This window comes from Ixodes scapularis, unplaced genomic scaffold (genome assembly GCF_016920785.2).
Source record: "Ixodes scapularis isolate PalLabHiFi unplaced genomic scaffold, ASM1692078v2 PGA_scaffold8__174_contigs__length_109621045, whole genome shotgun sequence".
Taxonomy (NCBI): Eukaryota; Metazoa; Arthropoda; class Arachnida; order Ixodida; family Ixodidae; genus Ixodes; species Ixodes scapularis.
This window is the reverse complement of record NW_024609883.1, coordinates 8863793-9004820: the sequence shown is the minus strand read 5'-3', so window position 1 is coordinate 9004820 and position 141028 is coordinate 8863793. Positions and strand designations below refer to the sequence as shown.

At 46.3% G+C, this 141028-nt stretch overlaps 1 protein-coding gene and 1 pseudogene across 1 annotated transcript; one reads left to right on the top strand and one right to left on the bottom strand.

The window, feature by feature from the left end:
* Positions 1-23332: 23332 nt before the first annotated feature.
* Positions 23333-24095, bottom strand: LOC115329207 (annotated as a pseudogene).
* A 61595-nt stretch (positions 24096-85690) lies between these two features.
* LOC115329210 (transforming growth factor-beta-induced protein ig-h3) lies at positions 85691-138749 on the top strand. Its single transcript, XM_029990751.4, has 14 exons — positions 85691-86288; positions 98229-98465; positions 107021-107149; positions 123291-123388; positions 126994-127148; positions 127865-128026; positions 128287-128437; positions 128751-128891; positions 130701-130910; positions 132110-132246; positions 133555-133722; positions 135077-135175; positions 136026-136260; positions 137714-138749. The coding sequence occupies exons 1-14, from the start codon at positions 86074-86076 to the stop codon at positions 137977-137979; spliced, it is 2403 nt and encodes an 800-aa protein (XP_029846611.3). The 5' UTR covers positions 85691-86073; the 3' UTR covers positions 137980-138749.
* Positions 138750-141028: the final 2279 nt, after the last annotated feature.

The following is a 141028-nucleotide window of genomic DNA, read 5'->3' as shown; positions in this document are numbered from 1 at the left end:
GTTCCGCGTTTTCGGTTTCTATTTTTTTAAAATTCGGCGTACATTTTTCGGTGTTTATTTTAAAATTCAATTTCGGTTTTTTTCGGCGTATATTTATGCCCACCAAAATTTATAGGCTTTTTTCGGTGTATATAAAATAAACACCAATGGACACCTGGTCAGATGATCCTTGTAGCTCTGATATATTTGATCACTCAAATAATAACGGCACAGATATATTGAAAAAGAAATGGACACTTTATTGGAAAATGTGTGCAACTGTAATGAACCAATAAAAAAAAGACGGAAGTACAAACAAGTCAGATATGAAGCCTATGCCCAAAAACATGGAACTTCACCTTCTGTATATTAGGATTACGTGATCTTATTGCAGTACACACGCATGTACTTTCCCAAGTTCTCTTCGTTGATCCGCACTCCGTCTTTCCTCTTAATATGACACTGAGCTTTGAGAATGCCATCGCAAACGCTAAAACTGGACACTGGCAGGCTGAGGAGATGAAGCGCTGCCTGAGTCAAAATCGGCCAATCAACCACTTGTGAGCACCAAAAGAGACACGGTGCGGCGTTTTGAAGCACAACATAACATGCAGAGCTTGCATCAAGTCAGTCTTCCTTACAACGAGTTTGAAAACACGCCCGTACATGGCGAAGTCATGGGGCATTTCGGACTTCACGTTCCGATCGATGATGCGCACAATAAACCAAAACGTCGTGAGGCCATCCGTGTATCCCATACATTCGGACACATTTCGATAGACACTGTCGTTCCACTTTTTCGCCACGGCTCTGCGGTACGACTGGAAGGTTAAACTGACCGCTTCCGGTTAAAACTGATTCTCAGAAAATGGATTCGACGTACTTTTATCGGTTTTTATCGATTTAAATCGAAAATTCCGAACCTAAAAACTGACCTTTTTCGGTTTAAACCGAAATTCCGAAATTGAATTCGGCGTACTTTTATCGGTTTTTATCGGTTTAAACCGAAAACTCTGAACCCTACATATAATGGAGAGTTACAGCAAACCGGAGAACCGGTTCCGGTTTGGTACCCGGTAGCCGACCGGCGCCACTGCGCGTGCGCAGAGGTGGAGATTAAAATCGGCTGGCTGCCAGTGCACCGACCAGGGCCGTACCCAGAAAAAAATTTCGGGGGGGGAGGGGTCAGAACCCCCTAACCCCCCCCCCCCCCCCCCCCCCCCCCCCCCCCCTGGTGGAAAGCGTCTTCGGATTTCAGCGTGGTGTTTGACGTAGGTATAACGTGAAAATACGGAGGAACGGTGTGCATTTCGCTGGTGACCGACGGGGATGTTGCCACTGAAGAGACAATCTGCACTACGTTGTTCGGACCTCGGGTTGATTCGGATACCGCTAGGATAAAATTTAAGGCGACGTTTCTGTGCTCTCGTTGACCATCGGAATCTTCGAGGTTTGCAGTGAAGCGTGTGCAATATATTTGGATACAGCTTAGCGACGGAAATTGCGTGAGTCGTGCTTGACAGTGTGCAATTGTGGTGCAGCTTCGGTCAAATGACGAAGGGCTCTCTTTGGTTGTGCGGCTCACCGGAAAGCTGCCTTGAAGCTGGTAGTTCCCGGGCCGTGTTAAGGGATGCTGTGCTGCTTCCCAAACTGTTCCGGCATAGACGTGCACTTTCACGGAGCACAGGTGTGCAGCGCACCGAAGAGCTGCCTTCAAGCTGGTAGTTCCTGTGCCATGCTTTAGGTGATGCTGTGCTGCTCCCGAAATTGTTCCGGCGTGGACGTGCACTTTTACGGAGCACAGGTGTTGCAGTTGGTATTGATTCGCTCGTCTGTCGCACGTTTCGTAAACACAAACGTTTCATCTACGCTCGTTACGCGAATTGCAAGCTGTACGGACATTTCATCGAGCGTGTTACCTACCCAGCTCACGCCGCTTTGCGGCAACAGTCCGTAGTGGCTCATTACAAGAAAAGTGGTCCCTTATCCATTTCAGTTCAGTTCGTCCAGGGCAGTCGCCAAACCCCGAAGGAGAGGATTTATTCGGACAGAATGCCACTAAAGCAATGCACAGCTTCTTCAGTGGTCAGGATAGACTCTTCTGCGAGTTTTGTTATAATGTCACGGATCCTTGTTCCAGTCCTATCTTCTATCAATATTCACTATTCTGGAACACTGCAGGTCATGCTCGGCTGTCATCGTATGTTCTGGTGGAAGTGCTGGGTACTTTACCCATAGCCCTTCACTCTGTGTGAACCCGGCGGCTCCTCAGCCGAGTTGCCCGATAATGGGACACGGGTAACGGACTATCCTGCGTCTTATACCTCCGGCGAGCCATAAGCAAAGTCCTAACCCGAGTCTGGCAGAAAAACCGCAAGACGAGCAAGTACCACAAGGAGGAACCTCGGAAATACACCACGAAGCACCTGAAATCCGAGCCAGTTGCTGCTACCAGGAAAAACCGCCCGAATTCGGTCTCCTTCCAGAAAAACCGAAGCTGACTAAGCCAACAATAACAAACCTGTAGCAGCAAACCGCGTCCCCTCCCACCATTGTTTGCATGCCGTCGCACATCACACTCCGATGCTTTTTCACGCAAGGTGTATGAAGACGTCAAGGACTGGATTGAACAATATGACAGTGTCGCCTGCCACATTGGGTGGACAGACAACTAGCTCCTGCAGAACCTATACTTATCGTGGAAGAAACTGCCAGGCGCTGGTCTGAGAACCATGGATCCTCCTTAACGTCATGGGAAGTTTGCAAGATCGAGCTGAAGCGCGCATTCGTCAGCCAACATCAACGAGAGAGAGCCACATTCTTGATTCTGTCCAGGACAGTGCCCCAACGAGACCGTCACCGCACTCGTGGAGGATGTTTTGCGCTTGATCGAGCGCCCACGCCCACGCCGACCTTGATGCTACAAAAGACAAGAACCTAAGAATCCCATGTCCCTCATGTGAGGGACAACACCTTCGGCAGCCTTGTCCGCAACCCCCCACCAACAGTCGAAATGTTCATATCACCGAGGCTTCCAACATTGAATGTGCACTGCATGCCCGAGCCTGTCACTATAAACAACTTCCCGGCGTCTCGACACTCGAGTTGTCCAGCTGCTACTTCGATGCCAGCCTCTCAGGCATCCGCAACGTCATCCACGACGTTGTCTGGGAGGAGATCAGGAAGCTACTTCCTGCCATCAGTTGTCCGGCTTTTATTTTGATTGCCGAGATTGTTTCGGAACAAGTTTTACAGGTATTTCAACCGAGACTTCTGCGAGCGAAGCGGCATCTGACAAACCGAGGGCAACTTACGCCACAATGGCACGATGAAAGCACCGGCTGCCCCGTAGTATTCAATGCAAATTCAATGAGACACCCCAACGCCGAAGCATTCCCGACATCGTGTGAGGTCTGTGCTCAACAAAGTACACCGAGGAAAACGTAGGTGATGCGAATGGCCGATCGAAAATCACTTTGCTACCACTGCATGAAGCCGATCATGTCTACCAGAGCTGCCCGTACCAATGAATTGGCCTGCGAGAGTTTGTGCCGAACGATTCTCGATCACGTCTCGAGGAGCGACCACGGGAGATTAAGGATTACCTTCGGCGACCTTTGTCCCTGATGCCGACATTACCCCGAAGCTCCTGATGTCCATCACCTCAACGAGAGGTAAGCACGGCAAAACAGGTGAGCGGCAATGCAGTGACAGTGGATTTGGTGTCGGTTCTCGTCCGAGGGCAATACCTAAAAATTTGCTGACACCAATTATCTGTGTCCACCCCACAAAACACACAATTTCCAACTTTGAGGGAGAATGCCGCTGAGTGACTTGAAAGAATAGAATGGTTGGTTGCTCTCAGAAGTGGACTGCAAGCATCACCAGACTGGGATAGGAAATAAACATTGTTGCCAGCTATCAAGTCAACGGTACAGCAAAAGGCACAGCCACGTAAGCAATACATGCCCGAGCTTGCTTTATTGATGCAGAAAACTACCAGGAAACTTGGCAAATTAGAAGCCAGCCCTGCAGCTTCAGTGCATCAGATGTCAGTGGCCGCACATGATGTATGATTACAAGACAGCATCAGTCGGTCAAAGTTGCCACTCGACCAAACTGAACACCGACGTGCCAGGAGCGTCATCCGACAACAAGGACCACAGGTACTACGACCGAACGCCTGACACGAGATTGTTGCAGAAAGAACTCGTTATGGAACCATTTACGAAAAATCAATAATTATGTAATCAAGTGGAAATAAACATATTTGATACACTAACGAGATAAACATATTTCCGCTTGCCTTCGCGCCTTGAGAGTCTATACACCGAGAATTGTGTTCACTGCACGCTCTGGACCTTACGAGGACACTCGCATCTCTGACCCTTCAATATTAATTAATGGAACATACCAGAGTGGCAGACTCGTTGCATGGGGCTGCACTCGTTCACCCTTTCCTGAACATGTGGTGCATCCGAAAACCAACTCCAGTGATGTGAAAATGTTATTTATTAATTTATTCCCTCCAGGGGCCTTCGTAGGCATTGCAGAGAAGATACTTAAAACTACACACTGCTGTAACTTGTTAATTGCAAAAACAAACACACCTCTGAGCATATAGTTTAATAGCATGTGTTGATGCATAGTTATATAGCAGTACACTTCCTATACGTATGACACAATAGACCCTTTGCAGAACCTTATCAAGCAACACAACTGTCACCATTTTTTTCGGCGCAAAGCACACGAATGGGTCCCAGTTCACGCTGAACGCTAATGCAGCATTCAAGTCCAGTAGGCGCTGAGCCGAATTCACAGGGATTGCGGACATAACATTCTTGTCGAACAAATGCCCAAAGTATGAAAGCCTGGGGTAATTAAAGTAGTAGCTACTGTAATTTGTTTCATCAGAATTTGGCAGACGGCAAAGGCTACAGTCTCGGTGAGTCAATACGCACATTGGAAAGACGCATATGACAACATATCATCAGAGTGCTCGTCTGCACAGATTTGTCACACACCTTCACTCCGTCTCTCTGATTGGCTCGAGGGGGTTGTGGCGGTTGGCCTTTTCCAAGTTACGGTGATGCGAAGTATAGGCAGCCCACACTTTTGAAAAGAGTCTATTGAAGAGACCGAAAGGAATAATAGTCAACATTTTTCAACAAGCTCTCCAGGCAAGGGATGAACACAAATATAAATCATCTTATCCAGGTAATTAGAACAATTAAATAAATGACCGACTAATACAATGCACTCTTGATGAAAAAGAGTATTGCTGCAATAATTCCTATGAAAGAGAAAAAATGTGCAGTTAATCTATGCATGCACCAAAACAGTTGTTTTTAGAGGAAATCGAATAGCTTCGAACCAGGTGCCTGCAACGATTTATTCTTCCCCACACTCAATAAAACGTCATCCTCGTAGCTGAAAATAAGTGTGCACTTCGCACTCAAAAAAAAAAAAAAAAAAAGGAAGAAAAGCGATTTAATGTAGAATCGTCGATTAGCACAAAAGGTTAAAATCGCAGGAGCTTCATCGCTAAAAGTATCTGTGATTATGCAGTTACCTAGGGCTGAAACGAATTCCCCTAGGCCCTACATCCGACGCATACATTTTGCGTCGATTCTCCGACATTTCAACGTTCAAACAAAGCTAAGAGAATGCGAAAATTTCATGTTAAAAGCACTCAAAGTTCTATCGATCCTCGAACACATCCCGGAATCCGAGCACCGGTACGGCGATGCAGAGCTGATGTTGTCTCACAGGCGTTAATATCCAGATGGTCCAGAGCGATTTTGCGCAAAAACGGTATAAAGTTTCATTCTCTCATTTTTTCACATTATACCTGCGTCAGCGAGCACGAACAAGCCCGAAGTCGTCAGAAAGCAGCTGCACATCACGGCTACCGCGCACCGAACAAACTAGCATTCGCCAGCTCTGGGCGCTGCCATTTTACCTGTGACGTCACGACTCTTGGGATGTCACGTGACGAGTGGTCACATTTGCGTACAACATGGCGGCAACCGGGGGGGTGCCACTTCCGAACTTCCGGTTTATCACTCCAGAGCGGTATATGTAGAGAGTTTGGTCAATGGGAGGCGCGGGCAGAGTCAGGGCGTGTGGCAGACTCAGAAAGAGGGCTTGGCATGCTCTCTTGACCAACCAGAAGCCGAAAAGAATCCCCTAGCGGTGGTAGAGGCAAACAGTTCTGATCAAAAGTTTATATTCGTATATGGTTTTAATAAGCGCGTAAGAGTGAAGTGTAGTAACTCTTCGTGGTTGAAAATAGGGTGCACGTGTTAATTTGATCAAGATCGTGCAGAAAGATGTAAGAAACGAATGCGCCGCGCAACTTTGTTTTGCGCGGACAGAGTGTGACCGTTCGCACGGCAGATTCCCGGCCCTGGGCCCTTGGCGTACGGATCATATCGATCGTTCCGCTAGTCGCACTCTTCCACCATCATTTTGGATTAACGTTATTGAAACATGACGTGTACCATATTTTCAGCCATTGAGAGTTACTCCAATGCAGTTATCAGGTTTGTTTGTCGCGACCACCGCCAGGGTATTATATCCAGCTTCTGGTTGGTCACATTCAAATTTATGAAGACGCCCTGGAACACGCCCAGCCCGCTTTCAGCCAATGGCGCCTCCTCATTTGTCTCCTATACTTCCCAACGAATGGCCAAACTCTACATTTACGGCTCTGTATCACTCTAAGCCCCTCTACCTCGTTGTGAAGGACGAACACAGACGACTGTGTGCGTCTGTGTTCGTCCTTCATGTGTTTTATTCTTTCTGTGTATTCTGTAGTTTACAACGCGTTCTGCTACGTGTACTGTAAGTTATAGTACACATGAACAGATACGGTAACAGAGGAGCTAACTTAAATTAGATGCGAATAATGACAATGATGGCTGCATAACAATGCTCTCAGCGAGGTCATTCCACTCAGTTAATGTTCGTGGAAAAAAGGAATACTTGAAGCAATTATCACACGATTGAAAAGGAGTTTTTGTTAGATCATGCCTTTGTTGAGTAGCATATCCTGATGAGAAAGTGATTAATTCGTAAAGGTCTACCTTATAACGGCCATTAATTAACTGGTACAAAAATTTTAGTCGAGAATGTCGATTTATTTTAGATAAGGGCAGTAAATTAGCCCTGGTTAAAAGTTCGGTCATGGAAGTACGCCCAAAGTTGTTATAAATAAAGCGAGTGGTCTTTTTTGTACTCAATCAAGTTTGCTAATGTTAATCTTAGTGAAAGCATCCCAAATAATTACAGCACAGTTTAATGTTGGGAGGACAATACTAGTTTTATAGACGAGAAGACGTAATATTAACGTTGTAAACAAACTTTAAAGAGTGTTTTTTGTTAGTAATTATTATAAAAACCGTTTCATCAAAGTAAATGGTCATTTGCCAATTCGTGCACAATGTCTCGATATTTTGAAATGATTTGTTCAATAAAAGGTGATCCAAAGCACTATCTACTGCTGAGTGTATTATGCAGTCATCAGCGTACAACTTGATTTTCACAGGAGCATCTCGTAGTATGCCATTAATAAACAGCAAAAAAGGAGAGGGCTCAGCACAGACCCCTGGGCAAGGCCAGACTCCACAGAGAGTCGGTCAGAACACTGTTCTCCAAAAACTACGTAGTGTCGACAGTTTCAGAGATATGCTAAGGCCTAGTCAACTTTACTGACTTGTGTTCTTATATATTTTGTCTAATTTGTTTCAAATTCAAATTTCAAATTTGAGTGTTTTACTTGCCAAACCAACGACGGGCACCTGGCACGCCTCAGCGGAGGACTGAGGATTAATTTGAACCACCTGGGGATCTTTTGACGTGCAACCGAAAGCTCGGTTACACGGCGCCTCCTCCGCAATAGGCCTCCGTCAGATCGCGGGCACCTCGGCCGGGATTCGAACCCGCCACATGGGAATCCGTAGGCCAGCGCTTTCGCCTCGGAGCCACCGAGGCGGCTTTTGTCTAATTTGTATATTAATTTCTTACCGGAAACATCGAATGCCTTCGAGACATTGATAAAAATAGCATAAATTTGTTTTCTGTTCGTGAATAGTTTCAATTAATTGAGTACCTGTCGATAAACTTTCTCTGAAGCCATGCTGATGTTTAAACAAAATGTTATGCTTATTGCTGATAAATGATTATATATTTTATGTTCAAGAAGTTTACATGCAGTTGAAGTAAAAGAAATTGGACGGTAGTTCCCTATGCAATGTTTGTTCCCGTTCTTATTAATTGGTTTGACTCTGGCTGTTCTCCAGTCGTCTGGAACCTGACCCACGTACAGTGATTTTGAAAACAAAACAAACAGATATTTCGAAACCCATTCAGCGTACCTTGATAAAAATGCATTGGGAATAATGCCGGGCAAGTTTCAATAGCCTATTCCAGTGGTTCTCAGCCACTGATGTTTCCTGGACCCCTTGTGGATCGGCGGAGGCGATGGAGGACCCCAATCGTGGTGAGGGCAAGGCGAATGCATTGGTCAATTATGAAAATGATTTAATAAATGGATATAACTGAGGGCTAGTGTGAAGTAGACTTCTCTCTCGTTGACATGCACACGAGAAAACTCACCCGAAAATTGAAAGTTTCTTCTGAATTTAAAAAAAGACAACTTTTATTGCCGGGCTTGACTGATGAGGCAGGGATTCGCGGACCCCGATTGCCTTCGCGGAGGGTCCGCGGACCGCCATTTGAGAACCGCTGGCTTATTCAATATACCGTGTTCAGTAATTACAATATCAGGCATTCTATCAAGAACACACATGATGAGTTTCTTGCACACCAATCACAAACGGAGTTCGGGAACTACAACCACAACACTTGCTGATGCAGCAAAAGCTTGAGCAAGTGCTGTGAGCAGATTTGTTTGGCGTGGTTGTGATAGCACATAGTCAGTTCACTGAATGTGTAAACTCACCATTGTACGTGATGTGAGTAGTGACTTTTATATAGTGACGTTAATGACCATATTAAATAGTCAAGTAGTAAATAAAAGCAAAAAAAAAAAAACCATTTCAAAGTGAAGAAACTGCCTTGACTCGCTTCGTCCTGAGTGGTGCTATGCAGAGAAGCAATAACATTTATTCTAGGAGCCGTTTTGTGGATATTGTTTTAGCGACTGCGCCGAATTATTAGTTGTACCAATGCTTTTTAGTAAGAGATATTGTCCACGAACTTCAAAACATTGCTTTCCCTCTGACAGAATTCCGAGGAGACGATTGAATACTTGGAACCTTAATAAGTGCAGTGGTGGTCACCGGCCAAATGATTACCTTTAATATGTAGGCAATATAAGGCTCTGGAGTAGTCAACGGAACCGTGATTCAGGTGTTCAGTGCGTCATGGTGTTTGTGTTCTCTCCTAATGCGTAGTTGTGGGATGCATGTAGTAGTACCTTGAAATACCACAGGGACACCATTTACTAGCAACATCCAAAATAAAAATAAAAAAAAATGTGTAGCCGGTTTTTATTACACAAATGGCATCTTGAGGGGGAAGGAATTCTATTTTTGGTATATCTAAAATCTTTCCTGATTAATATTTATGGTATATTTTGAATACCTTGCGCGTATTTTGGATGGGGACAAAAATACAGAATGAATGCAAACATAATATTAATATTCAATTTATTTTAACTATGTTTGAAGTACAGCCTCTTTTTGCTTAGGGATAGGAGGGTAGTGGGCATCAAAACATGGTAAAACATCATTGTCTTGCGTATAAAAACGATTTAAAGTGTTTATTAAATGCGTCTGAGATGATACTTTCTACAGTCAACCTCAAAAACATCACACGCCATAGAATGCGGAGATATTGTACGCCATAACTTTTCTGGTGAAGTAGATATGAAGTTTGGCAAAGACTCATTGAAATAACTGCTTTTATCAATGTTAACCTGGGTTTTAACATTAATTTTTCATTTAGATCGAAGGACTCGTCGCTTCTTTGCATTTTCTTTTGTTAATCGCTTCAGTTGTCTTTTTAGCTGCAGTGACTTCCTAGAAATCCAAAGGCTCTTGTAAATTTTTTAACAATTGGTGGCACAAAACGTTAGATGCATTCATTTATAATACTTTAAGCAAGTTCCAAAGGTCGTTCGCATCGGCCAAGATTCGGCGAAAATTCGGCAAACGTCTGCGCACGCGCGAGAACGCGACGGGGCCGACGAGGCCAGGAAATGCCTTAAGAAATTGGGAACAGCGTGCAAAAAAGACGAGGACAACGAGAGTATAGAGGACATGACAAGCGCTGTGCTAGGCGGTGCTCTACTCTCGCGCATTGGAATGCAATTGGACGCCGTGCGGTCGTGCGGTTACCATCGTACAGTGTGGTACTACCAGCGGTTACGATGATGTGCAGAATAGCGACATGGTAACTGTGTGTTTGTCAGCCTTTGTGAGTGTAATTCTGCTCAATATTTTCTGCCTCAACAGAAGATCGACCAGGAATTGACGCAGCCCACTGCGCAAGTGACAAATGATGCTGGGAATTTTGAATAACGCGATTTTAATTTGATATTTCCAGTGAGGAAAGATCAAAATACTTCTCTCCTGCTCCCCTCCCATTTAGCGGGAAATTTTCGCTACATTTCCCGCTAAATCCAGCGGAAAATTCCCCCGCTAAATTTAGCGGAGAACTTTGCTAAATTTGGAAATTGTTCGGCTAAATTTAGCAGAAAAATTTTTCCACTAAGCGGAGAAATATTTCCGTTGAATTTAGCGGAAAACTTTTTCCACTAAATTTAGCAGAAAAAATTCTATTCTCCTCCTGCTCCTCCTCCTCTTCCTCCTCCCTCGTGACGTCGCGTGTGACATAATTATGGGAAACCTCCCATAATGCAACGCGCGGTTACGCCGATGGCGACGCTGCTCAAGCCAGAAACGGGCGCCTAAGAGCTGCGCTCTAAAATAGCATTGTTTTAGAGCGCAGCTCTTAGGCGCCCGTTTCCGGCTTGAGCGGCGTCGGCGCAACCAAGGTCACCCCAAGGTCACGTGACCCCTCCCAAGGTCACGTGACCCCTCCCAAGGTCATCCCAAGGTCACCTTAAGGTCACGTGACCCCCCAAGGTGGCCCCCGCGTGACCCCCAAGGTCACCCCAAGGTCACGTGACCCCCTCCCCCAAAGGTCACGTGGCCCCCTCCCCGAGGTCACGTGACTCCCCTCCCGCCCCCCCCCGAAGTCACGTGACACCCCCCCCGCCGAGGTCACGTGACCCCCTCCCCTAAGGTCAGGTGACCCCCCGGAGCATATTAAAGAATGAGGGGAGGAGGAGAAGGAGGAGGAGGAGGAGGGGTCTACCCTTCCCTCCTCCTCCTCAAGAACTGCGCTCCAATTCGGCGTTACAGGGAGTTGTAAACGACTTTCACTTTTTTTTTTATACAGCAGTCATAAACTTTATGGTTTCGAGTCGGTGATGTACTTATCATAAAAACGTGATTTGAGAATCCTGTTTTCTTTTTAAACGAGTAAGGGTTTGAAAAAAAAGATGGGAATACCGGTTTGTCAGATATATCCTATTTAAAAATACACGTTGATGGTAAGTTACCTGTAGACTAAATACAAAGCGCGCATGCGAACGCAGTGTAGTGTTTGAAGAGCGGGGTGTCTGATGTGTCTGCGGTAGATGAGTAAATCAGCCAGCGGAGTACTGCCGTACAAACATTGAGGCCGCCGGGCTTTGACTCCGCGTGCGCCGAAGTGTTACCAAAGGCAGAAAGCTGGCGCTCGAGGCGGAACGCGTCTCCGACTATAGACCTTTCCAAAAAGAGCGCTCTGGCCGCCGCCATTTTGCAAATCGAGCGCCCCCTATCAGCCAGAAATTTCTGGCACCCGCCTGAGCTGTGGAAAGCCGGTCAGCGTGACTCCCCATCTGCATTGTGCATTCGGAGTTCGCCGGCTTTTCTTTGAAGTTTTTACTTTATTTGTCTGTTTAGAATGCTTAACCTTTGTGTGTTATCTTCCACTGTGAGAACCAGGGAATACCAGTGCCCCTAGCCTGCTCGGCCTTCGCAGGAAACGAACGAAGAGAGCGAACGTCAAGCAGCCCGCGACGCAGGCAGTTCGACGTTCTTGGAGGATTTTTTATGTTGAGATGGTTTTCGCCGTCCCGCAACACACTCCGCAACCCGCTACGAGATCCGGGTTTCTTCAGTCAAGGCTAGCGGTGCGCAGGCGCAGTAGCGGCTTCTTCGTTGCGGAGGCCTAGCCCACATGGCGCGTTTTTCAGTGCGTCTAGACGCGCGTCTCGGCTTGGCGCGCGCGCTAAGCCAGACGCGTACGCCCAGTCAAACCACACGCAGCTCTACCGGGCAGCGCTTCGCGTCTGCGTTTCCGAAGCGTCTGTCCAACGTAGCCAGACGCGCTTAAGAAACATAAGCAAATTTTAAATAGAAATCGCGCGTTAAATGGTGGCTACATGCCGTAATATTTAATTTTAGTAATAGTAAGCACGCATTTTTGTTACAGCAATTGCAATGAAGCTCAATTTCACTAATTTTCATCCTTTTTAGTGCGGACGCCTCGTCCACGTTTCGATACGCCTTTGGCATCACCATCGCCCGCGCCAAAACATTCACAGCTGGCCGCGCTGGCCGCTGGCCGGTGCAGAGGTTGCGTTGTTGCCGGTGTTGCCGGTAGTATTAATGTTGTACCTTTGTTTCTTGGTGTCTTTCTAATCTTTACATTTCGCCTGCCAGAGTGCAGGACGCTTTTGTACTTTGCTAGGTCCTCTCTGTTCCGCTGAAGGAGCGTAGCCTCTCCCGCGGAGCAGAGAGGATTCCCTGGACTTGTGTAAAAGCTATGATAAACTGATATCCGCGGGGGGAAGGACGTAACTACCCACCCATGTTCGCCCTGCTGCTAGCGTTGGCGGGGCCTAAAAGCCGTTTTTAAGGCCACGAGCGTGCAAATTTTGTAAACTCCGCGCGCGCGGGTGTGTGTGTGCGCGTGCGCGCGTGCGCTCTGCCTTGGAATGGCACAGGGCTGCTACCCGTTTTTGTGTGTGTATCTTTCTGTTTCGAGTGTTTTTATTTATTTTCCTTTCCGTATCCCCTTCCCTACTTGGCGGCGGGCTAGCAGGCCCACCTGCGTAAGGGTCTCAACCTTTTTGCCTAGCCTCGCACGCTGCCGAGTCGGTATCGCAATATGTGCAAATAAAAAGTATTATTATTATTATTATTATTATTATCGCCTTTGTCGCGAGGTCCGTGGCGAAAACCGTGGAGAAAATTCAAACGCTCCTTGCAACTAGTGAACACGGCGGTTCATTGGTTGTTGCCTTCTGGACGCAGCGCGAGACGCGACGCGTGGACGCAAGATATCTGGCTCCTCCAGATGCGCCGGAATGCGCCAAAAAACGCTGCGTTTCGTCCCGGCGCCGGAAGTGACGTCAAAGCGCAGGCGCAGACGCGACGCAGACGCGGAGAAAAGCGCACCATGTGGGCTAGCCTTTAGCGGATGGGGAGACGCGGTCTACGGAAACTCCCTAATCTCCAAAAAGCCTTCCCGGCTATGTTCTGGGTCTTCGCGAAAAATAACTGATAGGGTCGGGTCCGGGTTGTGGCGACGGAGTAGACACGTTCGTTCATTTGCTTTGAGGCTGTGCGAAAAAGCAGCTCTCTTCTAGATGTTCCCCAAAACACACCGGATTCCGTCCGAATGTCGTGAAGTGACTATCGGCGATCGTCGGCACTGTATATTGGACATGCCGTGTTATTTGAGACCTTTCTCAAGTCCTGTTCGGATAACGCGGCACCGTGGGGTACTTACAATATATCTATATGTTGTTCGATTGATGATACTCGTTGAATTTCATGTTGTGGGCGGGGAATATCCATGCAGTTCGGATATCCTGTGTGGTCAAATATTTTCGACTGCTGAGACCTTTGTAAATTGACACAGCTGAGTGTACGGCAGACTTGTACACGTTACTGAAAAATAGTAAGGAATTACATTTACAATTACTCAAGGCTAAATTGTAATTTATTACAATTACAATTACCCTCCCATAAAAGTAACTGACCGTTACCCCAAAAAGTAATCCGTTACTTTCGTGGCGTTACTTTTAACATTATTTTCCTCAAGTAGGAAATAATGGGAAGAGGGTCATTCAAGCTCTTATCGTTGCAACCTGTTCCATTTAATGACCTTGAGTAGTTTGAGCAACACTGGCTCTTGAAAGTCTCGTCGGAAATTTTGCGTTATTTTTTACTTAAAGGGGCGGTGCAACGATTTTCGGACTTCGGTCAAAGATTTCTGGAAGTTGCCCCCTGACACTTCTGAAGTAAAGAACAGAAAACCGATTTCGCCTGCGTGTCCTAGTTTTTGCGTAAAAAAAAGATAAAGATTGGTATTTCGGGCACCCCTCAACTCACTCCCAGTCTTCAGGGTCACACCTGGTCGCACTCCCAGTGACGTCATTCGGAGTGCCGTGTAGCTTCCCGTGTGCTATCTCGGAGGACGCTTCCCCTCCCTCTCTCTGCGTACATTAGCGGGCGCTATGCTGCAGCTTAGAGCCGAGCGAGGTCACGTAATCTTTCCGCCGTAGTTCCTTCGGCTGCCACTTGGGGTTACAGGTGGGGGAAAAAGCTAGACTTTTGCTTTGCGATTATGCAGCGGAATCGCGACAATTTTAATGAAGGAAGTGTTTATCGTGTCCTCTGGGACACGATAAACAACGTAAATATGACGAGATGCAAATTCTTTTAATCATAAAATCGTTGCACCGCCCCTTTAATATGTCGACTGCTACGCTGAACACCATTTGAACTGAGGCGCTGGATGGGAGTGCCATGTTGTTCCTCACGAATACTTCATGCTCTGCATTGAGCTTTTTCAGCGAAGCCATCGAAGTGCTATTTACCTCGAATGTAAAGCAAAGCTTCGTCGTTGCAGCCGTTGCCTGCTATTCGAGAGACTTAGTAGATCGTTCCGATACCTCCGTTACTCGCGATAACGATAAACGATAACGATATGATGCATGCGCAAAGACGGCGGCGATTCAGGCAGCAGTGTGAGTCAGCTCTTTGCGGTGCTCACAAAGAGCTGACTCACAAAAAGGGTGACTGAGATGCAGACAACCTGGCTGGAATTCACAAATAAAGTGGTCCAACCATAGAAGTTGGACTACAAAAAAGTAAGTAGCTTTTAAAACTGGGTCAAATGATGTGAAAGATACGGAAAAAAACATCCTGTTTTCTAAGAAAAGATGATAAGTGTGCAGCAACGAATAAATATGCTTGAGGCAATAACACCATCACATATTATCATATCTTTCTTAGTGGATTTTAGGGTAAACGAAACGTTGACTCGTGTTGTGACATTATGAAAATGGTCGTAGTCACTATAACTGAGAAGGACATTGTTAATTCTTTTCAGTGCACTTACCGCCTCGAGCCTCTCGAAGAGGCGCACAATCACTTGGTGTCCTCCTCTCCCCGTCTTCAATCGCAAAGAAAAAACAAAGGGACTAAAAAAAAAAAAATCAGAGGCTTGGTGTTGCAAAAAAAAAAAAAAAAAAAAAATAAATAAATAAGGCTTTGCGGAACTGAAGAGAGCCAAACCTCCCTTTGTGCTGGTCAATTCGCGTAACAGTGTCACAGCGCTTCACTTTACCTAAATAAAAAAAAAAAAACTTTATTTAGAAAAGGGGGAGGGGTTGGTTCCGGAAAAAAAATGTAAGGGAATTACTTTAAAATTACTCTAGAAAATATGTAATTATTCCGTTACTAAATTACTGATAAATGTAAGGGATTACAAGTAATCTCGTTACTTGTAACGGATTACGTACAAGTCTGGTTTACGGTGCCAGAAAAAAATCAACATAAAATGAAACAAATTTTCCAGTTGCATTTGTTCTGTCGCGCACGGACTCACCGAAACAGCTCTCATTTCTTCGTTTTTGTTCCCCCAAAAAATAGTACAATGCATTCTTAAAATCCCCAAGAAATTCTATTCGCCATAGAACACGAAATAAAAAATAGAACGCGACAATTTAGCCTCCACCAGCTCCCGGAAGTGCGCCTACGCAGACTGCCACAGCCCACTGACTAGAAAACCCACAGCTCAGCGCAGTCGGGCAACACTGACGTACCCTCTCAAAACCAGGGACGCCCGCTGTAAATCGCTTCGTTCGAGACTGCCGCTGCGTTCCATTAGGGTCATAGCAGAGAGGGTAAAAGAGAAAAAAAAAAGCACTCCCCCTCTCATCCCGGACGTCGTCTGCTCCGCCGAGTGAGCTGTAGCTAGCGTCCGGCTGGCGTGCATGCTCTGTTTAAAATCGCGTCATTTTGGAAGTTTTAAGCGCAGATGCGCAGAGTTTGGTATGCCAGTTGTCGTGTGATACTATGCTAGATAAAACGACTCACAGGGTTCAATAACGCTGTTACCTGCGTGCAAATAAAAAAAAATATAGGCGAAACTGTGTCAGATTGGCCGGTCTTTTTGGCGAAAAGTAAATCCGGTTGCTGTACCTTTTTTACTATACAAAGTTCGTACTGGTGTAGGCCTTTAGCGACCATGAGTGGAAGTCTGAAATAATAAATAAAACGTGCTCTCCTGCCGCAATACACGCAGTAGTGGAGGGTAGTACTGCCGGCTGACTCAACTGATATTTAAGTAACGGAAAAAGGATATGCTAGTTGATCATTAAGCGAAATAGAACAACAGAGAGCTATAGGCTGATTTTGGATTAGCCACAACTATTCTAAGAACGTGAACCACTTCACAACGGCAGCCACGAGCGAGAGTTCGATGTTCCGTACTGCCCGCCGATACAGCCCAAAGATGGAGAACGGCAACCTCCCGGTTTGTCGTCTGCTAGCGTAGTCGGGCGCGTGCCCTCTCTCTCGTTTTACCCCGCCGAACCCGCTGAACTTCCCGGATGTGTGGAGAGGGCGCTGCGGTCGAACAAAATGGTGCCTTCCAGAGAGCGCTAAATGGAATGGTCTATACTCCGTTCACCGTTCCGCCTTCAGCGCGAGTTCGCTGGCTTCCGCAGTGCTTTGGTTGGGCGTGCCTGCGCGTTCACACTTGTGGTAGCAAGGCTAGAAAGCTCGTGTTGAAGGCGGAGCTTCTAGTCCCTACTTAAAAAAACCCTGAAAAAAAAACTGTTTTTTAAACAGTCTGAGTGGGACACGCGCGCCAAGAAATAATTTTTACGCGAAAAATTGCAACAGCAACAGTACTAAGGGTAAACTTCGTTCAGCACAAAAGTAGCAAAAATACGGACAATGGAAACAAGATATAATGAACACACACTTACACACACAATAGATGATGAATACACACAGATTATAAAATTGTAAAGAAGGAACAGTAGCACATATTGATGTTGTTTATGTAAACAGTGTTGTAAACACAAGCGTGGGTCGCTGGACTGCCCATGCATAAAAGTAATAATATAAAACATCAAGCAGTAATAAAAAAAGCAATAGCACTCTCAGTAAAAATTACAAAAGTGAAAAAGCTAGATCACACATTCATCAATTCCAGGCACATATCAAATTAAAAAATTGACATTGTCCACACAAAATCTACAAATAAACGTTATCACAAGGTATACAAGATTTGTAATAAAAACGGATGCACAAAAAATGCTGGTTAAAATATTTAAAAATGTATTGGAATATATCTATGGAATCATTAACTCATTGGCAAATTACAAGGAGCGTAGATCTTTTTTTTCTTAAATTTAGTTTGGTTTCCAGTAATTATGAAGGTATTGCCGACTGCATTTAGGAGCTGAGGAACCTGAAAATTGACCATTTGTTTGCCGTAGTTAGTCCTAATATATGGTAGTATGTATGTCCTCATTGCCCTTAAATTATATTCAGACAGATTTGCACGAATGAGGTCAAAGCCGCTTACTCCGTTCCTATGAGTGAGCTGCCTAAGCTTATAATGATAAAGCTTAGAAAGTGGAAGGATATTTAATGTTTCACAAGCTTAGGCAGCTAATTCAGCTGCTCTCTAACGGGCGGCAAGCGGGTAAGCTTTTAATCAAGGAACACTGGCGGAGCACCCTTGTCACGTCCATGGAAGAACAAACGAAAGGTACAGTGGGTCACGAAATATTTGAAGTAGGCAGAAAAGAATGCGAAAAGAAGACACCTAAGAACTTCTAGTGAGTAGTCAATGCGAAAGGATAGCGTCTATAGGGTCGACTGGATTCCGCGGGGGGGGGGGGGGGGGGGAGCTAAAAGCCTTACAGCCCCCCCCCCCCCCCCCCCCCCCCCCCCGCACACCAGGACTGGGCAGATATACTCCAAAAAGTATTCGGGAAAACAAATACTGAGATACATGTCTTTTAAGTCCAAAATAGAGATACTGAGATACATTTGTCTTTTATGCAACGGGATATCCCTGGGATACTTCCGCAATAACGGCGAAAAAGTATTCCAGAATACAGATTCAGATACTCATAGAAATACATTTGTTCCCGAACGGTGCTACGCGTTGAGGGTGCAGTTCGTGGTGAATGCGAGAGGTAATTTATGATTATGCTCCTCTTTTTGTGCCATTTTATGCACTGCCCACTACCTCGAACTCTTTATCTATCATTAAGTCCGCTAACAAAAAAGAAAAAAAAAAAAAAAGAAAAAAAAAAAGTCACCTTTGTTTAACCACATAGTTACAGAACGGTAAAGACTGCGTACTACGCTTGACAAAAGGCGTCCGTCCACCCGAAATCAGCCCAGTCTTGCCGTGAGGGCGCATCTCAAACTGTCACATTATAAGCTTCTGAGCAGACTTGTACACGTTACTGAAAAATAGTAAGGAATTACATTTACAATTACTCAAGGCTCAATTGTAATTTATTACAATTACAATTACCCTCCGGTAAAAGTAACTGACCGTTACCCCTAAAAGTAATCCGTTACTTTTGTGGCGTTACTTTCAACAGTATTTTCCTGAATTAAGAAACAAAGGGAAGAAGGTTATTGAAGTTCTCATTGTTGCCACCTGTTCCATTTATTAACCTTGAGTATTTTGAGCAACAGCTGACTCTCGAAAGTCTGGTCAGACGTTTTGCGTTATTTTCTTACTCAATATGTCGACTGCTACGCTGAACACCATTTGAACTGAGGCACTAGATGGGAGTGTCATATTAAATAATAAATAAGGTTTGGCTCGATATTCTTCTTCCTTTGGTTCTGAACAGGTTGAGCCCGGGTTGAGACGTTGGTGAACATGAAAAAGTTTCCAATGTTTAAATATAAGTAATCGAGAATAAAACGAACAAAAACAGGACACTCATAACAACAATTAATGAGAAAGTTGGTTAAAACAAGAAAATGTAAACGCACGTTTGCCATGTGTAGCTTTCTTGGTGCCGTTCAAAAACGCACGGAGCACGGACCGACTGCAGTTTACTCCGGTGTTCTTCAGATAGACGTCCGCTGATGCCACGGCAGCGAAGGGCAGAGAACTAAGTAAAAGCCGCGCTCCACTCACGAGTTTCACTCTATCCTCAAGCCCAGAATATCAAGTCTACGTCAGCCACCATTATGTTTTATTTGTAAAGATATCTGCTTGAGATAAGATGCGTCCTGCTGGGGTAAAAACAGGAAGAAGAAGAAAGGAAGACTATTACCATTTTCGAAGTGCTCGCAAAAAGCTGACTCACAAAAAGGGTGACTGAGAGGCAGATAACCTGGCTGGAATTCACAACTAAAGTGGGCCAACCCTAGAAGTTGGACTACAAAAAAAGTAAGCAGCTTTTAAAAGAGGGTTAAATAAGGTGAAAGAAGCAGAAAAAAATGCATCTTATTTTCTAAGAGATGATAGGTGTGCATCGACAAACGAGGATGCTTGTGGCAATAACACCTTCACGTATTGTCACATCTGTTTTAGTGGATTTTAGGATAGACGGAGCGTTGTCTCGTGTTGTGACATTATGAAAATGGTCCTAGTCACCATAACCGAGAAGGACATTGTTCATTCGTGTCTGTGCACTTACCGCCTCGAGCTTCTCGAAAAGGCATGCAATCATTTGGTGTCTTCCTCTCCCCGCCTTCCATCGAAAGAAAAAACAAAGACACCAAAAAAAACGGATATAACTTGCCCCCCCCCCCACCCTTTTCTTTATTTATATTTTTTTTGTAGAAATGTTTATTTGCCTTTTTTGACATTGTTGTTAGGGTAAAAAAAAAAAAAAAAAAGAGATTCAGGGGCTTGGTGTTGCAAAAAAAAGGCTTTGCGGAAGTGAAGAGTGCCAAGCCTCCCTTGAGCTCAACTTTACCAAAATGAAAACGACCTTTACTTTAGAAGAAAAAAGGGGGGGGGGGGGGGGCTGTCCTGAAAAAAAATGTAACGGATTACAAGGAATCCGTTACGTAAAAAATGTAAGGGAATTACTTTAAAATTACTCTAGAAAATATGTAATTATTCCCTTACTAAATTACCGATAAATGTAAGGGATTACAAGTAATTTCGTTACTTGTAACGGATTACGTACAAGTCTGCTTCTGAGTGACCCACAGTGTAGGGAGACTGGACAACAGGGCCGCACTTTTTCTCTACTCAACTCCTTTACAGCGATCGCTCCGCTAAACTGGAAAGAGTGGAGGGCTTTGTGAGACGAGCTCATTCTGTTATTCCCGTGCAGGTAACCTTCTTTAAACCACAATTTTTTTTATGGTTGGTGACTGAGATGAATTATGTTATAGGGCAGATTCATATTATAAATTCCGAAGAAAGTTGCACCAAACAGATGTTTTTATCCTGTAAACTTGTCCGGGCAACAAATGTAACGAGATACCTAAATCTGGCAAAATATCGCGATACAAGCGGTACATCGTAAATATATTTCACAACTGAGATACAAATACACTTTACAAATGTATCTCAATACAGAGATATAGATATTCAAAAGTATCTCTGAGATACTATCGCGATACATTTGTATCGCGATACTGCCCAGCACTGCCGCACACACACACCACTCACAGACACACACATAACTCTGGCTACGCCACTACCAGTGCGTGATGCTCATTACAAACCCCAGGCTGACTATCGGACTGCACTGGCCGAATTTCTCGTAGCGGAGGCAGGCATGCGCGATTGGCCCTCGAGGCAGACTAACACACATGCAGCCCAATTATTCTTATTACTCCCCCGGCCGACCGGGGAATGCTTTGATGGGTGTCGACCCGTGCGGTCCCGCGTCAACACGAGCGTCGCCGCGACTCGCCGGGGTCGCCGATCTCATCTCGCGGCATCCTGGTGACTCAGCCGAGCGCATTGGCCCGACCGACGACCCGGCAGTTATTACAGCAGGAGTCTTGAGACTCGTACGGATGGGCAACGCGAGCGCGTTGATCCCGACTTCGCGCATGTGACGTCTTTACGAGTTGCATTTCATTAGAGCTGGAGACAGTCCACATATTTCAGAAATGGCTTGGGGGGTCTTCGTACCTGTTGCGCGCGTGTGTATAGCATGACTGACCGGGAGCACTTTGCTCGGAAGAATGCCCACATTGAACGAGCACTCTCGCAACGGATCAGATGCTATATTTTGATAACGAACCGTTATGTTATGCGAAAACTATAAGCGATTCTCTGAAATTTTTAATGGTAAAATGGCGGCGGACCAAGCCCACGAATACGTAGGATGAATGGCGCAAACTACCCAGAACGACTTTTATCTTCCCATTGAAAGATGCAGAAAATAATTGATGACTTACGAATATAGACAACCTTTCGTTTTGGAACGTTTGGTTCTGCTCCGGACCCCTAGCGGTACATAGCGGAGAACGAGAGTTCGGCGGTGCGTAGTTTGTTCTTGTAGATAAAAAAAAAAAAAAAAAAAAAAAAAAAAACTTAAAAATATTTTTTTTCGAGGTCGTTTCGGGATGGTGATATTAAGGGTAGGCTTTTTTTTTAGCGCCATTCGGGAAATAAGTTCAAATAAAAAATAAACAATAAACAGAGTACATTTAACCGTTTCAAAAAGGCCTACTTCGGTAGTGGGGTTATCATACTAGAATTTCATGAGTATTCGAGAAAACATCGTAAGCCTAAAAATGCTTGCAAGTTGGTGATACAGCGCGCAGTAAGCACGGCTGTGATTTTCGCAATTACACATTTGTTGAAACTAAAGTCACTGGATCTGGGAAAGTAGCACCATTGCCTTCCCACCTGCTAGCCGGACACAAACAAATACCAAAATACACACAACAATACCTCTCAAAGTGATTAATTGGCTTATCGCTGTCGGTTACCATGGCGATGGCCATTTCGGACCCTTTCAAAGCTTCGAAGCTTTGAAAGGGTCGTTCTAAACCAGTCGCACCAAGATCGCTATGAAGCATCATCGTACTGAAAGCGTTCCTCGGCCAATATGAGCGTCTTTGGCACTGTGCATGCAATAAACTTATCACTCGTGCTTATTTCCCCAGATCTCTTACAATTATGTTGCTCCTCTTGCGTGTTTCGAGACAGTAAATTTATTTTTCAATGCCCCCAAGCACCGACGCCGCGTGTGATGTCGTACATGTTCGTACTGCCATGACACGCAACATCAGTGCTTGGAGGCAGTGCAAAATAATTTTACTGTCTCGAAACACGCAAGAAGAGCAACATAATTGTAAGAGATCTGGGGAAATAAGCATGAGTGATGAGTGTATTGCATGCACAGTGCCAAAGACGCTCATATTGGCCGAGGAACGCTTTCAGTACGATGATGCTCCATAGCGATCTTGGTGCGACTGGTTTAGAACGACCCTCTCGAAGCTCCGAAGCTCTGAAAGGGTCCGAAATGGCGATCAACATGCAACCGCCAGCGCTGAGCCAATCACCTTGTGAGGTTTTGTCGTCTGTAGGTTGGTATTTGTTTGTGTCCGGCTAGCAGGTGGGAAGGCAATGGCGCTACTTTCCCAGATACAGTGAATCACGCCATAACCGCGTGAACACGTGCTAAAAAAAGCGTTCTTGAAAAATTAGTTTGAAGATTGGTTTACGCATTTATTCTTTCCCACCTTTATCTCGCACGCTTCCAAAAGTTATCTGACAGTCTTATCAGCCCCCCCCCCCCCCCCCCCCACACACACACACACACACACACCTCCCAAAAGGGATCCGGACATTTCGGTGCAGGACGTTTCGGTGTAGGACTTTTCGGTACACGGACTTTTCGGTGCACGGACTTTTCGGTGCACGGACTTTTCGGTACACGGACTTTTCTGTGCACGGACTTTTCGGTGCACTGGCCTTTCGGTGTAGGAAGCAAGCATAACATCTGAGGCCAGACCCAAGATTTATACTTGAAACATCGTTTATTCACAAAACACGTGCAATAAAAAATTTAGAAGGATACGTTACGAGCAACGCCTCTGAGAAATCGAAGAGCATGGTTGCGCTCATACTCTTTAGCGAGTGTCTGCAGGCGCTCGGAAACCTTCACATACTTTGTTGCCGGCTTGAATCACTGCCCCATCTCAAGTTGTGTGAGCCGGTGAAGCTGCATGCAGTCCTCTCTTTGTAGAACCTCCAGGAACCTCCAAAGAGACGGGTGAGAGCACTGCACATGAGCGTGGAAGCCCCTGTGCCATGCTTCCACCGAGTTGGTGGTCTTGGAGTCGCACTGGAGCACGGTGTCATGGTGATTCCAGAGTTCCACTGGAAACTGTGCGTCTCGCGTTCCCCCAGCCGTTGGCCGTCCTATGAAGGTATCTTCAAAGTAATCCATCACTGCTTGCAGAGCTGAGTGTACGCTGGACGCCACTTCGGTGAAGATATCCTCCACATCACTCCGGGGTACCATGGAAAGAGCAGGTATCATGCGGGTCTCCAAGTTGATTTGAGGATCACCGGCGTATAGTTCTTGCAGTCCTTCAGATTGAACCTTGCGATAAACGCACTGCGATAGATGAAAGAAGCACCCACGCACGTCGGATGTTGGCAAGACTGTTTTGAAAGCGTTAATGGCTGCAAGTTCGTAGTCCACTATTATGGTACTTGGCTCGCAGACCCCTCCACACTCGCTAATAAGGGCGCTCAGAGCTCGCGTGTACGCACGACAGTTTTTACGGGTCAGCAGCATATAAGCCGCGGGCAGAACAGATCCGCCAAGTTCACAATGTAGGCTGTAGACTTGAAAGAACAGTTCTGGTGCAACCTTGAATGTACCGTCGGCAAACCATTTCTTGGATGTTTGAAGAACCGCAATCATCTGCGGACTGCAGAAAATAAGGAAGCGGTCCTGATCTTGCACACCGGAGTCGAATACAAGAAACCTCGAGCCGTCTTTCTTCGACGCGTAGTTAGCTGGAATGGCAACGTCTTCTAACCTCAAGGGTAGGGGTACGGCAGTATGGGCCTTTGCTCCTTTGCACGAACTCTCCTGCACGTAAAAAAGTTGAGATATCGTTAGCATTACGATTCAAAACAGTGACACATGTGAATAAGAAATGCGTGCAATGTACGATTTTAAACACTACGAGGGGCTACGCCCTAAACACCTCTAGACTGTGAAATAGCAGACGACTAAAGAAGTAAGAGGGGGACAAGACTGCTCAAAGTCGTGAACTGTAGCGCGCGCCTTGTTATTTATTTTGTTTTTATGCGGAGCGCCGTCCTGTTCCCTTCTTTTTTTCCTAGTCGTTTGCACTTTTTTTTATTTGACAGTCTAGATGTTTAACCGACTAGCTCATCAGAGGTACGCGTTTAAACACTTTTTTTAACTGTAAAAATAACGAAAGTATAGTAAGTATTTTCCCACTGCCATTTTCCATACCTCTTCTAAACTTTCTCCTCCCAAAATATATAATTAAGGTCTATATTTGCAAACTGGGCAGCAATTGTAGTAGCCTATAAATGCTTAAATCAATGTTCTCTCGATGGTATCTTGAGGTGGCAGGTAGCTACACGCTTCCGGCGTCATCTCGGTGATGAGGTGTCCGACAACGGCTTGGTTGCATTCTTTCGTTGTTTTGGCTCTCTCCTTCATCGAGGAGTAAGCCAACTTGGCTTCTTGATCCATTTGGCAGGTGGCATGAGTATGTTCGTTGATGAGTTGCACGACTTCCCCATCAATGGTATGTGCTCTTGCCTTGCATTCGAGCTTCCTGCTGCATGTCAAATATGTCTGCGAGGAATGAAAGGTTAATTAAATCGAAGTCATTTAGAGCTTGACCATTAAGGACGGTCCACACTGCCCCATTTTCTTACGTTAAGTTACGTTACGAAATATTACGTTAAAGTCACCGGGATGTCTGTGCTTCATATTAAGTGAGGCTACCAGTTCAAGGAAAAAGCATGACACGCGACAATCGAGGCAGGAATGTTTCGGTTGTAACGTAACTCAACGTAAAAAAATGGGGCAGTGTGAATCAGCCTTTTGTCTGGTATTAAAAGGAAGCTGAAACACTTCCTAAGAAAAAAAAAAGGAGTGAGAGGTGAAGTTTGGCGTATTTTTATCCCTTGAATCTGAATATCAGGTTCGTTTGTTTCCGAAGATGCAACTGAACACGAGAAAACACGAAAAACCTCCGACCAGTCGTGACGTCATACTAGGATCTTTTGGCAGCCAAACGCGTGTCGCGCGTGTGGGCAGCGCGTGCAATTGCAAGCTTGCCAGGTTCATTCCCCCGTACTGACACCAGTCGCAACGTCTCTTTCTGACTTAAAAAAAACAAAAAAAACAAGAGTGCGCGTACATAGCTTTGACAGGCGCTGTAGATACGTGAGAGCGGAGGTTCCGAAAACTCCTAATATGACGCCCCGCCCCGGGAAGGGGGGCTTCAGTAGTACTTTAAAAATTAATTTCTGCAGGCTCCATGAACCATATTGAAAAATAATCTCGATATTTGTGATCCTGGAGGACAAATTAAGATGATCTAGGAGTTTTCCATCAAATACAAAACCGCTCCAGTTTTCTTCAATAATAGAGAGTTTTAGTAGACCGTTTTCATCTTGCACTCCGCTCTGAGGGTGCCAAACTGCGCATGCGCGGCCCGCCTCGCAGGAATAGAAAGCGGAGGTCCAAAAACGCGTTTTAGTAGAGCGTTTTTCTTCAGCGTAAGAGCGTTTTGAGCGGGTTCGAAAAATTTGCTTGCGTAGCCTCACAAGTGGACGTTTATAGTACTAGCAAGACAAAAAAAACCTAAGCGTTAACACCAAGAGAGTAAAAGGGAGCGTGATTATAGAGGTAGTAAAAACGAAGGCGACAATAATGGACACAAAAGAGTAGGCACACACATGAAGAAATATTAAGCTATAAAATATAAATATAATCGTTCCACCTTGTGTGCGAGTGAAGCCGAAGGTATAAGCATGAGCATGTTGCTCTAAACGGTACTTGCACTGCACGAGCGCGCGTGCTTATCAAGGACGCTGAAAGGCCGGCACTGGCTCTTGTAGCTTCTGCTCCACTCGAATTAAAACTGAAACAGATTTGAAGGTAAACATGTTCGGCAGATATCTGCCTGGTTGGGTGAATTTAAATGTAAAGAATAAAGAAATACGCCAACCAAAAAGTCGAAAAATTGTCCCAACGTTTCGAAACAGTTCGTTTCTTCCTCAGGGGCGACTAAACGGACTAAACGAAGACAACCAGCAATCGACAATGAAGAAGAAGAGATAGCCAGTTCAAAGAAAGACAAAGAAGCTATTATCCCGTTTAGTCGCCCCTGAGGAAGAAACGAACTGTTTCGAAACGTTGGGACAATTTTTCGACTTTTTGGTTGGCGTATTTCTTTATTCTTTACATGAAACAGATTTACTTATTCGAAGTAGAAAAATAAGAGAAAAGGACGAAGTTTGCGCATTGCGAGTACATCCTTTTGCGTAGTACGAGTACAGTGTTGCTCAAGGCTAGCAAGGCATCTGCACGATGAATCCCCGCTGTTCTCAAGGAAGGAGACTTCTACTAACGAGATTAAGCTGGCGAGACATCGAATCTATGATTCGTATCCCTCGTGCCATCAAGCGCCGAAGCTTCCTTTCCGAACGCGGTTTGCTGGATATTTCCAACGTAGAAAAGAAACCCTTTAGGAAGCTATCCTGCTTAAAGAAGGATCTGGCTGTTCTGCATGCGGGCCTCCAAATACCAGCACCTGACAGATCGGCGCAGGGTGTTGCCAATCTGGCGAGACGCTTTGCATGGTTGTTCCTCGACTGGCCTATCCCAACCGTCTGTTCGTACTTGGATGAGCGTTTGGACGGCACTTGTCGATGTTCTTCAGTTCTGTGAACCTCACCGTGGGTCACATCAACGAGAGGTTCGGCCACCTGCTCGCTGACATGAACAAACATATGTGGTTGACCCTGGCGAAACTAGAGCTGTGCTCACAGGTGAGACCCTGCATGGTTTGTGTAAATTTCGCGTTTCCATTGTTTCTAGCACAGCTGCTCTGTCTGGTGAAAAGTTACCTTTTCTATACGCCAAAGGTGTACATGGGCAGTGTCAGGATAAGTCACGACGAGCGCGTTCGTAATCTATGGGTATTAGTAGGCCACTTTTATTAGCCCTCTTTGCTCTACTTTACGCTCTGCGAGAAGCATCGTCCCCACCGCGCATGCGTGGCCGCTCCGAGTGAGCGTGCGCTCCGCTTCACACGTTGTAGAGCGGACTGCCCTCAGCGTCCTTAGCGTGATCGCTTAGATCTCAAGATGGCTGCACTTACTCAATACGCGTCGATGTTTTTGACCGTGACTTCAGCTTGAAAGAGGTCGAATCAAGAAGAAAAGCGTACGCCCCGCGCGTAAAAAGTAAACCATTCGATTTGAGTTCTATGTAACACAAAACAGCATAATCAAACGAAGTGAACGAGTATCACTTTGCAACCAGCACGGCGTCGGTAAAGTCGTCGCGTTTTGTGGACTTCCTATGGCTATGCAGTCAGATTTACGGGTGCGCGTGCTTGAACGCCGATTATATCTGTGCATGCGCCCTCCTGTCGAAAATGTCACTAAAAGCTGACCACGAGCATAGCGCTCGCAATCTGCACCAAAGAAACCATTCCCTCTCAGCTTTATTTATTCACACTCGCTCGCAACTTTTGAATTGTTTAACTTTCCTCAAGAAATGTTTGCATTGGATTTCCTTGGTAGATTTAGAAAATAATAGAAACTTAAATGCAGCCTTTTTAAAAGTGCAACCCATGGTGCCGCTAGTCTTCGAGGCCGCCTTATTTTGGCCACGTGTCTAGGGAGCAAGAGAGCTACGTCATTGTTTGTCGCGGATGCGAGTCTAAATGTATTAGACACGAATGCTGCGTCAATACTGAAAATGAAATGGGTTCTAGTCACAAGTCTCGCACTAAAAACGATGCCCAAAATATGGCGGCTGAATATGTTACCCGGTGGTGTTTTGAAAAGAGTTACCAATAACGGTCGAAAGATTATTCCACGTCAATTTTTTGTCTGGTGAAAACCAGACAGGCATAAACAATGCAAAATTTAGCAAATACAACCCTGGACTTCTAAGCAATAGTGGTAGATTAGAAGTTTTCAGAAGTTTCGTATTGAATTCCGGCGTAACGGGCCTCGCATGCACAGTTTGACGGCCTCAAACCTTAGCAGAATTAAGGAACAACTATATATATGTATATATTAATTTACGACACCCAGTTTTTTACAACCCTACAATGGAAATACGCTTTATCTTAGAGAAGTAACAAGTCCCATATCACATGTTTTGGTAGTGTTTAAATACTGCCGTGTTGTAAGGGCGTTTTTCTTTGTCTTTTTTATTAGGCCGTCAAGGACAAGGGAACACCCCTGAACAACTGTTGGGGTTTTGTTGACCGCACAGCATGCCCATATGCCGTCCATCAAAAAAATTAGAAGAAGACCACAAGAGGGTGCTCGTCATGAAGCACCAGGCAGTGATGTGCGCAGACGGCATAATTTGACGGCTGGACGAAACCTACAAAATCCATGGGCATTTTTTTTTGTTTGTTTAATATTAGAATGCATAAAATGATCACAGTAAATCATGTTGAAGCTTTTGTACTGAGCGAAATACCTGTCCAACTGGGCTGAAAGGCATCTAGAAATATTTTAATAAAAAACGTTTACTAATGACTCCCATTTTACTTCTCAGATGTGCGTGTGAATATTGCATCTAACCAAATTACAGTGTTACTGTTGAATTCAGCATTGTAAGAGTAGGCTATGTTGCGTGGCCTTCTATTGCAAGAAAAGAACGTAGCACATGTGAGGCAGAAACTGGGCAAGAGCTTAAGCTGAAAAACGCCCTTTCATAAACACACAAAAGAAATAAAAAGAAGTGTATAGTCAAGCAAAACGGTTTCATGTCACCCCCAAGGCAGATACATACACTGCGCTCCACTGTAAATAGGAACACGAAAAAAAATCGCTTTTATTTGCAGTTTATTTCTTTGACAGCTATTGAAAAACCTGAAAATGTGTCGCTCACATTAGTGCCCCAAACGAGCGCTTTATTCCACACCAATAGGCAAATGTCAGCCCCTCGAATTTAAGGTGAAAAATGAAAACAGGATATTGAATGCTCCCGCTAACAGTGTCGCGCAGTGTATATAAACACCAAGGCACCATATCACAAACCGAAGCATACGAAGAAGAAAAGACTCATTTCACTGGGAAAAAAAAGTAGAGATATAAATGGAGCACTCGCTTTCGCTAATGTTCACTGTCTTGCTGCCTGAAGTAACCAAACAATATATCTCTCCGTTTGCCGACTGCTTTAGTCTTTGGTCTTTAACCTTTAATTTTTGGCTCTGGAGAGCCGCGGCACCGCGGAAAGCAGCAGCCCGTACCACCGAGGCCCGCGGTGCCGCGTCTAGGGAACATGGTAATGTGATGAGTATATACGTGCAAGATGACGACGACATGGGTTGTTGGTATTGGGGAGGGTGGCAGTCCGATTCGCAGAAGTCCAGACTTCGTGGAGGCGGGTTGGGCGGGTGAGCAGCGAGCTATGAGGATCTTGCACGCCGTTCGATCAGTGCATGAAGGAGCACCAGGAACATAATGGCGCTATTGCTCACTGGGGTCCACTGGGGTCAAAGAATCATGCTCCGAGGAGGTAGTCCAGCCGAAGTAGAAGCTGCCGCCTCCAAGGAACCGAGGCCCAGGGCTCAGATTAAGACACCGCCGTCGCCCGGTGTGTCATCCTCTCAACGTAGTCGTCGTCATCTCGCATAGAAAAATCGAGCCCGCTGGCTTAGAAAAGGCAGCACCTGTTCCCACCGTTCAGGGGCCGTGAAGGGATTTCGGCCAGCGATTTCTCGAAGCAGCCAGAGGTTCTTGACCACCGTGAAACGTTTTCTGGGGGACGCCTTTTCAAACAAAGTCTGCGCAGCTTAGTGCAGCGAGGTTCATAACGGTCAAGCGCGCTCCCAAGCATGATTTCAAATAGCGAGCACCCACCTTTCCAGAAAAGCACCATCTAGTGAACCTTTACTGAGAGTGGAACGTACTTCTCAAAATGGCGACGATAGCGGAGCTGACGCTCCACGCTCAAATCCCAGAGCGAATCGCGCATGCGCGACGGCGACTCCGCTTTCCATAGGGCGGAGCGGGAAACCGAAAACGGTCTACTAAAACTCTCTAATAATTAACTAAGAGTCATATCCCATCATAGTGATATTATTCTATTCCATATACGATTAGGCCACAAAATACGCTAAAAATAAGCTAAACAAATTGATTGACTTCGCAGTCTTTTTTTTTACAACTTTGAAAACATATCGCTATTTAATGCTTTAGGCAAACAGCACTCACCTTCTCTTTGAAGCAGCGCTCCTTGTCGTATTCGAACCCTTCGTGCAGAAGTTTGAACCCTCCACGTTTACTTCGCAAGTAGACCGTCATCCTAAAGCTGTTTAGAAAAAGTTTATTGACGTCGATTCAATGGAACTGGGCACATACATAAGACACACACTGGTCTTCAAGCTTATAGTTATTGGACCCTTCGATACATTGGGTACACTTTACACGAGAACTGAACACACTATATTATCCCTCACGCAAAAATAGCGTACCAAAGGCTTTGATTCTGGAAAAAAAAAAAAAGATACGCGAGGAGAGATAAAAACGGCAAACTCGGATTTAATTATAATGCAATTAAATGCAAAGGTGCAAGCGAGCTGGACAAGAATGACGAAAGTAATCCCTGGAGAAGGGGAACAAGAGGGACAAAGGACAAACATAAATCTCCAAACACAGCTTTTTCGGTCGCTCACCAGTCACCTAGCTGTGTTTGGAGATTTATGTTTGTCCTTTGTCCCTCTTGTTCCCCTTCTCCAGGGATTACTTTCGTCATTATTGTCCAGCTCGCTTGCACCTTTGCATTTAATTGCATTATAATTATAACCTTAAATTGCAAGCTTCACCCTTGTTGGTGTTTGACTGGTGGCAGCTGATAAAACCCGTTTGCTCTACTGACGTCTAACCCCTGGTTAGCTCAGTTGGTAGAGCGCTCCACTTGTAATGGAGAGGTCCCGGGTTCGATACCCGGACCAGGCGGATTTTTTCGGTCGCTCACCAGTCACCTAGCTGTATTTGGAGATTTATGTTTGTCCTTTGTCCCTCTTGTTCCCCTTCTCCAGGGATTACTTTCGTCAAACTCGGATGCCATTTCAGTAAAGGCCCTATCACACCAAGGGAAGTGGCGTGAAAGAAAGAAGGATTCGGCCGTTGGCCAAACGGACGTAGAGGCAAGACCATCGTCTCAGGAACTCCTGCTCTCCCAGCCAAAAGAGTTCGCGGTCTAGATAACGGTACAAGGAACCACGAAGACGGGACAGCAGAGGCCACATGGCTCGCGTACGACGCTGCTGGCCCACTGCAGCACAACGATTTTGCCAGAGCACATGCTGGCCGACTGCTAATAGGAGGAGGGCGAAGCCTCCTCGAGGATAGCGGCGGCCCGAGACGTAGTGCACAATGCCCAGAGTGCGAAAACCATGGTGCACGAGACGCCAAAATGATCGCGCAACGCTGCAAGTCGCAAAAACGTGGGGGTTCGTCTCCACTTCTCCACAGTTCGGGCACCGGGAATCGGGCACCATGCCCCAACGTTGCAGACGATCCCTTGTCGGAAGGACCCCCCATCCTCGACGCCACTCGAGGTCCTCTACGGGCCCAGGAAGACGGCGGGAAACTAAGGAGTCCCACGGAAAAGCGTTTGCCCGTACTCGCTCATCAGCTGTGATCCGCGTCAAGCAGACCTCCTCAACTATACGAGCCGGTGGCTCGTCTCGCACCATTAGGTCTGGCACCATTTTGCCTAAATCCTCTTGAAAAGTCACCACCGTTTGGTAGAAAGGGGGTGTAATCTCAGCGCTCGGGTAGAGGTTCCGTAGGGCCCGAGGTACGAGCCTTCGACGCGAGGGACCCAAGAAATACAATGCCAAACAGCGCGCCGGGTGTTCTGTGTCGTCAAGCACCCCCAAGATGGTGCGAAGCGCGAGTACTCGCAACATGGTATCAATACACGGCATTCCCCTTCCTCCGAGTGACGTCGAGAGGCGGAGGACAGCTCTGGTCACGAGCTCCGTGCCCTGGCTCCCGTAGAACCTAAAAAGGCAAGTCGTTACACGCCGGCAAAACCGAGGTGGAGGGAGGCCGACATGGGCCGCATAGAAAAGTTGACCGCAAAAAACTGCTTTCACAAGATACGCTCTGTCACGAAGCGACAACGCAAATGTTTCCGCCACGGCAACTTGGCGCTCGAGCGCGGTGGTTATAGTCTCCCACGCGCGTGGCGACACTCCACAACAGTCAAAAAAAAACACTCCTAGGACACGAACCACGGCTACAATTTGGATGTCTGCATGTAAGGAAGGAGGCGAGCTTCCGAAACGAAGAGCTTGGCTTTTGGAAGTGTTTAAACACGCTCCCGAAAGGAAACCGTACTCTCAAAAAAGCTGCGCAGCGGACTCAAAGCTCTGCGAGTCACGCAAAAACAAACTGACATCGTCGGCGTACGCGCTAACTGCGGCATCACCGCGGCCGGGTAACGGAAAGCCGCGTATACGGGAGCAAGACGCAAGGCGTCGGAGGAGAGGGTCCAGACTTAGGACATGAAGCAGAGGAGACAGGGGGCAACCCTGCCGTACTCCGCTTGTCACGGAAATGGGAGCAAGAATCCGCCCATTTACTTGGAGATGGCTTGTCAACCCACTGTACAGAGATCGCAGCAAGGCTATAAAAGTGTCAGGAAATTCGAAAACTTTCAAAACTTCAAACAAAAAACAGTGCTCGAGTGGATCGAAGGCCTTGGCCTGATCGAGAGAGACGAACACCCTGACAGGTGCGTAAAATTGGCGTACAAAAAAAGATCCCGCGTGAGGGACAGGGACGAAAAGATGTTCCTGCCGGGTACGGAACACGTCTGTGTTGGGCTTACAACATGGGCAAAACATCAAATGAAATAGGACGATGACATGCAGATGCTACGCTTTTATCCTCGTTTTTGGACAGTAGTTAGCGCTGTACCAACGTTCCTGGGGCAACAGTAGGTTTTGTTTCTAAGCGGACGTTGTAGATAACGAAGTCTGTGGTTTGGGGTTGGTTTGAGGTTCTTGGAAGGGAACAAAAGATTGTGTTCCGGGTGTACCTTTCGTATATGACTTTAGTACTATTTCTAGAGGTTTTTGTGAAGGCTACTTTTTCTAAGCGGACCTTGTAGATAACAAAGTGTGTAGTTTGGGGTTGGTATGAGGTACTTAGAAGTGAACAAAAGATTCGTGCTTATCACACTGTTTCTGTAAATGCATAATGTTCAGAGAAAACAAACGAGGTAGCTGGGTTCGACACGTCACTGTTTTCGTACCTTATCTTCTCGGCTTTAATTTCAATTCACTCTATTTTACACTAGTCTCGGGTAGTTTAGAAATACGATCCTCATTGTCCTTTGTGTGTCACCGTTGCCCTTCTTTTTTGTTTCCTAGTTTAATTTTTGGAAGGGTTTTGACCTTTTGTGTCCCCTAGTGTAAGAGTTCAAAGTTGCTAATGGCTTGAAAGGATTTTGACCAATTCACTGTTGGCGCCTTCGAAAAGGTGTGCACGCTTCGTTTAGGTGTTATAAAAAATATCTTTCAGAAAAGACCGTGCACCGAAAAGTCCGTGCACCGAAAAGTCAGTGCACCGAAAAGTCCGCACCGAAAAGTCCTACACCGAAACGTCCTGCACCGAAATGTCCTAGACCCCTCCCAAAATGGTGATGTCAAATTTTGGCTGACACCGCCGCAGTCACGGTGGCCGCAGTGCAAAGGAAGATGGCCCCGCGAGGTTGACTGCAGCTACAAAGCATGCTCACACGCTCGGACACGCTGTCCGGTGAGTAAAGCGCCTGAGCACGCTTTACACTGGCGGCCATAGCAGTGTGCGGGACTGCTGAGCGCGTGCTGATAACGAGTTTCCACAGTTCTTTTGCAACGTGCATTCCGCACCCTCAAGAGTGCCGGTCTTAGCAGCGTATTAATGTGGGCTCGTTCTGAGCATGCGCTCTAGACAGCATCCACAAATATGGCGCCCAGTGAATACTCCTCATATATGCGCTCGTTTATTGCGCGCTGTATTACCAACTTGTAAGAATGACTCGCACTCAACACCATTGCAAATATTTACGAGTCCTCAACCCGGCTTGCGATCTCCTCAGCTCAGCATCCGCTTGTTCGTCGCTTCGAAAAGCGAGCAAATCATCGCGTCATTCGCACAAACACTGAAAATACAACCGGCCAGGAGTCGCTTTTTGGAAAGGTCTATAGGGAGTATTCACTGGCGGCCATAGCTGTGTGCGCGAATGCTGAGCGCGTACCGATGGCGAGCTTCCACAGTTTTTGCAACGTGCATTCCGCATCATCAAAAGTGCCGGTCTTAGCAGCCTATTGATGTGAGCACCCACAAATATGGCGTCCAGTGAATGGACCATTGCAAGCATGGCGCCTCACTGGTGCCCTATGCGCGCAAGCATGTGCAGCGTGCGCGTGAACGTAGCTTTGGCAAGCTTGTAAATGCACTCACTTGCCCGCACGAGCAGAGGCGTGGGGGAGGTGTCAGAATCGCGCAGCATGCTCCATGAGCAGCATAGTGGCCTCCGAGATTTCTTTGCGCTCTCTGCTCCGGCCTGTCGAAACGCTTGGCTGCTCAGCAGAAAGAAACAACAACAAGCCGATCCGGTTCTTGAGATCTCCGCGTGCGGCGCTCAGAACCAAACCAGAAACGGAAACAGAATCGCATCAAAGCTGGCTGTCAAAGGTGAACAGGTGGTAAGCTGGGCGAGTTGGTACTGGTTGAACAAAAAAAGAAACACGCTCCTGCTTTCTTTTTTTTTTTCAACGTACAATACATTCGAGTTGTGAATTAGCGTTTGTCTGTCTCCTGCGTTTTGTTCCAGTCCTTGTCCTAGTCTTTTTGTACGTTTTTTTTTATCCTGTCAGATGTGAGCCCGGGGCATGAAGCTTGCATTTTTATCGACTCATAATCAGAATAGCTAGAGAAAGGTAAGCCGACCTTTGATGATTCGTAATTTTTATTCGCCGCTTCGGTCTTTGGGCTTTTTCGCTGAGGGATACGTTGGACTGCAAGATTTAGTGAGAATCTATATTTTGACTCGCCTTCTAGTTTTTGATTGACTCGCCTTCCTGTTTCACAGCGGAGCTGTTAAGGGCTAGTTTCCCCAGGATCGTGTCGCCCGCAAAGAAGCGAAGACCCCGAACTCTGGACACCTGCCGCCATCTATGAGCAACGGCGGCAAGCCACGTGTCTGGTTGCCTCCGTCGCTCATAGATGGCGGCAGCCTTTCCACTCTGGCTAGCCGACTTGCGAACGGCCATTACTTTCCATTGCACCAGCTCCGCTTGTCTTCCTTCTTCACCGGAGTGGAGAGGCTGAAAGTTTTTTACTGAAAGGATTAGACGCGCAGTTTGAAAACAACATCGTGGGCATGTGTTTACACCCTTCGCGCTTCGAGAGGATCAACCTTTAAATTGCTCTCAACTTCTTGCCAAAGGTCTGTGTATTGCGGCGAGAGGCGGGAAACACATTTCGCGCTGCTCCTAAGTTCCGTAGACACGATAATGGTGATAATGATAATTCGCGGCTCTCTTTGTATTGCTTGGTTTGGTTGCGAGCACACCGAGGCCCCACAGTAAAGCCTGGTTCAGACAGTTGCGTTTGACTGCTTTTGACTGCGTTGCGGCAGCGAGAAACCAGGACATCCCTGCTGCTTATATCGCGTGCCAAGATGATTCCTTGGATTGGATTCCACGCTTCATACGAAGCACAGATGTGCCGGTGACTAACTTTCCGCACTCGACGCAACGCAGTCAAACGCACTCAAACGCAAGTGTCTGAACCGGCCTTAACAGTCTCTCCAGGCGAATGCAATGGCCTGAGGAGCGCAGCGAGCGCGCGAAATAATCTCGGTGGCCATGGCGGCGGCGCACTAGTGTATCATGACGACGATAGGTGGCGCCCTTATCGACTCTGAGATGGCGACGAAGATGAAGGTTGTGGATCTCAAGCGGGAGCTGAAATCAAGGAATCTATCTACTGTCGGCACGAAGATTGAATTGCTTGAGCGGTTGAAAGCCGCCACTGAATGCCCCGAGGATGTGCTCGCTGGTGTAGAGTGGGAACCGACATCCCTGGAGAGCCATGATGACACAAGCGCAGATGCACCGCTACCAGACATATCACTCACACTGACAGAAGGCATGGCTCACACCGCGTTGCTCGACGCCAGTGAAACGGAGTGTCCTAGGACTCCAGACCGACCATACCCAGGGATCGAGGTGAGCCAAGACATGCCTTTTATCACCGCTCCGGAGTCTACGACCGCAACGGTTCCCCTCGTTCGGTCAGCAGAAGTGGACATCGACTAGAATCTGACAAGCTTTATCGAGACGATCACTGGTTTGAAGGCCAAGGCGAACGGAGGTGATACAATGAATAACGCAGTCAACAGGACATATGCGCAAAGATTAGGGGAACTAGAGAAAAGCATGAACGAAAGGATACAGCGGCTTGAAGACGGTGCAAGAAGGGATGACCCGAATCTGTTGGAGGAAGTATGTCATCTTCGAAACAAGGTAGCTGAACTAGAACTACGGGTAGAAAAATTGGAGAAAAAGCCGAGAAGCCCTAGCACTGAAATGGAGCTTAACCCGGCTGCGGTTGAAGCAATATATGAGATCAGAAATTCTACAGATGTGGGGAAAGAAACAGAAGATGAAGTTTCTGAGGGAAGTCACACCGACTTAACTCGATGTCAGCAGACTGACATCCTCTCCGCACTGAGGAACACCGGGACACAGTGCGACACTGACGACTTCCAAGGAAGCCCTCACAATTCCGAAGCTATCAGAGACTGCACGGTCAAGTTCGCCCCGGAGAAACATGTCCGCGATATCGCTGAGAAGAGAATGGACAGCATACAGCCGACAGTTAAAGAAGAGCAGATCAGACCTCCGCCGGGAATACAACGAGAAATAATTATCGCCGGAGATGGAAATGTCGCACAGATTGCTAGGGCGCTCATTGAAGAGGTCAGAGCTCCCCAAAGCTTGGAGTTTGTAATGAACAGAACTGCCACGACGCAGGTAGTGCATGAACTGCTCGAGACGTATGAAGAACAAGCTAGAAACGTGCCACGTCTGTATATACTACAAGTGGGCGTAAACGACATACTCAGGGGTGAACAACCGGAAGCAATAGTGGAGCGACTGAGGATGAAATGGACCAACCGGAAGGCATCTTTGGCGATCTGTTCAGTGCCGGAGAGCGACAGGAGAGGCAAACGAATACATGCGGCGACCATGCTACTGAACGCCAGGCTCAAGCAACTATGCAAGAGCATCAAAGCAAGGTTCATCGACCTGAGCCGTGAGCTGACAAGCAAGAGAGCAATGCAAAAGGACGGACTCCAATATGGCGAAGAAGGTATCCGAGTGGTGACAGAACGACTAGGTGCAGTGGCAAGCCGTTTTTTAGGTCTCAGAAGAAGGGACAAGGTCGGAAGCCAGTATCAGAGCGATCCGTGGCGATATGGGAGCTACCCACAAATGGGACGCACAGAAATGTCGCAAAAAAAGTGCGTTACTTACGACATCCCAGGGATGACTGTTGGACCCCCCCATATCGGAGTGCCTCACGTCAAGGATCTACGACTGAAGACTCAGGTGAAAGGACACCAACCTCCGCTGAGCAACCAGCCGGAGTATATGCTGCAACCCCAAAGCGAACAACTGTCCCAGGTCCCTACTTTTCCCGAGATAGGGGTACCCCTTATTCCTGTACACCAGAGCGGCGGGATGACAGGGCCGAGGGTGACCATGCAAGACAGAGAGATTTATCCAATGTCAACACTGAGAATGGGTCTACCTACATATCAGGAGTCACCCCTATTCCCTGGCTACGTCCAGCACCAGGCAGGCATGACGCCGCTGGAGGTTGCGCAAATGGTGAATCGCATAGTCCGCCAACAATTGGCGGGAATGCAGTGTTAGGGGGTATGGACAAGAAGCAAATCACGACTTCCGAACTACCGCTGCCTCCTGGTCGAACGAGACAAAAAGGAAGTGTTATCGTTGGTTTTTTAAATTTGAATGGTGCAAGACGTCAACGGAAGTGGAATGAGTTATATATAATGCTCAGTGAACAACAATTCTCTTTATTTGGGGTTGCTGAGACTCACTTGCGTGACGCTGAAGAGCCCCCAGTGGACCCTTCATGGTGCTGGGCTGGGTGTAACAGGGTGGAAGGCAACCGACGGGGAGGGGGTGTGGGCTTACTATGGCCTCAGAAAGGGCAAGCATGGGTCAGGAAATTTGAAAGGTGCCGAGAACACATATGGGTGGAAGGACAAGTCGGGAACGCACCGACAGCTGTATGTGCCATTTATCTTTCGGTGGGAAATAACAGGCAAGATGAAAACAAGGCCATTCTAGACTGCGTTCGACACGACGTCCAAAGTTTGGAACGAAGCCATTCCGTGCTACTGATGGGGGACTTTAATGGTCACCTGGTTGAGCTGGACAGCCGCGAAGACAAGAATGGACACATGTTGAGACAACTGGCGGAAGATTTGGACTTGGAGATATTAAACCTGAGAGAAGAGTGTGAAGGAAAGTATACATGGATGGTGCGGGACAAAAAAACCTGCATTGATTACGCCCTCGCCTCCAAGAGGCTGTCAAACCGCCTTCAAAAAATAGTTGTGGACGACAATGGTGAACGGAGCGTTGGCAGCGATCATAGTACCATAATACTACATTTCGGAGCAATCCAACGGCATCGCAGTCGCCCAAAGCGCGCATTGACGTTTCGGCTGCGCGAGGGGGATATCGAGGCTGTATGTCAAGACTTCGAAGAAAGTGAGCAACGCATGAAGGCCGCAACGTATGAAGAATACGCCACGGAACTTAGGCAGGCAGTTGCCAAGCGTTCGGTGGCAAGGAGCACCCAAGGAAAAAGACGGCTTGTCCCATGGTGGGACGCTGAAATCGGGAGAGCGATTCAGTACCGACAAGACGCGAACCGAGAACATCGCCAAGCACTAAAGTCGTTTGGAAAAGGTCCAGAGACGTTGCAACTCTGGGAGGAGTACCAAAGACGCAAGGCACTAACACAAGCTATTGTTGAAAAGAAAAAACAAGCACATGACTGCAAGGAGATGGCAGACATACGAAAGGGCGGAAAAAAAGCCGGAGAGAAGTTCTGGCGCTACATTAGTAGTCTAGATGGGAAAGACAGCTCTCCCCAACTGGTGGATCCGGACAATGGAAGTGAGGTAAAGAACATAAAAGAACTTCTGGGTGAATATCTCTACACTCTCTTTGGGACGGAACAAATGAACTGCGATCATGAAGGCATGAGGGATGAAATCCCGCATTTAGAAGATGCCCCGCAGAGTACCACAGTCGACCAAAATGCAACAGTCGTGGGGTGTGTTCAGGTAGAACGTGCACTGGCGCGGCTAAACGGCAGCACAGCACAGGGGCTGGATGGAATCTCCGCCAAGGTGCTCAAAGGTTTAGGACCCGACGCACGAGAGCACCTGGCACACCTGTTTAGTCAAATCTGCTGCGGCGATGACCCGATTCCCAGCGACTGGAGACGTGGTCGAGTTTCCTTCATTCCAAAGACAGGCGGCAACAAGCAGTTGTTACACGACTACCGACCACTCACGGTCACGCCGGTTGCCTACAGGGTGTTCGCGACCATAATTAATGGGCGTATAACACAGTGGGCCGAGGAGAGCGGCATACTGACTGAGTTGCAGAACGGTTTTAGACGTGGGCGACGCTTGGAAGATAATCTTTTTACGTTGACGCAATGCATCGAGATTGCACGGAGGGAGAAGCGACCACTGATTACTTGCTTCCTTGATATAGCGAAAGCATATGATTGCATTCCTCATACCATGCTTCTAAAAAGATTAAAACAGCTTAATATGCCTGAAACCTGGGTGACGTTAATCCAGCGGCTCTACGATAAAAATGTTGTGACGGCATCTTTCAACGGTGTGAAATCTGACGAGGTTATAGTTGAAAAAGGACTACGACAGGGTTGTCCATTGTCGCCGACACTGTACATGTTGTATGCATCTAGCATGGAAAGGGCGCTGGAGAAAACGGCCATCGGTTTTTCTTTGACGCATCTCCAACACGGGGAGGTGATTACATGGCGGCTACCTGGACTTGCATACGCTGATGACCTTGTCTTGATGGCCGACAGTTTGGGTGACATGAGGAAACTGCTGGCCACATGTGAGACCGAGGCGGATCAACTCCAATTACGCTTCAATGCTGACAAGTCAGCGACAGTTATTTTTTCCCGCGAGGAGGAGAACATTGTACCATTCATCCTACAGGGTGCGGCGATCCCTGTTTGCACCAAGTACAGGTACCTTGGCGTGACACTATCAGCTACAGAAAACTACCTCGCTGAGCATCACCAAAACCTCAGGACGTCCTCAGTGCGTAAGCGAAACATACTGCGAAGACGGTGCCTCTGGAGCTGCGACCAATACGTCGTTACCAGGGAACTTTGGAAGGCCGTCGCGGTACCCGGGCTGACTTTTGGAAACTCTGTCATTGGCATACCCAGCGAGCTTCGTGAATATCTTGAACGACGCCAAAGAGATGTCGGACGTCAAGCGCTGGGATGCCATGGACAAGTGGCCAACGAGCTAGTTGAAGGAGACGTCGGATGGTCATCTTTCGAGGCACGAGAAGCCAGCAGCAAGCTAGAGTACTACGCGCGACTCCGGCATATGGACGAAGACCGCTGGGCACGGCGACTTTTCATCTACATTCACCTCAAGAACATTCATTCGACGTGGAGGAATCGTGTCACCCGCCTCGGCACAAAGTTTGGAGCCTTTTGCATGAGTGATGAGCCTCAAGCTGAAAAAGATTGGGTGCGTAAAGTGCGAACGCAGATAAAGGCTGTCGAAAGGGAGCGCTGGATATTGGGAATGCAACAGCATACTAGCATGCATTTGTATGCATCTTTCAAGACCGAGATCGCTCCAATAACGTTCTGCAAAAACACGCTGGGAAGTCGCCTACTCATCGAGGCCCGCGGTGGTGCCCTGCGCACAAGACAGTACCGTCGAAAGTTTGACAGCAACGTGACGGACATGACATGCAGCGCCTGTGGAGAAGACGAAGAGACCACCGAGCATTTGCTGCTCACGTGCCAGAAGCTCCTGCCAGCGCCCATTGGGGATTCCCGCATCGAGCAGGCACTCGGCTTCACGAACGAACATGACCACGTGGCCTGTTCTAGGCAAAGACTGGAGGCGTGGTGGAAAGTGCGACGGTGATTTGCGCACCGAGAAGTCAGCGCGTACCGATCGGACCACCGTGATCGTGTAGCTGTTACCCTCCGCCCACCAGGGGTCATCGACGACAGATGGTGGGCCCTGACGACCCCCCCCCCCTTCTCTCCCCCTTTTTTTCTTTCTTTTCTTTCCTTTTCTTCTTTTTTAACTTTTTTGGCGTGTCGAACTTCGACTCTCGTTTCAAAGAGATTGCGCCGCAGAATACAATACAATACAATACAATACAGATGCGAATTGCAGGCGCCGCTCAAGGAAAGGCTCGTTCGCGTCGCTAGAAGTGCTCGTTTGTGGTGCTCTTCCTAGAGATATTGTCTCATGCGTCCAGACCACGGTGGAAGGAACACATTTGGGTGATGACGCCGCGACGGGGGTTCGCCCAGGGCGCTTATGGTGTAGGGCCGGCCCTGACTATAACCCCAGTGTAAATAATTTTTAATATACCTTCATTCCTGGAATTTCCTATCGTCGTTCATAGATACGCACCACAGCCGAATGTGGCAAACAGCAGCATCGTGTTTGTCTCCCCTTCCCCGCTTTTTGTGATGTCACAATATTTTCAATTTTAGTGCATAAGCAGGACATCAAATTGACGCTAAATATTTTTGTTCTGACAATTCATTTAATGCATTCGCTAAATATAAAAACTATCGCAAAAAAAAAAAAAAAACGCGTGTCATCAGGATTATTTAAATTGAGATGTGAGAGTACATCTTCTTGAAACGAGGGCGGGATTTAGACACCGCAGCCATCAGTTGCGACTTCATGTTGAGCTGCGACCTGCACTTCGTTTACATCGACGCCACCGCAGGGAAGCAGAGTTCCCATTTTTTTTTCAAGTTTCCTAACCGCTTCGCGACGTCCCAAAGGGTTGAGACCCACGCTTTAGGGTACAGTGGCTTGGCCTATAATTCGTGGCAGTGTTTGTTTGTCGGAGTAGGCGTACCCTCAAGTGTTAACACAGATAATGTTTAAGGGTCTCAATTTCACGCGGAAAGCGTTATACGCTCGAGCGTAGCGACAAACTGTTACGCGCATGTCAAGACAATGTAACGCTAACATATTTTAAATTAGGCAATACACACGCGTACAAAGCATATAAAACGCTCATATAAAAGACATACTTAGCCAATATTAATCATACTAAATCGTAATAATCAAAATGATTCGTAATTATCAACATATATATCACTGCGGAAACGGAACGCCGGACCGTGCAATCCGCAGCCTTTGCTCGGCACACGAGGAATGGAATGAAAGCACAAGCAGCTGCAACATAAGCTGAAGTTGCAACATTATATGTCGCAATATAGATTAAAGAACAACCCCCCCCCCCCCCCCCCCCCTTTATAGAGAGCTCTCCACTCGCATTGGTGTCTTCCTCGTCTTCTCTCGCCACCTCTCCAACGTTCGCTCTAGTAAAGGGCATTCTGGAAGAGACCATTTGTCCTGCTGCTCCCACTATACCTTCCCACGCTTAATCCGTCACTGTGCGTATGTCAATTACATGCCATGCTCTTAGCAAAATTTCAAATTACCCGCTTAGAAAAAAAAAGGCAATGTTAAGCCTTACGTCTTTGATTAAAGAGACACTGAACGGTATTTATGCTTGCCGAGATTTTTATTTGTACATGACATATGAGAGTCCAACTACCCAGAACACAATTTGCTGCTCGAAATTCGTTTTCTTTCCACCCGAAAACCGCCGATCGAGAACTGGCCGGTTTGAGTCTCGCTCACTCTCTTCTCTGTGGTCACGGGCCGTTTTCTATGGTTTAGACACAACCACCAAATGGAATAAAAATACTGGGTCATTGGAGGCACACATTCAATGTTAAAGACAAAAAAAAAAAAAAAAGAAGATGATGCCATTTTTTTCCGGCTTCTAAAACTGCAAACGCATTGATTGAAAAAAAAAAAAAAAAGTTACACAGATTGTGATTTTTGGATAGGGACTCAAACCGGAAAATTGTAGCGTCTCGGTTACGGTTACGGTTACCGTTTCATGTTGATATCGGCTTCGTTTCGGTTTTTTACGCTTTTTATTTTTACGGTTTCGGTTACCGGTCACACGTTTCTAAAAACCAATCTCTTTTTTATTCAGTTTCTCAACTAATTTCTTTTATTGGAATGCTAGATATCCATTTTATATTAAACAGTTTAAAGTAGTCCCAGATATTCAATAATAAGAGATTCACAATAACTAAAACTCAAAAACGTCTTAGGTTTAGACGGAAGAGCTCCAACCAAAAACCAGAAAATGGTTCAGCCCGACGTTTCAAAACCTGCTCGGTTCCTTCATCAGGGGTGACTAAATCGCGAGGAGCAGCAGCAGTTTTCATCTTCTTCTTAGTTGTTTTCGACTCGAATTAGAAGACGAAAACTGCTGCTGCTCCTCGCGATTTAGTCACCCCTGATGAAGGAACCGAGCAGGTTTTGAAACGTCGGGCTGAACCATTTTCTGGTTTTTGGTTGGAGCTCTTCCGTCTAAACCTAATATTTCCCCAACCAGACAGATTTCTGTCAAAAACGTTCTCATTAAAAAAAGTCTTAGTATTTCTAATTGGTCAAAAGTTGCACATGTTTTTAGCTCCAACACATGTTCACTACATATAATTTTTATTACTTAGTTTTATACCCAAGCACATATGTTACCCCGCTACTCGGGGATCATCGCATTCTATATAATAAAAATAAAAATAAAGATAACTTCTTTGTTGTTTGGCAGCGTTTGTAAACAATCCTTCGAAAGTTCCCACTGGGTGCTTGAAGAGCCATTCGCACCTTCTTGTTGCTATGGTTTGTTGCAACCTATGATATGCAGAACAGGCTTCGCCCACACTGAAGGAATGAGCAGAACTATAGCCCTCCTCTACTAGAATACTGCTAGGCGGAGTGAAGTAATAAAATTGTGAGCTGGGCTAGTGGTGAAAGCCAAACATATAATGTAATATCGCAAAACAAGGAAGGCTTAGGAGAGGACCGAACAACACAGAAAGCTGTAAAAATATGTCCTGTGTTGTTCGTTCCTTTCCCTAGTCTCCGTTGTTGTGCGCTGTTACACATACGTCATGTTTGCTATTTCCAAGCAAATGCATGCGGTTATAAAAGCAGACGTTTCTCGCTGTCCGATTCTGTAACGCCAAAAAAGAAAATTGTGCATTCATATAGTAACGCCATTTTTCTTCTGAGTTCGGAGGCGGAGCTTCTCCTTCAGATATATGTTGCAACAAGGGATGTCACGAACTTTCGTCGAACCGGACCTCAAGTTTCGACTCGTTGGACGAACCTTCGAACTTTAAACCAGGTTCTACAAGATTCGACTTTGTGGACAGTGTGGTTAGACTCCGATACAAGTAGGTCTAGGTTTAGAGAAAATGTTTTCACGGAATAGCTTGTTTTATTTTATAAATAATTACAATCAACGGAACATATTTCTAGTAACCTAAAATATAATAACATAATTTATTCTTGCTATATTAACGAAACAATCAAACAGTTCTGCCTTATTAAAAGTAGAATGTTTGACTTGATCATTTGGTCATCACCATCCAATCCAAAGCCAACTGAGACAGCCAGAGATGCGAATAACAGTTGGACCCTAGTCGACCGTTCTCAAAACTTTCCAATAAAAATTCGAAAAAGTCAAACTTGGTCGAACTCGAACCTCAACTGGTTCGCGACATCCCTACTTGCAGCTCACATATGGCATTAAATGAGAACTCCGCCGATTCTTTGATTGTTAGTCTTCAATTCGGCTGGAAATCGGCAGAACGCATCAATAATCACTTCTCAAATAGCCAAAATATTTTATAAAAATAAAAAGTTTTCTTAAAGTTATTGAATTTTTAAGTTACGCCGGCCACGAGGATTCGAGGTGGCGACTTTACTGGCAACCAGTCTTGTACACGTTACTAAAAAAAAGTAATCGATTACAATTACTATTACTCTTGGCTAAAAAGTATTCGATTAGATTACTTGATTACTCGATGGCAAAAGTAATTGGACATTACTTAAATAAGTAATCGTTACTTTTCCGATTACTTTATTGTGTGAAGACACATCTTTAGCGCTCATAACAATGAACTACTTCCAACCTATATTTCACATTTGCACAAGTATTGAAGAAGAAAAACTGGCTCCCTCTTCGTGGTCGTTGCACCTTCACAATGCGGACACACGCATAGAATTCGTTTGAAGACGTTTAATGATTTGCGCGTTCGCCAGTGTGTGTGTGTGTGGGGGGGGGGGGGGGGGGGGGGGGGGGGGAGCGGAGCGGAGGGGGTTCTAGATCTTGTTAAGCTTGAGCAAGGGTTGTCGCTCAATGTTTGCGTCGCTCATTTTATTATTCACATGTGGATGAGCTCGCATGTTATACAAAAGAGCAGCAGCTCCAGGATTTGAAACGGACCATGTGCAGTATACATTAGCGGAAGAGATCGCCCCGACCACTTGTCAACTCGAAACATTGCTTGTCACAGAGACCACGTAGGGAAAATGGGTAAATATTTCAACTGCCTTTGTTATATTTTGCATCCGCTTTAGGCATTCTTCGGTTCTGGTTCTCCTACGGGCTGCGAGTAGGTACCCTAAGCAGGATTTTTTTTTTTATTTCAGTGTGTGTGTGCGTGAGGGGCTAGTTTGAACGAAAGACTCACAAAGCTACATTCTGCTTCCTCAAACTTCGCCCTGAATGGCCTTTTTCATGCACTGTGGCTTCCCTGGGGCTTCCCACTCCCAGTCACAGCTCGAAAAAAAAAAAAAAGAACAGACATTCCGCAGAAACTGTACATAGAAAGAGATTGACCTCGTTCCCTACAGCTCCGCAAAAATCTTTTTTCCTTTCGAAAAAAAAGCAAATTTTATTTTTGTCATGTTATAAAAAAAGGCGTGTGCCGGGGGGGGGGGGGGGGGGAGGTCCCGTGGAAAAATTGTAACGGTTACAAGTAATTTTATTACTTCAAAAAGTAATCAGATTACTCTTGTGATTACTGCCTAATAAAGGTAATCAACTGATTACAAAATTACTCCAAAAAGTAATCGATTACAAGTAATTTGATTACTTGTAATGCGTACGGTACAAGTCTGCTGGCAACAATGAAAAATCCCCACTTTTCGCTACCCGCGTACGTCACCGTCGGGCAGGCGGACGAGCGACGCGGGCAGTCGCGAATTCACTTTCTGGGCACCAGAATCGTGATTGTTTTTTCACAGCTTCAAGGTGGAAAGAGTCTTTGCAAACGGTACCAATATGTGCTCCATGCTAGATTGTGGAAACAGTGCCGGGAAAAGCTTCTTTTATACCCCTGTTTTCATATATAAAAAAAAAAAAAAAAAAAAAAAAAAAAACAAGCTTTTCTTGGCAGCTATGGATGCATGCCACGTCAAGGTGCTTTTGCGCGAACTGTGTGCCGAGAGAACTAGTGTCACGTGAAACATTCTGACTTTTGCTCGGAATACTTTATAGCCGCGCGCTGCGAGTTGAGTATCCTTCAGCAGCTGGAACAGCTTCAATAGCGGCAAGCGCAAACTCAAGCCGGTTGTGACCACCCTCCAAAAGAAGCGGTCATAATACCGAGAAAAATAGTGCACATTCTATAACTATTGTCCACATTTGGCGCAGTCACATCTGTTGCTCACAACTGCATCAACGTTTTTTTTTGTTTTTGTTTTTTCTATGAACATTACATCTGTTTTGCAGATCGAATCTAGCTCGGGCTACTCTCCGAGTTCCGCTCCCGCGGCTGATCTCTTGAAGACGAAAAGTGAAACGTCTAAACACAGTTAAAGTCTGACTATAGACAGGACTTTCGACACACTGCTCTTCTTGTCTGGTATTACAGAGGTTTAGAGCCGTTGCCTGGTTTGTCGAATGGTTGACGTGCAATATTCTCTCGCAGAAGAGGAGGTGAAAAGATCGTTATTTTATTCAATTACGGAGAAATATTATACCGGGCTGAAAATTTCTTAAATTATTAGAATATGGTTGTCGTTGAAGGGAGGCATGTAAATTTACAGCTGATAAAAATTGTGGAAAACCAAAGCTTAATTTAAAAAAAATCTTATATAGATTTACATCCTTCCCATGCGCACTCGTGGATGAGTGTTTGAACGCGTTGCAATCTACTCCGACAGTAAAAAAAGGGAAGTATGGGTACAAATTTTCCTTTGAGCAACTTGTGTTAACTTAGTATGAATTAAACATTTTATGATTCATTTCTGTACTTTAAGCGCTATTGCATCTTCAAGAAAATATTCTTTATCTGAAGATAAATAGTGTATATGTGTATTTTATGCGCCATTCATTGCATTGATATTTGGCTTGGTGGTTGTGGAGTTCTTTTCATTGTCATTTTTGGCAGGATCTTTATAAAGAGTAACCTGCCATCTGGCCTACAGGAATGCAGTTCATTCCATTCTATACATGTCATTGTTTGTGAGAATCACAGTCTACATGTGTTAGGTCCACGGTGAAAGAAACGTTTAGGTGATGACTCTGTTTGACGCGGCGACCACATTATGTTCGGCGCACCGAGCGCTTCACTCGCACGGGGATAGATTGTTTGTCCAGCGGTGGCCCCCACAGTGGTGTACCAACTTGTGTTTGAGTGGGGGGGGGGGGGGCGGGGGGGCAAACGAGACTCCCCCCCTGGGCCGGGGGGGCGGTGCCCTTGGTATCCCTTGGGCGCCGCCGGCCAGTGTTTGCCCTGCCCAGTAGTGACTGTTTCAGGGGGGGGGGGTGAAACACATGCCTTGCCCCCCCCCCCACTCTGAAAACTGGGGGGGGGCAAGCCCCCCCCCCCCCGGTGGGTACGCCCATGGTCCCGCATTCCCTCGCTCACCCCTTCTTGTTGTACCCGCGGTGGAAGAAACACATTTAGATGATGACTCCCTGTCCAACGCAGCGGCCACATTATGTTCGGCGCACCGAGCGCTTCACTCGCACGGGAATAGATGGTGCCCAAGTATCGGGTCCCTCCCAAACCGACCACTCCGGTTGTCTCTCCCAGCGGTGGTCCGGCATTCCCTCGCTCACCGCTTATTGTTGTACCTCACCGCCGCCACGCCGCCTCAAGTCGCCAGAGTCCGCAAATCCGTGTTCTCTTCCTTCTTCTTCTTCGGGTTAAGGCTCACTTTAATGCACGATGGTGGCACCTGTGATCGACGCAGCTCAAAAGCAAAACACAAGGCCAGCCACTGGCCGCACACCATCACCACACCACCACACCGCGAAAAAGGCGAGCACGCTACGCCGCCGACACCGTGGCCGCCGAGGAGAGACCTCATACCTCAGCGCCCTCTGCGGCGTCGCGGAACTAACTACTTCTGGTTCGAGGCTAGCTCTGAAGACGACCCGGTCGCCCGCTCCCCGCGGGAAGAGCGGGAAGAGCAGGCAGAGCCATCACCGAAATGTGTTTCTTCCACCGTGGTTTGGTCACAGCCCAGCATGCGCATGTTCTTCGCTTTGGAAGGCGAGCAAAGTACGAGCCACACGCACGAACCCTGAAAATGGCACCGACCAGAAGCGCTTTTCTTGATGGGAGTGTCCTATACATATTTTGCTAAAAAAACTTAAGCACCAAGGAGCATATGCATGCTACAAAAGCAGGCGCAGATCTAAGGAGGGGGGGGGGGGGGCGACGGGGACGGCCGCCCTCCCCCCCTCCAAATGAAGTCGACCCCCCTCCCCTCCCCGTTTCTCGGAAAGCAATTTGACATGGGTGGACCACCGAGTGCACACGAAAGAATGGGAGAATATCATCTTCACAAATTTTCCGCCCCCGCCCCCCCCCAAACGGAGTTCTGGATCCACCCCTCTACAAAAGTAGTTACATGCGCTGGCATCTGCAACAGTAACTTTTACAAAGACAATCTAAAGCAAATGGCACGTTCCTTCGGGTAACACAAGCGTGTCTAGCACCTGTACCCCCATTCCGAGCACTCTCCGAGGTGCTCACATAATTTGTAGAAAAATGTATTGCGTGACTCTTCGACCTTTCTTCGCCAGCGTTACTGCCAGCTTTTGATAGAAGGGGAACAGATTTGTTGGTGATTTCACGAAACTAGCGAGCTGCGGCTTGAGCGTACCGAGACGCGAAAACGTTTTTTTAATGCGAAAGCATTAACTGGGTCCCACGGAGCGTTCTGGAGTCATCAGTTTGAAGCGCGAAAACGGCACCTAGTTTTTCCGATCCCAAAGAAGGGAAGTAAAGCTAATGGATTTCGCCTTCGGTTCCATTGACTGGCGCGCGCCGACGGAGCTCCCATTGGCCGCTGCGCTCGGCAGTTTCCACGACCGCTCACGCCATGGCGCTGCATGCCCATCAGCGCGCCGTTAACACGGAGCGTTCAAGGTCAGCGTGCCCAGGACAGCACGTGCGCTGACCGGTGACGAAAGGTACGCAGCAGACGAAAAAGGGAGCGGACGAGCGGCTTGCATGCTTTCGCATTCACAACTCATAAGAAGTGTTTAGGTGTACCTCGAGCTTTTTCAAAATCCTTATTGCGTCCATTTTTTTACCCTTTCTAACACTTCAGCACGTAGGTCAAGGTCACACTTTCCAGAACCAGAGTTTATTATTAACTTCAGATAGCAGGAACGCTCCTGTGTTCTCGCTGTTTGACGCGAGAAAGGCGGGCGCCAGCGTACCCGATTGCCGGCCGCGCGCCTCGCTGCCCGCCGGCGACGTCACGTTTGGATGGCGGGGAAGACTGGAAAAAAAACAAAAAAAGTGAGAAGGATGTTTTGGTTTTGGCAGCGAACAATATATAACTTTTTTAAATTGACTAGAGTGAATCTAGAGGAGCGCGATAGCATTTCGGAATCAGGAAGCCACCCGCATTCAAATGATGCCTTTGGATTAGGTGGCACAAAATATCAGCGGAGCGAAGTACAACACTTCGCGCTCTCACTTTTTGCTCAGTACGTCCTCTTCCATACGCTCTTCACCTTTCACTGCCTGGGTCGTATTATCCCACCTCGCCGTTTATGAGGCGACTGAACGGCGGGGTGTGTGTGTGTGTGGGGAGGGGGGGCTAAGATGATTGTGTAAAACCGAGGCCATTAGTCAGTGATGGAGTTTAGACCTGCAAACCGACAAGTACTAAAGGGACGAACGACAGAGTCCCCGACGAAATGAATAGCAGGTTTTGTTTTCCGCCAGCTCTGCATGATAATCAATTTACCTCGTTTCTTCATACTTGCTACTGCATGTCAGGAACATCGGGGTTTTGATAGAACCGAGTTGGATGGAAATTTGTCCATCCAACATGGACATTAGTTATACCCTGAAGGGCACACTTGCTTAATAGATGTGGCGAGTTTAGGAGTGTGGCAGATTTAGAAATATACTTTTTATTACAAGGTTGACCAAACATTCCAACTAAATGTTCTTAATCCTAAATTTAGATTGAACGGAAATGTATTAAAATATGCGCCGTTCGCTGACAGTAACTCTCTAAAATGGCCACGACATTTCAAGATCTCTCATCGAAGTCAATGTTCAGAAAAAATAATATTTTGATTTTTCGGTTAATATCGGTTATTATTGGTTACCGGTAAATAATTTACGGTTACGATTTTGACACATTTAAAATACGGCTTCGTTCCAGTTCCGGTTACTAAAAAAATTTCGCTCCTAAACGGTTTTCAGTATTGGTGACGGTTACGGTTTCAGTCCCTGCTTCCGGCAACCGCTCTCGTCCTTTATATTTCTTCTTTCCCAGTCCAGTTTCGGTTTCGGTTTTGAGCAGTTGCGTTTTTTTTACTTTAATAAAAAAATATACGTGACGCTGTAGCAAAATATTGATTGGGTAGTCTTATAAGACAATGTTAAATCGCATGGCAAAAAAACAAAAAAATTTGGAGGGGTGTTAGTGTTTTCTACCAATCTGACCAAAGCGCCCTGTACTTAATATTCCGTGAGACTTTGTACAGACGGTATTCGTTCACAGCTATAACATCAAAGTGATCCCTTTACTTAATAGGTTTGTAATTGCTGTAGTATTCTCCTCACTCTCTACATTTCGATTTGAATAAGGATAGTACCCGCATACAGTCGTGCTGCACACTAAGACTTGCTAAAGATGCGTCAGAGGCCCGTTAAAGACTTGCTAGAGATACCCGAAAGTAAAGTAGCGAAGCAGCTGAGTTGGTTCATGACTTTGGACACGCTAATGAGTCGCCAGAGTTGGTAAAAGCACGCTGTAAAATTGCCCCCCCCCCCCAAAAAAAAAAAAAAAAAAAAAACGCTAAAAGTTTGCTAAATAAAGGCACGCTATAAACTTGTTTAAAATATGCTGAAGATTCGCCAAACACCTAAACAAACGCTAAAGACACCGTGTTTGGAGTAGTACTGCACCGGCCTCAGTGGCCATCTACAGCTGAGACAGTATATAGACGCCATTTTAAGGCAGACCAGTATTCCGCCATGTAAACCTGCAGTGGCCACCTCAATTTCATTTGGAAGGATTATGTAAGCAATAACCATACGCCACCAAAGCTCCGAGTTGCAGACGATGTCTTCATTGTATTATACTTATCAATGACTATTAGAACAGACTTCTGCCTAAATCGAATACTATATTCAAGATATACAATCCCCACCCCTGCCCGTTTCTATCTGGATGAGCATCGTACCGGCGTGCGGACGTGTATCACTACTGCGTGGTGCACGTTAAAGGGACACTGACACCCCCAAATTTTTTTTTTCCATTTTTTGTCAGGCGCTTCATTATGGTGTCGGAGGACTACCCAATTAATATTTTGCAACAGAGTAGCGTATTTTTTTAATAAAGCCAAAAGACGCAACTGCTCGAAACCGAAACCGAAACCCGACGGAAGTCGGAGAAGTGGAGAGAAGAGAGCGAGTGGCAGAAGTCACGTGGCTACACCCGACCGTGCGTTCTTTTTTTTTTTTTCTCCTTTCCTTAGCAGACGACACGACATGCGGCGTACGGGAACTGTTCGCTTTAGCAGTTATGTATGTTCCGCTCGTTGTTCTGAACTCCAAGATGAGTTGTTTTGTACATTGAGGAGTTGGAGATGAGTAGTGAGTGCCCGTGGTGAATTTCCATGATCGGCTCCGAAAAGAATACACCCAAGATGTTGCGTGAAGAGCTGGCTCACATGTCCTGCGTCCGAAAAAAAAAAAAAAAAGGGCATTGTGCGACAGAGTTTCCGAAAGATCAACGGGATCGGGACCAATGGATGGCTGCAATTCAACATTTACGGGCACCTCGGAAAGCACAGGCTTCCTGATTTATATGCTCCTTGCATTTTGTGGAAAGTGATTACATTGAGTTCGCAAGTGTCAAAAAGGAAATCCCATACCATTTAACTCAGCGAGGTGTTGTCCACAACATTTGTTTGTTATTTTTTTGTTTGTTTCTTCAATAATAATTAAAAAAAAGAAAAAGATATGTAAACATCGGACAATGTTTGAAAAAAAAAAAAAACTTTCGCGGGGAATCGATCCCGGTCTTACCGAGTATGAAGCGGACGTCTTTCCCACTGAGCTACCGCGGTGCCCCTTTACTGGTGGATCTCTCTCTTTAGTAATGATCGGTAAACTGTAAGTTCGAAAGTTTGCTGCCGATTTTCCTCTAGCAAAAGCACTCCCGGGTCGAAGTCGAGAAGCACCACGCTTTGGCGACATTCGCACCTAGTAAAGAAATCGTACGCGTGCATATTGAACTCGAAGTAGACACGTCGTGCTTGACGTTTGCGCGAGCGTTGTCTTCAGCCACGAGAAGGGAGCGACGGCTCGGCGACGTCTTCGTGCAAATCGGCTTGGTGGTCGGGCGTGTCGTACGGGATGAATACCAATTCTTTGGATCAGTCCCAAATTTCTCTTTCAAAGGCAGACAGAATTCGCCGGTACCGCGAACAACAGTTCTGAAATAAAGGTCCCACGCTGGTCGTCCGCTGCCATAGGAAGCGAGCAAGCCGGCCGCGTCGCGGCGGTCGCCTATTGTTCGCCGCGACCTAACGGTAGCCGCCGCAGAAGCATCGGGGAGCAATGGCGACGAACAGCACCGCGGGAAGTGTCCCCGTCGTGATTACGAAGGAATTTAAGGCAGTTACGAATTCGGAATGTTCCTTCGGTAGCCGGTGCCGTCGGCGCAGAATCATCGGGAAGTAACAGGAACGAACACCACACAGGACAGTGGGCGATTACGAATCCGGGAAGCTTCTTCGGTAGCCGGTGCAGAATCATCGGGGGGAACCAATGGCGATGAGCAGCACAGCGGGCAGTGTTCCCGGGATGATTACGACGGGGTTCAAGGCGGTTACGAATCCAGAAAGCTTTTTCCGTGGTACCAATATGAGGAAGAGAAAACTCCTTCGTGAATCTGGCCGCGTGTACGACGTGAAGGAGGTTCGTTTCGACGGACAAGTGGGCGTCACGGAGCGCCGTACTCCGCCCACAAAACAAAGCGCGCCCGAAAAAAATGTAATTGGCGTTGAGTGGATCGTGGTAATTATGTACGTTTATTTCTGAATCAGCTTGACAATAAATGGGCGATTTTTTTCTCGCCGTTCCGCGATTCCCACTACTATCTTCCTGTAGGCTGATGGAAACATCCAAGGGTAGGCTTAGGTGGGCGACCGCATTCTGCTTCTCGATTCCGGTGAAGTATTTGCTACATACTTTAGAGTTCGTTGTCGGTGTCGATGCTGTTCCATCGTCGCTAAAATAGAAAAAAAAGTTTATTGTATTATTCGTCAGCAGCTTAAACAAAGCGCGAACTGGAAGGTAAGGAACGCCACTAACCTGTATGGACGCACAAGTCGCACCCAGGTCGCGCAGCAATCCGCCTCGTACGGCTTCGAAGGGACGATGTAGTACTTCGTGCCGTGCGCGATCTTCGACGTACTGTTGCAGCCGACCACGCAGCAATTGTTGCGGCTTTCTTGGTGCGGAATAGCCATCTCAGAAATTACAGCGCTAACCCACTACAACGCACAACCAACGCAGCGACTGGCAGAAGCTCCCCGATGCAATGGACCCGTTTGCCGCTAGGGGCGCCCTGGTCGGGGCTTGAATTAGATCCGCACGGTTCCTATGGCCGTTCTCGCGAGTCCCACGATACGCGAAACGACGAACGCACAGAATGCTTCCGGTTGTCTGTGGAACTTTTTTTTTCAATCAACGAATTTGCAGATTTTTAGAAGCCACAAAAGATGGGTTTCATATTTTTTTCTATTTTTAACATTGAGTGTGTGCCTTCAGTGACCCACGACTTTGATTAAATTTGGTAGTCGCATCGATACATTAGAAAACGGCCCGTGACCGCGGAAAAGAGAGTGAGCGAGACTCGAACCGGCCAGTTCTTGATCGGCGGTTTTCGGGCGGAAAGAAACCGAATTTCGAGCCGCAAATTCTGTTCTGGGTAGTTCAGCTCTCATATGTCACGTACAACTAAAAACCTCGGCGAGCATAAATACCCTGTCAGTGTCCCTTTAAAGACCCCAGCCTAGCGGTTGTACTGTACTGGATAAATTGATAATCTACAGCGAGTGACTCGTCGCAACTTTGAAATGGCTGACCAACTACACGCTGTATCAATATCCACACAACCCCAATTATTATTACTGTACTCGAAATACTTTTGGTAGTAATTTCATATCATACAAATACATTGGACATTCGACTATCCACTGGTCTCATGCAAGGGTCGGGCTGTCCGACCCGGAAAACAGAGACTCTAACAGCAAGGCGCGCTCTATTCGCGACTCCAGCGACCTATAGGGGGCGCCACTACCAAACAAACATGGCGGCTGAGTCCAGGTCGCGTCGGCTCGGCCGGGCCGCCTGAATGGGTGGCGCATTCAATTTAACAAATTTTCTTTTGTTGAATGCCCAATTTTATGGGTATTTGAACTGAGACAGTTAAGTGTAGCCAAGGCGCATAAACTTGCCGAGCATAGTTTTGTTTTGTCGGTGTTTTTTGTTCTTTTCATGTCAAACTTTCGTTTCGGAGACTTCGATCAAAACCGAAACTATGGGCTCCGAAGAAACGGTAATAGACTCTAATTAGTTTTGATCATCTAAGGAAAGCGGCGATGACTACAGAATTGTCCCACCGAGAGTAATTTTTAGCTAACTCGCATGCCTCGGCCATGCGACTTATCTGACCGCGAAATTGAGCTTTTGTGCCTGTCCGCGTTTCAAGAAACAGCTCCAGTCGTATGCTCGGTCAAGAACACAAGCTGCAGGAAAATTACGCAAATTAAGCAAGCGCTTCTTGAGCCAAGGAGCATGTCAACTCGCTGGCGCTTCACTAAGCAGCTGATACTCGTATTTCAATTCAGGTTCTAGTAGCAATCGAGAAGTCATTTTGATGAATATGCGGATTATGTATGATATTACGTACTATGGTCCCACTAAAGCGATATTAGTATATTCTTCGGGTTGAAATATTAACTTAGTTGACTAACTATTAGGTGAACTGCTGAATAAAAGTATATTTGACAGACAGAGAGATACTACTTAAACTTAGCCAAATGGTTCTAGCGGGTAGAACGGAGACGAATGCGGACAAACTGAGGAGAGTCTTCATCGGAGATTCACTCATACCTCTCTGCATTGAACTTGACTTCGACTCCTGAACGGATAAAATGAGTATTTTTTGTGGCCGGTCAACCTGAGCAATGTAGACGTATATTGCTGCTGGCTTCGACAGGGCTTATAATATAAATATTGGATGCGCGATAGATCCTAATGACGTGACAGCTTCTAACTTTGCGAGACACGTCCCCCACCTTTTGAAAGCAAATAATTTCCCTCATTAATCATATGCAGCGAGCAGGTTTTCTGAATCAAGTAATTGCGAAATTAGCCCAACTCCTTCAATGTGGTCTTTTTCGGCGAAAAGCCGCGAAGATGAATAGCCAATGCACCGGCCGGCGTTAGTGGCTCAAATTAACTTGAAGCTAATCGAGCACAACCAAACTCAAGGAAAGCAGCTATCGAACTTTCCCATTCACTTGACTGCAACATTGGTGTTCCCTCCAGTGAAACACTTCGTCTGTCGACCTCAGTCCACTGTTCTACACTCTTATAAAGAAACCACTTATCAGTTACGAAGCAGTCGTCACTTTGAATGTGATTAGAGACAGACGAGAAATCAAAACGTTTTTCCGTGATTCCTCCTCATCCAAAAAATTGAAAGCACGCGACCGTGTGTTATGGAGTAAACGGGCTTTCAAACACGTCATGGAAAGAAACAATCTACTGAGGCTTCACCACACTAATGAACACTCAGGCAAACTTAAGAAATTTTCGGACCTTCGTCAAATTACATTGCACGCCCCAGCGCCGACAGCACGTGTCCGCGAAAGCCATCAGAGACGCGGCGGGGCGCGGAGCGACCTGGACCGACTGGTTCCCGGTTTTCCCGCTTGGCGGCGTCCGTTTTGCTGGAGTCGCGAATTGACAAAGACGGTAGGAGGGCTGCGCATGCGCACGAGGGGTGTGGGCAAGAGCGACGCGGGCTGTACGTTCGCTAACCGAAGCTGCTACGGCCTTTCTAGCTTTTTTTTTTTTTTTTTTTTCTGTCTCGTATTTCGTTATTACGCTACACCGAAAAACTTCCTTGACGGCGTTGCCTTCGAGGATCCCTACGCCGTGAGCAAGGAGTGCCGGCGCTCCTACGCCAAAGCGCACGTTGTCGTCTGCCTGGTTTTCCGCTGAGCTAATTTATGGCCGACACGGTGCAAGCGTATCTCTCGAGGCCTACAACTACTTCGAGTCTGGTAAGAACTGGTTGAGCGCTATGCGTGCGAATATATCGGGAGTGTCGGCCATTTGACTGCGCTTCTTTACGCCACAAGCTCGGTACGAGACTGCGAGCTCAGGACTAAGACGCCGCGTTGTGCGTCGTTCGAGCCGAAGTGATGCCGTCGCAGCGGGCAGCTGCTGCACCTTACAGGCTTGCCCGTAACGAGCAACCGATGAACTCTTGGGCGGCAACTTCTCTGCAAACACTGTAGGAGCGAATTCCGGGTGGTCTAGATCAGATGACGGCCCCTCAGTGCTGGGAACAACGATTGCAGTGGAAGCTACGCACTTAGTACCTTTAATGAAGGCTTGCCACATGCTCAAGCAATCGTCCGTGCGAGACGAACATTTTTTTTTTCGATCCACGCAGGGTATTCATTTTCTGCGCCTGTCATCGTCCGCCTGGAACTTGTGGAAGCTTATTCCACCACTTTTGCAGTACCTTTCGGCACAACCAGCAGCCACGCAGTTTTACGGCATGCCGAAATGCTGCGTCGCACGTGCAAAGTGCCCGCTGTTTTGCCCACACCTCGCCCGCCTGGCCGATTGGGGCCTTAGATCCGGCGCGATCGCAGCGCCGCCGCAGCTCAGTGGTGCAAGATGAGCTGTCGAAATGCAAACAAAGGCTTTTTCAACGAGGTTCTTAGTATGGGGAAAAAAACAAAAAACAAATAGGGAAATTGACAACCACGAGAAAGAGAACGGTGCCTCCCCGTGTCCCCTCGTGCCCTTCTTTTTGAAGTTCAGTCATCACCGTATGCAGGGTTTGGCTAACCTATTCTGACGTGTGCAAAATTTGTTTAAAGACGGATAGCGACTTCGGCGCTTAGTAAAACGATGCGTCTGAGCTGCGCATTATAAAACCACTAGAAGATGTGAAAACCTGCGTTGTGACGATACGTATACATTTTTTTAACATGTACCAGCGTGATGCGAACCTTGTGCTGGGACTGTATAGAGTAGCCCCGCAATTTTGTTTTCTTTGCTTCTGTTGCTTGAAAATATAGCATTCGGGTTTTACTGAAGTCGATACAAATTACTTAATGTGGAAGTACGGTACAAAGTAATTGAATTAAATTTATAAGTATTTCTACTCTACTATTGCTATTTTGCAGAGAAAGTAACTTGAGTATACTACTTTAATTACTCAATGAAGCAGCTGTTTCAAGTAACTCAATTATCTTAAATACCTTCGTTGGGTGTCTTATCCAACACTGAATGACGATCAAATACAGAGCCAGAAGAAATAGTTGGTTTTCACTTCGAAGCTCTGTTTTACTTACTTCTGTTGTCTAAGAGTACCCGTTAATGACATCGAATATTGCTCTCATTTTTGCGTAAGAATACACCCCTGCCCTTACGGTCTGGATCAAACCTAATAACAAAATCATTCACCCCAAATTTCATCTTGCGTTCGCACCAGAAAATATATTCGTTTTGTTTTAGCTTTCCGACTGTTTTTTATTTAATTTTGTTTAACAGCATCTGGGTAAGTCACGTTCGCGTAGCCAATGTGGCTGGGAGCGAGTGTCACGGCCCCTCGTCTCCATTCAGTCTTTGACCACAGAGAGTAAATATTAAGTTGCTTGTAATGCCCTGAATGGTTATAAAACGTTCAATAAAAACTGAACAAAAGAAGATTAAAAAACAATAATATTTTGTGTTTAGATATTTTTCTGACTGCCGGAAGGCTACAAAAACCTACGGCCGATCAAATATGATAGAAATCACATTGATGTCACAGGTGGTTAGGATCACCAGAGACGTCACGTTTTGGACAGTCCCGTTTGAGAGGTGCATTTCTGTCGTCCCGCCGATTTGTGTCAATGAAGTCTCTCGTCCCGTTTTCGTGGGAATGTGAGTGCAAAGTTGCGAAATGAGTGGGAGTAGAATAAAAAAATACATATTAAATTTTATAAAAAGAAACACTATAAAATTATTACCTTCCACAGAGTAAATTTAGAGCCTTTTCTTTACTTCCACCTGTCATTGCATTGTGTTGGCACAAAAGTTTGTTCGGGGAACTTTTTCAAATTACTATATTTGGCGTACTTCAATTTTGTCTCAAAATGAAAAAGAAAAAGTGCTCGTGTATTTAACAAAACGAAGGACTTCGGAAAGTCTGCCTTTGCGCAGTGAACTGAATAGTAGAACAGCTTGCTTTCCCTTTCAACCTTGGTCCCCGCTCCCGCCCCCCCCCCCTCCCCCCCCCCCCCCCCTCCCTTCCCCGCGATGTCCCGTTCTAAGTCTTGATTTGTCTTGCACCCAACGAAAAAAAAAAGCCAGAGAGAGTTTAATAATTTCAATCGGGTTACGCCAACTTGGCTATTTACTCGTTCTCGTCTAAAACATCTCAATAATAAAAAAAAAAAGGTCCCCGCAGAGTATGCTTATTTATACACGTAGAGAATTCAGATGCTTGTAGCTGCATTCCAGATCAGTTGTTCGTTATTTTATGAACCTGTGCAGGTTTCAAACACAAGAAAAAGCTGCTTTGTCTTTTTACAATTATATTTGGTTGTGATTACTTCGCACACTTCAGGAGCTACGCATACAGCTCCTCGGTGCGCACTCATTATTGTAGGAAATATTAATTTAGCTGAGTATAGTGTTTCGTCGAAGCAGCAAACATTGTTTTGGCAAATGTTTTTGTTTCCCGTTATACATTCCGCAGAATTGAGACCACGTGGTTTTTCAGGACCACGAAATAGCTCTACTCATTGCACTTTGAGTCTGGGCTCTACCAACGCTACGAGCCAATGGGGGACAACCAAGCTACTCGGAAAGAGCTAAGTCACGACATTTTTCTTGTTTTTTTTTTTTGCGTGTGTCATTTTTAATTGAACTAATCAAGCTCGAAGAATGCGTGGTGACATTGCGTTTTTAGTTTGTGCGTTTGTTTTGCAACTAGGTTTTGACCCCGCTGAGACTTTGGATAAAGCAGAAGGCTCGTATAAAGCTCCATTATTAGAAACGGTAATAGGCTGAAATTTTGATGCCGAAGGACGTTGTTTTGACGAGCATTTATGTAATCGCCTTCCGCGTGATGCACGTAGAAAACCAGTTGTAATCCCCCAGCCAAACCGGCCAGTGGAGTCGTCAGGCTCTATTTTAGTCAAGATTAGTTTCCTCGTTGTGTAAGTTGATATAAATGCAGTACAAATTAGACGTTATGGATGTCTCATGATGGCGACACTATAGTTCAACGCTGTAGAGGAGTAATTTAGTCGGTGTATTGCGACTGGTGCTAACCTGTGGTTTGAAGCGCGCGTCACGCGGTACTGATTACGGGAGCGGCTGCCGGTACGATGTTTGTCGATATCTACAACGGCCAGGAGCCCAGGAATAATCCATGCGTTGTGTAAGCATCTCTTCTTCAAATTTGACTGATTTCTTTCCTGCAAATGACTTAATTCTGAAAAGGACCTGATTTTCGTGATTATTTAAAGAATAGCGCACAAAATTGATTGCGTGATTACGCCATCCCATGGACATAGCATATCACTTCCAGTCGGGAAAGTTTGTGCCTGAAATACATTTCCTAAACACACACATTGCAAAAAAAAAAAAAAGTTTTTGAAAATAAAGGCGTTTACTACTTTGACGACACTGTAGCAGCATCCAAATTATCAGTATGGAGGGCACATACCGTATATGTTTGTGTACTTCATGTAGGAAATTCAGGAAAGGGGGGGGGGGGGTGTGTAAATAAATTCTATAAACAAACTTATTCGATAGGTTCCACCTACCGTGTTTTGCTTGGGTATATTGCATCGTTCACTCTGCCGATCGCTTCCAAACTGTATGGTCACCTTTAATCGGCCTTTGAGTGATGCGGTACAATGGCCATGATTGTGCTTTAACGCCCGACAGGTTTCGTGTCTCTCTTTAAACTTTATCGCTCCTCTCAAAGGAGGCAGTTAATTGGCATTCGAGAGAGCGCGCCGCTTCGTATGCCGCTCTCCGTTTACTTACAAAGAAGCGAGACAGCACTTCCCTTCTCATATCACGTCGTCAGTCGCGACGACGTCAACACGTGACCGATTCTGCGAGCGCCGGCATGAGTCACGCTTGGCAACGAGCGTGCGGCCGCATCGAAGAGGAAGATTCCAGGCACACGTCATTGGATATGTTCTCAGTTTCCACCGACGACGGAGTGGCGGGGATGGGCTGGGGGCCCACCCAACCTATGCTCAAGCGACGCGAACGCATCACTCGCATCACCTCCCGAAGGTCACGTGGTACCCACGCGTCATTTGGGTTGGCTGGGAGAGCCCGTAGGGCGTCCGCAGTGGTCCACCGTGAGGTGAAACTTAGCGTGGCCAGTCGTCACATGGACAGTGGCAGCGAGTGACAGCGCACACCGCGGTGCTTGGTACGGTTACTTATTTCCTTGCGCGGCGTCCGTCCGGAATAGTCACACGATTTCGGGGAAAGCGTTTCATAGAAAAAAGTAATAGCTCTTTTCTTTTTGTTTGTGTGTGTTTTCTTTTTGTTTTTCTTGAGAGGCGCGGAAACGAGCGACCCAGAGGGAGGATCTTCCGTGTTGACGTAGGTCACCCCGGTGCACGGTTCAGCGAGCAGTCGACGCCGCGCGCTCTGCGTCTTTATTATTGCGGCCGGTCCGTTCTTATCGCACGATGCGTCATAAAGGCCTCACTCATTCGCGCACCCTTGGCCATAGGAAGTGTATCACCGAGGGAACTGCTTTCTTTTTTTTTTTTTATTTAGCGAGAGTGACTTTGAATCAGATGTCGGCAGTGTATCATAAGAGTCAGTTTTTCGAAATCGTGCACGGATAGATAGCTTCCGCGTGCTATAGTTTGAACTTATAGGAGAGTTCACTTCAGTCAGAAAAAGTTCCTCGGAATAATGTGGTTGTGCACACTGTCTTATATATACATTTTTACTGTGTTTATCCAAAGCCTCCTCTATACTCACAAACCCTGGCAGTTCGGCGACGGAGCCATGAGTGCCCGGTCGCAGATTTGGAGCGCGAGGATCTGGTAGCACAGAGCGCCAAAGAGCCATTTCTCGGGGAACCTGGACGTCAGCGCACAGCTTTTGCAGCGGCGACGACCCGAAACACACTTGTTCGCTAGGGATAAGTGTGTCTCGGCGTCTCGCCGCACCGGGGCCCCAGTCACGTGGCTCTAATCTAATCCGTTGCCTGCCGCTCCACATTTTTCATTTCGGCGGCCGCTTCTCGTGGTGATCAGCCACGCTTTGTCAGTATGTAGGAGGCTATGGCTTATCACCCGGAGAGAAAAGGCCGAGTCACTGGGCTGCACGCATGCGCAGAAGACAGACCCAGTGGATGCTCTCAACGAGTCCCGCAGTATAGTGTGGCGGCGCGCAGAAAGCGATTCGGGGAATGGTGCTGCGATCCTGATACCTTCATTGCACCGGTTCGAATAACCTTTCATTTCATGAACCACTGCTCCGACATGATTTCTGAAGAGTTCACGAGTAAATACAAACTGTACTCAAAATTCGGCCCAGTTCTTCTGTAGAACATGTGGATATGATGTCATCACCAATCAGCAGCCAAAATTAAAGTGTCGCTGATTTGCACGAGAAAGAAGCTTAAAGACTTGTTCGCGTATTTATTTATTCGTCGAACTTTCGAAGCGCTCCAAATTAGCTTATGACATCGGAGAATGGCACGTGCACCTCTTTCGAAGGAGCAAATGATCTGGCATCGAGTGTAGAGGAAGGCACCGCCAAAGCAGGAACTTTTGTACTAAAGCAAAAGAGCGCCGGTGAATCTAAGAGACAAATTGAATTATATATATAAAAGAATGTAAAACATTTACCATGCGTGATTAGCGTTTTGTGGGAAAAAAGACAGATAGTTACAAAAATGCACGGTGGATTTTCCAGAGTTTTAGCAGCTTCAGAAAGTTGCCTCAAAGTTATGCTCATTACAACCGCCGACCGAGACGGACACTGCTAAACGATATTCATTCTACTTGCGATTGATGATGAATGCTTGTGAACGACTAGTTATGTCTCGTGTCACTTACCCTTGTACCTGGAGCGAGAACATATTTGTTTTTGATGTGTGTTGCGCACGCTTCTTTATATAGACAGATCTGCACACGCACGATACACTTGCTCGGCATTGATAAGAGCCGCAATATGTAAGTTTTTCTGTGTGCGCATTTTGTGGATAGTCCTCCTCCGGGTCGTGTACCAATATATAAATGAATTTTCATACAAGCGTGCTCTGAGAAAGTAAGAGCTGGTTTAAAAAAGAAAATATCAATTTCCATTACACAATACCTTCCCAGCTACAGATATTCGTCAAACATTTGTTTGAAGATGCATGCTTCTCTTCTCATCATAATATGCATAATTGTATTACGTTTGGGTTCGACACAGGAACGCTGATAAATCAATCTCCGGTATATTTGCCTGCCGATTCTGACGGGAGGATTACTGCAAACGTATCTCTTTTAGTGACTCAACCATGCACCGCGTCGTTATTTCGCGGCTCTTTGATTTCTTAGCTTCCCTCAGAACTTTGGCTATTTGTTCTGCTTCAATCCGCCGCTAGATCCTTCAATTATAACTTCCTTCCTCGAGTAGGCGGATATGTCGTAATAGAAAGGAAAGGGCGTTTAATTCCTATGCGGCTATGCAGACTCTCATCATCCAGGCATGAAAAAGCCTCCTAGAGGCAAACGAAGGAGTGAGAGAAAGATGGGACTGTGTGAATGAAGACGGGTTGACTGGAGTACTTTGGCTGCTTATGCGAAATAAATGAAAAAAGATTGGGAAAAACTAACGTTACCTAAAAATATTTTATATGCGCGCATAAAATTGGATAACCAAAAAAAAAAAAAAATCAAAGCGGAACTTTTTTTTTTTTTTTCAGTTGATTTAAAATATTGTACCACATTCGAAAAAATCTTTTGCTTTACAGCGGCCGCGTGATTTGAATGACTACGCCTCTACAACGCGCATGGCATGGTTGAGTAGACACCAGATGACCTTCAAGCCTGGCTGACCGAGACACGTGCTGTACCTGTTTTCAAACAGACGAAGGTGCCAAAGGGGAGGTGCCCGGGGATGCCAATTTGTTCGCTGAACGGGACCACACCCACGTGTGGCCGAATGACGTCAACGAGCATGCTTCGCCTGCGTGCAAAACTGGTTGAAGGCATTACCTTAGGATATGAAATAATAATAATAAAAAGAAAACGCACCAAACGCGAGGGACCTTCCTGCAAGGCGGAAAAAAAGAAGTTTGTAATACCTTGCACTGATGGAATTCTAGACAGTCATTGGATAGAATTCTCGAAATATAAATAGATTATTGCCGTTTCTGGTTTTTGTGAGTCCCGTAGCGCGGGAGATGTTGTTCTTAATACTGTGGCTGTTCTTACGCCCCACGTGTTTAACTTAGGAGCAACATCAAAAGCCCAAGCTCACCGAAGCGCACGCATTGTTAAGACGGAGGTTTTGAGGGCGTGAAGAATGCGGAAGACGAAAACAAATGTTTAAAGGCGCCAAAATATATTTAGAAGAAAGTGTTTCGTGCTTGGTTTCTTATTGTTTTTCGCCACTACTAAATTGCGTCTATGATTCAGCTTACGCAATAAAAAAAAATTCTTGGCGAGCAATCAATCAATACCCGTTTCCACCTAAAAAATAAAGCAAGTTTTGCGGATCGTTCATACGCGGCGCTAAGTAGTTCTTACGAGGTTTTGTTTTCGGAGGAAAAAACGATGCTTTTGGCCTTTGCAACGTGTACGTCTTGATAAGATAACGTATATCTAATCTAAAAATCACATACATATATCTTAATTATCACATAAAGGGGCAGACTGGTAATGCTTAAGTAGGAGCCGAATTTTTTCTGCTGCGGTGAACACGTTTTTTGTTTTTGTTCATATAGGCAATGGGAGACACTTGGAAATCATTATTTTCTTGTGCCACCTCTGTTCCCTTGTTCTTATACTTTTAGATCGCTCCAAGAGAACTGACCGTAATTTACATAAAAATCAATTGACCTATGTTCTTTCTTCGTTCCTTTTCTCAAGAATGCGCGGGGATGCCGGTTTATGCCGGCACAACCAAAGTCGACAGATTAAATTGAATGTATTTTTTAAAGCTTGCAAAATCTGGGTTTCCAATCTGGATGGTTTAAATACGTTTCCTGCTCGAAGCTCTAAAAATAAGTGTTTTCATCGATATTTTTATCTTGTATTTTTAAACGTAATCAGAAACATTTTGGAAAATCATTGGGCCTAACTCAATTACACAGAGTGTTAATAGCATTTCAACGCTACTGCTAAGCCTAAATAGAAATACGGGCAGGGGAATGAGAAATGAGTTCATAGGCGGTGGCGGGTACTTACGGTGTGGTCATCAAGGCGAACTAGTGCGCAGAATTTGCAGCTTTTTGTCACGATGAGCTTCAGTACAAACTAAATGCTGCGAAATAATATAAAAAAAACACACGCACACACAAAAAAGCGTTTATTGGCAACTAGAGAGGCATTCGTTAGAAAATATCAGTAAACAAATGTTAAAGCACAAGGAAAGGTAGAGTGCGGCAAACAGGTTACAATTGCGTTGTGTACTCGCGAGGCACGGAAATATGGCTTGAGAGGGTTTAATTTGAATAGCAATTTTTGGAGATATTTATTTCCTGTTCCAGAGCATATTTGTGAAAACTGTATACAGATATAGTTATCCGACACGATGTGATTAGCTTGTGAAGAGGGGGACGAGATGCCTGATTATTTGATCCTCTACTGTTACGAGCTTCACTTTGCAACTCTTATCAAGCAAAAGTCATAATTACGAATAGCGAGGAAAACAGGCAAAATGAAGGTGCTGATAGTAAAACGAAGCATATTTGGTTATTGTATTGAGTTGAGGAAATGCTGCGCATTTTTTTTTTTTATTTTGTATTACCTCGCTTCACCGGTGTAGAGCTTCCCGGATAAAAACGATGCGCTTAATTCCCTGCTATTACTGAACGCTTAAATCCTGCCTTCAAAACTGAACAATATACATGTTTTGTAATATAGCACAAATGAAAATTATATTTTGTTTTGGTCAAAATGTAACTGCCGAAATTGCAACCGGTGCCTGGTGGCGCAATTGCCTCCGCCGATGTGAAAGGGTTCAGCCTCATCAACCCAGCTGCCCATCCGTAATAAAACTAAAGTAAAGAAGTTACGTTTTGCAGTGATGAGTAATGTTCTTTACGTAGCATACATTGTGAATTATGGAATATGCGAGGCGCTAACACGAGCTAGTACTGATTTGAAATAAAACAATCACACGATATTTCTTGCAACATGTTTTATTTTTCGTGAACTATGCATGCCTTAATCTAATTTTCACCGTAATCCCCATTGTTAATGTTGGAACATTTGGCGAATGTTTCATGTTTTTGGACAGCTTTTCATACAAATCAGCCGCCTGAGCCTTGAAAGAGAAAGGAAATGTATTTATTATGCGAAGTACCAGCCTACCTTCGCTGAGGCCATCAGGGTCTGTCGCCTGAGCCTTGAGAAAACGACTTTAACATCCACTGTGAAAACAATTGTGTAACGATTTTGCGGATTAATGACTTTGGAACGTCAGGGACACGTGTAATAAAATAAAGCAGTGTAGGTTTTTTAGATCCGGTTTATTTTCACTATCGCTTTATTGCCCTTCATTCCATCACTCCTCATTGAGTCCATATAGTTTCGGAATTTGTCGATGCAATTTTTATGGTCTCACATTTTTTCACATTCTACAAGGTTTATCACAGATTGAAATTTAAAGTCAACGCGCCATTTTAAACATGATGAACACAAAACACAAGCCGAGAAATGACCACAGTGTCTGTAAACGGCGTCAAGGTGGAACTAATGAACGATGGAACAAAAAATGCACGACTCTGAAGTGAATGCTCTGGCAAGAATAACCATCGTCATCACCAGCCGCAGCTGCAGAACCACGATATCCCCCTCATTTGTTTATTTTGGTGCTTCTACGCGTACGGTGCTTACTTTCCGGACACGCTTCATTGTAGGCTTAATTCAGGATGATAATATCAAAGACATAAACGTTTTACTGATGTCGCTGAAACAATTTTAAAGTTATACATTTGTAAGTAAATAAAACCCTCTAACTACTAGTCATAGTTTCGTCTTTGCTTGTCAAACAACACCAAAGTAGCTCTCTTTAAAGAAATTTGACTATAAAGTTTTTTACTTCGATGGACAATTTCTACTTGATTGCCGTGGTAAATTAATTTGACATTATGTTACTACTTTTTGAAATAAATGCGTGAAAGCGAAATAGCGCACGCGTTTCAGAAATTTGTAATCTAAGTTAGTTATTTAGAACTACGACTATTTAAGAAAGGTGGCTTTCTTTACCCCAGGTGTGCTGTGTACTTCCTCTTTTTGCAAAAACAAAGACACAAAAAGAAACCTGGAAATATAAGTGAATCAGCTAATGAAAATGATTGGGCTATCTCTACATTAATTCTGTTCCGCAACATTATTCCTTCAATACCTTTCAGAAAGGGCACGTGACCTTTGAAGTGATACTTTCCACGCTCCACTGTTTCTATATCGTGTGATCGCGGTAGCGTTGCCTGCCGTCATGGATCCAGAAAGAACAACACCCCAACCCCGCAAATAATGGACAGTGAACAACAACGAGAACAATGGCCACAACCAACAACATCATCTGCAGTGCACAGTTAGAGTGGAGGGGTGAACGACGTCATCTGTGCGTCGACGCAGAGGTCATCCTGACCAGCAGGGGCGTCCCGTCTCAGGAAGTAATCGCACGGCCAAGGGCAAGGGCCCGCACGAGGCCAGTCGAGGCCCGTCACCCCTCTCGGAATCGACTTGCCCGTGGCCCGCTAGCTTCGAGTCGTCTGGTCCACGAGACGTCCTCTTCAAACCGGTTGTCGGCGATAGTGACCGAAGTGCCCGTTAGTCATGTGACGTGATGCTCTCTGGCAGGGGGTGGTGGTTGTTTTGCTGCTTTTGCGCGCGTGCTTGCTTGCCGTCGTGGTTCGCCGGCTCCTCGGCCCTGTCAGCTGGCGCTGTCGAGGAGAGAAACGCCCGGACACTTGTTGCTTTTCCTCGATGTTCAAGGAAGAAAAATGACCCGTCTTTCTTAGGCCGTTCTTTTTTTGGCTTACGCAGTGTGATGTCATCTGACAGTTAAGGTTACTGAGCGTGTGGATGTCACGAGTGTGGCCTTCTCTCTGAGCCTGTCTCTTTGGCTTCGAGCATCGCGTGACCGAGGGAAAATTTAAATAAATGATGGGTCTCCTTATGGCGAGGAAACGCCGGCGTTCGGTTCCGGCTGAACTTAGAAACTAATAGCGTTAGCGCGGTAAAACGAAAAAACAAACAAAAAAAGTTACTTTGCGCCTTGCATTTCTGGCCCTGTGCACTGCCAAGAGCAGGTAAAGACTCGTATAAAACATGTCTTAAACATAGAGGAAGGTTAACTGTGGTTTCAGAACTATTGTGATTCGAACTTTTAAAGCAATAGTCCACTTTTTTAATTTTACAATATTTTTTGTGGATATGTTGAAAACAGGCCATTCAAGACAATGAAGTGACGATTGAAAGGTGAGATATATAACTAAAAAATACAATGAAATAATGCAGAATGTGACAAAAGGCACTTGCCGGCTCGTTCCTTAGATATATTAAAGATGATTCAATCAGCATATTCGTTCGATCTAGTTAAAACCTTCATATATGCAGGCCTAAATTGAATGATAAGTGTGCTTTCTGGAACACGGGATAATTTGTCTTCTCCTAGGCCAAAACTTAGCTTTTGACTGTAGATAAACTTTTATTCTAATTACGTTCATGCTGCGGAATTTTCATTTATTCTTAATTTGAATTTAATTTGAAGGATAAGACGCGAAAGCTGGTGAGTCTATAGAGTTCGAAGATCATTATATTCTTGACTCGTCAATTTTTATATTGATGCGATATATAAAGAACCTCCTTCACAGGAGTTTTACACCTTGCTATAATTATTTTACTTCATACATACCAATAAAACAAACACTAAGATGATTGATTGGTATTGCTACGCCAAGACAGTGATGGGTAAACCCTCCTTTGTCTGTTTGCTCGACTTCATTTGGCCCACGGGTGGTCAGTCACTAAAAGAACGCTTTGCATAAATAGCAAATTGATGTTGAGAGGCGATTTTTTTTATTTTACGGTGAAGGATGCACTTAACTGCTTCACGTCCGTGAGGCTTTACCGGAAAACCCTAGAAGCGCGCGACATAAATTCATGGGCTCTCTAACGACCACAATTCCTCTCGTTACGTACACAGAAATAAAATCAGAGATCCCGTTTTTATTTGCGTTTACGAAGCTGGTGCTCTTTCAAGTGCCCATGCAGTGGGCCGGTCTGTAAAATGTCTCGCTGCGAAACTTCTCGAAGAAACCGGCTGCTCTCAAGCTGGGTGCTTCCGAGTCCTTTGTATTCTATATAAAAACCACAAAACGTTCTACTTGGCGGCTTTTGGTAATACGATTTGTTTCGTGCAGGGACACATTCATTTTGTGGAAATGCTTTTTTCGACATCTTCCTTTATTAAGGCGTAGATAGCAGGCGTAAGTTTGTCTCAAAGTGGAAAAAGAAGCAAGTTTACTTGAATATGGTGGTAAACCCTGAAACTGGGATCGTGGAAAAGAGTAAGAGTAAAAACAGTAAAATCTCTTTCCTGCCCCAATCTCAGAGTTTACCGTTTTGTTGAATATACTCCAGCTCGCCTGCAGTTTAAGCTTTTTTTTTGTTGTTTACGGGAACGTTTTTACCGGAGATTGGGAAACTTCTGTAACCTTTCATATCGTACGGACACATTTCCTTTCTCTGACGTTAAAAGTAGTTTCATAGTCGCATACCTATTCGTGACTGATTCGAAAGTGATGAGTTAGCCTAGCCTCTTCGTGGGATCGTCCAATGACTCCGTGATGAATCATGCAGGTCAGTTAAGACAACGTCACCTTGAAAGTGATTCATTGTCCCTGCAAAGACGTCAAATAATAGGGAGTTTTAGGTTATCGGTTTCGATTTTCGATTACAATACCCGATCCAGCCATGCACGATGGGCGCGGCATATCCGTTGTCTCGGGTATCCTTATTGTAGCGCTGACACGGTCGAATAAAGCACCCTATGACGACGCCTGGTGGATCGAGCGATGAGCGTTATAGACCGCTCTTGAAAGTCACGTGCCGATCTTTAGAAGGTCCGAGCCACTGCGCAGTGGTGGAACAACCGAAACCGCATGGGTGTCTAAAACTAGCACGTAAGATGGTGGCGAAGAGAAGTAACATTTCAGTCCACGTAAAGAACGAGCACAAGCGGCGCTAATGACCTGATGGAGTCCATTGGACAACCTGAAAAAACGTCATATGGCGTAAGATGGTTTTTACAACGTGTTATATTATTTGCTAGGTCGAGTCCCCGGTGAATGCCCTGTGGCTTGCGCGTTTAGTGTGTGTTAATGTTTGTGTGTGTACGAGCCTTCCACTTGACTCTGACCCATGTCAAAGCTAGAGGCCAGCGCGCTGTTTACAAACAAGCCTCCTCAAGATGTGGGCAGACGCGCAGTTGCAACACGACGTGTGGGCGCTGTGCTTGCGCAGGAACCAGATTCGCTCCAGGTGGACCGTCTGCGCATGCGCAGTTCCAATCGCAGCGCCACCACAGCGGCGTGACGTCAGACTCGCTCGGAGCATCGACATCTTGCGGGATCCGCCATTTTGGTGCTTAGTGGAGAGCGGGCGCAATGAGCCGTTGGTACTATTCAAGAAGGGACCTTCGGAGCATTGCGGGTACACGATGTCAGAAAACTTTGGCGATATTGTCTCGCTCTATCGCTCACTGTTCTAGCACTTCTGGAGGACGGAAAAGCGTCTCCTGCCGTTTGCGTATACTTCGTGTGACTGGCAGCGATAATTTGAAGCACCAGGATTTTATTTTTTTTACCAATCCACCGAAGGTCATCCTGGCCATATCCCACACTGACTGGTGATAGTTACAAAAATGCAGAGGGGAAGCAAACTGGCTTAAATGTGCGAGGAGAGGAATAATACTTTTGGTTTCTAGGCTAGGTGGCGCCGTCTACCGTCCGTTATAAAGGGCACAGCCATTAGCATCCAATCATCCATCCATCCCTAAAGTGTCATTACTTTGAGGCGTAGGTTATTTAGTGGCTCAAAGTCGAAACGATGTAAAGTTGCATATCCAGGCTTCCAACTTTCGTGGTATCCTTTGTGTCCGTCATGTTGCAGGGATTCCACTTCAAAACAGGAAGCACACTTTCGAAAGAGGGGCATAGGGTGCAGGAACAATGGTCTTTCTGTCATCCGAACGATGCTCCTTCGAGACTGAAAAGTCAGAGCGAGGCGTCCGCCGTTGCCCATTTCCCGGGAAATCCCCCCTGCAGCCGGCGTCGCCTCCAAGAACCGGCCTTGTCCGTTCCCATCTTTGTTTGTTCCTTCCGGACGGGGCTTTGTTTCCGGAAGCTTCGGCAGCGCCGCCGCGTTCTTGACCCCGATCCCGGAGAGTTCAAGTGTGGATGATCTCTGCCGGCCGCAAGGAGGCCACGTCTCGCTGCACACAGTCCGTCGACCGGCAGGGAGGGAGCGTCGCCCAAGACGTCTACCGTGGGCTCTCCGGTTAATACGGACACATGGATAGCTTGGGGAAGTTCACTGACGTCGGCAACCATAGTTATATATAAATAAGATGAGGCAGTAAAGTGCCCGAGTCTGCTCCCGCAGATTGTTTCCAAAATAAATGAAGGAGGCAAAAATAAATTTAAAAAAAGATGTATACAAAACAATATGTAATAAAAAAATGCCATAAAAATTAGCGGCTGAGCTGTGGTTATGATAGTAATGTTGATAAAAATGAGTCCGGATATTTTCTCGAGCGACGTTTCATTGAATACCTTTTTATCGAACTTTGTTTCGCCGAACAGTTTCTTCAAAACCGTTTCATTGAACATGCTTTCATTGAACTCCGCCTGATTTAACAGTGATCTATTTTCTTCTCGAGCCAGAATTATTTTTTCTTCAGAAATATCGGTTCGAGCGAATTTGGTACATCCTCTCTCTTCCCTTTGGCCGAGCAGATAGGGAAGATGGCTTTATGTATCAACTTTGGGGTCGGAAATAATCCTTGATGGGAGTCAAGGGATGAGGACGATTCGTCACATGCGCACTCGTCGCAGGACGATTGGTCACAGGACGATTCGTCACATAGGAACATTTGTCACAGGATGACTCGTCATGCGGGCAACTGGTCACATTGATCGGGCAGGGGACGATAGTAAATTGTAAATTTCAACAACTGCCCACATTCCCTGATGAGGGGTTTCACGAATTTCCACTGTGACATAAACCAGTGGTTAGAAAAACTAATCTTACAATACTCATTCGCTTTTCCTTTCATCATATTACGACTCTTCAGCAGGTTGACCTAAGTTGCTGGCTTGAACGAGCAATAATCCGACTGGCAGCCAAATCAGTTTTTACTTTGCCTTGCATACACCTCTGCTGCATGTGTAAGAGTACCCCTCGTGCAGCTGCATGGCTCCACCTCTCTCTGCTAAAACGTTTGTTACAAATTCTTCGCCTTTCAGAAGCCAAAGACATACTAAGATATGAGGTCAGGCACGTTGTCCGCCCGAACCAAATTGAACCATACATTTTTGGGGGGACGAACTATTGTAGGACCGGTTGGCCGCGTGACGAGTCATCCTATGACGAATGTTCTTGTCTGACGAATCGTCCTGTTACCAATCGTCCTGTGACGAGTGCGCATGTGACGAATGGACCGTATCCCGGGAGTCAAAAGCGAAGTTTATGGGGGCCGTACCTAGTGGCGAATTCCACTGGTCGTTTTGGAGCACGCCGGGATCGACTTTCTTCAGGACGCCTATTTCTCTAGGTGATCGGGATCGAGACGGACGTGTTCAAACGTCGTTCGTTCTCGATCAGCTCCCGCTTCAGATCTCGATCCGGATCCGAGTAAAGTCGCTCGGCTTATTTCGGCGGTTATGAACGGAAGCCAGCCTGGCCAGCCGTCGGCGCGCACACATGGCTTCCTTTCTCACCAGGCATCTCTCGCCTCGGAAGAATTCGTAATGGCCGCTCCTAAGTGCCCCCCGCTTTACGGCTGCTGCTGATTGATGACAGTTCGTCATCAAGTTGCTCGAGCAGCTCCTCCAGCAGCAGCGGCTCGAGCAGCAGCGACGACGAAGATTGTTCGTACCTCCGCAGAAGAGGCCGAAAATCGAGGCGTGCATCGGCACCGTTCACGAGTATTCCGATGATGATGCAAGTGGGCTACGCCAATGCACAGCGCTCATCGACACGCATATTTCACATCATGATTAACTTCGGTGCGTTGAACACGTGTGGTTAGAGCCACGATTGCGAAAACACGCGCTTCGAGATTCGGGACCACGGAAAGGGCATTCCCGGGAAAGTGAATGACAGGAAGGCATCCGCCGATCCCGGAGGAGTGATCATGATCAAGTGGGAATTCGGAGGCGGGGCGACCCCGTTCGGATCGCGTGCTCCATCTCGGATCTAGTCTACTGTTCCCAGCGTGCTGCAAAACGACCCGTGGAATTCGCCATATATAGGTAGCAGCGTTCGAATGAGCCAACAGGATCTAGGTGACGTTTTGGGCTTGTTTTTGGTATCGAACGGGTTGGAGAGGACTCGCGAGAGCGTTTAGTTTTAACAAGTTGTGTAGCTCGACTATCAAGCCGCTCGTGAAAGTTGGTGCCGTCGGTTCGACGTCGGTGGACTGAACGTCGAGTGGTTCTTTCGGGGTGGTACATATGGGACAAGGGGTGTACCCCCCGACACCCCATATTTGTAAGATTGTAGTAGCTTCGTGCGAGCCCTTTGAAGCGGAGTTTTCTCGAGTGCCTTTCTTTCCACGGCCGTCGGAGATGGTCCTTTCCAAAGGTAAAGACGTGTTTAATTGATATCCGTTGCGAGTACTTGCACGTTCTAAATAGACCGATCTCACTAAGCGTTCGGCGCATGCGTGACGCCGCCATAGCTTTAGTTCCCGGGAGGGAAACGGCCGGACATGAGGGGTCTCGTGCTGTCACGTGCTTTACACGCGCAGAGCTCCAGCGCGGTTGTCGCACGTGCAGAAAGACTAAAGTTCCCTCAATGCATTGCGGCAGCGGTGGCGTAGTTAAACTCATAGAGTTATTACAATGAACGCTAGAGGCTCAGCTGGCGCTAGTGTCTACGGGACTTCCGGTTGCAAATTGAAGCAGACAGCATGCAGTCTACATTTCCAGGCTCCCTGTGTATTCCTATGGGAAAACGCGCGTGAATTTTGTCTCTTCGCCGGAAAATAACATTAATAACTTTTGTCATTTCGGTTGTACCGGATAGTACGAACCTTTATTGGTATTGTGAAAGTGTAATTGCTTTAGTTACAGCACTTTTTTCTGCCATTGAACGATGTTAAACTTCGCTCTATTTCAGGTCCAAACCTCTGTTTCAAGGAAGGTATGTGAAAACGAGCGACGATTCTAAGCAAACTAACGATCGAAAGGAATGTAGAGTGTGTTCAAGGTTTGCTGGCATTTCGGTGGTGCTTATATATTGCTAATATGCCCGTCTTGTCATTGGATGAAAATGACTCCGTCGTGCATATTTACGATCGGTTAAAGAAACATTCGAACGCAAAATATAAAGCAGGTGAGCTACGAAAGGCGTCTTTTTAATTATTTTCTATGTCGGGCAGTTTTTATCGGGCACCTGCTGTCTGGCTTCCCCTATTTGCAAAGATTTAGAACGTGCGGGTGATGATTTGAACCCAGAACAAGCATCTTCGCACATATTCATGAGCAGAAAGAATAAAGCAGTACTTATTTATTGCAAATCTGACTATATTACGTGGCTTTCAATTTATTTTGGTCGTCCGCGTACACAAGGAGTTACTTCTCCAGTGTTACTGCGTAGTTCTTGCCGTCTCTCTTGGTTTTCCGCATGTCCTTCTATCGTTTGGCACGTATATCCCCCATGCTGGAAAGCGTCGACGCCGTGTCCGCGCTAACAGTGTCCGACAGTGCACATAAATGCACGTACGAAGCGGTTTTAACAACGTTTTTCATACCACGAATTTCAAATAAAAATACTGTAACTGACCAATTATTTCGTCTGCGTGACTGAGAAATGTTCCAATGTGCCTAGTACGTACAAATTATTCGTGATATATGCTCTTATAATCGAGCGCAGAGAGAAAATGCACTCTCTTTTTCCCATAGAAATGCATTACCGGAAGTCAATTTCAGACTGCTTGCTGTCTGCTTCAAAATGCAACAGCACACTAGCGCCAGCTAAGCCTCTAGCGTTTATTGTAATAACTCTATGGTTAAACTGGCTCGTGAGATCGGTCTATTCTCGAAGAGACTCGAATAATTATGGGCATCCACATTTATGAGTCTTTCTAAATGCGAGTGCCTGCTTTGAAGCTGGCGTAGGAGGCGCAGTTTGCAGAACGTTACTCAATTGTTTCACCACACGAACAAATTGTACCCCGCGAGCCGCCCTTTCACAAAATAGCCAAGAGAAACCCCGCACCATTAGTCGCGTTTAGCGTACATTTTCGTTTGATTGCCTTTTATGACAAATGAACGCATGACCAATTTGCAACACTAGAAAGTCTTACTTTGGCGTTGTGGGATAAAGTAATCAACTGCTGGAGTGGTTTTCTGTTTGTTGTACTGGTTTGGGGTGAGGGGGGGGGGGGGGGTTGGAAAAAGATGAGCTAGGAAAAAAGAAGAGGAAAGAATCTTCCTCCACTAATCTAGTAACAGTGGCCGACAGAACCCCACCTGTTAGGATATTGAACTCGGACTAAGGCGAAATGTTGTAAGCGAGACGGCCGAAAGCTTTCTGTTCTTGCTGCGTTCTATAATTGTCCACCCTGCGGTTTATTTTATTTATTTTTTTTCGCGCGGCGAAGAAAACTGTCGGTGACTGGCACGTTGTGATGACTACGAGTACGTGTTGCAAAAGGACCTGAGCATGCGGTAGGACTGACTGGGGTGTTTTAAGAACTCCAGACGTTCTCTCCGCATGCATTATGTGAGCTGCGTGCTCATTATTCTTTAAGAAAGATGGGTGGGCTCTCAATTTCGAAATGTTATAAGTCACGCCTGCCTTTGTAATCGGAAAAGACAAAAAAAAAAAAAAAATACGAAGAAAGGTAGCAAAACTTGTTCTCTCGCGGCTGCCTTTTTCGAGCACGAACGATAAGTTCCTGAGCCCAAAAACCAGCTAGCCTGGCACCAAAATGTCTCAACCGCATGCCGCCTCCACGCTGCTTTTTGAAAATTTGCGTTTCGGGGGATTACGTTGACAGACGTCGGCCAGTCACCATAATGAAACCAGGCGGCACGTCGCTTGGTTTACTGGGGAAACCCGGAGTCGTATCTGTAAATTAGCACCTTTAACATACCCAAACGCAGACGAACACTATTGTGTGAAGGTTCGACTACGACTTAGTTGGCTGATTGACAGCTGTCCTCACCCGAATAAACCTCTCGCAAAATTGAAGGGAAGACTAAACGCGTCTATTAATATGTTCATACCATTTCGAGGCAAATCAGTGACTGTCGTAATTGCGCTTTTATTGGGAATAATAGTGCGTTCTTGTTTTGTCGATTTGGTTCCGCTATTGTTCTTAGTTACAAATTCCCGTTCACTTGGGTGTCATTCGTGAGAACGTGAGCGCTAGGTAAAACAACCTCAAAATATTTTTAATGAATGACCTTTTATCGTTGTAGAGGGACAGGTCAAGACACATGGGCCGCTGGACTTGGCGCATTATGCACCAACCTTGTTGGTGCATAATACGCATCAATTCTAACGTATCTTTCGGCCGCTAAAACATGCGCGTTAACCGTCATCGATGCATCTTGTTTATGCTCGCCACGTGGGTTTTCGTTAGCGTTGCGCGCTCTACACTGCACGTGTTCCGTACGTACGCAGCGCCGCGAGCTTTACGTACGTACGCTCGCTACCGATTTTTTATGCATGGCTTACACGTGATGTCATTCCAAGAGCGCTCTGATGACCACCAGAGAAGAGGGGAAGAAGGAGCCCCTCTCTTATCAGGATCCTCTTTTGTACTTCCTTCTTCCAGAAGATTAACCCGTCACTCAAAATTCTTACAAAAGCAGCTTCCCTCTCCTCCTCTTACATGGTGGTCAAAAGTATGCGATGTGACGTCAGTGCAAGCGCAGCTGTCTATCGCGTTCCCGTGCCGTTGCTCTCGTCGCGCGCAAAACAGCGCGAAGACTCAGATTGGTTCGACCGAATACCGCACCGATCTCTATTGTATAGTAGGCTGGATCGCGGATTGAGAGCCTTTCGGCGGCACCGCCGGCGGCCATTGCTTGACGCTATAGCCTATAGGCAAGACACGCGAGTCTATGGGAGAAACAAACAAAAGTAGGGATATTAGGGAGTTTTAGTAGACCGTGTTTTCCCCTCCCGCTAAGGGCCCTCCGCTACCCGGAACTCTAAAGCCAAGGCCATCGGTACGCTGGCGCAGTGGCGGTTTCTTCGTTGCGGAGGGGGAAACACGGTCTACTAAAACTCCTTATTGAAGCTTGTACGTGGTGCTCGAAGGTGAGTATTTTATGATGTGCGGCGATGATTATATCGGGTGTTTAAGGCTCGAATCGGTATTTTTCAAAAATTCGAATCTTGATTAAAAAAGTGAAAGCCGTTTACAAATCCCTGTAACGCCGAATTGGAGCGCAGCTCTTGAGGAGGAGGAGTGAAGGGTACTGAGGGGAGGGTAGACCCCTCCCCCTTCTCCTCCTCCTCCCTTCATTCTTTAATATGCTCCGGGGGGGGGGGGGTCACGTGACCTCGGGGGGGTGGGGGGTGTCACGTGACTTCGGGGAGGGGGTCACGTGATCTCGGGGAGGCGTGACCTGGGGGTCACCTCAAGGTCACGTGACCCCCAAGGTGACCCCCACGTGACCTTGGTGGTCACGTGACCTGGAGGGGTAACGTGACCTCGGGGGGTCACGTGACCTCAGAGGGGTCACGTGACCTGGGGGGTCACCTTGGGGTCACGTGACCTTGAGATGGCCTTGGAAGGGGTCACGTGACCTCGGGGGTCACGTGACCTTGGGGAGGAGACCACGTGACCTCAGAGGGGTCACGTGACGGGGGTCACGTGACCTTCAAAGGGTCACGTGGGGTCATATTGGGGTCACGTGACCTTGAGATGACCTTGGAAGGGGTCACGTGACCTCGAGGGGTCACGTGACCTTGGGGGTCACGTGATCCCAAGATGACCCCACGTGACCCCCAAGGGCACGTGACCTTCAGGGGGTCACGTGGGGTCACGTGACCTTGAGATGACCTTGGGAGGGGTCACGTGACCTTGGGGGTCACGTGACCTTGGGATGACCTTGGTTACGCCGACGCCGACGGCGACGCCGACGGCGACGGCGACGCCAACGGCGACGCCGACGGCGACGGCGACGCCAACGGCGACGCCGACGGCGACGCCGACGCCGCTCAAGCCGGGAACGGGCCCCTAAGAGCTGCGCTCTAAAAAGAAAAAATATGCCGGAGAACCACCAACTATGCCGGCGTCGCTTGATTCAGTCGCTCAATAAATGACGCGTTCATCGAATGAACGAGACGTACCTAGCTTTAGTTCGTCACAGAAACCTTCGCTGCAGCTCAGAGCAAAAGCTGGCACCAGAAGTACTCTACAAACGCTTCAAACGATAGTTTCTCCGTAAAGGCATTTTAACTTATCGTGCGCTAAGCTCTAATGACTTCGAGATCACGGACTACTCAACACTGACTCTCGGCAAGCCTCGTCTCATTGAGCCGTACCACAATTTACGCCCAAGGCAGTCGCAAACCTCTACCCTCAACCACAAAACATTTATGTAATAAAGATAGGTAATCTGACGTTTTTGATATGTGCGCCAAGAATATTAACCGTCATTCTCGAAAAACACGATAAAAGTTTCATCGTCGAGAACAACCTACAAAGGTGAAATAAATTGCAGCTTTCTCTGTTTCTCCCGAAGAATCCCATGCAATAGCTGGTGTCAAGCGATAACTGCTTGTTGTGCCGCTCGACCCCAGCAAGGCGAGCCTCGATCCGCGATCCTGCAGCCTATACTACAGTGAAGACCAGTGGAATATCGGACCTGGGTTGCTCGGAGCAGTTTGCAGGAGCCGATCTATAGATGGCGGTGCAACTGCTTGCGTTTCCGTTTCCGTTCTGCTATACTTAAAGCGCAGTGGTTTGACGCACTCCGCAGCGTTCCTGCTGAGAGCTTGCGTGCGTGGTATACGCAGCGCTAACGCGAGGGTCCTTTACGCTCTCCTATAACACTCTAATGTAAAGTTTGAGTATTGCGTACAGGAGCAAACGTGCGCCCCGTGCGTTACGCGTTAGCGTTGCGCGCTCCACGCTGCACCATGCGTGTCGTCGCCATTCGCCAGACCAACACGCAAGTTTGGGGTTCCGCGCATGCGCAGTGTGGAGCATGCCACGCAAACGCATTGGGCGGCGTTTGCTCGTACACGCAATACAAAAACGATTACGTACGGGAGCAAATGCAAGCGCCCGTTCGTTTGCGTTAGTATTGCGTGCCCCAAGCTGCGCATGCGCGTCGTCGCAATACGCCAGTTCAAGACGCCGTTCGGGCTCGGCGCACGCGCAGTGTGGAACATAGCGCCAAGTGAGCAATGCGGAGAGCAAGTCGTCTGCTTCTTGTGCAGGAGGTGCGGTGACGTCAGATCGACGCCGAGCTCTGATTGGCTTGGATGGAAAGGATAGTGGGTAGACCTCAACGCTAGATGCCTCGAGGACTACCAACTGTTTTTTTTTTCCATCAGCCAAACAAAGCTCAACGTTCTGACATCATCACAACCCGTACAAGAAGCAGACGAACTTGCGTTGCGCATTGGACCCGAGCCCGACGCCGAGGGCCTCTCGGCGCATTGACAGGAAGCCTGACGCGCAGCACCCGTGCCGGTGTCTACGCTCGATGTCGCGTGGGATAACGTCTAAGTGCTAACGATCGGGATGAATCTATAGTTGCTGTTGGCCAAGGAATCAGAATCTTTAATTATGTAAGTTCTCGCAATTTCTAGGTGCGTATGTACACAGTTCAACGCATTCTTCATTGTACAGATTTTATATTTTCGACCGCATATCGTCCCATTGATTCCTCGAGTTTGCAGTCTAGCCGCGGTTCCGGTATATGGGGGAACCTATTCTTCAGTTCCTAAATGAACGCCGATTTGAATCGAAATGTTTACATTGTCGAGCTCCCGCCGGCGGTTCCAGAACGTTCCGTGCGAGCAGACCTAATTAGCGGCTGTCGCAGCAGACGATGGATATCGGGCATGCCGGCAACTGGCACGCTGCCCAAACAACGCTTCGAATTTCGGGGACGTCCGCTGGGCTTCACGAATGTTCCGTCGAGGAAGGAGGCTCCGCGTTGCGCGATGACGACAGCTTCCAATAAAGAACATCTATTCTAATTTCCACACGTATGTACGCGTTACACCCTGCCACGTGACAACATTAAATGCCATTTCTATCGAATGAAATTCAGTGATCGACCATTCAGCTCGGGGTCTTGAGAGCGCTGATTGGCCGTGAAGGCCGCTCATTGGCCGAACAGTTAATGTCGTTCGATGGAAATGACTAGCCGTCGACAGTGATCGGACGTAAAACGGAGTATATAGTCGCTTCGCAGGTGCCATCTCAGACGCTGAATTCGGAGCCATCATTCTAATTTCTCTCGCCGATTTAGGGGTCTCTTTGATAAAGTCGGCTAAATTGTAAATAGACGAAAGGCGAGCACAGCGCCGATTTGATGAAGGTTGAGAAACGAAAAGTGGCACAGACACAGGGCCATCAACTGAAGCTTTATTTTCCGTCGCATCGGAAAAGTCGAGGGAGGGGTCATCAAAGGGTCGAGCATCGCGCAATCAAAATAAAATGACAACTACTCTGGTGGTGCAGGGGTGGGGTGCGGTGCAGTTTGTGTATTAACGTGAGTGGTAAATTTTTATACCCTCCAGTAAGTAAAATTGCGCCAAAGTGCCAAGTCTGTTAGTGTCGCCCAATGTAGTACGTATCATTGCCTTTATATCGTGTGAAAAGTAAGAACTTCCCAATATTCGAAATTTCTTGCGTAGAAGTTGGGCACCCTGCCCATTAGTCGACGCGAGTTCGACTCATAGACAGCGTGCCCGACTTCTACGCCACAAAAATTCAGAAAAAGTGGAACTTCGTCCACATAAAAAAAAAAAAAAAAGTTGGAAGGTTCGAGAAACAACTCAAAACTCAGGTTCCACAAAATACTGCGACGTTCCTAATTACATCGGCTCACTGAATCCTCACTTGGCATCACGGTTGTCCGCCCCGCCAAACGCTGTTATCTGTCCGATAACATCGGTTTTTTTCTTGCTCTGTAGATTGCTTTCACGTCGTTATAAAGCAGAGGCCTATTTGTTTTGGTCATCAAAGAAAATGGCATTTGTTCGAACGAAGGTCACTTTACATGGAAATATGACGTCACATCGTAAACGGCTGGTCGTTGCATTTGTCAGAAAGCTTGTTTTGCTCCTAAATAAGGTGTGACTATTAAATAACAAGACTGATTTTTGTTTTACTTCCCTTTCGACCTATCAAGATTGTGTGCTGTATTGTTCATTGTTATCTCCTACGCAACATATAAACGTTTCAAGGTCAGGCGGCCGACAGCCTGGAGCCAGCGTTTAACGGAAGCGGAGAGTACTTACTCACTCTGGCGGAATCTTGCCGCTTCTAAACATGGAGCAACGAATGAATTTGAGGTTCTTAGTTAAACTTGATAAAACTGCTACGTAAACGCGCGAAATGTTACAAAAAGTGTATGGGGATCAGTGTCTGTTTCGTCGTAGAGTTTTGAGTGGTTTAAAGGTTTATAGTAGATATAAGAAAGAGGTCGAGGACGATCTGGGCCCCGGTTGTCACAGGATATCAAAACGGATGACAGCATTGAGAAAGTCAGCCAAATCATCCGAAAGGATCGGCGCTTGAATTTCCGCGTTGTTGCCGAGTTACTCAATATCGACGAAGAGGTTGTTGGACAAATTCTTTACGAGAATTTTTAACGTTAGAAAAATGCGTTCAAAAATGGTGCCGAGCCTTCTCACTCGGGAACAAAAGGAAATTCAGATGACCATTTGTGTTGATATTCTTCAAAACACTGAAAATGATCCAAACTTTTTAAAACGTGTCAGTACGTTAAAAAAAAACATGTAATAACTAGTGATGAATCTTATTTTTATTTACACTCAATACAGAAACCAAACGCGAATCACTGCATTGGAAGAGTCCCAGTTTACCAAAACAGAAAAAGCTGCGACAGACCAAATTCAAGTTCAAGGCAATGATGTTTGTGTTTTTCGATATCAAGGGCATTGTTCATGTGGTTTTGGTGCCTGAAGGACAGACAATTGACCAAAGCTACTACCACAAGAGTGTCTTCCAAACTCTTAAAGAACGGGTTAGAAGAAAAAGGCCTGAAATGTTGAGGAACCAGCACAGAAAGCCTTGTCAGTCCTGTCGTTCCTGGCTCACCATAGCATCACTGTGTTGGAGCGTCGGCCGTACTCAACTGACCTGGCCACATCGGACTCTCAAACCTATTCTCCAAGATCCGGTCTGGGTTCGAAGTAACATGGTTTGAATCCGTTTATACTGCCAAGGCAAAAGCGACGGAGCTTATGAAGGGCTTATCACTCGATGACCTACAGCACTGCTTTCAGCAATCAAAGATTCGCGTGAAGGGGTGTAGAAACCGCTGCAGTGGAGTACACTGGAGAGAACATTACTATTGTATTAGAGTGGAAATTTGGGCAAGTTGTTCACGTAGCTAAGCGTCAAAGAACACAGGGACAATTGTATAGGGGACAGGGGCGCATAAACGAACTGCATTAAAGTGGCAATTTGGGCCAGTGATCCAAATGTGTAATTTCTTATAATATTCTCGAAAGATGAGTTTCGGTTTTTAATAGCCACACCTCGTATAAAATCAACAGAAACGGATGCTTGTTCAGCTTAAGTACACCCTTGCCATTCTTATATTGACATTTTTTGAGTATCAGATATAAGTGCAAGCGAACAGTTCTAGAAAAATTATTAAGAAAACAGCATATTTTTAGTTTCGTTATTTATCTTAGCCTTTATAACAGATGTAACACGTCAAGGTCACTTGGAATTCGACAAATTTATTTTAGAGGTTGATGAGGGACTAAAATAAACCCAGAGATTCAAAGCGTCAGCGTAAAATGGGGGTTAAAAGCTTTGCAGCCATAACAACGTAGTAAAGAGCTGACTGTACAGCATATCAGAAGTGTAGTGTGTCTCGGAGCTTCTATTTTTTGTAATAGTTAGCACATATTTTGAGTGTTTTCGGCTCTGAATCATTTTTTTATACGACCGGGCAGGAAAATTTATTTTAACCATAAATACTTAGTAACAAAGGCAAAAGGGGACAAGGTCGCGATAGTAAACGATAAAATATTAGAACACAAAAATGGCAAAAAACAAGAAAACGAAGACAAACGCAAACATGACAAGTCGAAGAACTTGTCCAATTTATTTTATTAACTTTTTTCTCCTTTGGTATTGTTTACGATTTCCATACCACGTGTTCAGACAACTCTTGCATCGAGGCGAGCAGTCTCCGTCGAGAGACTCCCCGAAATGAGGTGAGGTCGGTTCGGTTCCAAGTCGACCACCGGAATCGCCGCGGTCTTAGGAACGTATCAGGGAATCCGACACGTCACAATTTGCTAAAATAGCACGCGATGCTTTTTTTTTTTTTTTTGTAGAGGGAGCGCGTACATTGAGATTAATTCGAGAAGACCCTTCGTGCTACTCAAAAAGGAGGAACAAGAAGACAACCTCCTTACAGCAACGTTCAGAGGACGTGACAAGGAGGTACAACGAACAAGACCAACAAAGACTGTGCTCACGAGTATATATTTTTGGGAAAAAACTGGCGCCACTTCGCAGAGAACGTTGTTTCAGGATTCCGAGGATGAAACAACGCGCGCATTAGGAAGGAGAGGGAAGTAACGTCTCAGAACGAACTTGGAGCAAAAACATAAATCACAAGCCTGATATAAGTCACTGCAACCCAATAGAGCCCGCAGAATATTGCTTCCTTGGTCGGGGAGGTGTACGCTCGCTCGAGCACGTGTTCACGTATTGTCATTACCAGAACCTTCCCAATCGGCGACTTTTCTAAAATGGTTCATCGTTGTAAGCTGAGATTGTTTTGGGTGTGTTCTGTTCCCACATCGCGGAGTTTAGCTTACGTGAATATGCATCGTTACCAGTCGCCAGCTACGAGATATGCTCTTACAACGCGACACTCGGACGACGGTTGAAATGAGAGGCCTCCTTGGAGCTGTTACTGCAATGGGAGCGAGTGTGACATACCTTCCAGGTTTCTTTGATTAAACGTTGACTCCACCTTGTAGTCACCCGAACATATATGGGTCGCTCCGCAGCCAAAGAGGTTGAGGCATCAGCAAATGAGAAGGCCCATAAACATATCACGAACGATGCACATGATACGCCACATCCTTCGTCTCTGAAGTTCTCAGTTACTAAAGATATAGACATAGAAGATAGAGCAAATTCCATACACGAATGTGCTCAATCGCATTCCCATTCTCGCTTTGTTGTACGAAGCTGCCCGTTAGCGCCCTCCTCGCGGCCTTCGCCGCACCTTCCACTCCGTCTAAACTCGGAGACATCTTATAATTTGAGACGATAAATCATCGCGGTACGATATATACCTGGTCGAGGTTCAAGGACAGGTCAGCCGTTCGGTCACTTATTTTTTTACATTGTGCGCAAGAATGACCAACCACCAGACTGGCAGGTAAAGCGGTACCAGGACTGCGCGATAAGGGACGATGACGTCATCCATATTTCTTTTTTTGTGGGCTCCGGGACCTACTGGTACCTGTTATGTTTTAGGCGGCACGCCTTCCATTGTGGTCGACCGTGAATTCGGTCATCAGCACCCGGCCGACTTGGCAGCTCTTTGGCGAGTACTATACGCTTACGGGACCCGACCGGCAGCGAGCATCAACAAGACGACGACGAGTCAGACGGGGAGGCGTCTCGAAGGTTCGTTCTGCGCGCAGTCGTCGGGCGACCTTGGTCGTGGTATCCCCCTCGCCCTCCTCGCCCCGTCCGGCGCATTGAAAAGGAGGCACGCCTGAATCGGTCCCGTCAGTTGCCTCGGCGAGAACGCGGAGCATCCCACGACGCCAGTTTGATCCTCTTCCAGCCCAGCGGAAGGACTACCGGTCGTGCTCGTTTTATTCGTTTGGGGACACCGCTCGCAACTAAGCCATGCTGGTGTATCGGCCGTCGATGCTGTTGCTGGTCGCGCTGGCCTGCCTCGCGGTTCGCTCCTCGGGCCTGGAGAAGGAAGATGACTCGGAGGAAGTCGAGTCCCCGGCGACCGAGGATCGGGACTTCGAGGGTCGAGGTTCCGAGGGTCGCGGCTCCAGGGAGGGACGGTTTTTCAACCTGAACGGCTTCTTTAGACCTCAGATACACGGAAGGTGAGTTTTCCTTTTTATAAAAAATTGCTCGAAGTGCAGACGAGCTGGTCCTCGGTCACCCTTTTATTTCTATCTCTCTCGCTGACTTTACTCTTTTAGACTTAAGTCTCAGGGTTTGTCATCGTAATCGGGGTCGAGGTTTTACCTTTACATTTTTGTTGTTTTCCATATTCCTATCATAATCTAACCGGATTAGCAGGATTACGCACTCTACCGATAGCAGGAACATATGAATAATTTTATAAGTTGTTAAAAATAAGTAAATTGTATCTGCGACAGCGATAGGTAGCGCTTAAAAAGCAGGATGAAGGGAAAATACTCGAGGCAAAACATAGCACTTCTTCCCCCGTGACTCGGTGAAGGCTGCTCGCAATGTAAGCTTACCTCCAAATTAATCCTTTCCTCCGGCATATTATCGCTATATATTATTTTGCCTAATAGACCCCTAACTAAAGTCCCACGTCCAGTATTGAGTCGTACATAATGGTCCCGTCGACAGCCATGAGGGCCTCAATGAACAGTTTATTATTTGCCCATGCTTTCAATACATTGCGATGCTCAAACGTATGCAAATCGAAAAGCTGGCGCGCCGTTATTTGTGGAGCGGAACTTGCGAGATAAGTGTCCGAGGGAATGGTGTCAGAACTATCGTGTGCTATCCAAGGTCACACTGCTCTCCAATGACTGCTAGAGAGGTTTTCCCATCAAGGAGGAAGTTGGGACGGCCTCATTTCCGATATTACGAAAAGATGAGGATGTCCAAGTTTATGGAAATTAGCACACTCTAATACCTCCATATATCTATAGGCCCTTGATTTTGTACGGGTCGTTTGATTCACAGCTCCACGAACACTAGCTTTTTATGCCCCATTCAACTATGACCATTTAAAAGCAAAAGTCGAGTAACTAGTTCACCGTTTCTTTGTTTTTTATTATGGAGACTCCTGTCGTTCCGCCTTGTTGTAGTTGTTTAGTTGCAGTGTTGTTGTTAGTGCGCTTGAGAGGAAATAACTGGAACACTTCTGCAAACTGAAAGATCAAGTGATTCACAGGGGTGTTACCTCGTTCACTCCGGTGTAGTCATATCTGCAAAAAATGAGTCATGCGAGATTTTACCATTTATCTTCATTGTTCTCCGTGAGCCCACGTCTTTTTTTATGTGTGCGTTTTTCCTCGATTAAAAAAAATAATTCGAAAATTACGTCGTGCCTTGCCCTCTCCTTTTCATGGCCATGTTCCCTTTTTTTTGGCAGGAAGAATTATGACGAACACAGCTTTTTTTTACTTAGTTTTGAATATTTCCGCTTAACTAGACCTGCTTTAAGACGCTTATCAACTAGCTTGCTTCTTGTATTTCTGTGGGGACGCTCCTACACGCGCCAGCTTTACCTTCTTTCATCACTTCTGTGCAGTGCACGTTCAAGGTCTAAGAGAACCGTTTTACCGACTACATTCCTTTTCTGCGGACACGATGACTCAGTGGTTGACGCTGCGATGGCGGGACGGTCTAACGAAGCAATATATTTTCCATTTAACAAAATTTATCTTTTGCCCAGTCAGAGCAATTTAAAACTCTTATTTTTCTTTTTTTTTTGGTTTCCAAGAGTCGGTATGGGTTGCTCTATGTCAAAACAAGTGGACTGTACTAGTCAGGGCAAATCTTGCTCTTCAAGCCAGTTAGCAAAAGGGGTTCTAGTATTTTCCATGTGTCATGTAGCCAGGAAAACGTACGAAAACAACCAAAGATTTCAATATAAAACTTTACCGTTAATCTTTTGATGCCCGTATAAGCCGTTTTAATGAAAGGCTAGTCGCCCGTGCAGTTACCCTTTGTTTTTCTTTTCGAATGGCATGTTCGACGAAGTTTTGTGTGAGCGGCTAAGCGCATTCAACATGAATGAACGCAAACACTTCTTGACATTGGCACTCTCCATCCTGCCACTGTCACCATTGTTTTCTCATTCTGCTGGGCCCACATAGTTGCGAAAACATAGCGCAGTCACGTGAAATGAAAAAAAAAAAAAAAAAATTAATACTTTCGCCATACGAGCCATTCTTTGCATTAACCTTGGGCGCGTAATTTCACTCTAGCTCTGCGAACCTGCACACTGCTCGGTCTATTATGCAGACTGCATTGTTTTAACCGGACAAACGGCGCCAACTACAGTAATACAGCACGGCTTTTACGGGTACTAATTCAAATGCACGAAAGGCCTACGGTTTTGAGGAAATATGTACGCACAAGTTAAGTAGAAAACGAGCGTGTTGGTAACAGTAATGAAACATGTATCTTCCTCGTGTTGAATTTATATACGCACATATTCGCGTTTTTTTTTTATTGCGATTCGCGAATGCTTCGTTACCCAAGAAGAATGCAAAAGCTTTATCCTGGTAGCTCCCGGATAACCCCCCCCCCCCCCCCTCCAAAAAAAAAAAAAAAAAAAAATTACGTGCGTTATGTAACGAAGAAAGGAAGAAAAAAAATTACCCTTCAAATCTGAGTTAGCGAGGGTCGCGTCATCGTTGGGATTGCGTGTTCTCGGCATTCGTGCCATCACAATGGAAACGTCCCTCCCTCCAGTGTCTCGGGTGTGTTTCGACCGCGTCGGATTACGGGGGATTGATGCAGGTCCTCTTTACAGTGGGAGATTACCTTCTCACTGCAACAATACCTCTACTTCGTCTTCTTGCTTTCTATGCGCGAGCCAAATTCTCTTTCTTTCTTCGCGCGCAAAAAAACAAATCTTAGGAAAGTGGCCTTGAAAGAAGGACGTGTGTAAATGGGTTCCGGTAGAACTGTAAAAAAAGGAGTGGAGGTTTTGGGTTATCTGGAACTCGTGGGAGCCAGCGAGGGTGTCCAAGCAAGTGCCGTGTTAGGAAAAAAAAGAAAAAAAAAAACAAAAAAAAAAACAACAACAATAGCGCACTACTATTTTTAGACTACTGTAAAGGTTCCTAATGCGTTTAATGGCTGTAGCGATTGTCTTTCTCTTTCCCATCTCGTTTTTTGTGTGATTCAGTATTCTAAAATTATCAGAATATTTTTCTTGATAGTAAGAAACATTTTATTTGTTTATTTATTCCATTTATTGACAGTGCCAAAGACCTCTTGACTAATATATTATACGGGTCAATTGATAAACATAACAATCGAAGCTGTAAACATGTCCTGACTTTACATGTTATTTTTTTTTTATTATTACTACTAAAAAACATTGTAGTTTGGAATATCCAGACTTCGCTTACAGAAGTAAAATAAAATCAGGGAGAAGAGAGTTTTGTTTTGCAGATATATGGGCGACGGATTCCAACTACATGACTTCCTAAACTATATATATACTTTTTTTTGTGTACTTATACCCTGCTTTTCTCAGAATGATATTTATTACCTTTTTATTCAGAATAACTGACAAAGCCTGGCAGATCGTCACGTGACGCGGCCGCCGAAAGTGAAAAGGTAGAGCGGCAAACAAGAGTCATGTAACGGGCGCTCCGCTGCGGCGAGACGCCGAAAAACACTTGTCCCGACCGATGGAATGTCCGCTCGTGCTCCTTGCAACCGGGGCTTTAATAGAAAAATAAGGAAGTGAAAAAATGTGCTCCTTGCGTTCAGGCTACCGCTTCTTTTTCTTGTCTGGTTTGAAAACCATGTCTTCGCCGCTGCAAAAGCTGTGCGCTGAATACCAGATTCCCCGAGAAATGTTCTGGCATCGTCGTCGAGCTGCCAGGCTTTGCGAGTAGAGGGAGGCTATGGTTGTACACAATGCAGGCAGCGTGCGATCTCCGGAAAGACAAAGAACTAGCGTGTTCCAATATGGCGACACGGAACCGCCCTAAGCTGAGAGCTCTGGCCCAGTCATAAGGGGCAATAAACACCAAAAATACCCCCGCCCTCTCCCCCCCCCCCCAAAAAAAAAAAATAAAATAAAAAGAATGCGTCATGTGATTCTTCGAAGCGAGTTGGCTGCGGAGGTAGGTAACCCTGTACAGTCCTTACCACAACGTCGGAGAATCGCTCCGGTCGGCAGAATAATCCGCCCTCCACAAAACGAAACGGGTCCAGCAACCCAAGTTGCTAGCACCGAGGAGCAAACGGAGACATCTGGCACCTCTTTTTTTCCCCGCTCGAAATATACAAACTGGCGTAAGGTCCGCCCTCCACCGTCGGTATGCCACCGGGGAACGTCGCACAACCTTGTCTCGTAGCTGCGCCACGCGGAGAGAAAGAGAGAGAGAGAGAAAATGCCCGTATAAAGTCGGAATTGAACGGAAGCGGAAATTAAGTTGAGCGGAAACTCATCGGAAATGGCAGAGCTATCGCACCCACACTCGACGTTTCGCAGGATTGGTCTGCAAAGTTCTCACAATCCGTTAAGTCCGATCGACCCACGGGGAAGAGATGAGCACGTTGGTAAAACATATTTAGGAGACGCCAGCTGAACAAACCAACCATACAAATGAGAGAAGAACGTCAGAGACGCATCAACTGCTGGTTCAATGCGTCTCTCACGTTCTTCCCTCGTTTGTGCTCGTTCAGCTGGCGTCTCCTAAATCCGATCGAAGCCTTGGTTTGAATCCCGGAGAAAAGCTCACCGCAAAACCGGTGGACGCTGATAAAAAGCTCACCGATGATTTTTTTTCTTCTTTTCATGTGGAGGCTGTCGGATCTTGCGTAACATACATCAATTTATTATCATAAGAACTCGTGAGTTTTGTAAAAAATAAAAATAAGAAAAATGTCATTTTTTGAAATATTTGTTAAGTTTATTGGGTATATATGGCTCCACAATTAATAAATGCGGGCGAGTGTTCTTTTTTTTTTTTTGTGGTTAGCCAACGAAAGTTTAACTGAAAACTTTATGAACTCGAAAAACAGGAACAAGTTCGAAAACCTAATAATATCTGCTTAAAAACCTAAAAAGAAGAAACAGTAAATGTCGAAAATACGAAAGTGCATGCGCAACCATGCTGTGCCTGAAATTCTCTTTGAAGTTTTTGTTAACCCTTGACAACAGGATAGAATGATCAGGATAGGATATCGAGGTTTTCTTTCTTCCACGGACGTGCACGATCTCTAACCGCTCGTGCCTGTTCTTCTACACGTTGCCTTCGTGTGATGGTCCCTTCCACGGTGAACCACCTTGGGAGCCGCACACTGTCACTGTTGTTACCCGTGACCTATATAAGAACTAGTCTTCTGTAAGGTAGCGAATTGGACGAGTTGGTAAACGTTGTTCACGACGAGAAGAGCTCAAACGACAAAAACGAAGTAAAGACAACGTAACACGACAGGACAAAGTTGTTCTCGCAACTAAAATTCTAATAGTAAAAAAAAAACAGAAAGAAAATTGCGTGGCTGACACTGACTACATCAACAAACACCTACTCATCCATCAGGCACCACACAAGCTTCGTAGGTGCAGCGATTCACACGCCGCCATTCGTATTAGCTCGAAAAGAAAAAAAAAAAAAAAAACCGAAAGAAAAGAATTAAAATTGACTGTTGGGCTAGTTGGTTACACATCTTAATTACAAAAGAATATTACAAAAAAGAGGACAATTATTTTTAATGAAGTGACGAATTCTAATTGCGTTAAAGTAAATTGCCACGTGTGACGCACAATCCGCTAAGCCAAGGGAAAAAAAATCGGTGAGCTTTTCTCCGGATCCGCTCAAGGGCCGGTGAGCTTTTCTCCGCTTCTGCCGGTTTTGCGGTGAGCGTTTCTCCGGTGAGCTTTTCTCCGCCACCCGGTTGGTTTCGCGTGTGGTACCGAAGGCAGCAAGACGCAGAACGCCGTGACGACGCACTTTTGAAGTTGCTTGATCGGCTGCACCGAACTGTAGGATCGGATGAGGTCGGATAAAGCGAAAGGCGCGGCGCACAGCGGCAGAATGAACTGATTGGTGCCATTTTGTTGCCGCAGAATCGACTTGGTCGTGCGTGACGGTTCGCTTTCCATGACACCACTGAGCATCGTAGGAATCAATGACCTATTACCACCAGCCATCGTGGTAGTGAATCGACCGGGATAAACGACGCAAGCAGGCTGGTGAAGGGCCGTCATGTCTGCTCTTTCGCACATTTGCCGAGAGCGTCTTTGTATACGGTATACAAAAAAAAAAAAAAAAAGAAATCGAATAAAGGAAAGTTTGTTTATAATCACTAGATCCTCGAGCTCAAACGCTGATCCAGAAATTGTGGTTTATCCTCACAATTTCTGGATCAGCTTTTGAGCTCGAGGATCTAGTGATTATAAACAAACTTTCCTTTCCTCAAATTTTTTTTCTTATCGAGTCGAGTTGTAGCAGTAACATTTGGCGAATCCGCACAAAAACAACGCGTTTTTTTTAAAAATAATTTCGCATTATTATTTTTTTTAGCAAAACGTGAATTCGTGAACCTGCGGGTTGTTCACGAAGGTGACACGAGTGACATGAGCTTCGCGTGGTCAGTATTCGCGCCTTAGGCCCTAGTTTTATATAGTCAGATTTTTTTTGGTGTCTTTTTTAACATCTACAGCAACTTTGAATGACAAATATATTCCCCGAGATAGTTACTTGCGTTGTAGCTTTCTTGCTTCAAAACACGTCGAGCACGAGGCGTGTTAACTTTTTTAATTGTAAGAAACAGGAGTGAACACGAGTCCGGATGATCTTCTTGTTTGCAAACGCTGCCGCTTGTATGGGTTCAGAAACCGCTTGGCACAGCCGTCGAACAATGCGGAACCTCCAGGGCGCTTGGAGGCCTCTTCCGTCCGGACTGGGCTGCTACGCACTGTCCGCTCATGCGTTGCCGACGAAGGAAGTGCCTCGTTGCCCGTCGTCGGGCACACAATATCCGTCTCGTCGTTCCTCCTTCCTCTCCCCCTCTCGAACCCACTCCGCTTTTACTCCTGCCGTCAGTGTTTCGAACGTCTAAAGAAAAAATAAACGAACGAAACATGTTAGAGCGAGACGAAAAGCCGTTCATAGTAAAAACCAGGGAAATTCGAAAACATTTGTATTTGGTTTCTTCTGTTAGGCTGCCCTTTGTATTTTGTATTCGGGTTGTAGTTTTTTTATTTTTAGCTAAAAATAATTGATAGAGAAAGACGGGCCAAATGTTAAATTTCTTTGGGTGAAACTTTGAAACTGTGCATATTTGTTTTGTACGCGAACGCAATCTAATTCTTCGGTGTACAAACGAGGCTTCGGTACGTTTGCGAAGAATCTCGAAACACTTCCGGTACCGGTTCCTCAAATTACGGTGGAAATCTTTATACAACCGCGAAGACCGATTAAGTTAGCGTGAAAAGGTATGTTTACCTTTGATTGGCTTACTAGAGCCGTGACAACGTATGAATTAAATCCTGTGGCCCGTACCAAGAAGTTTGTGGCGCCGAGCTCTGTTGCAGATCAGCGTCGCCACGCTGCAATCGACGCCTTCACGAGAGGACTGCTCTTTGTAACCAAACCTGATCGGAGCTCAGACATCATCTTCTCTGTAACGAGGCCGCAGTGCTGAATTTTTGACGTCACCTAAAGAAGGCCAGCAGGCACGGATTGGACGCGGGTGCTGCGTAAGCGTTCGGTTGAGACTCGTGTTCTCATTGATTGAGCATGAACGTCTGATCGGTGCCCCGCGTTGGCCTTGTCTAAGTGACGCTGAAAATTCAGCACTACGGTTTTGCTAGCCAGGAGGTGTTGGCGAACAGTTGGCAGCATTTTCGAGCATATGGTCCAGATTCATCGTCCTCCGCAGATGCGATTACCGTCAACACGATATAACGGGTTCTGACGAAAACTAACACGCTTGTCACCTACGAACAGCTCGCAAAAAAACCGGCAGTTCAGAGGTCCGGCGTGAATGTTTGCATGCGCTTTTTATCTCACGATTTCAAAATGGCCGATACGAGGCGGTACGAAAACGAATGGCTCGATTTAGCAGTCTGCGCGGACGCTATACGAAATGCGGTACAGTGGAAACATTCAATGGCTCAATTAAACCCAGTCATATCCTGTTTCAGCGGAACTTAGCAAACGGTGGAAGCCAAGTGCCCAGTGTGCCAATAACAATGTCGGATCAAGGCACATGTGAACGAACCGCAGGAGTGAACTAGTGCATCATGGGCCTGTCACGTGCCTCGTTCCGATGCTCTTACCAGAGTTTTTTCAAATACTGAAAACAATAAAATATTTAGGTGACTGTCTACTAGGTCGAACACTAAATACACGAGCCTGAAAAGATTTTGATTTGACTACTAAATTCACAGAAAAATTAAACTTAAACTTAAAAACGCAGAAATCAAAACGGTTAAAACTGTGGAGTTGAAGTGTCTAATCACTGATGATACAGTACCCCAAACGCTCGGAACTGCTGGATGTAATTTCGGATGTTCATTTCAAAGAAACGTTCACGCTTTTGCCTTGTGTTGTGCCGTCTGGGAGTAGCACCGTCGATCTAACGGTTTATTCCGTTTCACTTCCTGTTCATTAAAAAAATAAATAAAAAATAATACAGGATTTTTTTGGTCCTAAACTTTTTTCTAAAACGCACATATAAAATTTTAATATGATAGATGCAACACATAAAGTAGAAGCCTTTGTGAAAACTGTATTTGCGCTCAGTGCATTGGTTCATTTACACACATTTGTTTATGCCCGAACGGCGCTCGAGAAAACTTTGTAAGTTTTCCTACGCTTGATAAGTAGTGCTTCAACGCAGTATAGTAGCATCACGTTGAGGGATTCCGGAGAACTCGCTTGTCGCGTTGCATGCAAAGTCCGTTGGCTAACAACGTGACGTCAAGTGCATTGCGTTTTTAGTGCGGTGCGGCCTCCGCTTGGAGGCACATCCTTCCGGTTGGCGAATTTTAAAAGTTCTCTTTGAGTGTGCATGCGTTATTCAACGGAGGACGTTGACTATTGGTGACTTGAGCGATCGAAAGCGCTGCTGTGGTCGGCTTGCCACGATTGGCTGAATGCTGACTACGACGTCAGCAAAGGACTTCTCATCGACGGAAACGAAAGTAGTGTAAGGACTTCAATTTTGCCGCTGTTGGCAGTTGTTGCTTTTAGGGCGAAATGATTTCAAGCTTCCACCATGCTCACTCACAAACACCATCGAATTTGTTGTTCGCGAGGTAATGACGTCAGAAGAAGGAACCTTAAGAGGACGCCTCCAAAATATCTAGCCGCCAATACTCGGTTCACCCTTATGCTGAGACTAGAAGCTCCGCCTTCAGAGCGAGCTCTCTGCTCTTGCTACCACAAGTGTGAACGCGCAGGCACGCGCATCCAAAGCACTGCGGAAGCCAGCGAGCTTGCGCTGAAGGCGGATCTTCTAGGTATGGTGTTGTGCAGCGCCTTGAGAGGCAACAGGAAAACGAGGGCGTGGTTTTAGAAAGTGATTTCTAGCAGCGCGCGAGTAGTCCTGCGAAGAAAAGATTTTGCTGAGCTACGTTTCCGCCGGTTTCCACAACTTGAGAGAGAAGGTTTAACGAATTGACTCTTGCGAGTGCTCATCACGGTTGCAGGTGCGTTTAGCAGGTGCTTCCATTGTTTTCCAGTTACTAATAGAAAAACAATGAATCACCAGGATTGTAAGTTTAGGATGCGGAGTTGAGGGATCTTATAGGCCTGTTTCTCTCGGTCAGAGGAAGTTGAGATGCACCTCTGCTATCGTTCGTGGGACGCGACCATTTAATGCTGACGTGGAGCGGCGTCCTAGCGTTCCATCACGCACCTTCCACGGGCGTAAACTAGCGCCTGTCAGCGTCTCTCAGCATATGTGCATGGTTTCACTCGCACTAGCAGAGCGTTTGAAAGGACGCAATGCTACACACGGTGGAAACGCGACCTAGAAATGACGGACGTTGCATGGAATGGGCGCTGCTACGGGCCTATAACATGATATGTATTATTTCCCCGCTAAATTTAGCGGCCGGCGGTCATGTGGAACCAACCCCGTGATCGCGTCAAGTTATGTCACTTACGTCGTGTTGTCACGTGACGGCACGACGGAAGTGACGTTCGAAATTAACGCTTTTTTGGAACGCTGTAAAATGCTGACGTGCATTGTATGTTTCCAAAATGAGTCGAATTAATAATTTTCGATGGTGCTCCGCAAGTTTATAATTGAAACCATACCTTTAAACTGTGCAATTAAAAGTTAATTACCCGAGAAAAAATGAAAATCCTAAAAAGCCTTGTACCCGCTCCACGAGTGGTAACTTCAGTGCGCTACTACTCGTCTCACGCGCTCAAAGTCTTTCTGAAAATGACTGATTTAGTGGTTTTTGATAACGCTCAGCAACTTTCTAATTGGAACCATATGTCTATTCCCCCTAATTAAATAGTTGATTAACAAGTTTTAATTAATTATCTGGCTAATTAGTAGGTTTTTGGCAATTCCTGACTTCCGTCGTGGCTGGTAGTTTGTTCCCAAAGAGAGTTTCTTCTTTTTTCAATCGCCCTAATTTTTAGGAGTCTTGAAAGTCTGCGCATAAACACCCGGTATATATATATATATATATATATATATATATATATATATATATATATATATATATATATAACGGGCATGGTGGCGGGAGGCCGAAGGCGTGGGTATAAAACTGAGAAGAAAAAACCCTTAGTGAAAACAGCAACAACGGACGATTTAATCTTCGACGTTTCGGCCGGAGTCCGGCCTTCGTCAGGAAGGCCGGACTCCTGACGAAGGCCGGACTCCGGCCGAAACGTCGAAGGATAAATCATACATAATTAAACAGCGCACAAGGAGAGGGACAGAAAAGGAAGACAGAACAGTTTTCTTCCTTCTCCTTTTCATAGTAAATCGTCAGTTGCGAGTCAGCGCTTGCCTGTTCTGTCTTCCTTTTCTGTCCCTCTCCTTGTGCGCTGTTTAATTATGTATAGCAACCACCAACTAGCCCAAGTATCCACCATTTTGAAGGATAAATCGTCCGTTGTTGCTGTTTTCACTAAGGGTTTTTTTTCTTCTCAGTTTTATATATATATATATATATATATATATATATATATATATATATATATATATATATAAATATATATATATATATATATATATATATATATATATATATATATATGAGGCACCTAGCCAGGATTTTGTTTCGGATATGGGGGTGGAAGGGGCCCACCCATGACAAATTGCTGTATGAGGGGAAGGGGGAGAGGAGGCTTCAGCAAAATGAGATTTCAGGGGGGGGGGGGGGGGGGCCGGGCCCCATGGGCCCTCCTGGCTACGTGCCTGATATATATATATATATATATATCGGGCGCGTAGCCAGGGAGGCCCATGGGGCCCCTCCTGGCTACGTAAAAAAGTAATACGCGAAAAAGGATATTTTTTGTGCGATCCGTAATTTTCGCAGGAATGGTTTGGCTTGCGTTTCGAAAAACACCCTGTATAGCATGCCACCGCCGTTTTAGGGTGGTTCATAGTACTGGAGGTAGCGATCGTGTAACCCCAGCGACAACCAATGGCGTTATAGTCGCAAGACGCAGTATCGGTACATCAAAGCTTACATCGACATTTTCCCACCCAAAACGTATTCCACGTATGACGATTTAGTTGCACAAAACCAAAGGACTGCCTTCGGTGGCTGTAGTGAAGATATAGGCCATTACAATAATTGTCACAATGAAAAAAAAAACGCAAAAAGGACGGGACAAAGTCGGAGAAACACACACATTCGGGGACAGGCGCTGACGAAGGAGAAATGTACAGTAAAACAGTGGATTGCTTGGCTGGTTTGTCGTCATCTGTGCGCTACTATATTAGACTGCCGGGATATGGAACGTTCCCTGAGCATGCGCAGGCACTTTCTTTTGCGGGATGTCAGACGCCGCGCGCAGTGACTCAACATTTGTTGCCCCCATATTATAAGCGCTAGCACCGTTGTTAACCGTCCCTTGGTTTTGTTTTTTCTCGCCCAGGATCCGTCCTCACGTGGGCCACGTGCCCTTGGTGTCGACCCTGGTGTCTCCGGAGCGCGACGAGGGTCTTCCTTCGGGCGGCTCCGAGGCCGATCCCGAAGCCGGCGCCGCTGGAGGCGCCGTTTGGGACGACGACGGCAGCGCCACGGCCGTGTTCGTCAACCGGCCCTGGGTGCACGACGGACTCGGCAACTTCTTCGGACTCGGGTTCCCTTCCTTCCAGCCCTGGTACAAAGGGTGAGCGCCTCAATCCTCTCCTTTCTACTCAAAATGTGTGCAGGACTAGGGATTCACAGAGAAAGTGTCCCCAAACGAGTGAAACGAAAAAGTGTAACGCGTAAGCCTAACGCAGAAGTGTAACACTCCGAATTTACCAGAGTGCCGTCTTGTGAAATATTCTGGAAAGCGTTTCACAGCTTAACGTTGCTGGGATATTAATTCGGTGTATAAATAATATACACCTATAGTTTGCGAGAAAACTTAATTGACGCGTTCAGTTAAATTCAGCAGAATTTAGCCGGTTGCCGAGTTCAGAAAATCAGATCAGATATACAGCTCATGACACGCTGCATATTCTGGGTTTCCCAACTTTATTAATATAATACATTTAATATTTTCGTCATTGTCAGTGTTCCCGGCGGTACTCGGAACCACGTAGCTTGTTTAACTTCCATCGTGATGTCCTCGAACGCCATTCAATTTAGAAATGAGTGGCCAGGAATTTACTTCAGAGCTCCTTATTCTACGAGAAGGAAGCAGACCAAACAAACCCTTGAAAGACGTATTATTGTTTTGATCGGGAACTGTAAGTATAACGAGTGAATTCACAGAAAGACTACAAATGAGGTTATAAAAGCATGTCGCTGGGCTCGCCTTGAAGTTCCCGTTATGGCACTAATTTACAACTCACAGTTGCGATTGTCTTTCTATAAAATAACCTTTAACGTACTGTTGTTCTAAACACGACATATTATGGTCTCTAAATCCCTGAAATAATCCTGATAGACCTTTCATTTGGTTTATCTAAAACTGAGACGAAACCCTTTTGTGGGTTGGTAAAGTTGTTGGTGACAGTTAAAAAATTGTTCTCAAAACATTGTTCGAGGATAGATTGGAGATCGCTGTTAACAAATTATTTTTACAAAGATGGTGCTGATTAAAAACTTCATCCGTCGAGGGTTGCAAGTTCTAAATCGCGGCGCGCAAATCGCTGCACGCAAAAAAATAATATAAAAAAAGCCCCGATAAATAAATAAAAAACAAACACTCAGACGTTTTCGACCGTTTTTTTACATTGATTAGAAGAAAATGTCTTCTCGCAGTTACACTTCTGTAATATTACACTCACATTAACTGCCAAAGCTGACCAGTTATGCGAGCCATTAAAGATAGATGTGTTCCGTCGTTCTTGCTTTGTTGCCTTGCCCGTGCTAGCTGTTCGTTCTACACGTACAACAATGCTTGAATCCCGCTGAACCGTTCTTCGTCAAAAATTATATTTTGTGACCCTAAAGTATAGGTAATCAGAACCCAAGTCTCCGACCAGTCTCCTAAGATTCCATTGAAGATTGTTGATTTTCCGGAACCCTTTGATGTTTGCCGGAAAGCGGTACTTCGAAGACTTTGGGCGTTCTTACTAAGTTAGTTGATTTAGTAGCAGAGGACAGATGGATCCTCACGCTGACCCATTTGGTGCAGAGGTTCAAACAGTACCGTGGACGCTCTTTGTTGTTCCGACGTTGTTCCGACGTTGTTTTTGGACCCCGGCGGTCACAACAGTGATTCGAGCCGAGTAGCACTCAGTCATCTGTAGCGTCCCCTAACTTCGAAGAAATTGGACGCCGTCCTGTGCGACGGCGTCAAGAAGCTAAGAATCCGTGGGCGGTAATTTTTGGTTCGAATTGCTATTCACTAGTCTCTATGGGTGGCTTGCACATGATATCATCGCACCATGCTAGTACGGTCATGACTTCTTCCTACTTGTCAAAAAGTGAAAATTCGGTGACTGAGAATGCCTGATGCAGAGGGTACGCGCACAGCAGCAAGGCCACCACAGTGACCGTTAAAGCGCGATCCAAACCAACGCTTCTTTTTGCGTCTGTAGGTCGTGCGGCTGCGGATGTGACGTATTTTCGTGACGTCGCGCCGCTTCTTCGCTCCTTCCGGGCGCGCACAAGAAAGTTGGTTGATTTCAACTTCTTTCTCAACGCGCACAAAAACGCGCGGTGACGTAGTAGGGCGCTCCTGTGTCCCGGCCAATCGGTGGAGGGCAAGCTAGTGCCGGCTCCGCGTTTCTCGCCGTCTGGCTGCCCTCTCCTCCCCCCCTTTTATTCTCTTCCAACGCGACAACGCCACCTCTCTCTCTCTCTCTCTTTCTCTCGCCGTCTGGCCGGCCATTCGGTCGCAGTTGCACTTTGCTTGTGCGCTCGTGCCTGCGTGCGCGCGTGCGCGCTCGCCCGAAGTTTCGCCCGTCCAAACCAAAGCGCACGGTTCTGACTCAGAAAGCGCGCCCGGAAACAGCAAAAACGCCACGAAATGCGTCACATCCGCAGCCGCACGACCTGCAGGCGCAAAAAGAAGCGTTGGTTTGGATCGCGCTTAATAGGACGTCAAGTTGGTACATCAGATCTGCAGTACAAGCTCCCCATACGGCGCTAGTTTTCTACCTTCGATAACACTTGGGTGTCTCGTGAGGCAACCAAAGCACGACGGAAGGCAAGGAGTGGGTGCTGGAGGCGGAGCTTCTACAGATCTTAGGTTGCAACAGACTATGCGGAGAGCAAGTCGTCTCCTTTTTGTGCCGGAGTTGCGGTGACGTCAGATCGACGCCGAGCTCTGATTGGCCTTGATTGGGGAATAGTGGGTAGACCTCAACGCTAGATGCCTCGAGGTCTACCCACTATTTTTTTTTTCAATCAGCGAATAAGAGTTTGGCGTTCCGACGTCACCGCAACTACTGCGCAAGAAGCAGACGAACTTGCGCTCCGTATAATTTTGACCTAAATACAGCGTCTGTGCGTGGACATGGAACGTGCTACATTACGTATTAGATGCCTCAGCCCAAATATAACTTTTCCATTTCTCCGCACCTTTTTTTCCCGGTCTCGCCATTCATTGAAATGTCTAACTTAATAACCGCGTTCGCATGTCTTCGCCATGCTCTGTTGGGGTGTAGATGCTCAATCGGGCTTTGTTCGGAGCGCACGTGTGGGAGTTTAGTTCGTGGACTCGTTCCAGTCGACTGATACTTAAACAGTTTTGTCGAGTGATTCCGCGCGCTCGCAAACTGCCACGAGTTGTCTCTGGGACGTCCCAAATAGACGCTTGTTTTTCATGGCCAACGACGCGCCGACCGACGCGGACGAGCAGTAGTCCTTTGTCCACGACGTCGCGACCTGTCGGGCCATCGGTAAAGCCCAGCCGGATTTCCCGTTTCTTTGTTCCTGATTCCGCCTGGCACGAGGCAGCACGGCGGACGGTGTCAACGCATGCGCAGTATGATGAAACGACCATTAGGTCTCGCGTCGGAACGACAGGGCTCTGCTTTCGACGCCTTTTCACGAAGGGGTGGGCGGGGCACCTGGCCTCGGGCGCTGATGAGTACCACGAATCGCTGCGAACCGCCGAAGCGGGCTTGTAAGGCGGCGGGGCAAGCGCGGAGCCGCCTCTAATTCGGGAAACGTGCGAACTCACTGTCCTCTCGAAGCTGGCAATAAACAGGGGGAAATTGTTTCACCTCGCGGCGTCATGTTATGCAGCTGTAATGCACCGAAGGCGGCCATGACGGTGCCGCAGTTGCTTCCGTCGACTTTATCTGGAATGCGGGTGGACGGAAAACCAGACTTGTTCGTCGTATGTGGCATGATCAGAGTGTTAAAACAAAACACGTTTCACGTACTTTTGGAGCTTCGTAGAGGTAAACGAATTTGTTGCGAGATTTTATGAAGTTTTTCTGCCACTCCTGGTGCAGTGACTACACGCGTGATCTTATCATAAGCTTACATTGTGCTCAGTGAAACAGTTTACCGAGATTGAGTAGACCCATACAGTGAATTAGGGAAAAGCTGAGGTAAGTGAATAGCGGTGCAACACCGTTAGAAAAGTGACGCAGTGACTTTTAACCCCGTCACTAGTTGCACGCTCAGAATGACAGGTGTGCTAGCAGAGACTCAACTGGAATGGCCCAGCATTATTCGCAGATTTCTTGTACGCAAACAAACTAAACTCAATGTATCTCATTGTCCCGTAAAATGCACCATCGGTGTTCGCTGTAATCCAGAGATGGGCGAAGAACGGCTCGAATTAAATAGCCTTCTTTCAATCACAGTTTTTGTAGCGCACGGGCAGATGAGACGTCGATGGTAGCCTCGATTGAGCCCTCGGATGGCAAAGCGCTGAACGCGCACATTTTATTAAAACAAAAAAGAAAAATATTTTTCCACTTGATCATTATGAGAGTTACCTTCGTTGATTACCGTGTTTGACTCTTTGTGCGTCATACCAGAGAATAAACGCGCGGGTGTCTTCCATTCTCGAAAGAAACCGCTGCGCAAGCACACGCCTTTGGCACCGCTACGCGACTCAACAGCAAGCCCCGATAATTGAGCTTTAATCACTCCGTCCGTGTACCGAATACGTAGCCTCGCTAAGTGGTTCCAGAGGCGCGCATGAAGGGGTGGGATCCGAAAGTCTGCCGTTCCCTCGCTGTTTATGTAAAGTCGCGTTCCGTGTTGCTGGCGCCCATCGGATGTATCACGCTCGGCCTTGTGGGATTCGGATGAGCGACAGCGCGTCGCGGACGCAGATCGTGTTCTCGTGCTGCTCCTCGTTGACGGAGCCCGCGATCTGCAGGGGCGTCGGAGTTCTTCTCGGGGGACGAACAGTGATCCCCGCTCTGCATTGCAAATGAACGAGAGAGCTGCTGCTGCCGGGGTACAGCGCGTGCGGCCGTGTCGAGCTGCGTCCTCTATCCCGATGCCTTCGGAAGACGCGTCTCAATCCAGCAGGGACATTGTCGTCCCAAATCGGTTCGGGTACAGGCGGATCCGAGATTTGGGTCTGTTCAAAGATGAACGATAAAGAAGAGCAGCGTTGCAAGAAGAACAGTCCATACACCTTTCTTTTTGTCAGTGTTTAGATTACACTTCGTGACAGGATGCCCTCATTCCGTGGCAGGGTTTGTGCAGGTTATTTCCGGCAAACCATGTCAAGGGACGTACTTTGCGAATGCCTTTTAGTGTGGCTGTTTACGTTTCTTTTAGGAGTGGCTGCAAAGCAAACACAACATTTAAAAACAGCGAGGACGGTGCGATGCTAAATAAATTAGGCCAAAAGAGGCAACTTAACATTTTTGTCTTCTGGCTCGTCAGCGAGGCTTGTACGTATAAACGCATAGCCTTTGCAAATAGTCGCTGCAGTTCGAGAGTGGGCCCGTCTACTTGCACACGGAAGTGAAAGATCTTAGAAGAAATCTACTGGCACGTCAAACGTGCCCTGCTAACAACCGAATTCGGCTGTCAGCCGGCGATAGTAAGTCATCGAGGTCTCAAACAATGCGTCGATTTCGTGCCGGCCAGCAAGAAACTGTAATTTTTTTATTACATTTTTATTTATAGGATACTACAGGCCATTGAGGGCCCAAGTAGGAGTGGGGTACAACATACTCCGCGCAAGGTGGTTCTTACGAGATTGGATTGTCGGAGGTAGAAGCGACGATTTTGGCGTTGGAAACGTGTACGTCTTGATAAGATCACACATAGCTAATCTAAAATTCAACTACATATATCTTAATTATCTACATAAAGGCGAAAATTTGTAATGCTCCACTAAGAGTCAGACTTTTCTCACCACGGCTCTTGAGCTGAAAACGAGCAGATAAACGAATATATAAAATAATAAGAATAATAATAACAATGCTTTATTATTATTATTATTATTTCACTGAATGCTTGAAGATGTTGGTAAAAATAACATTTATTAAGTCTCTTAGATCCTAAAGACGGTTAGGTGTTTCATGAGCACAAGCATACTATATTTACCACGTGTAAATTTTGCATGTATTGCAGTTGCCCCGTATAAATTAAGGAAGGAAGGAAGGAAGACAAAAAACGTATTCCAGTTCGGTTTTACAAAAAATGTTTTTTTTGAACAATATTAGAACATTATAACTCACAAACGAATCTTCTGGGAATGCCCAAGGTCCTGAAAATAAAGGGAACGTAATATGAATTGATTTTAACGATCCTTCGGATAGAATATTTTTGCGTGCAATGAAACGTTTCTAGCATACTTCGCGTTGAGCATTCTTAAAAATTTAGGGCGCTTTGTTTATCTGCTGGAAGCCTTTACAACTCTAGATGCGTAACCCTATTTAAAAATTTTATTTGTGTGAGAAATTTCTTTGTCCAATGAAGACACATGAATCATACAAGATATAAAAGAACATATAAGAACCATATAAGACATTTGTGAAAAGTTTATTATATTGTTCTTTTATGTTCTTATATATCTGATATAGTTCTTATATAGTTCCTATGTAATTTTTATGTGGTTATTATATGTTCTTATATATCTTGTATGAAACATATGTGTTTATTGGACAGAAGAAATATCTCATACAAATGGCTTTTTCACTATGGAAACACATCGATTTTGTATCATCAATGGATATAAATCGGAGGAAAAATATTATTATATTCTGTGTTGATGTCGCGTAATAAATACCCAGGTTCCCGAAGTCCAGAAACAGTCGTTAAGATATTTCAATGAGAGTAAATGATAATTAATGTCAAGTTATAGCAAACTACTTCAACATATGAAAAATGACCTTACAACAGCGAGTTTAAGTGGCGATCATATGGCGATAATAACCACTCTGGTCAAACTGAAAGGGCACGTAGATTTTGTAAAATCATGTAAAACGATTAAAAAAAATAAGACTAAAGAACGCAAATGGAAAAATTCTTACCCAATTGTCCTTATCAAAATATCTCCTGTTTACTCTAGCACTTCTTTTGTGTTAGGATGTGATATTGAATTAAAAGGCGCAAAGGACAGACACGGATATGAAGTAGACAGGACGTCGCTACTTCATGTCCGCGTCTGTCCATTGCGCTTTTCAATTCAATATGTTAAACCAACTAGCTCATCTAATATTTTAGGATGTGGTACCTTCACATACAGCAGAGTTTTCAGTAAACTTGTCATATATTTATTTATTTATGTATTATACTATCATGGCCGAAGCATGGGAGTGGTGATTTGGGAACTCAAAGATAATTAAAAGTAGTTATACAGGCTCTAAACGAAAATTAATGAGCAAGTACACCCTTAAACCTAATAAAATAACTGATGGATGCTATAGAAGAGGAAGGCGGTTTAAATCACAGGAGATTTTGGGGATGAAAGAACCCTAGAAAGATCGAGGTACTGTTACATATGGCTATGTCAACCTTGCTGTTATGGTCGAGGCGTGAAGATATATAGATTGGATCATTAATTAGTTGTGCTTTTAGACTGGAATTATTGTAATATATTTGATGAAATAGACATAGACGAGAGATCATGCGCCGGATATAACGGAGGGGTAATGAGAGATTGCATTTCATTGACGTGACCCTCGACATACGATGGTAGTTCGAGGGTATGAAACGAGCTGACCGGTTTTGAACGGCTTCACGAACTGATATAGATAGTTCTAAACCAGGATACCCGACTGAGCATGCACATTCGAGTTTGCTGCGTGCTATAGTGTTATGAAGTAATAATTTTAAAGATAATGGGGCTGAAGAAAAATTGCGTCTTATGTATCCAAACATCCGATTACTGTTGCTTATAACATATTCGGTATGATATTTCCATGATAAGTCAGATGCAATGTGGAGACCTAGGTATTTATGAGATGATACAATTTCAAGGTGATTATCTGACAAATGGTAGAAAAGACAGGGTGTGGTTTAATTGGCGATTCTCATTGCCTTGCACTTGCTAGTATTCAATTTTATTTGTCAAGAATCGCACCACTATTTAATACCCTTAATGTCTGATTGAATTATGTGAACGTCCGAAATGTTGGTGATTTCATGACCAACGACGCAGTCATCAAGAAATAAGTTATATAGAAGAGGGAACTTGAGTTGGGAAGTCGTTTATATGAATCAGGAATAAACAAGGACCAAGGACAGAGCCCTTTGGTACACCGGAGTTAACACTGACAGGTAAAGAGTCATTGCCATTTACTGTTACAAGTTGTGATCGGTTAGTTAGCAAACGCTCTAACCAAAATAAAATATTGGGATCAATATTGACAGCACTGAGCTTGTATAGTATAAGTTTATGGGACTTCTTTTCGAATGCCTTTGAGAAGTCTAAGAAGGAGCTGTGAGTCTGAGATCCCTGATTGAGAGTTGGATGCATGTTATGGGGGATAACTGCAGTCATGTTCAGAAGTCGTCATTAAAAAAGGCACATCCACTCAGGGGTTTTTCAATACGCTAATTGGATTTGCTGTGGATTTGAATGCAGACATGAACATGTAAAGAGCAGCGCGTGACAGTCCTTTTTTATATGCATCTCTGTTGCACAGTCGATATGACGTCAATTAAACTTGACAGCGTTTTGTGTACAAGTAAGTTGTGAGCGCAATTAAACGGGGTTGCACGTCTTTCGAAAGAGCGAGTTCTAACCTCTCCGCTACCTCGTCTGAACGCCACAATATGTGCTCCGAGAAGGCGATTTGCGTGACCCGTCCACAGTCCTGTTGTTGACAGAACCTTCCTTCTGCTTTCGTCCAGGCCCAACGTGTGCAAGCTGAGCAAGGAGGTGAACGACGACGCCGAGGGCAACGGGTCGCTGGCCTTCGCCTTCAACTTCCAGTCGAAGCAGTGCCAGGAGACCGAAGACGCCTTCATCTGCACCACCAAGTGAGTTCGCCCGTCTGCCGGGTCAGAATAAGAAAGACTCGATATGCTCCTAGTATGGACACTCTATTCCTTGATTGCCTTCTGGGCGCCGCCACTTTGTCGTCAGTACAGGGCGGTCGCAATTGGCGATAGTTGCGATCCAAGAATGCGACTCTTTGAGCTTTAGACACAATGTCACAAAGCTTAAAGGGGCACTGACACCCCAAAGGTCGTATTTATTTTTATTGTCTAAAACGATGCAAGTTGCAGTCATAGACACGCAAAAAAAACCGCATCGCGAAAAAAAAAATTTCCCGCGCGCGCGCGCGCCTTTTTATTTTTGGCGTTTGATTTTCCCGCCTCTCGCCTCCTCGCTTCTTTTGATCGGTGACGTCAAAAATCAGGAAATTTAGAAGCTTTGTAGGCGACATCTCTATAACATTTAATAACGGCAATCGTAAAACATGTTTTTTAACGCAATTGCGAACGCACTACCCCAAGTAGCACAACACGCCGGGTTGGGGATGGGGCGGTATTGGCCTGCCGGGATAACGATACCGGCCAGTACCGGAAACGCCCCAAGGGGCGACATTGGCCGGGCCCAATGCCGGAATCCGGCCGGTACTGGGAACTTATTGGGAAACCGGGATGCCGGGAATACGGGATGTTCCCAGCGAGCTCCCGACACAGATCCCCGGCATGGAACCGGTGGTACGGTAGGAAACCATCAGTGTGCCAGCGTGTTTCCGGGTCAGAGCCAGTCCAATTGCGGATTAGTCCCAGCGTAAAAACAGATCAGTGCCAGCATAATTGCAGGTCATTGCCTGCGAAATTGCGGATCAGCACCAGCGTATGCGTTATTCAGTGTACCCACTTGAACTTGGACTTGAACTGAAAAAAGCCGGTTTAGTATTTGTGCAATTTTAAGAAACAATTCTGTGTGAACAATTGACTTTCTCCATGTATACAGTATACTCATGGCAATTACTGTATACTCGTTGAGACGACATGTCCCATTCATCTGTCGCCCAGATGCATATTGTGGGTAGTACAAGAAGGGAACATACAAATTTTTTTTTACCGTGACATTCTTTATTGTGACTCGTGCATCCATAGCAGCTAGCTCCTCAGCCAGAGTGTCCCTCATCGTCAAGGGCGGTTGGAACCACCAGTGGAGTGTCCGTCTTTTTAACTCTATTGCCCTTGCCCGCCTCCCTGCCCGTCAGCCACTTCTGCACCGCGTCCACGCTGCACGAGTGCAACTTTGTATGGCACCTGTAAAGAGAATTGTCAGATCACACAGATTAGTTGAAGGATAGGGGAAGCCAATATCTTGCATATTAGCTACACACAAGGTGCTGTTCACACACTGCAGTTTGTGAGCGTTTACTTTGTGTAAATATAGGTCCCTCACTTAGCCTGCAATTCAAAGGTGACAGAAAGAGAGCACCACAGAGGTGGAGATTGTGCGTTTGGCTACCACGCTAAGGTGCAGATTCTATGGAGGCATATGGCTATTTCACGCAACATCCTATTAATCTGAAATGGGGGGCGAGACGGGGCAAGGGCGAGAAGGGGTGGGGTGCAGAGATGAGTGGTTAAAAAAAGAGCAAAACTTCCCCAACTGACACTCTACAGACCAAGGCCTCTAAATGGTCGTCATTAGATTTTCAACCTGGAAACTAACAGGATAACAAGACAAGAGCAACAAAAACCTTTTTTCACAGTTCCTTCAAGACGCTGCTTTTCAGTATGAAGGTTCCGAGAATGGTAACACAGGAGATATTCATAATAAAAAATGCAAGTCAAATTTAAAAAAAAAAAAAAAAATAACGACAGGAATTGACGACTTAAATTTTGCATATTGCAAGACTTAAGAAGAAACTGAAGCTGTTCTGTATTTGAGGAAGAACACCAAAATCGTCTTGATATGGCATCCAGGATCACGAATATCGAGTTCATTTTTTCAATCTGGTGCACGGAGGCTGCAGAAATTAATTTCTAAAGTACAGCTGAAGCCCCTCCTTCCCGGGGCGTGACGTCATGCTGGGAGTTTTCGGAATTTCTGCTCTCGCTCATCTTCAGCTCCTGTCAAACCTATGCACGTGAACTCTTGTATTTGTAAAAAGGTCAGAAATAGACGCCACAACTGGCATCAGTGTGGAAAAATACAACTGGCAAGCTTGCAATTGCACGCGCCGCCCACACGAGCGACACGTGCTTGGCGCCCCAAAGATCCTAGTACGACGTCACGACTGCTCTGAGGCTTTTCGTGTTTTCTCGCGTCTAGTTACACCTTCGGGGAAAACGAAAGTGATATTCAGATTCACAGGACAAAAATACGCCAGAAGTCACCTATAACTCGTTTTTTTGTCAAAAAGTGTTTCAGTTTCCCTTTAATTGTCAACCTGTTTCAAAGATTGTGCTTGTCTATTGAGCTCCAATAGAGATACCATCATTTTAATAGCTAGTAAAGAATATGCATTACCGATGACCACCTTACACATCATGGCGTCCTTGAACCTTGACTTTCCTTGGTAGCCCAGAAGGGCTGGAGAACTGCTCCTGGACTTGCTTTGAGAACAGGCGTCCCACCATCTCTCGTACCACCTTCTGCAGGTTCTTGCTGTCTCCTAGAGACACGAGCTGCTCCTGCTAGAAAGACAAAATGTGTTCTCAATATGTCAATAAAGTTATTTATATGCAGATACAATGGTATGAACATGTCTCAAGTAAGAGAATGTGAATGCCCAGGTAAATGCAGCAAGCCACACTATACATGCATCAAAATGTTACAATATTTACAAGAGAGAGAATAAAAAATATTAGAATATATGGCATCTCTACCTGTCTTAGACGAAACCAGAAAGATTAAAATATTCCCCTCCATACTCCGCTAAATCTCATTAGTCAGTCAAATTCGTTGCAACGTTCAAATTGTGCAAACGTTTTGACAGATCCTCTTTGCCCATCAGCATCCACTCAGTAATTTTAATAATGTATGTGGTTCTCAAAAAAGTGCATTCAAGACCCTGCGCATCTTGACTTTGTTAAAGCTTAGTCTAGCTGCCGGCTAGTCACCCTACAAATTTATCACCTATTTTACGACTTTACAAAGACTGGAATTGAAAAAGGCATAAAAAGGCAGGAATTGACCAAAACCGTCATCATAGTTGCAAAAAATGGCAACAGCAGCACAGTATGAGTAGTTACCTTTCCATATTTTTGTTTAGTGCTGACTCAGTTGTGGCCCTGTAGGCCAATGAACTAACTTACTCAGCTCAAGCTCGCCTCAGGTAATAATCGCTTGCGCGACTACCGTATGCTATGCCTGGAGACACAGCTACGCATGCACTCACACCCCCTGAATAAAGTGGCGGATGCAATGACAGTTACTCTTTCACCTTGGAAAATTTGATTTCCTCTCATAGGGTGACCTTCGGTTAGGACTGGCTACCATCTCATTTTGGAAATGCACTACTAATGTAAAGATGGAATTAATTAAGATTTATCTGGCAACCCCTTACAAATTTGTTTGGGCATACGCATATGGTGGGCACGCTCAAAAGCGATTTTAGACCAGGCTAAAAGTTATTTTCAAGCATGTACCTTTACTTCTGTAGCAGATGCCGAAAGCACAAATGAATTTATTGCCCTAAATATTTAGATCTCTTGATTATAGCCTCAAGTGAGAACAGGAACAAAACCAAAAGAAGCCCAATATATACTACAGCATATCGATCCTTCTGTCAAGCAAGCATTAAACACAAAAAGCACGCAGGCAGGTTTGTGTGTGCTCCGCACACATACTCACGGCGAGAGTTGTTGCAGGTGCGGAATTTAACTTCTAAGGATATAACGGGCAGAAGTGTCGTAGCAAATCAGCATGATTTATGATTATTTGCAGGCCGACATATTGTAAGCACCCAAAGGCATATATGTTGGGCGATTTTACTTCCCCCGTTGTGAAATGCTTTACTTAAAAATATTTCAAGAAGCGGCAGTTGAAAAAGACATAAAATGCCGTTCAATGAGGATGCACATGAAGGCCTCTTGTCTACACGACCTTCGGGTGGAAAGAACTGTTCAAAAATGTAATGATGCACAAATATTTAATTTTTGGTGGCCACCGTCCATCATTTCTCCCTTCAGTAGCCTCTATGAAACGCAGTTTAACAATTGCAAAAAGTTTACGCAGGCTACTAAAGCTGACTTACAAAACGTGCAACTGGCGTTGCGTCACCTTGACACAATTCTATCGCACGGTTCAGTTTAAGGGTACCCCTTACAATAAATAGCCTTCCATTGTGCATTGGCTGTGCATGCACTCTGCTGTTATAAATAACAGAAGGCCCGTAATGAAGGTAGGGCAACTTACTCATTTTTGATTTGCCACCGACCGTGCTTAAAACATAGTTTGGGTGGGCATCCATTTGAAATGTTACGGTAAAAGGCTTCAGTCCACATTCCAATCCCATTTGCATAAATCTTCAGATAACCCAAGTTAAACCACAAAGTAAGAATTGTAGCCTTATGCCCGTCAATATTGTGAAAAAGAGGACACATAAATACCGGCAGTGTCCTGTTGGTGAAGTTCTTCAGCTGCGCTTCTGCAGCATAAGCTGTTCCATGTTGCGGAGAGGCATCAGGAACAGCTCGGGTGGTTCAGGCCTGGCCAGTTCCTGGGGCGTCGCCTGTTCCCCGGGCCTCGCCTGCTCTCCCTGGTGCTTGAAAGACACCACGTGCCCGAGCACCAGCCCAACAGACTTGCAGTTCCCTGTTCTGCTGCTGTAGGTGCCCATTCTGGATGTGCAGGTCTATCACGGCCTAAGCAGCTGAACGTCGAAGGCTGCAAGATAACCAAAGCATAAGAAAGCATTATCCATTTTGCTGATCAACATTATGCACTGATGATGCGAAGAAACTTTTTCAGAAACTTGGGTTTCGGGAAGTTTCAGAAGAATGCTTGAACCTACAGGTGTTTCGGATGGTTTGGGTAGCTTTGGAACGGTTGCCAGACACAGTGAGTGTTTCAAATTTTTGTAAAAATTTAAGAGAAATTATTTTTTGTATGCAATATTTATAAATTTAATAAAAAAAATGTGTTAATCAAATAAACTTTCTGAAAAGGAGACACAGCCCCAATTTTCAGAACTTCACAGTTTTGGCTTGTACGGTCAAAATGAATGCTTCCAGAAAGTTTTATGATGTTTTTTGACAATCAAAGGAAATAACAATACTGATTCGTCGGCAATGCACGCAAGACGCGCTGCGCTTGGCTGCGATAAGCACCAGTTTAAAAATCTGATATATAGGTCCGTGCCTATTAGGCCTAGCTTGGTGCCTGTACCCTTGTTGGAACTGCCATTTTCTGGGCTTTCAGGACGGCCTTTTTTTTAAACTATCAACCGTCTAAGAATGGGAGAGAATCCCGTTAAGAACACTTGCCCTGGTATAGAAAACGAAATTGGCTGCAAGTGGCTGCTCTGTGGTCACATGATACCTCGCACCTAGGCATATGATGCTTTAGAATGAATTGGCACTTCCAAGTAAAGCACAGGTCATCAATTGCGCCCCTTGTTAAATAGCAGAAGTTCCCAATGCAACTTTTTTTCTATCGTTTCACTTGCAGCATACAGCGCGTAACAGATGATCCACCTTTCTTCGGTTCTGGTAGCAGACGACGCAACGGCGTCTTGTTTCATGCAGCAAATGACACTCTAGGGCAGACAAGCACTCCCTCTTTACTCACGTTAGCAGGCGACGTGTCTGTTAAAGAAAGGTCAGCTCCCTCAGTACAAGCCTACCGAGATCTCAATTTCACAAAACACCAAAATCGGGCCATTAGTACAACATTTCAAGGTACAAACAGAAGCTGCACAGCACGGCGCCGAAGCAAACTTGCTGCACCTAAAAACAAGCCTCTACGCTGTCCGTCGAACCTCTCCAAAGTAGGACAGCACCACGGCCATTCTTGGCAGCATGCAATGCTTTCCCACAGCATTACGAGAAAGTTTTGTGCCCAGTAGCGTATTGAAGGACTCTGTCACCACTGTAATTGTGCATGTGTCACTACGAAGATTTTGGAGCTAACTAAATTGAGCAACGCACGCAAGCTAATCTGGTCAAGCATGCTAACAGAGGGCAGATCAAAAACGTGTGCTAGCACATTATCAGGACTTTAGGTGAAAAGGAACAGTACAAAATAATACTTACTGCATTTCTGCAAACTTGATGCTCTGAACGAAGGCCAGTCAGGGTCTGGTGCTCGGTACGCTCGCACACGAGACAAGATGTCCGCCCCAAAATTTTGCTTGGCCTCACGCCGTTGTTTCATACTCACGTCAAACCACAACAGAGGGACGGGCGCCACCGTTATTTCGTCATTCTCTTCGATGAACAGTACTCCTCCTCACTAGAATAAAAGGCGTGGTCAGACATGATGTTCATTCAAGTTACTTCACACTGTCAGGTCTTCGCAACCTTTAGCATATAATATAATAACTCCATGGCTATATCCCCATGCACGGCCACAATGAAACACGACGGCGTCGCATTCCGGTAACGCCAAATAATAAAAGTAGCAGTAAAAGAGAAAAACGGTGCTCATTTCGCGTAAAGGTCTGTTTACACCATGCTTTGAAGCTTTTTACTTGCAACGGTTTCGTGATACCCAGGTTTTGTGCAAATAGCTTATTTACATCCAGTTTTTCAAGCAATGGCAATGGCGTTTCGACTATACTCCGTTCATTTTTAAGCTGAGACTAGAAGCTCCGCCTTCAACGCAAGCTTTCTGCCCTTGCTAACACAAGTGCGATCATGCAGGCACGCAAAACCAAAGCACTGCAGAAGCCAGCGAGCTCGCACTGAAGGCAGAGATTCTAGTCTCAGCTTAGGGGCGAACGAAGTATACATTCCTTGCATAAGACGACATGCTAGGTAAGGACGGGGCCCTGTGCCATGCCGGTGGTGGACTGCACAACGCGCGGTTGTGCTTACCAAGGCGTAGGATGCCGCTAACTCCCTGGACATACCGTAGAATACCGTGCATCCGCCCATTCCACATTATGCGCCCATTACCAAATTTTTGAGATCTGAGGAAATACGCACAGTACATTTATATGTAAAATTGACGACCGGACAAGCACCCATCCCCCATTTTTTTGCGATTATTTCCAAAGTTTGAGTGCGCGCTTGCCCGGTATTTAACGGTACACCGTATTTTCATGGAAGGAACCTAGTTTTGTTTGATGTGAACTCGGAAAAACGAGCCGAGCTTACGATGATGACGTTTAGCCAGTACGTGCGGAATTTTTCAGCATTGGTGTGATTGCGCTACGAGCAGAAAGTTTCGATATACCGCTAAGTTATAATGCAAAAAAAAAATGTTGTGTCGAAAAAAAAAAAAAAAGTTGTATTGCGTGCCCCAAAATTTGACGAGCGGCTCTAGGAGTCGCGTGCAGAAAAATTGTTACGACTTTGCGAAGTATGGCAAACAATGCAAGGTTACCGTCATAATCTAAAACCTGATGCAAGGATAAATAAAATAACGGACAAGCGTCTCGCGGACGGCACAAACCGATGCCCCGCCAGCAACGTCTCGGCGAGCTAGCATGCCTCCACCAACACGGCGCGGTCGCCCCCGGAGACCGCCTTGATCACCGGACACCGCGCGGTGCCAGCCACCAGTGCTAAACCCCCCCCCCCACACACACACGCACGCACGCACGCACGCGCGCGCACACACACACACACACGCACGCACGCACGCGCGCGCGCGCGCGCGCGCGCACACACACACACGCACGCACGCACGCACGCGCGCACGCGCGCGCACACACACACACTCACATTCACTCACTCACGGATTAAGCGCGACGATGGGATGACGAGCGAGCGGGACGGTGAGACGACGCTCCTGACGCCCGACTCCTACTTCTATCTTCTCCCCCACTTTTCTCCCCTCACCCTACCCCAAGTCAGTGACAAATGCGCCTAGCGCGCGTACACGATTGACTCTATCCCCCCCTTAATTTTACTTCAACGCTTACAACAACACACGGAGGCAACGCCGACCGATCGCAGTCTCGCCGGGCTAGCGGTGCGACACTCGTCCATACTCGGCCGGGAGCCCCGAAGGTGCGACTCGAAGCGTGGAAACAGCGCGATGCAACGAAAGGCAAAGGGCATCTACACTACGAACGGGCAGAAGCCGATGCGAAAACGTGCGCGAACGTAAACAGAAAAGTGCCGCCGCTCGCCACTACGAAATAATACGCGGCCGCATCCCTTTCCTGCTGCTCGTACTTTCTCTTACTTGACGGCTACTCTGTCTTGCGGGACATGCCGACGAAACGATCGTCGGGATACGGCGAAGGGCCGTCAACACCGTCGAGTCAACCAACAGAAAGCGTTGTTGAGCGGAAGTTGGTTTACTAGGCCTACATACGACGAAACCGACAGAACACGAACATCAAAATCAAAGCACAGGCGGTAACTTCAAGCGACTTCTGCCTCGCATAGATTTACATGCAGCGCTTTCACTCGCCACCACGGTCACATACAATTTTTCAACCCTGGAGCCACCGTACCTGAACCATGCCGCGAACCACTCCAAGGTCCCGCTCGCCATTTGTTTTCGCTCACCTTGTCCGGCTTTGGATTGGATGCTGGATCGGCTGTGTAGCAAAGTCCATCAACAGCTGGCTCGATGTTGGATGAGGTCTGTTCTAGTCTAAACACGAAGTCGCAAATATATAATTGTGCTACTGTGCTACTCTATAAAAAAAAAAAAAAGAAAAAAGAAACGGGGGCTCGAAGAAATACACGACGCTTCGACGAAGTGCCCTCTGGGAACTAGTTGGCCACTCAGTTTCGGTTTCGATTGAGCAGCTTCCTTTCATGCTATCACGCCGTGACCGAATGCGCCGCTCGAGTTTTCGATTATCTGACTTTTCACGAATGTACAATACATTCATTCTCGAACAAAACAAAACGAAAACTGGGGCAATTTCCTTGCACACAAATTACTGCACACAAATTACTATGATGTCTTCCTCGTGTCATCATATATCGCCCACTCAAATTTTACGCTGATAGGAAATTAGGTTTTCGCAAACGCTGAGGTCGGCTAGCTACGACAGAGGCTCCAACAAGCGTCTCCTACTCTTCGCTAAGCCTTTTGGACGAGCTTTTACTGACGCCCAAGATCTGTGTCTGGACGGTGTGGGTGAAAATATCTCGGCATACTCAGCCAGGAAGAAAGCAAACATATAAATATTACGGCCATTAGCAACCGTCAAATGCGCTTTGAATAATTTCGTTCCTTTGGCACACCGCATAGAGGTTCACGCCCGTCCGACGCACTTCCGGCGAACGGTGCGACATTCTTCACACAATTGCTCGACTTTTGCTTTCTTAAAAAGGTTTGTGTGTGGGAATGTGCCTATATGATTGCAGAAAAATTTTATGTGCGTACGCGATGTTGAATATTAGTGGAATGCAAGCGGGTGGGGACTTAGCTTCGTGCAGTGCTGCGGGTCAGTGCAGATAAGAGATAAGATGTGTGTTCAAATTGAGCTTTTCAATGGCGCCCCCAAGTTTTACCTCACGTACTTAGGCGTATTAAGAAAAAGAGTAGTTGCAAAAAATAATATTTCGTCTATGGACGCACAAAACAAACTTCCTGACCAGCTGTAAAGGGTCGAGTTTGATGTATGCAAACTTATTGGTCGTTACAGCTTGTTGACTCGTAGACAAGCAAGATACCCGAGCTACGCAGCGTCGAGATTTCCAGCACTGGCTCGTTCACATATATCTCGAAACGCAAACCGAAAGGCTCTATAGTGTAGAAAAATGCAACAAGCATGTGTGAAGACAAGCTATACGTCTCGGGCTTATGCTATAGATTCGAGGTCTGGCCATTTAGGTTAGTTTAGAGACCAAAAATGATGCTCTCGTGACCAAAAAACGTGAGATCACGGCCGTTAATAGTCCACGCTGCCGATCGAAACCGAAACCATGCCACTCTCCTCCCTGGCCAACTAGTTTCCAAAGAGCAACGTGCGCCGTGTTGCACGCAGGGGTTTATGGAAGTAGTCCATAGAATCCCCTAGCAGTGGTAGCGAGAAGCAGATCTGGTTTTAATAAGCGCGTAAGAGTTAAATGTAGTGACCCTTTCTGGTTGAATATAGGGTGCACGTGATGTTTTGATTGTGATCATGCAGAAAGATGTAAGAAACGAATGTGCCGCCTGAACTGTGTCTTCCTCGGACAGACCGCTCGGACCCGGAGTAGTTCTCCGCGCAGCCTTTTTCGGGGGAGTACGATCTGTAGTCACTCGCAACATTTCAGTTTCGTTATCAACGTTGCCGCGGGGGAATGAAGGAGTTTCGCTGTTTTTTTTGTTTCGATTTCTGGGTGGGCTCTCTTGCTGTGCTTGCTTTCGTTCCTCTTGTCATGACCGACTGGCTCGAGCATACTGCGGCGCTGACGTCGCTGCAGTTAATTTGAGGAGGTAAAAGAAAACGCAGTAGCAGCGAAATCAGCGACAGCGACGAAGATACCAACTTAGCTCCAGCTCGAGTGACGACGAGGCAGCCGTTCTCGGCGAAGTCTTCGCCGACTCATTCGCCTTGCCAGCGAAGAGGCCCAAGATATGGCGTTACGTCGAAGACGTTGTGCGCACCTATTCGGATGAAGAGCTAGGTATGTCGTTTGCTAGAAGACAATACGACAAATTCCCCTCAGATGGAACTCGCCTTCCGAGATGACGGTCGGTTTACGGCATACGTGTTTGGTATTGCTTAATAGACCCTTTGCAAAACGTACAGCGCCACGACGGCAGGAAATTTTGGGAACCCTCGGTACAGATCACGCGCACGCGCTTTCTCGTTGCGCCTCCGCGACTGCGCGCGCGTCCCGGCAGCTACCGCCAGCAGCCGTTGCAGCCATCCCGCCGAGTCGTACGTCGTTGCCGGCGTATACCGTATCTGTGGCAGCGTAAAGGCATCGCGACAGGTGAACTCATTCCAATACGTTATTCGTCGGAACTTACCTTCACGTATTGAAGTGTCACCAAATCCATCTAGTTTGCACCGCAACCATGGCAGGTTTCGACCAGGTTCGACAAAGCGTTGGTGCAGCAGACGACAGATTCGGTACAAAAGAAAGGGATACGAAAGGGGCAGCCGTCGGATCGCCGCTCGCCCAACCAACGGCCCAACTCGGCTGCTTTGTTGCCGTGGTAACCTGTGCCTGCTCGCATATGCCACGTGGAAGCCGGAGGGGGGGCGTACCGAGGACTCCCATTATTTGAAGCGCGGCGCGCACGGGCTTTTGGGATTTTTGCAAAGGGCCTATTGCATCCTGCGGCTCGTACAAAAGCACTTGTAGTTGTCTTCATCGGGTTTATATAACTGTAAGGAAAAATAAATACTGCCTCAACGTCGGGGTCACCGTTAATAAAGTAGTAACAATCAACATTTTTGTCAAAGCATGAAGTTCCGATCAGAACTTCATGCTTTCAGCAAGATAGCAATGGGAACCGAAACTGTTAAAAAGCGAGGGCAGACGCTATGAAAGCGGTGGCAGCGCGTGCAACTGGGTGGATCGCTTACTGAGGCCGACCGCTCAACGACTGCTTGCGCGGAGCGCTCGGCATCTGCCTGGGCGAAGGGCTGGATCGCGCATCCCCGCTTGGTCGCTGCAGCTGCAGCGCGAGAGTGAAGCCACCGATCGGCGATTTTGCATGTTGAAAAATCGCGTTTTTGGAGCGTTCCGGAGGCTGGCGGCAACATGCTGAAGACACGTTTTCTACTCGTTCGTAGTCATTCGTCGAAGAAGCTCTTTAAAACCCGGTGTAAGCCCTGAGACTTGTCGTTGAGAACATGTGGAAGCGCAGTGCCGCAGTAAAATGCCCAACTCATCGAAAGCAAGTTTCGCCGCCACGATGCAACGCGCAGGTCACGAGTGACCCGCGCGTTGCATCATTGGACTTTTTTCATAATGCAACGTGCGGGACCCTTGTGACGTCACACGTGACGTCAATTGTTACGTCATTATAGGAAACGTCCCATAATGCAATGCGCGCGGGTCACGAATGCGACTGCACATTGCATTATAGGACGTTTCCCATGACTCAACGCGTAGTTACGCCGACGGCGACGTTGGCGTCGCCGGCCCGCGCGTTGCATCATGAGACGCTTCCCATAATGCAATGCGCGGGTCACAAATGAGACGGCGCGTTGCATTATGGGACGTTTCCCATAACCCAACGCGCGGTTACGCCAACGGCGATGTTGGCGTCGCCGTCGCCGACCGTGCGTTGCATCATGGGACGCTTCCCATAATGCAACGCGCGGGACCCTCGTGACGCCACACACGCCGTCATTATGGGACGTTTCCCATAATGAAATGCGCGGTTACGCCGACGCCGACGGCGACTGCGACGGTGATGCCGCTCAAGCCGGAAACGGGCGCCTAGAGCTGCTCTCTAAAAAATTAATAGATGTAAACCAAATTAAATTTTCATTCCACAGCCATGTTTGATCCCGTCTTTTTTAACAAAACTGAAATAAGCCTTTGTTAAGTGGTTTAAGGATGACGCGGCGTTAATACTAGGCCAAGGATAATATTAGGTGTCACCTTTTAGCACATTGAAGACATACCCAAACTAACGGTCATTTGTAACCATCATATAGTTTCCATATCAGCGAAAAAGCCATGTCGGTTACATATCAAAACTTGCATGGCTCGAATGGCCTGTGAAAGCAGCGAAAAAACGATGTCGGCCAGTCACCGAAAACTCAGTGGCTGAACTGGCCGGTGATAACAGAAAGAAAACGATGTCGGCCAGTCAGCGGAGACTCCACGGCTGGACTGGCCGCTGACTACAGCAAGAAAACGATGTCGGCCAGTCACCGGAAACTCCACGGCTAGACTGGCCAGTGACTACAGCAAGAAAACAATATCGGCCAGTCACCGGAAACTCCATGGCTAGACTGGCCGGTGACTACAGCAAGAAAACGATGTCGGCCAGTCACCGGAAACTCCATGGCTAGACTGGCCGGTGACTACAGCAAGAAAACGATGTCGGCCGGTATCGGGAACTTTCCGGCTGGTGCTGGCCAGTTTAGACAACGAGTCCCCGATATCGGCCGGCGTCGGTTTCTCACCGGCGTCCCTGGCCGGGATCCGCCGTACAGCTCCCGGTACTGGCCGACGTAATCCCAGTATCGGCCGACATGGTGTGCTACCTGGGACGGCCCTTCTTTTTGAAATACCAAAAATCGGGAGTTCGTTGTGGTGCCGTCTCCTGGATTTGTATCCTCCAACGGAAAACAGGCGACACCGCTCAAAACCGGTCCGCCGAAACGCCGCCGCTCACTCCTTTCCTCCTCGCTTTGGGTCGCCATGGCAACAGCAGGGAGTGGTGAAAGATAGTCGACTCTCAGGTCTCCGCGATTTTTGACGTCAAGGCACCGGCGCCGATCGCGCGGGAACTTCGAATTCGGCATTTGGAAATTGTTTTTTTACTTCACAAATACTGAATTCCCAAATTTCAAATTTTGAGGGTAATGTCCCGGCATCGTTTTCAATCGTTTCGGATAATAAAAAAAAATATGATTTTGATGTGTCAGTGCCCCTATATCTTTTCGCTCTGTCGTATACTGTTGAACACTAGAGGAGGGAAAGCTTTAGATAACTGGTCACAATGATTCAAAGCACCGAGGTGGCTGAAGTTTCGGTGTACTCTCAAGCGTACCGTTGTGACTCTTGTCAGAGGGAAACGTGGCCTACTAAGGGGCGGCTAGCCAACTGTTCATACTACTCGTTAGAATTATGATGCCTCTAGAGACTGTATCCATATGACGCTAGTTTGGACCGACTTGAGTGGAGGTCGTCGCATCGAGGATAAGATGTACTTCGATGGTCTTTTTTTTTTTCTTTTTTTTTTTGTTTGGGCGAGCATTGTGGGACAAAAGCTGCACTGGCAATATTGCGGCAAAATAATTTTGTCGATGAAATGTATTAAACGTGAATTAGATATGCATCAATAAGGAACCAAAATGCTACAAAAATTTAATATCTTGCAAAAAAAAAAAAAAAGAACAAGCGCTGTGCATAACTTACCATATGTTCCTTGAAATGAAACTACTTGATTTGTTTTTTGTTCCTTTCCTTCAGTAGTAGTTCATTGTACGTATTCCTAAAATATAAGCCGGTATGCTGTTAACTGTGAGCGGAGCATTGAACACTCTTTGTGGTCCTTACGGCTTCCCTTTGCCTTAAGTGGCTGTAAACATAATACTATGTTGTATTGACGGTTTAGAACAAAAACATTGCACTATGGCAGGCACCAAGAACACCGTCGATTGCACGCGATCTATAATTCACACACTTTAGGAGCCTACTGTGTTCTCTGGTTTTCTAAATAAAGCGCGAAGTGTTTGTGTTCGTCGCTACTACTTTACCGACCTCAGTTAACCATTAGCTGCAGACATCTTTTTGACCTTAAAGGAGTCATGAAACGCTTTTTCAACTTTTTTCTGTTTAGCTTTCCTCCTCAACTCATAAATCGCGCATTGTACCAAACAGTTCAAGAAGTCGGAAAGAAGGGAGTCCCCTCTTGCTCGGAATCTTGCTTGTGTAGCCCGGACACAGCCATTGTCCCCCTAGAAGATTAGCCCGTCGCTGAAAATTCCGACTAGTTGCTTTCCCCACCCCGTTCACCCCGAAGCTGACAGTGCTGTGGAAGCTACGTGCTCGTTGGGCCAGCCACACATTTTCCACGTGATCACGCCCTCTCGCGCATACCGACCCGCAGAGAATGAGATCAGGTGATGAAAGGGAGGCGGCTGATTGGTCCGGCAAGCGCGTAGCTTCCACCGCAATGTCAGCTTAGGGGTAAAGGGATTAAGTGAGGTCCGGTGTCGTGTGACGTGCGCTTGGGCCCTGGTGACGCGCTGCGGGGGCCCGGTTATGGTGGCTAGTAGCCCGGTGACGCGCTGCGGGGTCCGCGGATGTATCACAGTGAAAAGGCAGAGTTTACGAAGGGAAGGAGGTACGAAATAGTCCGCTATGTTTTGCAAATTTTTGTAGCGAAAGTCAGGCTTCTGACTTTCTACCTTTGTTCTTTTGGCCCACTGAACGATGTGCTATTAGTAAAATCCCAATATAAATTGATTTACTCCAGCCCAAAATTCGTTTCATGGGTCTTTTAACAACATATTCACCTTCGCGCTTTTAACGAAACCATATGCGCAGTACAGTGATGGGGATGAAGGTTCTGTAGCAAACTTTTTCCGTGACTCGTAATTCAGCGCAATCTGTTTGCTGATGTCACTTATTAGCTCACCACTCTCCGTGAACAATGTGCATCGTATTAGACAGTGTAAACCGATGACCTACTAATAAAGCTGCGTGTCGCTCGACTCCGTTCTCCACCCACGCCACGCTCAAAGTAAGCGTAGCCTTCGGTTCAAGGCTGGTGACATGGTTGGCCGATCAAGCACACATCTCGTTCTCCACATCTACGTTTGTGTTTCGGACCTTCATTTTCATTACGTCGGCTCTTTTGCTAATATGGAGTATCTTCTGCACTGCGCTGTAAAAAAACAGAATTGAAGAGAAAAAAGCAGAACCTAAACTTAGGGAGATCTATTTGAATTCCCCGCAATTTATAGGTCTTTCTTGATGACGGGTTGCTTAAGAATGAAGCATCCCATTGTTTGTCTATATCAAGTACCTGGTAGGTTCTGACTGGTAGTTTGCTCGTTTAGACCCTGTTAAAGTACGAGTTACGCTATCGAGCACTTTCCTGAATAATATTAGCATTAGAGTTAGTGACCCGCGTCCTCGGCGGTTGATATGTCAACGTGGAAGTTCTTGGAGAGCTGTGATGTCTATGGGTCGTTGGAAAGAGATCAACAGTCGGCGATTAATAAAGAAACAGAAGGCGTTGCTTATGATGTTCACGCCTTTTGCTTCGTGGTTCGTCGTTGGACTTTCTTATCGGCTAATGCCGTGACCTGATTCGCTGCGAAGCGATGGTAAGATGTTCGCGGATGGCCGCGTCATGCGCTTCTGTAGATGTCAGGGACCCTAGATGGCAAGCACCGTGCTTTTATATTTACTTTTCCTCTTATTTCCGTGCTTACAGAATCAGGACGATGAACGAGAGCAAGACCACGACGGAGACCTTTGTCTGTTGCCACGGCTTCGTTCGCAGGAAGGATGGTGCTGCCGGCTGTATGCAAGGTACTCCGGCTTACCACTGCCTCGTTACACCGATGACGCGCAGCTTGCGTCGATCATCCGGTCGAAGACATTTCATAGCCGCGTTTACATAACGGCGACACTCTCATGTCTGATCAGACGTGGATGGCTTGGGGATTGGGAATTCACGTTTTCATGTTTCTCAACAAATTTGCTGGTACTATCTATCGACTATCTCAGACCCAACTATAACCTCGTCAGATCGCCTAGCCTTTTAAGGCTTTGGCGCTTAGGCTTCTGGTGAGGTTCGGGTCGAAGTAAAAGGGCAATAACTTTTCGACACCTCGATAATGCGCAGTTGTAGATGCAGATAAAAAAAAAAGAAAAGTGCAGAACCGTGAATATTTGCAGAACGTTTCAATACAGGCGCCGTCGATTTTTACTTTATGCGAGGAAGAGCAAATGCGAAAGTTGGACGAAGGGGTCAAATTTAATTCAAACTTATTCTTGTTAGCTTTTATTAATACAGTCAGGCGCAGGTCAGGCGTTAGTCAGGCGTATAATTAGCTCCGCTGATTTCAAGAAGCAAGTGTTTGTGCTTCTGCATATTGCCAGAAATGACAAGCTGCCCGAGTCGAGCAGTTTCCAGGCGCAGAAAGCTGGAACTCTTTCGCGGTTTCTTTGGAATGTTCTAGACTGTGAACGTTATCGGCTTCCCATTCCAAATCTGGACGAGGGGAGCGGGCAGCTGGAACGCAGCCAACCCGGTTGCGCGAACGTAGGATCGTTTCCTCATCAGATTAAAGTGGAGCTGCGCAAGGGATCTAAGTTTTGAGAGATGGACGCGGCAGAAGTTCACCGACTGACATTTCAGATAGTCTGTTGCTATGCTCATTGACAGCTTAACCAAACCAGGAGTTGTTTATAGTGTTCACGCTTCTTGCTTCGTGATTTCTTCCTGGTCAATCATATCAACTAATGTCAAATAATGAGATAATAAGTTGTCAGTGTCTATAGTCAACTCCGAGTGCTCAGTTAGAAAATATTTTTCTCTAGACTCAAATCAAGGATCGAATCGTCGTCGAAGAAACATCGCAAGTAGTCTCACTTTTTTTAAAGTAACGTAGCCGCGTAACAGTGCCGCATAACACATAACGCGCGTTCACGCGAATGCCCATACATCGTCACTCTAGAAATGATGACGATGTATGAGCGAATGCCCATACATCGTCACCCATACATCGTCACTCAAGAAAAAAATGAAAGCCGCTTACAACTCCCTGTAACGCCGAATTAGAGCGCAGCTCTTGAGGAGGAGGAGGGAAGGGTACTGGGGGGGGGGGGTTAAACTAACCAGGGGGGGGTCACGTTACCTTGGGGGTCACGTGACCCCCAATGCCGATGATGTCATCACTGACGTCACTGATGACGTCATCAGTGACGATGACGATGCGGGTACCGATGACGTCATTAGTGACGTCACTGATGACTTCACCAGTGATAATGACGATGACGATGCGAATGTCGGTGACGTCATCAGTGACGTCGCTGATGACGTCATCAGTGATGATGACGATGACGATGCGGATGCCGGTGACGACATCAGTGACGTCACTGATGACGTCATCAGTGATGATGACGATGACAATGCGGATGTCGGTGACGTAATCAGTGATGATGACGATGACGATGTGGATGCCGGTGACGTCATCAGTGATGATGACGATGACGATGTGGATGCCGGTGACGTCATCAGTGATGATGACGATGACGATGTGGATGCCGGTGACGTCATCAGTGATGATGACGATGACGATGCGGATGCCGGTGACGTCATCAGTGATGATGACGATGTGGATGCCGGTGACGTCATCAGTGATGATGACGATGACGATGTGGATGCCGGTGACGTCATCAGTGATGATGACGATGACGATGCGGATGCCGGTGACGTCATCAGTGATGACGATGACGATGTGGATGCCGGTGACGTCATCAGTGATGATGACGATGACGATGTGGATGCCGGTGACGTCATCAGTGATGATGACGATGACGATGTGGATGCCGGTGACGTCATCAGTGACGATGACGTCATCGGGGGGTCACGCGACATCGGCGGGGGTCACGTGACCTCGAGGAGGGGGCCACGTGACCTCAGGGGAGTCACGTGACTTCGGGGGGTCACGTGACCCCCCACGAGGTCACGTGACCTTGGTGGAGGGCTCGCGCGGTGCATTATGGGACATTTCCCATGATGCACCGCGCGGTTACGCCGACGCCGACGCCGACGGCGACGCCGCTCAAGCCGGAAACGGGCCCCTAAGAGCTGCGCTCTAAAAAAAAAAAGTCAACGTGCAGGCGAATTGGTTTGTATTAATCACGATGTTTAGACCCCGAGGCAGGGAAGGAAATTCGAAGATATTCGAAAAAAAAAGAAAGGTTGCAGACCAAGCGTCTCAATCTTCTTTCTTCTGTTTCTTCTAAGATATCTTCGAGGTTTCTTCCCTGTCTCAGGGTGCTTAAACATCACGATTAGGAGCTATTCCATCTTTATTGTTAACGCTTGAGACTATTTGATGCAATGTTACCTTTAAAACGTTCAGTGCAATCTTCCCGTGCAATTTTGATCGCCAATATTGGAATTGGTGAGAACGTAAACCATGGGGGTTCCTATACTAAACTGACAAATCTGAATCTTGCACACGCTGGCGAGGAATGTCCATCCTTCACTATGGTCACTGACAGGTTAAGAAACTGAGGACGTGGTGAGTAGCGGGAATCTTAGTATCGCCCTAGAGCCAATTTGATTGCGCCATTAGAACGCCCAAGAATGAATCACAAAAGCTAGAAACGTGAACATAATTAGCCGTGCTTTTCGCGAGCCGTCGGTTTCTTTAGACCATTCGATAGGGAAGAACTGTAAATAAAATCGTACCAGGTTTTTTAATGTGCAGTGTCATTTCTTACGCGACAATAGTACTTTGTCATCATTCGCGGAGATCCACATTCATTTGAAGCAAGCAGTGGACTAGGATTTCTAGGAGGGATTTTGCCTCGGAGGCCACATATAGGCGACTGGGATAGGGGAGATATCATCGATGGGCGTCCTTATAGAATCGCGAAGTCGCGAACTCAGAAACGAATCCCATCTCTGAGCTAGAGGAACACGTGATGAAGGGAACAAAAACAGATCCCCCGAAGAGAAACACCTCTGCATACATATGGCGAAATGTTCTGGTTTCTGGGAATTGCGTTGAATAGTCTGCCCTGAAAGGCTTGAACTGGTTGGTAAAGCATAGCCTAGAAAAAATAAGACTTTAAATTGAAAGTTTAATGAAAACACACGCAAGAACTGCCGACCACAATAAACACCACATTATTTTATGAAACTTTCAGCTGTATGCCAGAGCTCTACTGTTTGTGACTTCTACTTGTCTGTCGTCTGGTATCTGCGATACAAAACCCCCAATACTGGTGCATATGCACGTACGTTGTTTACTATGGAATGTATGCACCACCAGTAAGCTATACCTCAGGATTTAGTGTATTCATTATCCAGCCTGTAGATTGGTCAGCAATAAGTTAGACCCGAGAACATACGCCACAACGTGAATAATTCTGAAAACTTCGTGTCGTCGTTGCAGTGGATCTGAAGGACCTGATGACTACCATGAAGGACATTGGTGCTTCCAAGTTCGTTGACGTCATTGAAGACAACAAACTGGACGAGGAATTGAAGAAGGAAAATGTGACCATCTTCAGCCCGACCAACATCGCACTCAAGGACATTGAGCAAACGGTAGGTTCTCAAAGCTCCCTCGCTTTCAGATTCAGTGGTACAATTAGAATGAGTAAGACCGACCCAAGGTGGGCAGTCTCAATTCCTTTGTTAACAATGGGACGCGCTGCTCTGTCGTCATGGCACTGCTGTGGCGCTGCTGTCGGCGCGGCGCGTGGGCAGACGCTTCGCTTCACGCAAATCTGGTTTCAGGGCATGCGCGTTGTCCACACGTGGTGAGGTCAAACGCGGCTTTGTTTGAGAAAAGAGCTTTTGTGTACAGTAAATCGACGCGTTAAGGCCGAAACGAGGATCTCTGCCGTTCTCAAGTTATCAATGAATCGTAAAGGCAGGAATTGCTTCTGGAAATGACATGACGCCATCAGGGGCTCAAACTCGTCAAGCACAAAGTTGGGGCCGAAGTTTACGGAGCCAACCGATTGGACTATCACGATGATGACTTGGTGCTTTTGTCGCCAGCGTCCTTTCGCTGCGCTTCGTGAACTTGCGGCTCCAACTTTGTGTTTGACGAGTTTAGGGCCCTAGAGGTGGAGCCAGGAATGAGGAGGGACACGCCTCCAACGACCATCAAAACCACAGCTGTCTTGGCCAGAAAAAAAAAAAAAAATCAGCACCGTATGTTTGAGTTTTAGTGAAACGAGGATAGCCTCCTACAACGTTATCACGCTATCCGATTCAGCCGGATCAACGTAAGCCGCTTGTCGCGACGGTTTCAGAATGAGGTGACGAGCAGCCAGGACGAAGAGCAGGGCAAGATGGTCAAAGGTCACGTCGTGAAAGGCATGCTGAGGACGAGCGACTTCCGCGACGAGATGGTTCTCGAAACCCTGGACGGGAGGTCTTCCATCCGCATCAACGAGTTTTACAACCCTGCCAAGGTAAGTTGGAAATTTCTGATATTATCGCAGCGTTTATAACAGAAAGATACTCGAAGGAGTCCGCGTTTGGGTGGGACTCCCTTTCAGTTAATAAGAACTCGAGACCCCGCCGTGTACAGTGTGTCCCGCGCTAGCTTCTGCTAGTGGCGTAGAAACCTAGTACTTTGGCCTTCTTATCTAAGACTTGTAGCATGCGGCCACAGTGTAAGAGGAATAGCCTTTTCAGCTGACTTGTGTACTTGCCCCTTGCTCTGTGGCAGCTGATGACGGCCAACTGCGTGCCGATCGTGTCGACCAACAACCTGGCGACCAATGGCGTGGTGCACGTGGTGGACGAGGCCCTGCCATCGCCCAACATGACCCTGCTCGAGATGATCAAGACCGACCCGCAGTTCAGCATCCTCAGAACGCGTACGTACACCGTGTACACGGAGTCATGCGCGTTTGGCCCTTGGCTTCTGCGCGAACGCGACTAAAGACCGAATAGTGCTTGGTTCTACAATTTAAGCGTATATAGGCTTACACCATATTGGTGTAAGCCTATAGGATGCGAACATGGCGTTTACGGCCATGCCTAGGTATGATAAGTCAAAACATTTCAAATCATTATATGGAATAAACTTGGTCGAGAATTTTTTTTACGGGTCGTAGAAAAAGTTATTGTCACTGTGTGCAGCGCGACACAAAATTTAGGGTACGGTCTTTATTATATATTTTTTTTCAGTACTGCCGTCCTCCGACCTCGAGACTATGCTTTCCGACACGTCTGGCCACCACACCGTGCTGGCGCCCAACGACGACGCCTTCTCCAAGGTTGACAGCGAAACGCTGAAGAAGTGGCAGAATGGCGAGGCCTGCGTGGGCAGTGAGTACTCGAATGTTCGCTCGTCCCCGGGTCTGTACTCCGTTTCATACTAGGTTCCACCGCAGCCAACTCTACAATCCAAACAGAAATCAAACAAACAATGACAAAGAAAACAACAACAAATATTTATGCATTGTGACGGCGTCCGTTGTCTCGATGGGTTTCCTATCAACGGCCAAGCCAATCAGCACGAGAAAGCAGGATCGCGGTGCATTCAATGTGCGTGATTGATTCGGCCGGTGATAGCAAAAGTGCCAAAGACGACGGGCGCCAAAACAATCTGGAGAGCAAGTCGCCTGCTTCTTGCGCGGGGAGAGGGGGGGGGGGGGGGGTGTTTCGGTGAGGTCAGAACGACGCCGAGTTGTGATTAGTTTTGATTGGAAGGATAGTAGGTAGACCTCAGGGCTAGATGCATATAGGCCTACCCACTATTTTCTCAGTCAGCCAATACGAGGTCGGCGTTCTGACATCATCGCAACCCCTGTGCAAGAAGCTGACAAACTTGCGCTCCACTTACACTTTCTTCGCTGCTCGATTTGCTCCGTCAGATTGAAGCGTTTACTGAGGTCGAACCTAATGTGAAACAGGGTTTAGTGTTACAAAGAAAAAAACAAAGGGAATGAGATCGACCTTTATCTCGGGGGGTATGGCTTGCTTTCAACGGAAGATAGACATTTTTTTAATAATTATGTTAAAGTCCTACGTTTATTTTTGAGAGCAGCGAAGCGGAGATTTATCCACTTGGCTGCAAGCAAATTTAATTTCGCCAGTGACTTTTGTGCGTCTATTTAGGTGGCCAATACTATAAGATGCTGTCAGTTGGCTTTCAAGTGATGCAACACGCCGCTTCTCAATTCACCTTTTAACGCGAGGTAAAGGATATTCGCAGACCCCGATAGACCCGAAAGCCAGAGCCCAACTGAAGAGTCGGATTAGGCTAGGGTCAATTTATAAGAGCAAAACGCCGAGGTTGGGCGCGGGCCGCTTTGCACAAACTGCAATTTTGACTAAATAAGAACGCGTCTTATCTTATCACGTTGAAAGAGCATATTGCTTATTACTCGCATGCGGCCATAAATTGGTGTTGCGAAAGGAAAATGAATTGATTCAAACTGCTTCTGAAAAAATATTTAGTTTGTTTAGAGCTACCCTGTTAAAATATATTAAAGATACACGTCTTAAAGATAGGCTTCGCAAATAATTAAAGATGTTTGGCAAAGAGTGCACCGATCGCCTGGGAATTTTATTACACATATGTGCGTGTTTCTCGGGATCTTCACAAACCCTCGAGCAGAGTATTGATATGTCACCTGACGTCAATCAGGAACTATCAGGTTCCCGTGACACTAAATACGTTTCACATAAGGTGTCTCGTAAGCATGAACACCGAGCAGGTAAAGATGATTGATGCATCTAAGGAAGTGGTCTAGCGGCGGAGTAGGCTAGTCAGAGTGTGTGACGTACATCTTTATTCTGCCCACCATCTACTTCATTCTCTTCCCGCTCGCGGCACCTCCAGTCCGTTCCTTCTTTCACAGCCAACATGACATACTATACCCCCGAGGTAAAAGGCTGCTTATTTTTCTCGGGCGTGAATCGGACGAAGGCTTCAGCTTCCGGTACATCTGTTGTAGCGGGATCTGGTTGTGAAACAGCTCTCTTCAGCTCAGAGGCGTTTCAAAAGTTTCCATGCTCGTTTCCAGGTCTGAGTGCCTTCTCGACCGTCATTGTAGGATCAAATAAATCGAACTGCTCTTTACTGCATATCCTGGTTAAAAACACACACGCTATTTCTATTCACGAATGCAGAGCTGCTACGGGGCCACGTGCTGTCCCACGTGATCTGCTCGATGGCGGTGCCCTCATCGGCGCGCGTGCGCAACTTGAACAACGAGCCTGTGACCCTCGAGCGGGACGGCGACAAGCTCTTGGCCGATGGTAGCGCCGTAGTCGCCCGCGACCTCATGGCCACCAACGGTGTCATGCACGTCATTGACCAGCTCATGATGTCCCAAGAGAGTGAGTTAGGCCCCCATCACGCCTTTACACTGCGCGACACTGTTAGCGCGAGCGAGAGATCGCCGGCTTTTTGTTTTTCTTATAGAATTCAGTCTGTTATCACAACTACTAGTGTGATGAGAACCGCTCAATCGGGCCACTATAAAGCAGCACGCCAGAGAAACGCCCGACTTGGCACAAGTTTGGCAATCCTAAAGGTCTAACTTGGGCCTAATAAAGTTTCGCTTCAAGGTATTAGTTAGCGGCGAAGTATCCTTTCCTCTGTTTTCTTTTGGCTTTTCTCCCTTGACTACATAATCGCCGAAGTGCCAGATGAGTCTAAGATTCCACGTATCAACAGAAGAACTAGAAGTGAAGCCTAATTCTGGCATTCCTTTGGCAATTTTGGATCAAAGGTGCCACATGAAAACCGAACGACCTGAAGTGAAGCCTTACTCTGTCACTTGTTTGGCGATTTAGGCCAAAAAATGCCAGATACCCAGACTTTGACTTTAGCACGATACCCAGACTTTGGCCAAATAAGGTCAAGTTTGGCTCCGTCTTGGCTTATTCGGGATTTTCGAGGCTTTAAATTCCCGGACAAAATCCAAATTTCAATCGAAGGAACTGCACGTGCTACCTGGGTAAGCTAAGCGATAAAGTATAATGCCCGTCAATACCTTTTCAAAGTGAGAAAATTGAAAAGCGTCGATGTCGTGTTCGTGCTAAGAGTGTCGCTCAGTGTACACTGTACGCAATACTGTTAGCCAATGCACGAGTTGGACTTTTTATTTTTTTCCTTTTACTTTAAAAGGGTACTTGTAGGCGCAGTACAGAAAAAGATTTGAAATAAAATTGTCACCGTTTTTAATTGCAATTTTTGCAGAATTACCTCTCTTCTGTGATTTTGCTGACTTATTAAAATCTGTGACATACACAGTTTTTAGCTGAAAAGACAAACGTCGTTAATATCTAAACTGGTACTTAATCGGCACAGTAATTGAACCAATTTCACATTTAAGTTTGCCAACTTGCTTACCTTGTTTTTGTGACTTCTGAGATGTGTTTGGCACGAAACACCTTATTAGTGACCAACCTTTTTGCTTGAAGTGGAAATTCGGGATAGTGGCGTCTTTTGAAGATCCAATGGCAGAAACAGCTACATTTGCTGCGCGCAATGGGCCCCTGATCTGAACGCCTCCTTTTTTTTTTTGCGGCAGGCAAGTCGCTGGTGCAAACGCTGATGGACAGCCAAATGGCTGACCTGGTGCACCTGATCGAATCGGCTAACCTGACGTCAGCCTTTGCCGGTCTGGACAACTTCACCTTCTTTGCGCCGTCTCCTGATGCGCTCAAGGTGGGTGACAGTTTATGCTTTATGATTGTTGAAATACATTGCCACTCCTAAGCATTTAGGAAACATATCTTGAGGACTTGCAGGAAACCTGGGTCAGCACTTGTTTGGACAACGCTCATGGTAGTCACCGCCGGCTTACTTCGCAGTCGCAGATTAAAAGAGGCCAAACCGCCTTTACGCTGCTGTGTAAAGAAATCTTGAATTGACGCCATAGATATTAAGATGGCGGATTTAAAATGAAAAACTTTGACTGTAAAATCAACTTTTGATGCCCGTTGATGCCGCGAGTAAAATCAACATGTTTGAAAAAAAGAATTTAATTATATGTGTTAAAATTAGCAATTCAAACATTACCAAACATTGTGTGTGTGTGTGTGTATGCTCTGCTTAGTTTTACCAACACTTGGCAAAGAGCGAATGCTACGGCCGCCTGAAGCCAATTGGAGTGACGGAGGCAAATCACGTGACGGCTCTTACCAAAGGTTTACGGCTGAGAGCGTAACCCAAGAACTTGGAGAAGACTATAACTATCTTTTGGGTATATCAGGCGTTGCTTTTGTTCCCCTCAGATATTATCCTGCCACTCAAAACTCGCACAAAAGTGGCTTTCCTTTTCCTCCCACCAGTGGCTTCGACAGCACCGCAAACAACTAGTAAAGTAGAGTAGAGTCACGCGTCTCCCTCCGACGTGCTGATTGGCTTACAATCGGACCGTAGCCTTCGCCGTTTGCCAAGTCACGGTGAGGTGGAGCATATACCAATACGCAGCTCTGACGTCACGCCGCTGCGGTGGTGCTGCTGTCGGCACGGCGCGTGCGCGGACACTCCACTTTATGGGAATCTGGTTTCTGCGCATGCGCGATGCCCACACCTGGTGTGCGCAGAGCTGACTTGTTTGCATACAGTATGTTGGTCTATGCAGAGCGCAAGTTCGTCTATTTGTTTTGCAGGGGTTGTGGTGACGTCAGAACGCCGAGCTCTGATTGGCTCTGATCGAAGGAGTGTGGGATGACATCAGGTCTGCCCACTATCCTTCAGGTGGAGCCAATCAGAGATCGGCGTTCTGGCGTCATCGCAACCCCCGCAAAAGAAGCAGACAAACTTGCACTCCGCATAGCTCAGCGCAGATAAGCACTTTCCAGGTCCTCAACGCTCTGGTACTGCGGTTTTCCTGCGTTCGATTTCTGTTCATAATATGAAATGAGCAATTTAAGTCTGAGGCCCACGGAGCTCACTCGTACTTCAAGATGTCTTAAGGCTCTGTCGCCTGCAATTATCTTTCCTCTCTCGCCTTTCGTCACTCTGCAGGAGGTGTCCCTCAAGGAGTGGGAGGACATGAAGTCCAGCGGCCGGCTGGCGCAGATGCTCAACTTCCACATGGTTCCGTCCAAGCTGGCGCCCAGGAGCTTCTTCAACAACATGCTTCTGCAGACGGCCGAGGGTGACGACAAGATTCGGATGAACGTCTTCCCCAGGGTAAGAACGTGCCGGAAGTTCGAAACCAGCTCCAAGACAGACATGAAATCAGAGAGCTTACTGATAATGTTACAAGAAGTTTTATTACGATGGAAGGTTGGTGCGAACGGTTTTTACAAAAGGCGCAACAATCGGTACGACGTCAATCATCGGTAACAGGCGATGCTCGGCCAGGTACGCTGTGGGCAGTAGAAAAGAGTTATCGACGGTACTCTTATCCATCGCAACAAACATCCTTGATAAAAGTTTTGTTTGTTACTGATAGTTCAAGCATTACTTTATTAACAGCACTTGAGATAATAATAATAATAATAATAATAATAATCTTTAATAACTAATTCTTAGAGTCAGGATCAAGTTCCAGGTCTTGTCAAAGCCTCAAGGGCTTGTGGGACTAGACCCAGCAGTTGCAGAAAGCTTATTGAAAATGTTCAAATTGTCACGTACACACACTCACACACACACGCACAAACACGAATCACACACCGATGATACAGTAAGTCATACTAATTTTTGTGTGATAGTAACTTTCTCACTGTCGCAGGGTGTCTCGTCTTTCTCTTCTTCATCGGATCTTTTATCACAACAGTCATCGCAGACAATGTTTGCTATCGCCTCCTTACTGAATTTCCCTTCGTCTTGACCATTCTTGTAAACTCTGTCCGATTTCATCGTCAACCGTCACTCACCAAATGTCTACTTTACCATCGGCCATTGGCAACTGGAACTCACTGCCTGACGTAATTGTTTCCTTATCTGTCACTAAGAAATTTTCTGCAGCCATCAGCTTATTTTTCTAACCTATAACTAAATTGCAGCGTGTTCTTGTTGATAAATATTTGTGTTATTTGTTTGCTTTTTTGAAGTGTTCACTCCCTTGTACAATGCCCCCTGGGCCTTCAAGGAATAATAAATGATGATGATGATGATGAGGATGATTCAAAACCGCCAGAACTTTTACCATTCAGATAAAAAATAATAGAACAACTATATACGGCTATTGTTGGGTAGCACGGAATTTCACAGCAAATTAGCGACAAACGAGCAGTTGTAAGGGCAAGAGAAGCCTCGTCTTTACTGTGAATTGTTACTCATTGTTTTACATTGTTTACACACTAGTGGGGAAATATAAATATATGTCCACTACACTTACTAGAACGTATAAAATCGAACAAGCACTTATATATTACTTACATAATTCATACAAAGTTGTGATATTTTTATTGAAAAATCAAGTATTAAAGTCGATTTTTATAGGGGCATAAATGGTAGCGTTTAGTTAGTGAAGGGCTACTAGCTGTGAATTGTTGCCATAGCACACTCGATCTCACTCTGAATTTTTTGGTCTCTCTAGGCTTTCTCGTTTGAGAGACCCACTGTGACAGCCCAGTGCGCCCGAGTGGTGAGCGCGAACAACCCTGTTTGTGGAGGCACCGTCTACCTCATCGACAAGGTGAGATACCACTTGCGGCTCACGTCCTCTTAGGATACATCATGCTCTCGTTCGGTATTACTTTAAATTTATTAAGTTGCACTGGTCACATCTGAATAATGCAGATGAACTACTTGAGTTTTTAAGACTTAAATCATGGACTTCTCAAAGGCTAATTTCTACTAAACTGCAGAATGCACTGCAAACCTATAGCTATGAAGAAAAAAACTTTTAATGCTCATCGAAACTCATGCCATCTTTCGATGAAGTTTGATCTTTCGTATTAACCTTTGTTGAATTAAAGGAGCGGACATCGGATGAAATTTAAATTTCTTTCGCATTCGGTCTTATTTTGCCTGCTGTCAAAATTCAGCTCCTTCAGGTCTTTTGTTTAAGAAATATTGGTGGAGCACGCGTCTGCGTACGCTAGTATTACTAATCTTAGTTCTAAGTCGGGGGGCCGCGGTGCCACTAAGAGGCAAGTAGCCCATACCATGAAGGCCAGCGAGGTAGAGGCCAACCCGGGTTCCGGATTGGACACGTGTCCTGCGTCAACGTTCGGGTGAGGCTCGTGTCCTCACTGATTGGACAAGCGTCTCAGCCGAACGCTGAACGCGTCTCCAATACGGACTCCGGGTTGGCCTCGTTGGGTGACGTAGGAAATTAACCACCATTAGCCTGACATCTCGTAGGTTTAGGTAGAGATCCTGGAGAAAAATAGAGCTTGTAGTCGAGAGTGAGGAGATGATGCTCCGGGGGATGACGGCTCAGAGTTCTTCTGTCGAGAGCTTCTATAATTAGTCATTCTGTCGGCGACGATCCATGATTGGTGGGAAGGTTCCATTCAGAACGTATTTTTGCTAACCTTCAGGTCCTCCGTCCTGCTGGAGGCGACGTGCTGGAGGTGATGGAGTCCGCGGGCAACTTCGCCACCTTCCTGAACCTGGTGAAGGAGTCCGGCATGGCGGACCAGCTGCGCTCCAACGCGGGGCCCTTCACGGTGCTGGCGCCCACGGACCAAGCCTTCCAGAGGCTCTCCAAGAAGATGCTGGCCAGCCTCCAGGGAGAAGATGCGGAATCCTTCGTCAAGCAGCACATCCTCCCAGGTGCGTGTTCGATTGCTCTCAACTGACCGATTTAGCTCTGCATTTGCGGTGAGAAAGAACAGCTCAAAATAATCTATACTGATTAAATGTTCTCTTCCCCACCCCAAGAAATCGAGTGGTTTTTACACCGCCAAAATAAACGACGCATTGCCAAATGCTCAGTCTCCACCCAAAGCAGCCGCCCGTACAAGATGCCAAAGTTTCAGAGCTTGCCATTATCTGATTCAAAAGTCATGAGCGTTTTCGGTGAATACCGATAAGCTCTTTAAATTAACCTCCTATCTGATTTTATTAAAATGGGAGAAAACCGGGAAAGCCCCAAAATATAGCTTACCTTAAATGCAAAAAGGGGAAAAAAAACAACAAATAAACAAATCAACAACTTCACAGGAGATGGCCATAAAGGCGTCGCTATGCAGAAAGTTTAAACAGTATTCAAAATGCTACATTTAGCATTAAATTCCCAACTCACAATACTTTATTAGAGTTTCATGGTTTTCCAAGCTTCACCATGTTACGCATAAAAACTACAGTGCTAGTAGTTTCAACCTGACGTAGTTATTATGGAACTCTCAAAGCAGAAACGGGCTGGAAAGGAACTCAAACAACGCAAAAAATATAAGGTGCGATGTGAGTGCCGTGTAGCTGTTCTTTTCTTGCGCTGAATTTTGATAGTCCTGCTGCGTTTATTCATATCAGGACCTTGCTCCAACGTAACGGCGAAAGGAACAGCGACCTACTATTCTCTTTGTTATGAGAACCATGACCTATTATTGTTCTCAGCGTGTCTCACTAGCCGATATACACGCACAATAGTCACAAGTCAGAGTAGAGCGAGCGACAGTAATTTCATAGATATTATCGGTAGCTCAGAGTGGATCTCACGCTGTAAAACGAGCCATAAAAACTGGTGCCCGCACACAGAAAGCTGCAACTGTCACCGAATATGTGAGGTGTATTTTATTTCGCGAAATTTCAAGGCGTAGTTTTTGTCCTGTAAAGCATAGATAAACTTGCGAATGTTGACAGCGGACATGTTCGCAGACGATAAAACTAGCGATGAATGTTGCTTACATTACCATCTCCCGACAGGCGCAACGAGCAGACGACAGAGCGTGTTATCAGTTCGCTACACCTGTCGGAAGATGGCGCTACAAGTTACATGCATCGCTAATTTGGTCGTCCGCGAACACGCCTACCGTAACTGCGGAACATTTGTTCGTCGCGTATGTTTAGAGGAAAAAGAACTACGTCTCGAATTTGCACAGTAAAATGCACCACCTCAATGCACATTCGGTGAAAGATGGAACTGTTTGTGCGCGAGTGTCAATTTTTGCGGCTCGTTTTACAGCCTAACATCCATGGTGTGCACCCTACATGCCGTGGGTGCGTCGACGTGCAATCTGCTTCGTCTAGGTGCTTGACCTTAATTTCTCTTACTTTCTTTCTGCAGAGATGGCATGCACCAGCGGCATTGGACACAACGGTTTCCTCAACCGTCTTGAGTACCGAAGCCTGGACGGAAACACGGTGCCCACCCAGAGAAGTCTGCGGGGCAATGTCTACTTCGGAGGCGCCAGGGTCTCCAAGGGAGACCTGATGGCCCGCAACGGTGTGGTCCACGCCGTCGAAAGGGTGCTTGGCGCGCAGCCAGAAAGTCAAGACCGACTCGGCTTTGGCTTCAACTTTGACTTCCACCCCTTCTTCCGGTCATTCTAGAAGGAAAAGACGAGAGGGTGCAGTCGTTTGCGCGCTGGTAGCACAAAGGACTCCACTCCCTCTAGGTGACTGGCAAGGGGTGGTTCGGGCGCGCGTTAAAGCGGGATGGCTGACTTAGATGACGTCACACTTTATAGTTTGCTGGCTAGTGGACGTGCTCTGCGGATAGCGGCGGTGGGTTTAGGTACGCAGGCTTTAGGCTCTATAGGATAATCGAGCCATAGTTTTCTGTTGATTATCAATTTATGGCGTTGTTGAGTCTATTTTTTAACGACGCGGCTGGATTACAAAAGGACAATGCAACTCCATTTGATTGAGCTTTTCCACAATTTTTTTTTCTCATTGTAGAAACAGCCATCCCATTTTTGCTACGTCCTCCCGTTGAACGCTGTGCGGCTACGGATTTTTTTTCAGCGTTTCTCGTGGCATTGGCTACGTAAACACAGTTATTTAGGACGCTGCTATATTGGCACTGTAAATACATTTTTTTTTCCGGGCAGCCATTTTACAGCGTCTGGATTGTTTGGAAGATTAAAACAAGAAAAAAAAACACAAAAAAAACTGACGGCGCACGGCGACTGTTCCCGGGATCATTCGTTGCCGCTTCACTGCGTCCTTGAAGAAGGTCTCCGCACCTGTTGTAGCTCTGCAAACATGACCGGCTGATCTCGGGGTGATCCATTACCGGGGCTGGGCTCGGTGGCTTCCATGTTTGCGTTCGCTTGTCGTTTACACTTGAACATAGTAATAAAGAAAAAAGTTTCTCTCCGCGTGTGGTCCTCTTCAATCTTGCAGCACCCACGAAGAAGATCCCTCTCAGCCAGCTGGGCGTTCAACGACTTCATTCTCGTGGTGTGTGGATTCTTGAGCTACCTTGCTGTATATATCAGATATAAAAAAAAGAAATGAAACAGTTGGGAAAGGTGGTGCGCACACTGGGCCATGCCCTCATCGTAGGGGTGCCTGTGACCGCTGCAGATGGAAGACAAGTGCCTCAAACATTTGTCTTGGAGGGGCGATGCGAGCATTTTTGTGATTTCCGTAAATGCCGCTTAGAGCTATTCCTTGACATTAAGAGCACACGTTACCTTTTTTTCTCTCCAAACAATAAATTTGTCAGCGAAAAAAAATTAGAAAAACGAGCAGTGTTCACTAAAGTGTCTAGAAAAGAGCTTCCTACAAGTAGCGACATTCTTGAAGCGCCGACTACGTGACGGTGCAAGTTTTAGGAAGCGAATGGCGGTGCACATCAGAAGACCACTGAATGACGCCATTTTGTTCCGACGGAATATGCTTTGTCATTTGTGCCAGTTTTTGCTGCTTGTGAAAAGAAGCATGAAGGGACTTTAGTGTTCACACCCTCTGTTCGCAGCCAGAACAATCGGTCACGTGGTCTGGAGTCGATTCTATGCCGCCAATGCTTGTTATCCGGCGATAAACTGAGGGAGAGGAGGGAACGAGAGCGCGTAGGGACGTCAGAAGGCCGGGCTCTGGTTGGATGGATTAGTGGAGAGACACAAAGGTACACTTAGTTACAGTTGAAGTCCACGCGCAGCCGACGCTGCGAGGTAAGGGGACCAATCAAGCAGCGTCAAAGGCGCGAGTCACTGGGCCTCCTCTGTTTATGATAGATTCAGCGACGATAGAACATGCACAGAAACATGACGGACAACACGGTGGTGCACTTTTGACGCTTTCTGGATGCTCTTATAATCTGGTAGCGTCGGCGGCGTCGGGACTTTGGAATGAAACCAACATTACTGACACACACAGTTGGGAAACTCACCTTAAAGCCTGGACTCGTGGCGTCGACCGAGACCGAGCTAAACACGATAATAAAGTCACCCTTCAGCGACGAGTTGAAACAAAATTTGCCTTACATGGCTACTGCTGGAGTCACTGAATGTTCCTAGAGAAAAACCTATATTTATATGAGAAATTTCTTGTGTCCAATAAACACATATGATTCATACAAGATATATAAGAACATATAATAACCACATAAAAAGTACATAAGAACTATATCACCATATATAAGAACGTATAAAAACCATATAAGAAAATTCTCACAAATTTCTTATACGTTTCTTATATGTTCTTATATATCTTGTAGGATTCATATGTGTTTAATATTACAAGCAAGCTGTACCCATAGTTTGTTTTTGAGAAGTATTAGAATCTCCTAATTTTATCGTTTTAGTTATTCACTTTCAAATGTGCCCCCTCCATCAGTGCGCATTAATGCAACTGTCCACCTCCTCATGCGTTACGATTTTTCCTGTCCCCAAATTTTTTTTTTTCTGGTGAAAACTAAGTGTGGTTTCCTTTATACCAGACAGTAGACAATGGCATATAAAAACATCAGTTGATTTTAAAATGTCGGCCAGCCACCCTTTGTTCGATATTATCTGAAATCACCCACATCCATGCCTCACCGCGGTGACTTCAGGTAGCGCGCCTGACCTGGGTGGGTCTTAAGTTCGGTGGTAATTTGCGGCGCGTCCGCCCTGGAGAGGAGGCTTGGCATTTGTGAAACCCCTTCCACCGTATAGACCAGAATCTGCTCTGTTTTACGGGCGCTGCCATGTTGATCGATGCTGGCGCCAGCACACGGGCAAAAAAATCGAAAAACCCAGGGTGGTGGAGGGGGGCTGCGCAGTCCGCGCAGCCCCGCGTTGTTGGAGCGCGTCGAACAGCGAGGAGGGCGCAGACGACGCACACGCTTCGTTCAAAATGGAATTGTCAGAAGCTTCCACGGACAAGTTTACAATAGGTAAGATACTGTGCACATTTCCGGTAATATCTAAAACCCGTCTGGTTAAGTAAACGAGGGCAAAGGTTTTTTATATTTATGCTTCCCGCGCTAGTACGCTCTTGGCATTCCCGCTCTCGGCTTTACTGCGTAGTAGGAACGGTAAAAAGTCTCGAAGGGGCTACCGGCGGTTCACGGTATTGTTCGAACGCTAAATCGTTTGCTTCTTGCATGAATTAATACAGAAGGATAAGGAACTTTTCCGCAACTTCGATCCGATCCGGCCAAATCACGAAA

Excerpts from the sequence above, each read along its gene's own strand:
- LOC115329210 (XM_029990751.4), top strand. The coding sequence starts at position 86,074 with ATGCTGGTGTATCGGCCGTCGATGCTGTTGCTGGTCGCGCTGGCCTGC. Across the intron at positions 130,911-132,109 it reads GCTCATGATGTCCCAAGAGA|GCAAGTCGCTGGTGCAAACG; the intron begins GTGAGTTAGGCC and ends TTTTTGCGGCAG. Across the intron at positions 135,176-136,025 it reads CCGTCTACCTCATCGACAAG|GTCCTCCGTCCTGCTGGAGG; the intron begins GTGAGATACCAC and ends GCTAACCTTCAG.